At 41.4% G+C, this 144,179-nt stretch overlaps 1 protein-coding gene across 1 annotated transcript; it reads left to right on the forward strand.

Annotated features, from left to right (window-relative positions):
• Nucleotides 1-29,260: 29,260 nt before the first annotated feature.
• ofcc1 (orofacial cleft 1 candidate 1) lies at nt 29,261-105,518 on the forward strand. The gene is made up of 24 exons (XM_070928559.1): nt 29,261-29,282; nt 29,441-29,571; nt 34,084-34,150; nt 34,498-34,677; nt 38,101-38,205; nt 38,850-38,933; nt 41,366-41,590; nt 41,954-42,051; nt 43,424-43,510; nt 43,778-43,851; nt 45,100-45,220; nt 50,176-50,418; nt 53,852-54,000; nt 54,156-54,264; nt 55,092-55,416; nt 61,558-61,649; nt 63,447-63,592; nt 76,167-76,418; nt 78,865-79,117; nt 79,540-79,703; nt 83,076-83,235; nt 99,488-99,685; nt 105,092-105,230; nt 105,445-105,518. The coding sequence occupies exons 1-24, from the start codon at nt 29,261-29,263 to the stop codon at nt 105,516-105,518; spliced, it is 3,498 nt and encodes a 1,165-aa protein (XP_070784660.1).
• The last annotated feature ends 38,661 nt before the right edge of the window (nt 105,519-144,179 follow it).

Genomic DNA, 144,179 nt, shown 5'->3' on the forward strand with positions numbered 1-144,179 from the left:
GCATATTCTTGGACAGCTAACAGACGGAGAAAGAGAGAGAGAGAGGAGGGAGGGGTTGCGGAGCCGGGGAAAGTTAGGGCCCTCAGGATGTTCTGTCCCACTGCCAGCCCCAGAAGTGTGGCTGGGAGATAGCAGGCCCACGTGCAGTGGTGCACCATACACACAACACACACACATGCACTGACAGGGAAAATGGGGAGATGGAGCAATACATGGATCAAGATGGATAAGAGAAATGGTGCTGAAAAGATAGGGAATACACTATAGGTATAAAACAGGCACTGCATACGGAAATGGAGAGGAGAGTTCTCAAGGTCTGCTTGGTAGATGATTGACTGCATAGAAAACTCAGCATCATCATTCATTTCCAGCCATTGCTTAGAATTTGGTAAACCCAAACTACCTCTTTTCACAGAGACCAGTAAGTAGCTGCATCTTCAGTCAGGTTAGCTGTCGTTCTCCGCTTTACTTTCTCCGTCTGTATCCTCCACTCTCATTGGCAATGTAGAGTGGAGGAGCTTGAGGCCATGTGTGCAGGTTTGGGCCAATTATAGGGATTCTCATCAGTGCCGGGCTGCCTTTTTGCTGCGGGCTCAGAGCACACAGACCAGCCGAAGGTCCACATGGGTCAACCCTGTACCCCTCATATCTCCACGCAATGAGCATACCTGGGAGATGCAGAGCTGCTGGTTTGGCAGATATATAAAAAGACAGAAAATGATGCTCTTTGGGCTTGATGTAAAATAAAACATGCTATTACTTTGCAACATAAGACAAACTTTTGCATCGGTGACATGGATGGTGCAAACAAACTGAAATAGCTGAAAATTGTAGATTTCATTAGCTGATACAGGTATAGAAATGTTGTTGCCTACAGAATATTGATGTCAATCACAGGCTTTGTGAAACTGGACAGTTGTCATGTTACACATAAAATAAATTACTATTAAAACTTGCGTCTCTCGAAATTCAGATTCAGGAATCATAACATTAACTTCAACATGCACCTGTTGAAACACAGGAAATGGTGGTTGGTGGAAGGATTTCTTGAAATAAGGCCTGAGATTTATACAGCCCTCTTTTTAGCCTAGAAGAGAAAGTAAATATGGATACCTGGTGAGTGAGGCATAACATCTGCAGACAAAGTGGTCAAAGCTCTGACGCCCATGAAGGCGCCATTTCAGAACTGTTTGTTACCTCAGTAATGTCCTTGTGATTCTCTACTGTTAAAATAAACGTTTAAAATGAAGTGTGCTACGGACGCAAGGCGCAGTGAGAATGTCAAATTTCTAATGTCACACTGTGTGGCTCCTACTCCTTATGTTCCTTTGAAAAATGAAGGTGCGAATGTAAATAAATTGCCACAAAGTTAAAATGATACTGGTCATTTGCCATTTGTATGAGTAAATGTGAGAGGAACAACAGATAAAAGCAACTATAACAATATTGCAATGATTTCTTCAAAGAACTGAAGAAAATAATAACAAAAATGTACCTATCGTACTGGCCCCTGATCCACATACTGTGGATGTCTTCACTCGGGTTGGGTTTTAACTTCCTTGATTTACCTGCAGGTTAACAAAGGGGGTACAACACCCGATGCAGGGTCTATAACAACAGCAACAACAGCAATACTTCAAGTATACATTTTATTCAGCCATAATTACCAGCTCGGAGGGAAATTCGGCTGAGAAACTGGATTAAGCATGACTGAATCTTCTTAAGTGGTTAGAAAATCAAAGCGCACTGAATGTTTGCCCCATACTCATTGGCTTCGGGATGAAAGGCTTGGCCGAGGTTCGTGAACTAGCACCGACACCAGGAAGGTTTTTTTTTTGTCAAATTATCTGCTTTTATACAACTAGAACTTTGAACAGTGCTGGTCTGTGTGTTTGCTACTGAAACAGAATCTCAAACATGGCCTGGAACTGTGTGTCTTGGAGAAGGAACCAAACTTGTGGCCTGTTTGGCGCGGTTGCAGCAGCGCAGCCCTGAAAGTGGATTGTGCTGGTGCTGTGGATTAGCAGGAGGCAGCAGCAGGCAGCGTGTGTACGTGTGTGTGTGTGTGTGTGTGTATGTGTGTGTGAATAAAGTATGTGTACGTGTCTGTGTGTTGGCGCTGGAGGCTAGCGTGTGGTGAGGAGGGAGATTCGCACCTCCATGCACGCTGCTGAAAACCTGCTAACCATTGCATTTACAACTCTCAGTATGGTGAAGTAAACACATTTTTAGTGAACCCCCCACCCCCCTCCTTTCCTCTAGAAGACTTTTTAAAGGAAAAGCAGCAAAAACTGATCCAACATCGCAATGCTATACAGCAGGGATTGTCTTTGCCCCTAAAACAAACATTTTGGATTGCCAAATGATGCTTGTCATCCAAATGCAAACATTCCCTGATACCATCGCATGGACTTAAGCCTGTTGACAAAATGGGGAGCAAATCATGTGAGGTCATTGTCCCCACGGAAACTTGCACTGACATAAAAATGTACCCACTGAGATATTGCTAATTCTCTAAACACTAATTTGAGTGGTTTCGATTTTAAAACCATAATAAAAATACTCATGGGTATTTTTTTCTCTCTCCTAAGAGGAGAAAAATGAATATCAGACCCAGATTTCTATCCCACAATGCATTTGGAGTTGTAAGTTGAAGAGGAGGAGAGGCAGACAGGGGAAGCTTTAAATCTGTGTCAAAAAGAGACATTAGGCCTGTGCAAGATGTTCATTTAGGAAACCTGGTGTGAAGGTAGGTACGTCGGTGGCCCATTAATTACAATAATCACATCGTAGGTGTTAGAATAATTCATTAACTCAGATTTAGTTAAGGCTTCATTTAATAAGTCCTTGTTGGTCAGGAGAATAAGAGACAGGAGAGAGGAAGGTGGGAGGGAGACAGAGATAGAAGGAAAGAAAGGGAGGGGAAGCGAGAGAGAGAGAGAGAGAGAGAGAGAGAGAGAGAGAGAGATACAGGGTGCCTATTAAACCACAAGGCCTGGATTGTCAATTTGTGTTTGAGCGTTCCACTGGGGGAACTGTTCCATCCTTTTTAAGAGATATATCATTTTATAAAAGACCAAAGGGAGGGAAAAGGAGACAAAAACTGGGGGGATGGAAGGGTGGTGGTGATACAAGGAGGGATGGATGGAGGGAGTTACGGAGGAGGGGTGGTTGGTTAGGGAATCAGTTTTGCCTACTATATTTAACTGACCCATAAATCTGTTTTTAAATTCCCCTCCATTTAAAAACGCCCTGGCGAACTGGAGAGAAGAGAAGGCAAGGGAAGGGAGGAAGGGAGGGTTTTTCTTTTTTGCGCCGGCTGTTAAGTACCACAATCCATGCATAGCCGGCGCTACATTTATCCTAACAATGTAATTGGTCCAGCTCCCTTGGCTGGTGGCTCAGTTACTGGCCCTCCCTCAGGCCCCCCAATGTGTGTGTGTGTGTGTGTGTGTGTGTATGCGTGCGCAACCAAGGCCCTCCCTTCAGCCCTCAAATGAAAAGAAATCCCTGGCTTCCATTGAGACAGAGACTCACTGGGGGGCATGGCGGCTAGGCTAACGTGGCTAATGCTAACATAAACTGTACACACCTGCTAACAACCTCACTTCAGGGCTACGAGTGAGTGTGTGTGTGTGTGTGTGTGGGTACTAGCAAGCCGGCTGGGAGTGGGGCTGTGGATTGCACCATAGGCAACAGATGAAAAGCAAAGGAGGTGGGCTCACACAAACACAAGTGCATACGCACACACATGCACAGACAACCCAGCACACCCCCCGCCCCCCAACCCTCTCCTCCTCTTTTTTTTGTCTTTCTCTCTGACACACGCATTTACAGTACACACACACACTCACAGACACCCACACACACTCTTTGCATTGAGCCTCGGTGCAATTACGAGGAAGAGGACAAAAGCTTCACAGACAGAAGCAACATAAGGGTCGGATCGCTGTTTTACCTGGAGCTAAATATCTAAAGCTGAGGGGAGTCAGAGGAGAGGGAGGTGTGGGAGAGGAGGGAGGGCAGGGGGAGGAGTAGAGAAAGAAGGATGGGGTAGGGGGACAAGAGGGGCAGAGCAGAGGAGAAGGGTGAAGAGAGAGGAGAGCAGGTGGTTAATCGTGACTATTGTTGAGGTTGGAGAGGGAGTTTTGTTGATCATTTTCTTTTTATTTAAGTTTGAACTTGTTGAGGTTGCTTAGGAGGAAGAATTTTCAAGAGATCACAGACACGGGCAAATTGGGGAGGTTACAGATTACAGGAGGGGAGCGAGATAAAAGTAAGGAGTGAAAATGAGGAGATGATGAGAAAGGAGGCTGGGGCAACAGAGAGAGGTTCAGCAAGGATACTGGGTAGGGGGTGAGGTGAGGAAAAAGAGGGAGGTGAGAGTGTGGAAGAAGGGAGAGTTGGGGGTGAGGGGAGAGGAGGAGACAGAAGCTGCATAATGAAGCGCTGGGCTAATTTAGAGAACTCCAGCTGGCTGAAGCCAGAGGGCCTGAGCTTCCAGAACATCTGAAGCACCTCAATGCTGCACACGCATACAAAAAATACTACAACTCATACACATACACGCATGTGACATCCCTGCAGTTGTGCAAACATACACACTTTATACACTGAACATCACACACTCTCTTTGACCTGAACCTTCTTTTGCAATCTAACCTTGGCCACACACACACTCTATAAAACATCAATACATTGGTGTGGTGTGGCTCTGTGGATGTGTGTGCCTGTGTTGATGTTTGGGTTGGGGATTAATAAGGTCGAGGAGTTGGTTGATTCTCTTTGGTGTGTGTGTGTGTGTGTGGGTGTGTCCGGGTGTTTGCATGCATATCAAGGAGTTCTTGGAGGTTAGCATGTTGGTATCTGTGAGTTATTTACATACAGTATCTGCTGCTCGAGTGATGTGGTATGACTTTACATGTGACCTGTACATAATGCGTATTTAAATTTTATTAAGAATAGGAGTACAACACAATCAAATATTTCCCATTCAAATCATTCTTTCTGAATGGTTCACTGTATTATGTGTTGTCTAAGGAAGATTGTGAGGAAAAAAACGTGGGGGGGCTGGGGGGTTATTCAAATTTGATGTAATCTGTCTTTACAGACAGATAAACAGATTTAAGAGATACAATATAAAGAACCCTTTGTTTTCCTGTGCTTCTACTCAATGCATAAACAACATGGTGCTGTACATGCCACAGTAAAGGCTAGAGACAACAGACAATAGTTCAATTTCAACGGTCGTCTTTGGCTGTCGTCTGTGTTTAGAACAATTCAGATGAGGATTGTGTACTTGAACTGTTGCCTAAATAGGTACAAGTATACCGGCATAGATTTAAATAAATAAAGGCTAAAAGTATATAAGACAGAGCATTGATGCCAACTGTTTTTACAGAGTCTGTACAGATACAGAACACAAACATACAAACAGTGTTGGGTCAGAGTTGTCAGTCACACTCAGCCGTCAGTCCCCTGATGAACAGAGCTGCCAACTGCCGCTGTTTGCCTTCAACATATTGTCAACCACATCACGAAGCTTTGAGCAGAACACGATGGCTGAAATGTTGGAGTAAAATTCCTTTTCTCTGAGGCTACATTATGGTAATGGCCTAAAACACAGCTGGATTAGAGCCTCTCTGGTTTACAACCATAAGGTTTCCCATCTGCAAACAATGCCCAACTATATTTTGTTGCCCTCCTCCATTTGGTTAACCTCAAGCCTTTATGGTTACCTAGGGGTGGCTCGGGGTGATGGCATTTGACTTAAGACTAGAGCCAAAGTGAAATGCTGACTAATCTGTAACATCTGGCAAATTTTATAAGAGAGAGAGAAGAGAGGGAGAAAATGATGCCAGGTTGGCAGGTGGAGGAGTGAGGAGCACTCACATTACATTTATATAACCACACACACACACACACACAAGCAGTGACTAGACTTTCCATTGCCAGGGTGTGGTGGCTACTGAGGCCAAGCAGCTTGTTCATTTTGAACCCAGCCTCTTGACTGGAGTTGGATCGACCAATAAGCTTGCTCGACAAAATGTTAAGAACTAGGAGCTGTGAACCATGAATTCCAGCATAATCACGCGGTATAAGAAAGCAACATTGGCAACTTATCCTGGAATGTGATAAATTGGTTATTGTAGCAATATAGATTTGCATCAATTCCAATCTTTCCTGTATCTTTGTCTCCTATCTGGTGTCTCCTATAAGTATGCGTAGTAAAAATGAAAAAGAAATCTCTATTTTTTTTAGCATTTATTTAGTTTTATGCTGTGCAAATCATTTTTGAACATCAATATGTCTGTTTGTCAAAAGAAAGAGTTGTTTTCATTTGTGTTGTAAAGCAACCAAGAAGATCCCCTGTGAAATCTGGTAAAGGTGGCACACAACGAAAGCTGTGTAAATAAGAAATTGTTTAAGATGAACAAGTCTGAATGTGAAGGTGGATCTCAACTTCTGACTGTGTGAATTTGGGCTCTTGGTTTAGGGTTTCATCTAGGTTTCCACACACACACACACACACACACACACACACACACACACACACACAACCACGTGCATACACTTCTACAGCAGAGACACTCTACCTTCCCAACATACTGAATTACTCTGATAATCACCAGAAAAATGAAACCGCTATGACACACAATACAACATGAAAAGAAAAAGAAAAAAAAAAACATGCAACACACATTAACACAGAGTTTACTCCATGTTCTAAGCTGTACCATGCAGCAATCACACGTGTGGAGCGCACCGGGGCGAGAGGAACAGCAACAAATTGGATTTCCCAAGGATGATGGTGTGATGAAAGATTGTGTGTTTTTCTCATCTACCGCCAGTGCTGTTAGAGCGCGGCATGATTAAATAAAACCTTGCCCAAGTTTCAATAAACGCATTATAACAATTGCATTTCCTTGACAAAGATTTAGGGACTGGTGTGATGCGATTGGATTACTGGGGAACATTGAGCTTTTTTAATGCTGTTTTTGCCCTGCCTTAAGTTGAACGTACACCTCCACTCGAGCAAGTTTAAAGGATTTCTCTGCTCTCAACATGTGGTTAGGGACACTTTGATGAGGATGATGGAGGTGACTTTTGCTCAACCCTCTCTCTTCCCAGTCTTTATGCATTGGAGAAAGTAAATGGCCAAGCTTCTGCCTTTCACAACAGCGAGAGGACAGCGAGAGGTGTTGAAGTGTTTTCATCCACTATCTGTGATCAGTGCTGCACGATTTTTAAGATAATTCCTCTCAGTGGTCTGAGATCTTTAGTATATTATTTATTATTGTTATTGTTTATTTATTATTGGTTGATGAAGTACAAAATGTGTCTGCACTGTTTTCTGAAGTGCCTCACAGGATGTTCCTTGACTAAAACTCAAGCAATGCCACATCTGAACAGTTATCAACTACATATCAAATATTTTTGTTAGTGTAGTGAACTTTTCAGCATTGTTGTTCATGATGGTATACATTTGTATATGTACCAGATGCAGAGAAATAATGGTGACTGTAACACAACTGGTTGCAAGGCCATACTCACGTACTCTATACTGCCAAACATGAATTATTTATTAGAATAGTAAAGACAAAGATGAATCATAGCAGACCCAATGCGGCAGAAAGAATAGAAGTCTGATACGCTGATGACTAACAGGTGAAGGTGACGCATAACTGCTGCGGAAATAGAGAAAGAGAGAGAGAAAATGAGAGCAAATAAAATCAAAAATGGTGACAAGTGTTTGTGTGTGTGGGTGTGTGGGTGTGTGTGTTTATGTTATCCACCACCGTGGGAAGATTGCACAAACGCTCATCAACATTTGAGGTTAACTGTAAGTCTTTTCATTGATTTAACCCCCAGTGTCAGGAGACGCACATAAACATACTCAGGTATGGCTCAACGCTACCCATCTGTGATTCTGGCAGGTGGCAACAAGCCGGTTAATAACGCCACACCTTCTTTCTTTTTTTTCCGTTCATCCCGCACCCCTCACATCCTCCACACACGCACACACACCCACACACTGATTACATACTGATAAAGAGGGTTCATTGGAACACAGTATGAAAAGAAACATATCAGTTACTCCCTGCAGATATTAAATCTCATGTTGATGACTGTGTGCATGTGTGTATAGAAGAACTGTAGTATTTCAATAAATACTGCATGTTTTATTTGACCTAACATTTCACACTGAGTTTACTTACAGTGGTTTTGTAGAAAGACACGTTGAGTTTATTTTGATTCCTTAAACAAACTCTCACCATTTAATGATGGTTAGCTAACAATAAATACATTATCTTAGCTCACACTAGCCTACCAGACTCCATGTCCAGCACTTGGAAACTGGTTACAGACTGGTCCTAAGCCCCGCCTCTGGCTACATTTAACTACCAGAAGCCGACAGCTTTGTATATAATGGCAGAACAAAGTGAAAAGGTAAGCCTAAAACCGGTAAGATTTGACTAAACTGATATATGTTGACCTGGGCTGCCATGGTTTGCATGGCAACTTTGTGACTAATGCAGTGTACACCAAAGTAAACAACCAAGCATTTTGTGTTAATCATTAAGAGTCACCAACAACTTGTTGATGCAAAATTTAGATAGATAGATACTTAGACTCTCCCTGGTGGTTTACAACAACACAGTACACAGAACAATGCAAAAATGGGAGGGATTAGACAACATGCCTTACCTTAACAGAAAGTGATGGGTGAAGTTTACATTAGATGACAGTGTTTCCTAACAAGTAATATGTTGAGCTTCTGTCATCTAAAATTCCAATAAAATATGTGTGTGCAAATATAATGGAAAAATGCCAATATTGCTGCTATGCTGAGTCTCACCCAACTAAACTATAGCTACTGTACAATTACTAGCTAAATATAGTGCAAAAAGAATGATTAACCAAATGCAAAGAATAGTTTCTGGTTACATAACAGACTTCCATGAAATAATTCAGTGCTATCATCTTGTCACCTTAATGTGATGACTGTGTCTGTGAAAACGACTTGAATTCAGAGTGTCAAGGTAACCCCGAGGTGCTATATTATCATCCGTCAGCTGCCTGGCGCAAGCTGGCACCTCTCCTTGATCACCAAAGCCTTGTCAGCACACTCAAACCTCACTCATAGCTTTACTCATTCAATCAATTAGTTGGATGCAGACTGACGGATTGAGGCGGCATTGACAGACAGGCAGACGGAAAAACAGGGATGATAACAAGAAGGATGGAGGGACGGATGGATGGTGAGTAGACAGTTTCTCAGTCAAGTTAATGGCGCAACATTCAGACTGCTGGACAGTTGACCAGCCAACTACAGCAGATGCTGAAAGACCAACAGAGAGGTCAACAAAAGAACAGATGACAACACTAAAAGAAGCACTTATTTGCTGTTAGCTATCCCCAAGGAATTGTTTGGGAAATATGCCCGCCAAAGTGATGGAAGCACCGCTAATAATCTAAAATCTAATAAAAACTGTGCTTTTAAGTCTGAAACTGACTTGATAGGAAAACAGGGGTGAAAATACGCAACTGTTATTATGATTATTTCAACAGGCAAATATATGGCATTATGGAATATCATAAAAAAGTGACATTGAGTAATGACGAAAACATGCAACAATCTGCCACCGTGGCAAAGGGTGCTGTGTCAAATCATTCCCAACTAAAGTGACATGCAGGTTCCTCAACGCAACATAAAAATAGACAGCCGAACAGCATTATAATGAGAAGAAATTGTTTTATTAATGTTTTCCCCTCTTCTCCTCTTTTTTTCTCTCCATTGGAGGCATCCTGCATTCTCCTCAGCATAGCTCACAGTTCCTCCCTGCTTGCACTCTCTCCTTGGAGGGAAAGTCAAAAGGTTTTTCATTTATCTCAGACCGAAGACGAAGCACAAAACATGACTCCCCCGAGAGACCCACGAGGAAACTGCGAACACCTTGCCCCAAATATCTGATCTTGGAGGAGCAGAAAATAGCATGCACGTATTTGTTTGCCGGGACGAAGACTTCCCTCGTTCCCCAGACGCTGTGTTGTCATTGAACGTTTTGCGGCTGTGCGTTAGGCATATAAAAATACATTTCGATTTTTATTGGGGAAAGAAAACACGTCTCAAGAACAAAAGATAATTGTATTGATTTGTTGAGCATGTGGAGCAGTTCAAAAAGTGTCTGTTGGTAATGTTTTGAGCTCTGAGATTGTGAATGTGTGTTTTTATGCGTGCATCTGCTTGCTTGTGTATCTGGATTGCGTCAGTTTGCGTATGTTGTATTGACCAAGTTCTCACCAATGCTGGCTTTCAGATACAAAATGGATCATTGGGTTTTTTAACTTGAGTTTGAGAAGAAGCTTTAAGGTATAAAAACTAAGATGAAAGGTAAAGAGACACAGGCAAAAAGTTCTGAACTCATTCAGTAGGTGTGTAACTGTACTTGCAGAGTGTGACTGCATAAAGGTGCAAATATGAAGCAGCAGTAGCATGCTCTTTCCATAGAATCCAATGAAGGAGAGCAGAGTAGGGGACCTCAGCATCAATACACGCTGTGGTTGCATTTGGTCTTTCAATGTGAAATAAAATGGCATTTCATGGTTGCTTTCGCTGCAGCATTTCATGGCTGCATCTGAGCAAAGGCACTGACAACAGTTAATCAGAGTCACTAAGAGGAACCGGTAATGTCAGTTATGGCTCAAAGAAACGTTTCCTCATCTATAGGCAATTACTCTCTCACTCACACTCTCTCTGTTGCTTGAAGCCATGCTAAATCAGATAGATTTGTGCCTTGATAAAGGCAGTCACTGGACTGGAACAGCGTGAATGTCCATAAAAGAACCAAAGACCAAAATAGCAATTATGCTTTCTTTTCCCTTTATTTTATTTGACTCACCATCTATCAGTCTCATTCTGTCTCTGTCACATACAAGTGCACATACATGTATGCAATAATAATAATAAGAGAATAAGTTGGTTATATACTTTTAGCATGTGAATCTGTCTCTTTCTTGGACATTTGATTGAAGTATGTATGCTGCAGTACTGCTGATTATATTACAAACTAGTACTCTACCTTGTTTTTATTTTTACCTGTTTTATAATTACAAGTACAAGTATTACGTATATGCATATGTATGTAATATTACTTTCACCTAGTTTTATTTACATAATCACATGGAATTGCTGTAATAATATTTTTGCTATGGACCCCAGGAAGAAGAAGCTGTTGCGCTGGTAAAAGCTAATGGGGATCCAAATAAATACATAAATAAATAAAGAAACCAGGTACACTAAATCCTCCATCCGTTGCAGGCCAGAATCAACCTTTAGCTGCTTTTCTCTCCTTTGTTTGTGCAAGAGACACAGAAATGAGCAAGAAAAGTGAGAAACCTTTGCCTGGAAGGTAGTGCTTGCTGCAACAGTGGCAGCAATGTACAGTTTAGTCGTCTCTGGCTTTCTGAGATGTGGCAGTAATGTAGTCAGTCTTGTCAGACTCTAAAAATTCTGAAAGAATTCTTGATTTCAACCTCTCTTTCAACCTTCAACCAACAAGTTTGTTTTGTCTTACATAATATGTAGCTCATCCTACATAATACATAATTGATTTCAATGCATAGAAGAGTGATCTCTGCTACTTTCCCACCTCACCATGTGTAATACATTCTAACCTTAAGCCAGTGAGCTACAGTGCAACAAGTGTCAGACGACCCCAAACATCAATTTGCAGCAGCAAAAATATCTAGACACAGATGTTAATAGAATAATTGCTACAGAAAAGAAGTGCAAAACCTCCTCAGGTACTTTAGGAGGAGACCCCCAGGGAGGCCAGCCATAGGGGGCAGACTGCCAACCTCTTCAGAGGGTTGGTGACCTGAGGGTGGAAAGGGGAGCAATAAGACTACGCCTTCAAAGGCAGGTTACTGGGAGGGATTCGGGGAACAGAGACGGCCCATGCCCACAGTACATTAACTTACAAAACTTGCTGCAGCATTGCATTTGAGCACAGATACATGAATTTAGTGTACAACCACATGTGGGAAACACACAAATCAAAAGTATCAAGAAGAACACATAAAGCTGTGTATACCTAAACACCAACACACATGGGATAGAGAGTCTCACTTATATTCACATTCTGCACATAGCAGACAAAAAAATTCTTCCTCTCTTCCTCTTTCACCTACAGACACACACACACACACACACACACACACACACACACACACAAACAAACGCTCACTCACAGAAAGTTTCAATCTGGTTATCAGCCTCGGTCTCTTGGCTACAGGGCTTGTGGGATAGCCCTGCTTCTTGGCAGCCATTTCTAACACAAGCTAGAAAAACAGGCTTTTGGGTTTGTGTGTGTGTGTGTGTGTGCGCGTCTGTGCTTCTGACTCATTCTGCATGCGAGCGTGTGTTTTGTTTTTATACGACTGTGAGTGTTTTTTTGTGAGTGTGCCTGCATCTCAGGCATGTGCATTTTATATGGGCTTTTGTTTGTGTGATAACTTGTGTCTGCATGCCTCCGTGTGCATGCACATTTGCTCATGTGTACGGATTGCAGGAGGCAAAAATAGATCTATAAATAGATAGAGGCACTGAAAAAAAACCCTCCAGTAGTGACAGATATGTGAGGAAACGACAACCAGTTGGAGAATAAGAAAAGAAAGATTCAACTCCAACTTGACATGCATGGTTTCTAAAATAAATTAATCCACCCGCATAAACTTTTTGTACGTGAAAAAATATTTCAAAATGTTCTCATGTAGGACTTCTTTTGCTGTTACTTCATTTTTAATCAAAGTGAAAAGACATTTTAGATTTATATGTGAATGTATAAATGACAGAATGGCAGAATCTAAATTTTAAAAGTGTTCCATTCTTTCATTATATTTGTGCTAAATCGCCTCAGGGGCAAAAAAATCTTTAACATTTCATACTGTGTTACTCAGACACTGTCTTCACATCGTACAGAGAACTATATCTGAGTTATTCTAATTCTGTCTTTCAATATTAGTAGCTTTTAGGTATATTTGAGAGTTCTATATCAAAACACTACAGACAAGTTCAATTTGTGTTCAGACCATGATAACGCAAATTAAATCATCAGGGTTATGATATAATTTCTGAGGCAAAGTTTAAAAAGAAGGATATCCGTTTACATCTCACTTACACGTTTTCCTAAGAACTCCCACATGCACTTCTAACTGCTGTTTTTACTGCCTCCTGTCTGGGCTTTCAGGTCACCTTTTACCTTTAATTACCTCCATCTGTCCGTCTCTGCCTCCCTCCATCCACCTATTCATCCTTCCTATTTCACCTTTTGGGTTTTTCTATGGGAATGGTTCAACCAAAGCAGGAAAGATCAGGCTTTTTTGCAGGAGACAAACATTTGTTGTGTCTCTTTTCTGTGGTTGACTAATGAAATGATTCTGTCATCATTTGTCTCTGGTGTTGCTTAAAATATATTGAGCAGTCTTTTTGAAGCAGAAAGGGCCTGTATTTGGTCTTACTACTTGGGACGTTTTGATCAGAAATGTTATTAATAAGTAACCTCACCACCCAGGAATTCAAATGAGGAATATATTATCAGGTTCATAAAGTAGAAGTCAAGCCTGTGACACATTTATGGATTTGTATTCATACATTGTCATAAATAATTTGGTTATGACGAACTTGAAGGCTGGAGTTGAAATCGCAGGCCTGGGCAGGCTAACAAGTCGAGGCTCCTGATTTTGATCCTTTGTAGAAAGCAAGTTTGCCACTTCAGAATCATTTACAGTTTCCATATCTGTTGTGTATCTAACTAAAATTTTTGTTGCTTCTCCCATCAGTGCTGTTTATTCACTCTGCCTGCCTCTCTCTCTCTCTCTCTCTCTCTCGCTCTCTCTCTCTCTTCATCATGTCTCATCTCTCTCATAATCCACACTGTCATCAGCAGATTCAGATTTAAGCTTCCATTTCATCCTAGAGGCCACTGAAGATGAAACGTAGCTGCTAGTTTTGCTCATAAATGTCTCACTAAGTGCTGATGTGCCAGGAGCCCTCCTTAACTGGTTGGCTGCAGCCTTCTTTGCAATACCAACACACACACACACACACCCTCTCCCATTCTTACTAGCACATTTGCACTCATAACTTGTACCCCATTAATCCTAAAAAAAGCAGATGGGTTGCTTTCAGATTTGATTTATCTAGAGATAATATCATTGGTATGCATGATGTTAAAGGGGGGGGGGGGGGGGGGGGCAGAGATGGTGAGGTAACCTTCCTGCCAGCCAGGCAGCCAGTGAACCAGCCAGCCAGAGAGCTAACATTGCTGAAAGGCAAAGAGAGGAGACTTACTAATCCCCACCTGCTTGTCAGGAGATCTACAGGTACCTGCTAAGGCAGCCAGCCGCTGGAAGAAATCTTGGAACTGAGTCAATGTGTTTTCATGTGTGTTTGTGTGTGTGTTTGCATTTGCATGAACAAGCCAGTGAGTAAAAAAGAAACACAGTGCCTGTGTTCATATATGTTTTAGAAAATGTCAGAAAAAGAGCGTGTCAGTGAGGGTATATGTCAGACGGTGGAAAGAAAAATGGCGTGTGGGCATGTGTGTGGGAAAAGTGCTGGAGAACGAATAAAAGACTGCACCATGCAAAAAAAAAAAAAAAAAAACATCTTAGGGAGAGATATTTTTTGGTTTTAGTCAAATGTAACCACAAGAAAAATGCCTGAGCATCAGTCGGCAATGATAATTATGACAGAATAAAAAAGGACAGATCAGGAGATACAGAGATAGATACAGTATGTACAGTACTATAACATCACTTCCTTTTCCTGAACCCTGACTCCATGACAAGACTGTGAGATCAAATTGAAAGCACTGAAAAAAGCTCGTAAGTGGACCTTCAATTATTTTGTGAAAGAACCATCAAGATTCTGTCTTTAGACATCCTGTGTCCTTCTTACTGCTCCCATAGAGTAACGTTTATTGGGCAAGCAAATAGGTTAGAGTGCACAGGTGTGAACTGATACTGACAAGAATAAGAAAGACATAGATATAGTCATATAAGACTATATAAGTATGATTTAACTTTTTAGTCTTTGACTAACCAGTGAAGGCTTCCCACACTGGACAGTACAGTAGTTGTTGCATGTATCAATACAGGCATGTTTACATGAAGAATGTCTACATCTACTTTGTTGAAAAAGCCACCACACAGGCCATGAGTCTTTGTGAAATTCTAAACTGAATTCATCTCCCCGATCTCAACTTGAAAGCATTCAATTAATATTTTGGTGAGACATGTGGTTGCAAAATTACAACAAAGAGCTCTATACTGCTGCCCTCCTCCCCTTTAATAAACCAGGTTTGTCTGAAAATCTCCTTGACTCAAGTTGTTTAATGACCATAGCTAATGCTGCTGTGCTCTGCCCTCTCTTTGTCTTGTCTGTGTAGCCCGCCTAATCGCTGCTGACAGTCAGCTTTGCTCTTTTATTAGCTCTGCGTCGCTTGCAATCAGTGACAGTGAAGTCAGGCAGCAGGAAGGGCTTGTGTGAACTCAACACCCACTCGGACCCAACGTTTAGACTTGCACAAACACATACACACACACACTCACACATTCACACATGAATGGGTATACGTGCATTTTCTCAAACAAACTTGCACTCCTCCTAAGCCAAATCAACACACGACCTCTCACATGTACACACGCAAATGTATATATGCACACATTTGCTCGCATTCATGCCCATAACTTCACAAATGCACACACAGGCATGCATGTAGGCACATGCACAAATTTCTCCATACACACACACTTTCAAAATAATGAAACAGCCTCGACTAGGCAGCCACTGGCCTCACTGTATGTGGGTCAGGCCCATGCAAAGCTGTATTGATTTTTGGGCTGTGTGTCTGACTGTGTGCCGCCATGTTAAAAAGGCTGACTGCTAATACGACAGCTAGCAAGCACATCTAAAAACACACACTCATTCACAGACGAGAGTTTGCTAGCCTCTTCTTGCCATTGCCCCACGAATTGGCAGACAATGAACTTGTTTGATAAAGAGGAGGGCTGACATTCGAACGTGCAATTTGTGAGCGACGGGGCGGCAGAGAGGGATGGGGTGGGAAGGGAGGGTCAGGAATTCGCTTCACTCTCTTTAAAGAATGTAGCGTCACCCATATGTCCGTCTGCCCTGGTGCATACTCGATGGAGTGGAAGGGCAGGGATGCGAGAGTGCTCTCTCCCTTTTTCTTTCTTTCTATTTCCAGTCTATTTTGCAGGGCTGACGAGCCTTTCTCCCGCTATGGCGCAGAGCAAAAGCTTAATGCTGTTTTGTCTATTGCATTAAACCATGCAGTGGCCATTTAGGACATTATGTAGGCCACAGCACTGCGAGAGAGGGCTTAAAAACCTGTGCCATCCACAGTTGAGGTCAGAGCAGTGCATAGCTCAGTCACAGTGAAATATTTTAAAAGCTGAAATGTCACTCACCCTGAATAGCCAGCACCCACCCATCCTTCCTTCCAGAAAAACGTGCTGCACGCTCCGTTTAAGTGCTTTTGAACGAGCCCTTATTAATACCCTTAACTGCACGTTTGCACCTCATATTTACCACACCTGACCTTTTGACCCTAGCCACTGGCTAACATCTAATGTTGAAAATTGGCTAATTTGTGAAATGGCAGAATTTGGGAGTAAAGACCACTCAGAGCTAATGGCTGGCTCATCTGAATATAAGCGCCATGCTTAGGGGAGGGCAAGTGCAGGGCAGCAGTGCTACCAGTGTTGGTGAGGTGTATTTGCAAGAATTGCCCATCTCAAAGAAGCCAGATATTTCTCCCCCCTAACATCAATCTGAATAGCTAAGACTTTCACTGCCTCCATTATCTTGCCATTCGTTATCCTTGTATGCTGTAGGCCTTTTCTCAATTACAGCCATTTATGGTTTCTGGAGTAATTACATCAAACTCGAGTCAGTTACCTGTAAGGTGTGTTCTACTGTAAATTAATTTGGAAGTTTCTGTCTTACTTCCTTTTCATTTGGTAGTAATGGGCTGTGCTTGTTCTTATGCAAGACAACCAGAGGGCTGAATGAATTCTGAAGCAGGAAACTGACCTCATGAAGGAGGGAAACAGGATTTCAAGAGTTCAGAGCCATTTCCATTAAAAGCCGGGAGACAGAACATGATATGTGACAGACGATGCCAGGCAAGCATATTGTGCCAAGCCGGTACATTATTGTCTCTCTGTCATGTACAAAATAATTTAACACATCATTAATATAATCATTTAGTTGTATGCTGGTGGATATTTTATTTCATAGATTATAATTTTGATTTTGCTTCTGGTTCATTACAGTGCATACAGTCAATTTGTAAGAATTAATTAACACGGGTACAATTCAAATCAAGATTTTATCCAGTGAAAGTGTTTTGGTTGCCCATTAAAGGTATTTTCATCATTTAGAAAATACATTTACATGCATACTTACATGTAAGCTGCCCATTAATATTTTTGACTTGACTTAACTTTTTAACTTGATGAGGTTTTCCTGCAAGATGCAAATAGTTGCAAAATAGTTATAAGCAAATAGCAAATAGTTTAACTTCTTTTTAAATTGATGCAGTACATTTCATATGAAAATGACACAAGAAATGTGCATGATTCCAGCAATACCTGAGAAAAGTAATTTACTACCTTCTCCCCTCTCTGCTCACTGTAATTTGAGTATTGAATGTTTCGCTATCTCTGTTACCTTCAGCATATTTAGCCAGCCCTTCATTTGCACTCGTCTTTAAGGCTAACAGCTTATTCAGCCTGTTTATGGATAGCCCCTCAGAGCTAAATTAATAGAAGAGGCTTTGGGGACCAGAGAGGAAAGTCATAAGCAAGACTGTAATGCTCATTTGCAACGTAGAGGCTAATTACCAATTTGCCACTCTCCAATCTTGTTTCATAATACGTTCACGGCTCAACTTCTTTTGTGTTCTGGTGCCTTCGAGCGATGTATGACTTTTATACAACAGAGGATGCTTTGCTTCTGTCTTCCTTATAACTTCATGTGCTGGAGATATTGAGCTCTTAGACTTGCCCCACACAGGCCCACATCTAACACTCGCTCATGTGAGAATGGTGCTGTGATTGCCTTCAGCTTTGAGCGCCTTCTCTCTGGCTGCAAAGTTTTGTCTCACAAAGAAGGAGAGAGAGATAGAGATGACAAAAAAAAACAGAAGGGAAAGTGCTCCATTGAACATCAGTCATCACTCTAAGTTACTCTACAATCATAAAGCTGCAAAAGGAGCACCATGCTCTCCATTTTAAGTGGGTTTTGTTGAGATTCAGAAAGGACAGAGGAATGTGAACTTAGATAAGGATTTTGTGAAAACAAATCTAAACAATAGACTTTAAAACCTTGACTATATTTCATAGTACATGTCAAGAAATTGTGCAAATATGACTATGTCAGGTAATCGGGGCCATTAATTACCAAATCTAGTTCTTGACTATGTTTTCAGGAATCATATGTACTAACAAGTACAAGTGACAAAGCAGTAAAAGTGCTCATAACCTGTCTCCTCATTTGTCAAAACCCTGAAATGACAGACAGAAACCAAATCTGATGCTGTTGCCTACGCAGGATTTACACTATATCAACAAATCAATTGTCCAACCCAAACAAATAATATTGTGTTAATTCCTGACACAAAAAGGAGCCTGATCTGTGAGGCATGTTGAGCTGTTGACTAAGATGCAAGCAATTAAAGAATTAGCAAGCCTGAAATAAACCGACATCATGCATCAACTGCATTAACATTGACTCCTGCCTTTTATGTACTTTTCGTCTCTGGTTAAACAACTTCCACGCAGTAACTGTTAATACTGTTCATCTCACAGCAAACAGTAGCCGATGCCAACAAAGTATGTGGATTATCTGGCTTTGAGAACTGCATTCTTAAAAATCCAACAAGCATGAGTTTTGTGTGTGAACCTTCTAAAGTTAGCACTCAGTTTTATGTGTTTTATAAAAAAGGGCAAAGAACAAAAAGGGCATCTGATACATAATATATCAAACTACTTAACAATCTTATTATTAAACATAGTCTACAGCCCATCAGGATTTACTTAAATTTTGTGCTCTTGCATGTAAATAAAGTTAATCTAATGGGGACCTTCCCTACTGAAACACAGATTCATTTGTAAACTTTTAAAATCCCTTTGAGGGTGGAGAAAGTGAGGCTACAAGATGTTCTGGGTAAAAACAACAACCACATCCATGGCCTCCAAAAAACAAAGAGGAATTCACAGGTATGAGCCTTGTTCTTGTGTTCTCCTGTCTAAAAGGAAGAAGAAAAATGCTGAAAAATACAGGATCAAAAAATCCTTCTTTTCACGAGAATCACTATTGTTATTAACCAAATGTACCGCAGGAGGTTAGCCTACATGGCAGACCCGTGTAGCAGTCCTTCCTTCAGGTAGCTAGCAAGCTAGCTTATAGCTATTGGTCATATTGTGTAAAGAAACTTTGCTTTTGTCTTCTACAGTATAAAGTGTTTGACACGCAACAACGACTCAAAGGTAGGACATCTTGAACCACATTTACAACAATCTTTTAAGTGATTTCAGTTAGATATTTAGCCTACATAATGGTAGCTAGCTTGATCTATGGGAAGTTTGGTGAGTAAAGTTGTTTCTACTGTTTTTGCTACAGACACATATAGCCTAGCTAACACTAAAGGCTTAAAGCTCATGTTTTTCATGCTGTAAAGACTACAAAAAACTGCAATACACCTGCTGTTCAACATATCGTCAGTCTGTCTCAGTCTCTGCAAGGATTTTTGAGAACAATGACAGTTTATAATTTGTAGGAGTTAGCATTTGGACAAACCTACAGTGGAACAAACAGTAGTTGCTACTGTTCTCACTGATGCATACAGTCGTGGGTGTTGACCTGTCGCTGACATAAATGTCAATTTGAAAATGAAATTCGATAACACAACTGTAAATGTTAAAATATGCAATATCCAATGGGTTAAAGAATGAGGCAAACAGAGAGAAATACAGTGTTACCTCAGTTAACTTCTGCATCCAAATGTGTCCTTGCTTCGCCTGTGCGTTAATATGTCAGTGCACACACAGTAGTAAACTTAGTGTTGAATCATTAACTGTAGGAAATAGATCATTAAAAGTTCAAAAGAGATCTAGGTTAAACTCACAGAGTGAACATTATACCCTTTAAAAAACTTAAAAGGCAAGAGGCAGAGGACACACAGTCTATGAATAGTCCAATGAGCTTGCTACTGCCCTAAGGGTCAACGTTGCATGTCCATTGAAGACAAGCTGAGTGGAGTTGGTCATTGAAGGCATTTACATTTCAAACATTCTCCTGGATATTTAGACAGATGTGTGAGTTAACTATTGACCTGGGAGATCAGGGTTGATCTCATTTCAGGCAATCAGCTGCTGTTACAGCAGGAGTCCAACCTGGACAAACTATTTTTCTGGTATGTTAATTCAAGAAGGTTTACATCCTGGTGAGTCATCAGTAAATGAGCATTTTTGAGCTGTGAACAAGCTTATAAAGATTCTCCATGCTAGTGTTTCCTAGTTTAGTCCTTAGTTTTGAAAGTAAGCACAGCATTTCCTTGAACGATGTTTTCACTGTTCTACATGTGCTGAAACTAAATCATCGTTGGACATACCCACAGTAAATTATACAGTAGTTATATACAGTAGTTGTTACTGTTCACACTGTTGCTGCACCCCTGCTGCAATGAATAACGGCTTTACCAAAAAGAAATCTAAAAAAATCTTGTTCTACAATGTTAAGGCATATTTTTTGCCTTTGGCAGTATCAAATGTTTTGCAGCCAGAAAATGAGCGTCGAGAGCGACAGCAAATGTAAGGGCGAGATGTATTGACACATAACAAAAGCTAGATTGTAATGTAGAACATTACAACATAGCAACTTAGTTAACAGGTTGGACTGTGGGAGGTGCAAGAAGAGTGGATTGCATCGACCAAAGTGGCAATGTTTAGGCAAAACATCTTGGTTAGCATGTGAGCAAGATAAACTTGTAGAGATCAGAGAAAGTATGAATTAACCTCTCACCCATGATACACCTGCTTTGTGGAAAAGAGTTCCAGAAGTAAATGTTAATTTTTCCAACTGACATTGTTATGTGACTGACAATTTTTAGAGCTTTTGGATGGGCGTGAAACTCTCCCAGTTATACAAGAATCACTAACTGCGTTAGAAAATCGAAATACAGAGCTTAAAATTCTGTTATGTTAGCTGCTAATGGTGGGCAAAACAATCTGCAGCTTAAATTAATTCAGTTACAGATTCTGGGCCAATTTTGGATGAATTTAGTAACTATGGCTCCATATTTTGTCCCCAAGCTACAGCTTTGATAAAACAGAAACACAGTTACAATTACTAGTGGCCATGATATAGACCTATAGGAATGTTGCATTATATGGAAGACCATGTTTCTGTGTTAAAGATTACTTGGCGGATCAAGTTGTTGACCATCCATCATCAAGTTTATCTGGTCACTGGTCACAAATAAAATTACTGAATTTACTCTGACCTGCAAGAACGAACACACCACTCCAAAGACTGTCAGGTTTCAGAAACTACTACTGCAACAACTGCCACTGTTACAGAAACAATCTCTTAGTGTCATTACACCACCTCTAGGGAATTCAAACGGTTAAGTAGTTAGGGGCGCCTATAATCACCCTGCCTTTCGGCAAATGACAGGCATGAAACACAGGGTTCATTGTCAAGTCAAAGAAGATGAACAGAGCTGCAAACTAATTGAATCAATTTGGCTGGCAAAACATCCACTTCAATTGTTTATTTCTTTATGTAAAGTAGAGACACAGCAGATGCAAAAGTCAATGCATATAAACCCTTATTCTGCACAAAAATGAAAAAAAGTTTGAATGAAAAAGATTTCCCACAATGTAAATGCCTATTTCCATTTGTAAATCCAAGTTGGACAAACAGCCACTAGACGTGGATGTTTGAGGCCTTGGTGCTTCACTTTTGAATAAGATAATAACTATTTATAAATATAAGAATTACTGTAAGGATTACCACAACAGAAATCAATTGATGAGATCAACAAAGTATTGGTATCCCCCGCTTTTACATATTCCTTTTCATGTATCATGTGAGTCATCAAAGTGTGCTTCCTGTAATAGAGTCAAACTCATCTGTCCACTCTAGTAGCTTAATGTCTCAGACTGTATTTTATATCATATCCTATACATACCCACCCTTTGAGCCACTGACACACCACCGCCTGTGGCCTCTTGATCTTTAAAAGGGATCACAAGACCCTCACTGTGCAATGACATCACCGTGTCTCAGAATGAATGACAAAGAAAGAAAGAAAATGTATTTATAGCACAAAGTTCATTCCAACAATTGTCTAATTTCCTCAAGCGCTTTATGCGTGAACTTGCAGTCAGCGCACTCATCAAAGGGGCAGATTCACTGCCTGTCACAAGGCGCATAATAAATCCTTGTCATAGAGGAATCAGTTGCATGCAAGATGCCCCTTGTTGGTCAGCAAGATGTTTCTCAAACACTCCCCCCTTGCTCGCAATTCCTCTGAGATCATGTCCTAATGATGACCCTAGGCCCACTTTTAATCACTATTTGCATTGCCCTTTTAACAATTATTTCACTCCTCTGCACAATTTTAACTCTAGAAGCATGAGATGGATGCCTGTGATTGTTAACTGCCTTATAGACGCATTCTTTTGGGGCCATGTCAGTTTTTTTTCCTCACTAGATATGATGCATTCAAAGGAAATGATGGAAAATTGGGAAGCTATGACTCTTCCTCCACGTATTACTTATGCTGTATCATGCAAGGCGGGCTTACTTCCACAGCATTTGCTCGCAAGTCTGATTGAAGCAAAGTTGAGGCTCCACATACAAGCCTTATTTTTTCTTAAAATGTCACTCACTCCCACTCTTACGAGGCTGCGTGAACTCTGTGGTCAAAGAGAAAGCAAAAGCAAGTATTATAGAGGTAACTTTAGAAATTGAGAACCAAGAAGTCAAAGTCTAACTAAATGACACACTGACTCCTGATTGGAAACCAGAATCCAGACACAACAGTGCTTGAGAAGTAGATGCAGTAGTTTTACAGAACTACACTAACGTTTCAGTGCCATACCGAAATACACCCTCATAAATGGTGTGTCCTATTTCAGTTTGTTGCAAACATTTAATGTTATCAGCAATAGTTTTAATGATGTGTAACTAGCAAAACGCAGTATGTAATCTTGAAAATACACGACAGATTTTGCTACGCAGGTGTGCTGACAAAGAGAATATATGTAAATAGATGGCTGGTCACTGTAAGAAGTATTTGACCTTTGCCCTTTTGAAATTGAATTTTAAAATGTAACATATACTCACAGAATGAACTCTATTGAGATTTCTATGCTCAGGCCCAAGAAATAGGTTTCTAGTGCTTCAGCACCACATTCATGTTTGAGTAATCTACATGTGAATAATAAAGTAGCCTTCAAGGTTTATGTATTTTCCCCTTCACAGGCGGTGTTATTAATAGCCTCATCTTTCTTGCCACCTTAAATACAGGAGGAAATATTTTGACATGTTCATAGCAGAGGGAGGGAGGTCCAGGCCAAATAAACATTTGTTTTAATTAATCATTTGATTGTGAATTAGAAGAGGCTTTACCGTCCAGTGGCCTTCTTTCTTTAGCTCTGACATCACCTTGAGTCAAAAAGTCTGCTATTGCCCCTGTAAGTCACATCTGTATCTATTCGGGGAAAATCTTTACAGAGATAAATTATTTTTTGAGCATTGAAGGATGAATCTCCTGTGTTTTCTTTGACCTTGTGAGCAAACTACAAAAAGTAGAGCAATCGATCGCTACCCTCTGAAGATACCGCAATATTGTATTTTGGAATGAACAGTGGAAAGAAAAAAAATAGAAGTCAAGCCAGATGAACAGCTGTATTGAGATAAACCGTCACCCCATATGCTGAGGGAAAACAATCTCTGCACATTATGGAGAGTGAAGATGAAAAAAAATTCACTTAATCAACTAACATTGATATTACTTCTGGCAATTAGGAGCATGCTGGTAATGATATGAGTTTTCAGCTGTAAATAATTATGCTGCCTGCGGGCCATACTTTAATTCTCGGCTGTATCTATAAACAATAATCAAACCAACAGCAGCAGGCTAAAAGTTGGAGATTTGTGGTTTGCAGAGCAGCAGTTGAGGAGCAGCTTATTGGAGCCCTGTGGTGATGCCAGTAGTCAGGGTCACCTTCAGGTGCTCTCTCATCTGTACACCAGCGTGCTAACGCACAGCTCTATTGATCAGCCTGTATGCGTCAACACACACACACATACACACACGCAGATGCACACGAAGCACACAGATATGAGCTCACATCTAATAGCATATACATAGACATAGGGTTCCATGCATTCATACTTCATAAGCACTTAAACTTATGCTGCATACTTACACACCAAAAGAGGGTACCAGGATAATGCAGAGATGCTTTGCATGGCAGCCAATAAATGTGGAGATTAGAGAGACAACTCTGTAGTTTTATTAAATGTAAAAATATAAAAATTGTATATCATTTGTATTGGTACCGGCAAATGAAAGCATCTTTACTCTTATTGTAAGTGCAGAATTTTCTAGTTACACCATATGCATCTGTTGGTTTGTGCAATTTGTTGTTTACCAAAATAACACGGCAACAAGTTATAAATGAAAAATATTTAAAGAATTATAAGAAGAATTTGTTTCAAACACTGTCAAGAAGATTACTTTAACAGTGCCTTTTGTAACTGTAATGCAAATTGCATGTGCCAAAGTTGAAACTTCTACTTATACATAATACAAGAGTGAGAGTTGACAGCTAACTTTTACTCACTGTCAAACAGGAAGCGGCAGCCTGCTGATGTGTACGGACTAAGATGAAGTGCATAATTAAGGAAACATATGAAAGCCGGCACTGGGCCTGAGATTAATTAGGTGCGTGTCAATACCCTCATCAATATCCGATTAACTAATGACACATGGCCCAATGAGGGCTATTGATCTGCTCCAAGTCTGCTGTGTTAATAGGTTGAAGCTGACATTCAGTGGGAAAGCTGACAGAAAACTGTGAGGAGAGTTTCACGGCGTGCAGGATGTGGGGGCCCGAAACACAGTAAGATCAGAAAATGTCCCCTCAGTCATAAGTAGTCAAATCACATTCGTGTAATGTGGTCTCATGGGATTCCAGTGATTGCTGTGACCACAACTGAACTTATTCGGCTTTGCTAGAATTCCCATCCTTTTAGTGATAATTAAAAATGACCCCAAAGGATCCCCCTCCCCAAAAAGAAAAAAAAGGACTCAATCTAGATTAATGGTGATGGAATGGCCAACATCATAAGTTAGCCCCTTTATGATAATGATTGTAATGATAATAATGAACACTTGGATGAAGGATGAACAATCCCCTGTCCTGGAGTTGAATCCCTATACAGGTTAATTAGGAAAGATAACATCATTAGCCACTCTCATGCCTGCACAGAGAATTAATTGGATAAGATGGAGATTTAGGTCTATATTTAATCGCATAAACGATCAACGACAGCTTAGCCAGGTAATGGGAGGTCCAAATCGGTGGGCATCTTATTTAGATCACATTTAACCAGCTTAATGAGCAAAAAAGATTCTAGTGGTTTGTAATATAGGTGCTGCAAAGATCCCCTTTGTGTGCACTGAGTTGATTAAAATGTGCATTAATGATGTATTATTGTGCCTTGTTAACTTCTGATTGTTTTCAGCATTTTGTGGATAAGGGGGGATTGTAATAGGGGTCGCTTGAACGGACAGAACAGAGTTCGCAGCTCTAATCATAAACTTTACATAAAACAAAACATCGACTCCATTTTAAAAAAAACTAACAAGGACTATTCATTGCTTTTACATATGAGCAATCTCTCTTCCTCAGTTGAAAAGGCCACCAATGGCCTGATGGCTTTGCAGTCATAAATACAGCACAGTCTGACTGTTTGTTCTAAGGGAAGCATTAGCTGGAGTTCATGATCTGTTCTAAGGGGGACATCAGTGTTAATATGCCTCATGCCAAACGTGAGCGGGCCGATCCGCCGGGCGTTTTGTGCCTATCCTTCAAAGCAGCTATAAAGCTTGCTTGTCTTTGGCTGAGAAATACGTTTGTCTGCAGTTCCCTCTAAATAGTGCATGGGGAGGGACTTTTGTGTGAATCGTCATATGCTACATAATGGATGTTTACAAAGCAGTGCGAGGACTTTACCTTCAGTTTGGGGGAGTTCTTTGTAAGGTGATAAAGCAGTCAGTTTTACCAGTAATATCTCCGGCTCTCTGGCGAAACAATAGGTGAACATCACTTTGAAGGAGCGCCATGCCACAATCCCCATTAATAATGAAACATTATTTAAAACGCAAACAGTGATGCCATTTGGTAGATGGGACAGTCACACAGCTGAAGCTTTATCTTGGCACAACTCAACGGTTACAGTTTTGACTGTGTCAGATACCTCTCCTTCCCTGAATTTAACATGACACACAGTTCCTACTTTTATCATTCAAGTGCTATTTTTGGCTTAATTTATAACAAACAGTGTATATAACAGATATGTAGAAACCACAAAACTATATTATGTTTTTTATACATTTGAGACGGGTACAATTTAAGTCAGACTATCTCTTGTACATTTTATTTCTGTGAGTGAACGTGAACATGAGGAGGTCACCTGAGACTTTGTGTACATGTGTGTGTGGTTGTTAGGGAGTGCGTCATCATCACCTTGACGACTGAGGTGTAGCTGACCATGAAGAGGAAGAATCGGGGCCTCACAAGGTAACATACCTCTTAATCCTAAACAAAAACAATATGCATGCATACAGTTACTAATGTAATGTGTTAGCTGCTTGCAATAGATTTGGTTTATAATCCAGTAGGATCAAAGGACATACTTTAGGGTACTCACTCAAATAGACTCCACTGTTGCTAACTTCACAGAGCACTGCTGATACATGCCTTTGTAAGTGCACTTTAAAGTGCAAAGAGTACATTTAGAGTAAATATGCATGCAAAACGTCTCTATTGCCGAGTGAAGTGAGTCTGCCCTTTTTCTACCCTTATTGTCAGCTGTGTCAACTCTATGTCTTGAGGGAGACTGGCTGTTGTCAGACACTAAGAAAAGGCCTCTGTCCACAAGCAACTAAAATATTCTTTGGTGCACGGTGTCCTGTCCCTCTGTGACTATTGAATTACAGCCCTTTTCCATGTTCATGGAAAAGAGAAAGAATGTCAAGGGAAGATTTCAGGTCGCACTATGCCATAGAAAAGGGGAAGTGCCTTGTCTAGTGCAACACAGACCCCACTGTCATTCTGGATTAAGGTTTGATTGAGTTTAGCTGACTAGATGACAGAGGAGATGGTCATTCTCAGGGCAGGAGAGGGAGATGGGAAAAAAAAGGGTTGCAGCTCAAATATAGTATCCTGTCATTTTAAGAGAACAACGAACATACTTGCTTTCTGTATAACTATTGTACGATTGAAGCAGTAGGTCATTTTTTTGGTGCATATTGTATATTTGCACTCATTAGACTTCAGGGATAATAAGTAACAACTTCCTCATTCATTATACTTATTGTTTAATTTATGCAAACTATACAAAGTTTAACGCTAAAAAGGTCCGGGGATTCAGGGGGTCAGACAGAGGGCCAAGAAGCCGTTGATTAAAGGATAAAGAGGGGTTGTGCAAAATTTTGCATTATTTTGAAAACCTTAAAACACTGGTTTGTGCAGAAAGAAGGTCTAGAAAAAGTCACGGAGAGGCATCTTTAAAAGTTGAGATATTTCAGCTCCAAAATTCAAAACAGCAATCATTTGACAGCAGTTTTGTCTTTCTGCTGTTAAACTCTGACCAGAGCAACATTGCTGACATGTTGCTGTGATTAAATGAGGAAACAGTGCTGTGGTGTGCAGGTCAAAAAACAAATATACTTGCGAGGAAACCCTGTATAGATAATTTAGCCGCGTGCTGGCTGGTGTCGGCAGAGCGTGTTTGCATGGGTGTATTGTTCAGTAAGCACATGAGAGGACTTAACACAGCAGTGATCTCTTTGGACTGATACTAACTGAAGTAAGTCCAGCAATTACTTTATATTTTATACTAGGATTTTAGGGGTTTTGGTGCACGTACAGTAATATATTTGCGTATGACTTTTGACACAAGGCCTGAACCTCAAGCAGAAAAGTGAGTCAGTCATTTATGTAGTTAACAATGGTGTTGGCAATGTCATCGGTCAGGGAGCCAGTGTTTGGTCAAATGCATGTAGTTTTAACAACTAATGTGCTCTCACAGTATCACAATTTTACAGCCTGTATAAAACACACACACACACACACACACACACACACATCTCTATTAGTAACCCAGAAAAACAGTTCATCAAATTAAAAACAGGAATGTTAGGGTGTCTTTAATTCAATAAAATACACATGTAAGGGAAATGCTACAAAGTACCTTTTTATATAAAAGTATTATCCTTCTTTTGCGTAGCTGGTGATAAGCGCCATTCGACACAAATAGACACAGCTGGAAATATAGCTAAAGAGTTTTAGTCTCCACAGTTGTTTACACAATCAAGTTTTTTTGTGGGCCGTGATAAGGTGCATGGATATCCTGTGGTCTTTGCCTAGTTAATGTGCACGGACCGCACACTGGCTCTGCTTTCACTGAGTTATTACGCAGAGTGTAATTTGAAACAATTACAAAAACACTGGCCCACTTGTTACAACACTCATTTTCCCCTCACATATACAAACCACAGATTCAATAGCTTTACATGTTTTTCAATCACACCCAGTGGAGCAGTGTTCAGTGTGAAAAAGTATAGCATTTCATCCTAGCTCGCATGGTATGGGATAATCTTTCACATTTTGCCTGGGGTTTGTTTTGCTATTTCAGCAGAAACTTGTGCAAGCCATGTGAATTACCATAGGAGAAGACGATAAAAATACCAAATGATATTGTATCAGATGTAAATGAATAAACTATTTGAATAATCAGGGCAAATAATTTGTTATCTGTGATAATAAATGGTGTTTATTGTTCTTTATTCGCCAAGATGCATTGCAGAGATAACAGTTTTAAACACACAAGTAGGGGAGAGATAGTGTAACGCTGCATGGAATGAAGGGGTTTGTGCTGCACAGTAAGCTATTAAAAAGGACACTAATAACATCAATTGGAATTGGAATTACAAGGCATATTTATTTTAAGTTTTTAATTTTAAGTCAATAACAGATTCTCCTCATGTGCAACGAGAGCCATGCAACATTAGATTTACCATATACGCGTTCTGTTTTGCAGGCCTCGCCACTGTTCAGAGACCAGGGTCAGCCAGCGATGATCTTTTGCAGCTTGTGGAGATGGACACCTTTAGCAGTGTGAGTACAGTTTCACTGCTGGCCCCACATAGCAGTGTAGCTGAGCACGAGGAGGTCAGGCCTTGTACCTCCATCTCTCTCTCTCTCTCTCTCTCTCTCTCTCTCTCTCTCTCTCTCTCTCTGAAGGTACTGGTGCAGTCTGACCATTGACATTTAGCATTCCTCCGCGCTGCCTCTGGGTTCTCAATGGGGGATTGAGGGGTGCAGAGGCCAGTGCCTGGTTCTCAAGGGTAAAAACAAAAAGGCTCTTGAAAATCCGAAGGAGTTCCCATGATCCTCGGAAAGACCTTGATCCGACCTGTGTTAAATTTCCATTCCACGGATTAGGGCACACAAAAAGTACATATTTGGCTGATTTATTTTGTCTTTTGCTCTGGATTTCTGGACAATGAATTGCAATGTTTTCCTTGACTGGCACTGAAATATCTGGCATGGAGATTTGGCAATAATAAGCATTTGTAGAAGTTTGGCAGTTTAGTCCAGGAAGATTTTTTTTCTTTTATAATCATTCAGCATTCATGGTCTTCACTGACATTTCTAAGTCAGTGCAGAAGCTTGTAGTGACATTTTATGGTGGAAAGTTTTCAAAGTCATTTTTCTAGGTTTTTTTTTCCAGTAACATACATAATCTGTTAGCATCAAAGGAGCACACATGCATAAATAATTGACTAATTCACTTAAAGGGGGGCAGTGTAGATTAATTAAGCTTGAATACTAATTATGTTTTCTGTCTACACCAACTGACGCGCTTGTTGTTTAATAAGAAACTGTTTGGTGGGTCACAATTACCATGCACACACATAAGGCCGCTCCATGAATTAAGATGGTTTCACATTTTAAGGGTAGAATTGGCTTTGAGTGCCTTTGAAACAAAATGCTAACCTTATCTTTAGTGATTTAAATAAAGATGCTTTGTAGATGTTTTCATTATTCGTATGACATTTTATTAATATGGCCATTTTTTACTATGTCGATAGATAAAAAGAGACTTTATAAACATGAAAACAAAATCAACTTTTATGTCTTATTGATTTAGCGAGCCATTCAGTCTCATCTTTATTATGTCTTTTGTCATTTTGTTACAACCCATTATGACATACAGTATATTCACACATATATTTATATTAAGATGAGATGATTTTATTCACTTTCACATTCATTTACATTCAAATTCTGATCAACGTCACTCTAAGGAATCCACTGGCAGAATAGCCAAACACAAACCTAATAATGTGGATTTTTAAATACAAATTAGAACTCAAGGAAGAGACAAAATATATGCAGGGGTCTCTGTATAAAGCTCTTAAATCTCTTGTCATTTCCAGAAATCACTCTTGTCCTTGACTGCCTAGCACACAGGGTGCTTGTCTGGAAATGGTAGCTTTAAGTAGCTCTGTGAAGCCGAGGTTTTGCTGTCTGCGCTCCCCTGGCAAGCAGCGCGCACAGGGACAGAGGAAGACAGCTCAAAGCTGGGGCCTTGTTTACAGCTGCGTGGGGAAGAAAACAGGCAGACGTAAATGAGGGTTGACGGTTTCATGAAGCACAATTGGTTGATGGCAGATTCAATGTGACTGGGCTGAACTGGGCGATGATCCGTACAGTATGCAAAATTCACTTTCTAGCTGGTCTGTGCCCACCAGCCTCTAGCAGCAAGCGGTCTTCCCCAAGCCCTTCTAGCTATGCCTTTGAATGCAACAAGAACTGAACAAGGCATTGTTGTGCTCAATTCCTTTTGACAACAATCACATTTAAAAAAAGAAAGAAAAAAAAATAGTCATGGAATTTTTTTGTCACCAGTTATAAATGATTTTTTTCTCTCATGTTGAATGCAAAGTAAGCAATTTGTGTGCTGCACAGTGAAATGAGGAGAGTGGGACGGTTTAAGGGGGCATGTATGGATGCCTTCAGATGACAAGAGAATGAACTCAGGGGCTGTTGCGTTATACTACTATATATGTATGTTGTAATATACCCAAATTTCTTGGCACGTGATTTTGGCGCAGCACCATTAATTTAACATACTTATGTGCAATGTGACAGGCAAATTATAAGAAGTCTTAGCCTGCACAGGGCCAGTTTACACTGCTGCTATCACAGCTCTTGTCCTGAACAGCCATTCCTACCTCTGAAAATTCAGTTGATTTCATGAACCTCTGTGATACTTCTTTTTCCTCAGGATTGAATTATTGTTTATCATTTTAGAAATGCAACATCTGCATGTTGCATCCGGTTATGGCACATTAAACAACAGTTCTTGTATTACAAGGAGCATGCTGTCAATGTCAGTGGGGTCTAGGGAGCGAGATGAGAACCAGGCATTTTTCTTAGCTCTCTAGACAGAGAGGCTCACATGGCGCTGTGTGGATTAGATTTTTAGTGACAATGACCCAAAGCTTTAGGCCTGGGGTGTATGTACTGTACTCCTTCTGTGTACTTTCCCTTGTGTGTTTACTAGGATTTTTTCCCCCCACTGTAGCTGAACTTAAGGCAAGAATACATTCATAGTAATCAGAGGACTTATTGACATTTGCAGGACATGGAGCTAATTTGCTTTGCATTGTGAGAAACATGAGCACTGTTAGACACAAAACTGTACCCAGAGGAGAACTAGCATGCACTGATATGAAAATTACATAAGGAGAAGACTAAAACTTTTAAAGAAAAAAAAATCTCAAGTAATCTTGAGATTTTTACGACTAGTGTTACATTGCAGTGTCCGTGATGATATTCTAGATTATTCTGTGCAGTAATTAGGGTGATAAACAGAATGCATTTGTATAGCCTAAGATAAAACTTAATGTGATTTCTCCTTTGATTTTTGCTCATCTCTCCAAAGTGCCTTTAGCCCTGAGGGCAAAAACAATAATTTGCGAAATAAAGAGCGTTATCCTCCTTCATTATTCGAATATGATGATTAATTACTATAGCAGGCAAATATATCAGCTCCAACAGTAACTTTCACAGTCCATGACTGAGCAACAATCTTACAGTACCAAGTAAATATAGTATTTACTGTAGAGGTTGTTTCAAATTTATTCATTAAGGTTTTCAGAATTGGCTGTGAGGTTCCAATAATGATCCAGATTTTAATACCACATAATGAATGCTAATGTCATGTGGCTTATTTAAATGGCTGCTTTAGTTTACAACACAATATTGTTAAACTGGCCTGCTGTAATACAAAGCAAATGGTGATTGTGTGCAATTCTTTTTTAAATTACCTGATTAATGTTCCGGGGTTTTAGGGAGTTTCTCAATTTGCATATGCATCCAAACAATATTTGTCTTGCAGAACGGTGTCCAAAGCGTCCGATGAAATGAAATAAGAGCATAAAAGAAATCACAGGGGAGACAATCGCCACTGATGCCAAATTCGCCAGTCTCATGCTCCACAGCATGCGAAACTCAGAAAAACTGATTGGTACCCAGTCGAAAAGAAAATGGTTTTTAAATAAGTTACAATTAGATAAGCATTAATCTCAGTGGTATAAATGAATGTCTTGCTGTAGGGCTTGTTGAATGTAAAAACAGATTTACAAAAACTCCTCTTACCAGATTGGTCTGGAAGTAGTCCTTCTCTATTTTAATTGCTCTGTCATTTAGAGTTGAAATAAGCCCCCCCACTCATTCTGCCCCTTGATTTTGCCTTTGAAATTAAATATTGTATACAAATACATGCTGTTCATGGGCATGAGCACAGTTCATCACTGAAATCTGCATAAAATGATGCTTAAAAAGCTCCATACGCTTTGAGCAACAGAGCTCTTTTATATGCTGCATCCTTATGTAAACATATCCATAACGAAAACAACTACTTATGCCTTTTACCTCAGCTTTCTTATTGTTCTGCTTGTCCGCAGAAATGAGAGAAATGTGGGACTGCAGAGTTTGTTCCACATACTCTTGATTTCAAAGGAACCCATACTTGCTTTCATACATTCTTCCCTTTTCTTTCAATTCCATGCCAACGTAGACCACCTACAGCACTAGTCGAAATAGTGTTGACTTAGCATGTCTTCATATAGATAGATAGATAGATAGATCACATTTATATCACATTTGTATTTATCATTGCTTTACGCATAAATCCTATATTGGAATTACAACATTGAAAATTCTTCAATATTCCACTTTACAAAATACAAAGACAATTTTTCTCTCTCCTTTTGAGCTTTTTTAGGTTGAGTTCATGTGAATGGAAGTAATGAGAAGTGTGCCTGGATTTCCATACTCATTTGCACACCAAGTCTGTGTACTCTCATGCAGCCTGTGTAGAAATGCATAATTCTCCAGGAGAGAGTGTGCTGTCGCCCATTCATTTTAGCAACAAGGAGGAAGTATTTTAATGTGACCTTCATTACACATTCATGTCAACTTTTCTTATCTATTTATGATTAAATTCTTTTCCACTCCTGTTGTTCAATTAGTGCTTGACCCCTTTAGCGGCGATGTAAATTAAATGACATTTTAGTGTCGTCCCATATTTAAAATACTGCGTTAGTTGCGGATCATAAATGATGATCTTCATTCTGCAGCTAATTTATTCATTTAACAATTTCCCTCCAGAAGTTACAGCAGAAGGCTCTGCAGCAACCTAAGCAGAAGAAATCCAAGTCGGCTGAATTTCTGATGGGTGAGTCCTGCTTGATGAGTTATTGCTCATAATTTGTGTAAGGATTAATTAACTAATTACAGACAAATGGCTTTGGGCTAAATTTTGCTCTTGCTTGTCAGGGCGCAATTTGTAATTATTTTAATCATTTCTTCTTCTTCTCTTTTTTTCTCCTCCTTTGCAAGATTCTGATTTAATTTTAACCTAGTTGTATTTTAGTGTCATTCGAGGAGGATGCGCTTTTTGGGGCAGAGAAATCACCAATAGAAACATTTTGTTGTCATTAAATGTGTTTTTTTTACGAGTCACTCTGACCCCCATCATGTCAGTGTTTGTATTTTTATTTATGTTTCTACTTATTTTGTCAGGGGGAGAGGAGAGAGCTGCTGTGGTGGGCTTAGAAAACCCAGCCTTCGATGGAGGAGGAAGCACCGAGCTTTCCGTTCCTCCGGTTTGGCTGGGGAGAGAAATTCGAGGTGACAGGCCAGATAGCACCCTTGCAGCTCACCAAAAAAAAATGGAGCTGCAAGCCCCTGCCAAAGAAAGAGGTGAAGCTTCATTCTTCATTAGCCTCAAATTTGTTGACAGTCGATGTGTTCCTGATCTAACCTTTCTCTCACTCCCTCTTTCTTTCTCTCTCTCTCTCTCCATTTGGGGGGCCCTTGGTCCCTGCATTCCAAAGCAAGCGTGTCCTAACAAGCAACCCTCGTATAACTTCTTCCTCCGCTGGAGAACGCTACAGTAGTGGGTGTTCTATCTCTATCTAGAAGTACCCTCGACACAATCAGCCTTGACTCCCACTCTCGGCTACATGCCTTGTGGTGGGCTGGAGTCATAGGAGAGTGCATTTACATACGCTACTACGCTACCAAGCCGATCCGCTGTCTGTGTGGTGTACTCACAACGCCCCCGAAACACGGCTTAAGGCCAATCAGGCATACGAATATGCCCCCTTATAATTCAGTATGTCAGGGAGAACTCTTGAGGAATGGGATGGTAAATTAGGATGCGTTCAAGGTTGCGAGCGTGCCAGTTTTCTCAGGGATGAGTCACATGTTAGATTTTTGATTTAATGTGGTTTATTTTGCTGTGCATGGCTAGTAATTATTATCAATTATTGTCATGATGTTTTATGCACAAGAGGTAGGATTATGCTTCACCATGGTGTGTGGAACTGGCCAGCTTGAACAAAATTTTGTTTTCTCAGATCAAGAAAGCCAGACCATAAACATATATGATATAGAAGGCATATGCTAAATCTTATTAATAAAACTTTTTAATGGACTGAAGACAATAGTCATCCTAAACTTGCTTTAGCAATCAACCATTGCAGAAGACATAATTTTTGTTTTTCACCCTTATAAAACAATGAAAACAAGGATGCTGTCCAGTGTATAGGTAAAATCAAAGTGCTGATGTAACTGACAGTGAAAGTCTGGTTCCCTCCGTTTGGGGAGACATGTTGTAACTGAGAGTAATACTGGAAATGGACAAGGGGATCATGCGTTGACTCAGTAATTTGTTGAAAACTTCACTGCTCACTCCTTCACTTGAGTTGTCGATAGGTGATGGATTTTTTGATTGTTTAGTGATACTGATGATACTGAACGTTTTTTCTACATAAAGCACATTTCTATCCACATGTTTTGGGGCATTTTGAATTTTTACATAAAAAAAAACTTGAATAGAAAAAGCCAATATATGGCTTTTTACGCTTGACTTAGGTGGAAGTGCAGCATTGAAGTGAATTGTTATCTCCCACCATAGCATGACTCAGCCCACCCAAAAGACATTTAAAAGACACCATTATGTTCTCTTAGATTCGATGATATGTTCATAGTAGATGGTAAAAATGTCATAGAAATTTACAACATTTGAATGGAAACATAACTGTTATCTAATTTTTATTGCTATATTCTTATTAAAATAAAACAGAAAAAAGAAGATCATCATGTCCAATTGGTTTACACACTATAATGATCTCTCCCTACATTTTGTTCCACCACAACATCTGATTTAAAGAAGCAATGCTGTTCATTTAATTAAGAAAACATAACTGACCACTTATTCTCAAAAAGTTGTTTTATTGGGACTACAACGTCCTCTGTCTCGTAGTGTACAAATACAGACACTTTTTTTGAACACATATCGCACGCTGATGATTAGAGATGAGTTAAGTCTCTGATTTTTCTCACTTCTTTTTTTTGTTCTATTAATTGGAAATGCAAATTAGGCCACTTGCCATACCCTTAAAGCATACAAAATGAACTTAACCATATGGTAGGTTATTGATATTAGATCTCAGGAAAATGTAATACATGTCATATCTCCACAGTTACTGTAGGAATAGGTTTTGCTATCAGCAGGGTAAAGGCCACGTACACTTTCTTATCACATGCATGTCTCAAAGGGCATTATATCCCACAAGCTATGTGGTTTATAGGTTTATAACTTCATTTCTTTTGGTAATTGCACTGAATATAGGATTTATGTAAACAAACTATGAATCACTAGCACAAAATACACTTTTTCATTAGGGAGTGTGAATATGCATAACAGTTCAGTGACTCGGGTGTCTTTATTGGAAGTCCACAAAGGCTGATTGTTCCACGTTTGTGACACTTATATTTGGCATTTACCAAAATTCTTTCATTATCTCTCATTCTCTGTTAGCAGTAACTCTGGCTGGCAAGAAGTGCTAGTTATTGACATTGTGCATGTAAGAACAGAGAATTTAAATTTTCATTAGAGAGATGAACTGGAGGACAGCCAGACTATTTAGGTAAATCACAGATATGATTCAAAAGGCGATCCACGGAGCTACCACCATTATGCAAATTTGTGTTTGAAAAAAGGCTTTCATAACCTCAGAGCTATTTGCAGAGAAATTGTTCAAACTCTCTGTTAACGATGCAGAGGGATTTAACATGTGAATTTCACAGTCAATTTATGGCACCGTTGAGGAGTCATACGGCTGCTCGTCGCTTAGTATTTCAGTCTGACTATTTAACTTAGAGTGTGAAAAACTCATGCAGATATTTCACATGAGCACGAAAGAATCCCAGTGAGCTTTTTTGGGTAGTGGCCTAGTGGGCCAGTAGGTGCTCCTATGCAAACACACTTACTCACATTTTTATGCGTCCAAGCGCCGATACCCTCAGACTTCTATAAAGGCGATCCTTGTGTGGAATATATAACATGATTTAATGCACCGTGCATTCTTTTTCGCCCCACAACCTGAGAAATACAAGTAAAGCAATTTAGATTGGAGTGAAATATTCAGGGCCTGTAATGAGAATGATTTGGGGTTAAGAAAGCTGCTTGGTGGGGTGTACCCTTAATAGAAAGACCCTGGAGCCATTGGATTCCCATAAACTCTGTGGAGCAGACTTGATACCCATAGGTCAGTGATTGCTAATAAGAAGTCAATGAGACATGGGCTCAGGTTATTTTCCTTTGGATCTGCTCCTCCAAACTTGCCCGGTCCTCTAGGCCGCTGACCTCTGAGTATTTAGAAGGTATTGTCTTTGAAATTCCAGGTACTTTTGAGCTTGTAGACTTTCTCATTAGTTCCTTTTGAACATGGCAAACATATGGCAGTCGTATTTAAGAGATTGCCTGCCGTGACCTTTTGCGGCATGCTAATTAGGCCCCAGAGCACCACAGGCCATGGAGAGGAGCACTGAGAAACCCAGTAGTCTCTTTCCCGGTTCTCTCTTTCTGCCTCTGTACTCCTGTCTCATCTTGGCTCTGCCTTATCTGGTAGCAGCCGCTGCCCCTGCCCTTCGACAGTGTGGGTTTCAAAATTAACATTTCGCTTCATGTGCTTCTAATAACCACTAACCTGAACCTGTACAACTCCCCTCTTCCCTTCCCCGCCACCCCCACCTCCCCCGCCAACTCCCCCCACCTCCCCCGCCAACTCCCAACCCCTCTTTCTCCCATTCTCTCGCCTCTCGCACTTTCCACAGGAAATAAACGTGCCCAAAATTACTTTGACCCGTTGTCGGCGGAGCAGACAGACCCAAGGCATCGCGGGATGGCTGGGGTCAGCGCTGAAGATGAGCTGGAATTAAGTATGCCATTCTCTGTCATAATAGTTCTCCTCGGTTCATTAAAGTGAGGTGAGAGAGATCACTGGTAGCAGGCGGCCATTTGTGATGGCAGGACAGTCTATGTAAATACACCAAGTGATGGCATCACTAGATTGGCCACCCGACTCGCTGTCATTGACGAAGGTCACACATCATTGGTCAGTTTTCATTTCACCGTGGCTTTTTCTTTCCCCTGTCAAATGACACACGCAGAGCCATATCAATAGTTTGCAGCCCCCTCCTAAAGTAGGCCTATTAAAAGCGAGCTCTTGGGAGCCAAGTAATATGCATGTTATAATGAAACATGGCTATTAATGGAGAAGCCATTTCACCTGTATCTTTTGGATATCACTGCCGTGTAATATCAAAGGATTCGCCAAACCAAATCTCATCACATGATGACAGGCCGGCTAACAGGCATGTTAATGCTTCTATTTCATTACCCCTCTGCATGCACTTGATTTTCACCCCTCTCCAGCCACGGCTAATATCTCTGGTTTGCATGTTAAGATGTGGTTTAGATTGACTCGTCTGATAAGTACAAAGTAATTTTGAAGCACACAAATGCATGTAATTTTCCAGCACCTTTGAAGGTGTACTCATTTTATAATTGTTTTGACTTGTAGCAATATTGAACGCTGATGAAAACAGGCTGTATCAAAGAATGGCTGCGTTGCTGGATGAGGATGATGCCTTCATAAGTATACCTGGTATGTATCCCCATATTACTGTGCTCCTGTATCTTGGTAAACTGGAAGTTGTTGGTTAGCCCTAATCAAAATAGCAAAGAACCAATTTTTACAACTTAAATTTAGATCAATTACTTTACTTTAACATTACAGTACTTTACCTTAGAATCAATAAAAAGTACATTTTGGGACATATAATGTTCATTCAATCCCCTGTGATCACTAGTCTTTTGACTTTGTCCTGGTTTATTTTCCTGTCGAGATCATGTGTGTAAATACACATAAAAAAGTATCTGATTCGAAAAAACATTTTTACACACAGGTGTAGCTGCTGATTGATGTTCTGAATGATCAAGTGTATTAATTATGTTTTCTCACACTCTACAACCACTTGTGTCTTTTAATTTTCATGGTTGTATGTTAAACTTTTTATCATAACAGTGAGATTCAGTACCTTTAGGAAAAGCTCAAGACAGTGAAATCATAAACAACCCAAACAAAAATAAGACGCTACATTTTCCTCTGACACTAAAAGCAGCACTAACATAGAACAAAGAATAAGACTAGAAACGGACTCTCACTAGTAGTCAGTGCTTTCCAAGCACAGCTATTGTCTCACAGTAGGCGTGCCTTTTCTCATTAGCTCAGTTTCATTCAAACACGTAGCCAACCAGGCAACATTGAGGTGGTTTAAGCTTAGCATTGTTCTGGGTGAAGACAGTCGCACCAGATCCTGTTGACATGACGCACATCTCCCTTGTAATTCCAGTGCACAAGTGATGGGTTTAGGCCCGCTTCAACACGGTAGAATTTAGCCGGCTCGTATTATTTGCCATTGTCTCGGATTTAGCTGTACCACTGAGATTAGCAGCCCCATCCATTGTCTTGGAATGTTCATGAAATCCCACAGAAAAAGTAAAGAGGATCTTGGATTAACAGTTCCTCCATGCAATAGGCTGAGACACAGGGAAGGAAAGAGAGAGAGGAAGAGAGAGAGAGCTCTTACTTGTGTACTGCTGCAGTCCAACTGTGGTGACTGCCAGTAAGCACTTCACCAAGCTACAATAGACTTCAAGACAATCACCTTACGCTGTTGTGTGGATGCCTCCCACCGGTGTAGGCCGCAAGTCTTCATTGCAGCTGCAGAACTGGCTCAGTGTATGTCAGTGCTGATCCTGACATTTTGTGACTGCTTCCCAGGCTTTTGTCTTAGCTTTTACAGCCAGCCACAAAGCTCCATACACATTTCAGAAGAAAGAGCATGAATAAGACAAAGTATTAATGAAATGGACAGTGGCCAGTGCTGTAGACATTTTTTCAGAAAAGATTCCAGGAGAAATCCCTTCTGTCTGTCTAAGATCTTCAGTTCTTCCTTTTTATCACGATAAATTCTTTTGCTTTGGCTTGGAGATGAAAGAACTGGCATTCTATTCATTCTAGTTCTCTGTAAGGCGTCAGGCATTGATATCAGCTTCTATGTGAAAAGCATTAGGCAGTGATAACAGCTTTGGCTGTTACATGTATTGGACTGCACACGTTGAATACATGGATGCTCAAAGAATACCTCATGCTTTCTACCAATGAGGCGGTGCCGCCAAACTGAAAAGCACACAGCAAGCAGGTTAGCTGCTGTTGATGATACTTCTTTGCTTTCAGTAATGAATTCTAGGTTACTAACCAGAAACTAGTTCACATGTCGTGCAGAGGAAAACTTTCTTTCAATGTACAAGCTTGTTGCTCACAATTGGTTGTGGAGGTTGGTGAGTAAAAACATGAGAACTCTCCTGTTTTTTATAGGAAATCAGCTTAAAGCCACAGCCGCATAAAACACTTCAAAGATAGCATGTGTTTTTCTTTATCTGAGACAGCACTATGCAAAAAGATACTGCATCTTCCTTTGATTCCTTGCATAGAAACAGATTAGATATTTGTACTCAGTTCTGCAGCATCAGTTCAACCAATGTAGCCTACTCTACATCTGCTCCTAAGTTAAAAAAACCCTGTTGTTTATTTCATTATAAAATTCCTGTCATGCATTTTGTCAAAATTTTGCATTGATTTCGGACAAATATTTTACGAGATATTTCCATTGCTTGAATAAATAACTGCGAGTGTATTAGTAAAAAAAAAGCAAAGCAGGCTAAAGTGGTCCGTCTTTAATGCCCAAGTAGAACTTCTGTCTCAGTGTGAATATGTCGAGATCAGGTTTTGATTAATAAAAAATGCTTTAAGAGTGTGTGTGAATGTGATACTAGGTTTTGTGAATGTTTGTGTGAGTGTGTGAATTATTGTCCACCTGCATAAATGTGTGTATATACAAACTCATCTCTGTGAGTGTGTGTCTGGATGTGGTAAGTATGCGCATCCATCAGTATGTGTATGCATGTGTGTGTGTCTGGTTGTGTGTGTGTGTGTGTGTGTCTGTGCATGCCCACTGATGCGTATCTCTCCAGGTACGCTGCTAGCCTCCAGGGATGAGGAGGTGTTGGAGGTGAAGGCGGGTGATCCGGTGCTTCAGCGGCGACTGCTGCTCCACGGTGGTGGTGGTGCCTCAGGCTCCAGGCCCTCCCAGGCCCAAACCATTGCCAAAATCCAGGCTGGGGCTAGTGCTGGGCTGGGAGGAGCGGCTGGACTCGAAGCAGGGAGGATGGTAATGGGCAGAGAGAGCACTGTAAAAAGTAATGCTATGCTTTTATTTATTTTCATATTTGATTCATTATATGGAGAGGCATTATGTGAGTATAGTACACTTTTACACTATTATAGTATAGTGTGATAGTATAGAAAATATATATTTATTTTAAAATTATCCATTAAGGCTAGCAAGGAATAATTCCCGGAGGTTATATACATTTTTGTTAAATTCTTTGCCTCTGGACAATATTTTATTCCCACAGATTTTATTGGTGGAGTGACATGATAGGACAGACACAAAAAAATGCACAATGCCACACTAACGTTTTATTTTTGATACATATTATATTATTATATTAATATTATTATTATCAAGTTTTGTGATGCCTCTATATTATTTCTTGCAGCGAAGACAGCTAAGGATGTGATCCCCCACTACGCCCAGCAGCTTAGGGAGCGTGTGCGGCCTGACATGATCACGCTTGGCAGCCTTTCACTGCAGCAGGTCAGGGCTACAAAGAGGAATATCTGTGTCATCATCCCATATTCACCAGCACATCAGCCATGTCCATTATGCTGTGTATCGGTGGCTTTGGCTAATGGACATGGAGCGTGTGCATGTGTGCGTGTACATTTATCTGTTTTGTCTATTCACATGCCTATGTGTATACGTATGTGTGTGTGCTTTCCACATTTGCTTCTTTGTTCCACTTTTTGTCCCCAACCTTTTTTTCCTCCACCACTACCTTTATAAAAGTTCTGCATTTCATTTTCAGCACAGATGGTTTGAATCTCAGCTGAATGCAGTCATGTGAAATTGCTTTTTGTAGAACATGCATTCAAGGTTAGATAACTCATTCATCCTCTGCTCAGAATGAGTGCATGGATTTCAACTACATAATCTATGCTAGATATGATATCCTCACACAATTAATTTATTTGTGGAGACGGTTTTTGTTCTGTTTTTGAACTTTGTTGTGCATTATTATGCATATTTGTTTCTGACAGAAGCTGAATTTCCCTGGTTCTTTACCCATCTTAAGGTCTTTTCAGGAAAAATAGAGCGTGACTACTTTTTATATTCCAACTGGGTAGTAGGGATATTGTGAACTAGCGCTAAGATCTGAAGCTTCTTTCAAAACAAGCGTTTGTATTCCACCAGACAGAAATGGGAGAGGATACAAGAACATGGGGTTTCCATTGTTTTGGCAAATCTAGATTGCAAAGAAACCCAAACATTAATGCATATGTAAACAGAGTGCAGAACTTCTATCCACTGTATTTTTAGTTCTAATCTCACTTGAAAAGAGTGTAGGAGTATCAAATTATATGAATAGAAAGTCAACGTAATTGGGAAAAAATGGTTCAACAATGTCTCACCATCACTTGGAAGCCACAGCAACAGTTGACTCATCCTCCCTTACTGGATAATCAGTGGCATCTACTGTGCACTGTATCAGTATTGGGATCAGTGTTATCTTATTCTGCCATAATATGTATGCGCTCTTCTACTGTTTCCACACCCACCTCCCATTGAAAGCATATTATCCACCAGAGATTTCACACATCTATTTTAAAAATAATAGTGTTTTTCTTCTTTCTCTATTCTACCGTACAAAGCCTCTACAGGGTGAGACGCTGTCACTTAGCAGTGTCAATGCGTCTGAATGGGGAGTGTGAATGTGCTGACTGAATGTAAAACCGGCAGAAATACTCATCAAACGCTACATGTCTTTAGGGCCTGGCTCAGTATCGATTGCCTGCAGATTGCATTACAGTTGCTCCTTGTGCTTAATTCTGCCATTATGGTGCACTGCACTGTTTCATAAAGCTGCACCCAAAGAAAGTGTGCATGTGTATTTACACGTATTTTCCAGCCAGCAGCTCAGGGGGGACCACTGAAGAGGAGTGAGTGGGCAAAGAGAAAGGAGAGACTAATGGCCGTCTTCGCTGGGAATGTTAAGGTAAAGGCCCATGTACTGTATATATACTGTATGAAGGATGTGTTGCTTTTTTAGTCCAATCATATTCTTTCTTATTTCATTTGTCCATAACATAAACACACTTATCTTTAAAAGTATTTAATTACCGCAAGTCACAGAAATTAATAATATCTTGCATTATAATTTAGAGTGATGTGGTTTTAATTAAACTGTCAATTAGCTGATAATGTAAGTGATGGTTAACACATTAGCAATGTTTGTGAACATATCCACTTCAATATTTCAAAGGAGGCTCATTCACAAAGAGACTGTGACGAGGCAGTAAGAGAAGCACCACAGCCCAGGCTGAACACGCTGCTTCAGTGGTAAGTCCAGCCCATTTCATATTTCCTCCCCATATGTACAATTGATGTCACATGACTGTAATCATTAATTGTGTGTGAAGCATTTGTATTCCCACTGACATTCGAGAAGGCATGTAATTCATATGTCCTCTGCATGGCTTCTCCTGTCGACGGCCATTGCATTGTGGGTAGCATGGCTCGAGGGCACAGAAATCTGTCCATGTCATTGGGCTTGGAGGTGCATCAATTCTTGGTCCATCCACTTTAGTCAGAGATCACACATCAAATTTCGTAGACAGAGCCCCACGGGCAATCAGCTGAGCATGTTTACGTTTTTAGTAATTATGGACTACTATGCCAGCTGACATGATAAATTCAAGAAACTACTGTACACATCAGTATCTTCTCTGGTGTTTGGTTGTTTCATGGGGTGGGTGGTAGTGGGACACCAGCTCTGTCAGATGAATGTGGTTCGGAGTTTGGCGAGATGACCTCCTCTCGACAGCCTTGCACCCTGTAAATTCCTTCTGATATCAATGGTGGGTGGCTATTAGACATGGGAGACTTTCTATGCATCACCTAGGGCTACATCTGCCTGAAATATAATGAGAAATGATTTCACTTTTTCTCTCCCTACGCCTATGAAAGAAAAAAAATAAAAATAAAGAGGAGAGACGCAGAGCTGACTTGTGTTTTTTGTAACAAATGTGTAATTCATTTGTTTCCACTGTTTCTGATTTAATGGAGGTCGAGTAATTGCATTAGGAAGCACATTGTGCCTTGTTGTGAACTGATGAAAGCACATGTAATACTTTTGATAGGCGAACAGAGAGGAGGGGAGAGAGGGAGAGAAAGGAAAGAAAAGACCCAGTGCCTGCCTTTGATGCCGAGCATTTATTTGCTGAATTATCCTTCCTTTTACAAGCATCTTATCCCCAGTCACAGGCAGGCCAGGGCCCCTGTGATATTGCTTTATTTTGAGGAATTAAGAGAGGTGGCGAGGAGACAGAGCGAAGCAACCGCTTATTACATTACCACTGATAAGATTGAAAGGCCGAGAAAGGCAGAGAGAGCGAGAGAGAGAAAGAGAGAGAAAGAAAGAGAGAGAGAGAGGGACCCAGTGGAAAGTGTTTTGTTGTGGTGTTATTAGATTGAGCTGCTATTGGCTACAGAGTGGAACAACAGAGAGTCCAAAATGCAGGTGGCTGTTAACAGGGTTAGCTTCTTGTGTGTGTGTTGTATATGTGTTTGTGCATGTAGCAGCAGAACCGTTGAAAGCCCGTCAGTCAGAGCGCTGGGGGAAGGCCAAGAGGAAGCGATGGCCAAATACAGCCAGATGATAGAGCTCCCAGAATCCTCCTCTTCAGCATCATGGCCCCCGTGGCAGGTAAGATATGTTAGCCACTGCGACTGTGGACTGAGGAATACACATTTGTAGGAAACAGAAAGCACACAAACAGGAAGTGACATACCTCTTAAGGAGGAGATATTGATCCTGAAGTGTTTACAAATCATCAAAAAGAGAGGCAGGGTTGTTTGTTCAAGAGCAGTAAAATGATGTAATTATGTGAAACCCTGTGATGAATGGGACCTGTTAAAGAATGGGAAAATTATATCCCTTATTTTCTAGTTTTTCAAATTCCTTCACTCCTTTCATTACACCAGTGGGTACCATATGTGCACATACCTACACAAAGGCACTATACAACACTGAGCAAAAAGGCTTTCCTAACTATCCAGCCACATTATTTTTATACAGTATTAAAAGATTTTTTTTCTGCTTTGTGTGGATGGTGTCTGTGGTTTTAGAAATCTAAGTAGGAGGGGAAAAGAGTCTTTGGAGATGAAAAAGGGGAACGGAGGGAGAGGAGAAAAAAGAGAACCAAGTGGGAAAGAGAAGGAAGCTGCAGCTTTAGCGGTAGCATCACCAGCTGTGGGAGGAGTGTGCTGTTGTGTTGCATCTGGGGATGAGGCTGCCATGCCACCGTGCTGGCTTAAAGATGTAATGAATCTTCAGTCGGGGGCTTTCCTTCCAGGGTGACAACTGGCTTTGAGGAAGGTTGTAAATGCAGGGGAGATTGTGGTATAATTCCTCAGACTGGCGTTTGTGCCCCCCAGTCACCATTCGATTATCTCCCAAATTGCTGTGTTTCACTGAGATAAAGATTTTTTATGGCTTGCTGACTTGAAACAACCGGCACAGGCAGAATAGGGGGCAAAAGAGGGAGAGGGAAAGAGAGAAAGAGAGAGAGAGAAAGCAATGGCCAAACCTGCCACGCATAGTAATTTCCTTTGGTAAATGACAAAATCTTTGTTTATATGACATTTCCCTAAAATTACTGCAGCGAGATGAATCTGAAATATAAAATGTCACATTTGGCATGCAAAACTATGAAAATATATTTCTGTGCAAAATTCATGGAGGCATTTAATTTAGAACGTGTTTAATAACTAAGGCAGCCTGCATCAGTAATCCTGCCCGGAGGTCCCAAAAAGATTGTCATATTTATTCTCTGCTTTCTTCACCCCCCTCCTTCATTCCAAAGCCAAAAAATTTTAAGGGTAAATGTTCATTGTTAATTAAGATTTACTAATTAAAATGAAAATAATTAACGAGAAAGCTTAATCTCTGAATATTAGCCCATACTTAGAAAGAAAGGAAGTTTTTGTATGTGGCATTTCCTGTCTCTATTAAGAGTGCATTTTGTGTGATCAGTCAATGTGTGGAAAGCCCTGAAAAGATATTTCAGCGAAAGGACGGCTGCTTGCCAGCAAAACCACGGAGGATCCCTTGCTAGAGCCTTTGATCTCATCTGTAGGAGTGCTGTAATGTTATGGCACTTTAGGCACAACTCAGGCTTGGGGCAAACAAACCACCTCTGATATGGAAAATTGGCTCACTTCACCTTTTACCTTCGCCTTGCTGTCTTGACTGTCTCTTACGACGCCCTGTGAGCATGTGGGCCAGATAACAACAATACTTCTTAAAGACATACATAGTGCAAATTGGGCACCGGTGTGATGTTATTGTTTTTTTATTTCTTTGCTTCTTTTTTCTCCTTTCTCCTCCTCCTCCTCCTCTTCCTTTCAGTCTGCATGCATACATCTCTTTCCAGTGTGGGGGTTTAGAGGCCTCCATCACCTCCTCCCAAATGTGAGATGTGTGGGCTAAACCGCTTTGCCACCAATTATACTAATTTCACTTCTGCTGAAATTGTTTTTGTTGTTTTGGTATGCAAAGATGCTCACAGTGGGGAGATTGAGGGGCATTACTGCAGGGCTCAGCACACACCTTCCCCCCTCACCGAGCAGAGCAATGGGCACTGCCAGTGCTGCTAGGTGAATGTGTGTATGATGTGTGTCTGTGAAAAGGACAGGAAAAGTCTCAGGTTGTTTGGTGACAACACTGTGCACAGTAAACTGTAAAGCAGACAGTGGGTACAGTGTATGAGTGTGTGTCTGTGTGTGTGTACATGCAGCCCCTGAGTGCTACTATGTCATTGATTGGAATTGAGGGCTTTAATTGCCAGACACTCAAAATTTGCCAGAGGGAGTTGGTCAACACAGTGTAAATTCGAGTACATAAAATAAATGGGCATGAGATGCAACTTAGATAATCACAGAAAAATAAATGCCTGTACTTTAGAAAGGCAGGGATAGGATAGGATAGGTTAAGATGGGATATGATGGGATGGGACAGAATGGGATGGGAAAAGAAAGGAAAGGATGGGAAAGGATCGGTTAGGATAGGCTGATTGGATTTTGATATTTGTTGTACACAAGTGGAACTTTTGGTCTGTTGATAGCAGTAGAACTAAGGTGAAAGGGTTCATCAAAAAAAAATCATGAATCCTATTCTCGGGACCCGCAATGTCCGTATAAAATTTCATGGCAATCTGCCCAGTAGTGTTTGAGATATCTTGGTCAGTGCCAGATGAACAAATAGATGGACAAAACGTCCAACCAGCCAAACAACGGACCAACCAACATTGCTATTGAAGTTTAAAAACACATTAATGGTGATAAAAACCAAGTGGCTCTGTTTAAGCCAGATTGACTTTCCATTCAGTGCTGTTCAACAGATGCCATAGGGGACAAAAGACTGAATATGTATTTATATTGTTCTCTGATTATGTTTCATAAAAAAATAAAAATAAACTGTCTACGCAGCTTACCCTATTACTCATCCTAAGCCCTAAAAAAGAGGCACATGTCACCAAAACAAACAAGCAAACAAACAACAAGTGGGCTGATGTAGCCTGAAGGTTAGTGGGATGAGCTTGCTACCAGAAGGTTGGCGTTTTGAAACCTTCATCTGAATGGGCAATGTGGCCAGGGGAAATAAATATCACTCTCAACTTCGATAACAAGGAATGCTGATGTGCCCTTGAGCAAGGTACTTAACCCCTAAATGGTTGACTGGAGATCAGGAGATGGAAGCCTGCAGCTGTGCTGGGCATATCTTACATATATGACTGCTTAGACTGTAGTTTGACAAAATCACCCCCCTTGTTCAGCAAACATACCTGGAGTATGATGACTCCCCGAAAAAGTGGGGAATTACATCATCAAATACATATTTTTCTGGGTAACAAAATCATTTATTATATTCATATAAAGGTTGTCAAGGCCACCGCAGGCTGAGCAACACAGAAACAACTGTCTTCTCAGTGTGGCCATGCTGTCTTATCACCAGATGTGCATCCTAATTTTATAATCACTGTTTCATGGCATTGTCTGCATACAGCAAGGTCATGATATTTCTCTCATTTCACTCCTTTACTAAATTACACGCAACTTGTGTCATGGTCTATACCTTACATTTATGCATGGTGCAATTGCAAGTATTCTCGAGCAACTGGAGGTCTGTCCTAACAATCCCAACTAAAGACAACACAAGACTTTGCCAGGCTAAAAGTCACACCTCATAATACAGGAGAAAGAAAATGAGCTGGAAATTGTTTCCTCAACCTACAAGGACAAGAAGAGGGGATAGAGAGATTGTTCATTTCAACAACAGCTAATAGTGATGTTACGTTCACGAACGATCCAAAACAGCTCTTTGGTACAAACGAAGGGAACCGTTGTGCCCAAATTACACTACCTGCCTTAAATCCACTCGCCTTCACGTGAACAGTGACAACCAGCCAGTCACAGTGTTGCATGAGTTGCATTCAAGGCAAGGCAACTTTATTTACGCAACACATTTCATACAGAGGGTAAATTCGAAGTAGTAAATTAGGCAGAGGGATATGGCGTCACCTTGTGTTTGTTTATTGTTGTTTGTTGTATGTTTACAAAGCAGATCATTGACATTGGGTCAGTCAATACGAATAATTTAGTGCTGTTAAACCTAGTCCACACATGTGAAATGAAATGATATTGGCAGGATGTCTAAGTCTGAATCTGATCCACATCATTACCCTATCATTATCATCATTATCCTAGTGATTATTTCGCAGATAAACCTAGTAATTCCCATCCCCAAAAGAAAAAAGAGCGATGAGCCGCCTTCGTGAAGGAACAGAGCCATGAGATCCGGCTCCCTTCAAACTGCCGTAATTCCCATCACTAACAGCTCAGTATGAATGAGATGTGAAAAATTAACTAAGTAAGCAAACTTTATTTACATAGCACTTTTTCATACAGTTGTTACAAAGTGTTTTACAGAATTAATGGTACAGGTGGGATGTTGATGAGATAACATAACTGTTGACAGCAACTGTTGTCAATATGGCAGTGTCACACTGTCAACAAATTGGTTGTCTTAGGGGCAAGTTGACTATTTACTTCTACAGGTGTGTCATGTGGTAGTTGATGTTTTAGTGGCAAATTGCAACATCCAATAATAACATAACACCATTATCTTGATACATCTTGATATCTCTGTCAAGCTATTTATATTGGTTATAATAGCAGGAGATTATCCCCCTTCCATTCAGATGTGGTGTGAGCCAATACAGAATCTCTCCTTGTTCTGTGAGGTATGACATTTTTACTTCTGCACTTCCAAAGTATATCACACAAGCTCAAAAATTGGTTTCACTAGGTTAAGTTAAAGTACAATATGTTCACAGTGCTAGTCCTCTGTAATTGTCACCATGTAGACAAGGGATGCATCAAGGGGTGCAGGATTATTTATTAATCATCTGTACATCTGTGTCTGTGTCATTCATGAGTTCTCTCCAGTGAGATGACAAATGTGGCATCCCATTAGTCCAACTGTCCACACTAACACGATCACAGTTTCTTAGCCTCCATGGAGAAAAAGATGTTAGAAATAATGTGAAATTGATCAAATAATGCAATCAAATCTTATGTTTTGTGCTTTTTGTATTATAGGTGAACCGGAGCTCAACTCCCCAGCCCTTGGAGGTATGTGTGTGTTGCCTTAGGGCCACCAGAGACAAGCTGCCCAGGGGCCTCTACACTGTCAATGTGGCCCTTCACAGCCGTCTAGGGGGTCCAGCTCTGGCCTGGTGCCATAAGAAAGAACAGCAACAATGGGCGGTGTCCACTGAGCCAATGGAGCATCTGGGCCGCTTCCATGACACCGACCTGCACATTAACCAGAGCCTGTTCATGGTGAGGAGTTTAATAATGAGATCTTGGACAAATGCAGGAAACATGAATGTTTATGGTGCAGTAAGAATTCAGAAATAACAGTATCTTAAGCATTTTCAAAAAAACAGCCCACAAATTTTAATCAAATTTAGATGTATTCCTTAAAAATTTAAGATAAATAAATGAGTCATAACTAAGTTTGTTTTTAGCTTTGTTTAAATTTTGGATTGTGGCAAAACATAAATGGGATAATGCTAAAATAAAGTGGCTTTGGTTTTGCAAAAAAAGACACACAGAGGTAGCATCTTTCCTCTGTTGACACTAATATGTTTTTATTCAACAAGAAAAGGACATAATCAGGTTGTGATTTGTGACTGTGCAATTTTTTTAACAACAACCCCTTTATTCATATGATGCTTGGGGAAGCTGCTTTAAATATTTCTCTTTTTTTCAGCGAAAAAGAAAATTGGAATAAATATAAAACATCTCTTATCTGAAAGCAATTTTGACACTGAGGGACCCTGGATTAAAACACGCTCACTTCCAATGACATAGACGAAGCCTTTGTTGTGAAGATTCAATGGAAAACTTTTGCGAAATGTGATCTTAAAAACAAACAGTCCCCTCAGATAAAAGAAAACAATAAAACATGCTGTGCTAATATGACAGAACCTACCATACTGCATGTTTAGTGTTAGTTTTTTACCACAGCATTTCCAAATTCCACTGCCTCTGTCTGTTTTTCTTGGTTTCATCAGCTGCAGTGACGACAGAGCAGTTTCTAGATTCAAAGGGTTATGAGAAGTTATATTGCTGTAAAAGATGGCATATGAAAATATGCCACACACAGCCTCTAGGTTTTTCTCCGGGGATCTTTGTATGAATAAAACAACAACTTTTCAAACATGACATTTAATCCATGCATGTAAATCAAACCCAAGATCAATTATTCATTTATATAAGAAAGTAATGTTTTATTGGAATGAAAATGAAGTACAAATGCAGTGAAAAATGTAGCGTCTCTTCCACATTTCTTTGAGCATCTGTAACATAGTTGAGCTATGATCGGGTGGATAAAAGGAAAAACAGAAAACTTGAAGAATTGACTTAAATGTTATATTTTTAAACAGTATTAAAAATCTCAACCTCCATTTCCAATGCATAATAAAAGACATAACATGTTTTCACATTTGGTCCTTTTGATGAAACAACACAGCAGATTACATTAGATGAAATCTATGTACATTTCACAACCACTTTTCTAAACCTTGATATGAGGGAAAACATCCTCTATAGAGGCTGTGCTAATCTTAAAAACCCACATACTCGCTTTGGATGGTCGATATTGACCAGTGGATTAGAAATCTCTGTTTATGTTCATTCATTGATGATGTGTGCACAGTATTAAAAGATTCACAAGAGGAAACCTTAAAACAGAAGCCACTAAATCCAGTGTCCCTCCTGATCCCATAGAGTTTTGTGAAGGCTCAGAAAGGGCTTCTTCAGTGTTCTGATGGCAACTCTAAAGGCCTTAGCTGGAGCATTTATCACATGTGGACACTGTCAATGTGCTGGTGGGCGTATTCACTGAGCTCGAGCATCCTGATAATATTGTCTCCAGCTCCCATCAAACATAAAGGACGGGGTAAAAGCTGGCATGAACTGAATGCAGACCTGGGATCTGATTCAGAGGTAAAAAAGGTTTAAGTACGGCATGCTAAATGCCTCATGTCACTCTTCCTTCCCTCCTCTCCTCGCCAAACCCTCGGCTGTGCTTTACAGACAAACCTGTTGTTGTTGTCCTCATTGATAGTGGTGGAAAGGCTGATCAGATTTGTCTGAGACTATCAGGATTGGCTTGGATGTTTTCGCTCTCTCCTCTTGCCCACACTATAGCGTGCAATTTCAGGAGTGCTAGCAGTGCCTTCTAAGAGGAAATGAGGAATTAGTGATGGTAAGAGGAAGCCAGGAGCTTATTTTCCTTTCCTCCCTCTCTCTCCCTCTTTTTTTTTCATTCACCCTTTGCTTTGTGTGTCTGGGTTTGGATTTAGACAGAAACTGTGCAGTTCAGTCGGAGATGTCTTGGATATGCTGGCAAGTGGGAGCACATGAGAAGAGTCGGGCCCACAGCCTTTGTGCAGCTTTTACACCAAACGGGAAGATGCATAAGATTCCACATTTTAATATTAAAAGGGGGGGAGAAGAAGGAATGAGGAAGGAAAGAGAAAAAAGATGAAAGGTCGTATGGAGATCCATGATTATACTTTATCTTTTGTCCTATGTTTTGGTCATTGAGGAAGGACGGTTAGTCATTTGACAAAGAACTGAGTCATCTTGCACAATGATAGTCGTTATGTTTTCCTCACTCCTTTTGTGGACACTCTTTTTTTTTTAAATGAGTAAATCAGTCTGTGTTGAATTAACCCGGACATTTCTAATGGTTTAAGCTGCTCCCCCAGCCAACAGAGGATGTAAAAAAACCTCTGAAGCATATCATGCAGTCTCACAAACCTCACAGTAACACTTCCCACATACACATGTATGCCAACAAGCGCACACGTCTACACGCAGGCACTTATGCACTCGCACATGCACACAACTGACTATTTATGCAGGTCATATTTCTTACAGTAAATGAATAATATGAAATATCTTCAATATCCATAATCCTTGATATTATGCCATAAATTTGTGTCCTGAGTCAGACACTACTACCCATCATTTCACAGGTGCATACCAAAAGCAGATTATCAGGGGGGTGGGAGGGATACACATGATTTATGTGTTAAAACAAGTCCCCTGCGTTTTCCATTACAACTAATAAAGGAATAAAATATTTCCACCCAGTGATGGATGAAGTGGCACACACCTCACTGTCAGTTCATTTTTTAAGCAAACCCACCATTCTCTGGGTAAATAAGAATGTATGTGTTTGCCATCGACTGCAAACCACTAACACTTTCTGCTTCACGCGAGATACCCTTAATATCATCAGTTTGATTGATGGTGGCCCCACTGCATCGCAAATTCAGTAACTGTCAGCTCATAGACTACAACGGCAATCTCAACTTCTCCTCCACCCTGTGTTTGCTGCCGACAGTCTTTATCATTCCAACATCTCCTTTTAGGCAATTTGCTGAGTTGGACGGGTAAGAATGGCAGTTAAGAAACCTCCAAAAAAGAACACAGAAAAAAGTTAAAGGAGGATTTAAGTCTAGGATGTAGATTAAGTGGCTCCCTGAGGGCTCCTGTCCTGTTTTTTACCCTCTGTGTGTCTGTTTGTCATTGGCTCCGTGGTTGTGAGCAAGTCTATGCGCGCTCGCTCCTGTAATGCTGTATCTGCTTTGTCGATGTGTGTGCATATGTGTGCATACGTTGGTGTTTGTGCCTGCAGGCATGTGTGTTCACCCGAGCGGAACTGTCAGTGACTTTGCCCCTTCCTATGTGTTTGCAGATCGTACCTGCAGCCTGTGAGGTCGTCCCCTCCATGGTCCTAGTATTCCAACTGATCGCGCTACCAGGAGACGGCAGCCACGTCAGCTCTGTGCTGGCTTGGGGGGCATTTCCTATTTGTGGGCCGAGCCTCGGTCTTGTCCAGGGCAGGTGTGTCAATGTGCTTGTGTTTCAGGTCACTAAACCACTATGATTTCCAGCAAAATCATCACATGAAAAAAGCAGTCCAACTTGTTCACAAGCACTTCACCCATCATACATCTGGTTGTGCAGTGACCATTATTGGTTATGTGTCATTGACCCAGGTTCAAAACCCCTCTGCTCAGGGGGGAGCCACAACTGGACCAGTTTAAAAAAATTGAAGCCCTCATCTCCTCTGATCTAGACCACTGGCTGTGCAACCTGTACTTTCAGGTTTGTGTTTGTGTGTGCAATTTGGAAACATGTGCATGCACGTTTCTTTTTAAGATTCTTATCGGTTGTTTTTTTTACGTTATATATTCATAACTGTATGCAGGTATGAGTAATGGTTCTGCATGTGAAATCATATGCTTGTGTGTGTGTGTGTCTTTTCCCTCACTCTGACCCTCTCCTGTTATTTGGGAGGCAGGACGGGGGTTGAATTTTTTGGATTTTCTATGATAAAAAGCTTTTACAGAGCAATTGGAAATTGGCCCCAGAGAGCAAACAAGAACCACATCTTTGCCCAGCAAATCCGGATGCATCTGAGCTGATGCATTGATTAGATTAGTAAACATCTTAATTGAATTAAAAGCCAGAACAAAGCTCTCTGTCTTGGGTTTGTCTCTTTATTTGTCCCTTCAACTGTGACATCTTGTTTGTATTACTGCATTATCATTACTGTTTTCTGCAGTTGCTTTGATTTCTGAGGGATGTAAATAGCAATATTTTTGTGCATCTTTGCGGATGTACAGCACTTTAGGCTGTACAATATTCATACTAGTCATATTTATGGTCTTAATTGAATTATTTCATGCCATTATGGCACACTATGACAAATACTAATAGTTGGCTATGTCTGCAGTTTGATCACTAACACCTGTAGTGTAATTACATGCACATGCTGTTTTCCCACAAACAATGGTGATGCAATGGAATGATATGAACATAACTGCTGATGACATTAACATGAAGAGGTTATATTAATGTTCACTGAATCCATATGTAGGCCTCTAACACACACAGACAGACCTACCGCCCTCTTGTTTGTGGTGTTTCAGGTAAAGAGACTCCCTCTCGGACCGTCTGGGGGGCCAGAGCGCTGCATCACCCTATCGATACCCCCTCCTAACCCTCCTGTGATGCAACCTGAGGTCCATCATGACCAACCCCAAGGCCGACTGCCACTCCAGCACCAGCCCCAGCCCCCATCACAGACCCAGCTCCACGCTCAGCCCATTCACCTCCAGTCCCAGTTATACCCCCAACAACAGCCGCATGCGGGCCCCAGCAGTAGAGCAGGAGAGCTCGCTGTGGTACATTCTCACCGGGGGTCTCCTCTCTACCTGTCAGCTGATTCTGCTTGCTCTTCCTCATCTCTGCCAGGTAGGGGTCCAATGTTAAAACCCCCAACTACGCCACAGTAGGGAGAAAATGTCACCCTAATGTCATAAGCTCTGGGATGGGAAGAATGGCAGGCCTAACTTACAGCTGTTCTCCACTGAGGTGAATGTGCTTGAGGGTAGGGTTGGGTAGAGACAGTGGGCCAAGCCTGACAGACAGAAGTAACATCAAACAGAGGATGTTTTCTCAGTTAGATTATATGCAAAAACCCAACAGATAGCAGCATTAGTGTAGCATTAGTGTTAGTTCAGTTAGCAAATGTTTGAGCAGCAAGCACAACACTGATAGAGTCAGCTGATAGACTTGTAACATATTCAGATAAAGCTTTTTGATAATAACACCTCCACTTAAATAAGTAAACAAACCCTCTTCAGTATGATGACATTAAAAAAGATTAATATAAACTAATAAAAAGACAGTCAGGCATTGTGGATATTAGCTGCCACACATAACACTGCTTATATTACTGTTATCAAGTTATTAAAAAACAGTTCTTGTACATGGACAGTGTGTACTCTGGCTACCATATTTAAACTCTTTTAAAGCTTAGCTACACAAAACTATGCAGACAAAATTGGTTGTATTACTTGGCCATTACATATAGGTGTTCTGTCTTTGACACACTGTGGTTGCACTTTGCACTTTGAAAAAAAAGCTTAATTTTTTACCTTTGTAGACTTAATGCAATTGAGCAATTTCGTTCTGTTTCTGCCATTTGACTGAGATCCACCCATCGTACACTTCTGATTGCAGTCTTGAAGTTGTTATCTGTCCCATTATCCTCTAGAATACTTAAGTATCAAGTGTAATCTGATTTCCTTCATTTTGTACCACATATTTTTCCAGAGGCACTAGGACACTAGGAGTGAAATGATTTTAGAGAGCGAATGAACTATTGTAGCGACTGCATAGTGGCTCCATGGTTGGTGTTGCACAGAAAGAAGGGCTTTTCTGTGTGGAGCTTGCATGTTTCCCCCCTGTGTTCTTTTGTGTGATTTTCCTCCGGGTGCTCTGGTTTCCTCCTACAGTTCGAAGACATGCAGGTCAGGTTGATTTGAGACTTACATTCCCAGTAGTGAATATGATTATGTTTCCATGTTTTCGTCCTGCGATGGACTGGTGCTCCTTTGCTTTTCTTTCATTGCATGTTGGGATAAGCTCCAACATGATCCTGAATAGGTATAAGATGCACTGATGAACTCTCCCGATGTGGTTGCCCTGCTTATCTGGTGGTCCAGGCAAGGCCATACCACAGTCATAATCACATCTACAGGTGGCTAATGACTTAAGTAATAAAGATCCACTTCCTCATTTTAAAAACACACTATTCTTGTTTCCCACCTAGTTCCAAGTCATCCAAGATCCTGGTCATTGCCAGGAATCAAACACAGGCTCATTTGGTATTGATCTACTACAAAGGCGACTGGCTAGCTTCTTTGTTATTAATACATCCCCCTTTTTTTTCCTTCTCTTTTTTTTGCACGCACAGCTCATCTTTATTTAACAGTCCTCAAAAGTTTCTGGGGTGCTCTGCTTTAAACATCACACAGGCTTTTTAATTACAAATGAGTTGTGACAGGTCTGCTGGGTAGCACCCTGGCCCATTTTAAACGTGATGCCGGCTGACAGCTTGGCAGTGTTCTCCCAGCACTGAAACATGTGGAAGAAATTGGTCTTTTACATTTCACAGCTTGTCGCTTCCTCCGCCGACTGACCTGTGACCCCCCACAGAGATCCTAACGCCCACAAGGGAAGTGTCCCCAACGAACTGACTGCCTTTCCAGAGAGAGAGAGAGAGAGAGGGAGGGAGGGAGGCAGGGAGGGAGGCACTCACTATGGGAGATTTATGTTCTGCCACACAAGGCAAAAGGTACCAGGTCTCTTCAACGCACACACGGCTGCATCTGGCTCACACGCAGACATGGACGTCAGCACACACACACATTCTCGCAGCCAGGTGAGGAGGTTGCTCGGGAAGTGAACCCGATCCGTAAGTGAAGTAATGGATCAAAAGGTGTCCTGCACAACACCTCATCCACGCCGTTTCCTAAACCGACCTGACGTTTGCGCCACATTTGCATACAGATCCGTTCATTTTGCATTACCTCTGGAGCGAATTATGGCACTCAGATGTGGAGATTACGTCAAGGTTGAAGGGAGCGATTGGACGGACAACTTTAACCTAGCCAAAAATGGAAATCCAATTCAGCGAGGAGAAGAAGAACAAATTATCCCCTGTTCCTCAGTCCTCTGTCAAGTCTCGAGGTTTCAGACATTTCCTTCCCATTTCATGCCTCTCTGTTTCTGATGTGTGCTGTGTGGAGATCGCTTTCTCTGCGCATGCGACGCCAGGATTTTCCTCATTACCCATTTGTCTCAGAATCAGGACAAGTATATGGAGACCTCTTGTCATTGTGATAACATACACACAGCAGAGCTTGACAGTGAGAAGTTTGTATTCCTGAGGCCTTAAGTTAATTAATCCCCGTAGAAAAATCACAGTGTGCGGTGAGGTGTCTATTACAGAACAAAACCTGACATCCCAATCCAAGATAATAACTCTGACAAGTTTTGATCGAAAAACCAGAAGATTACTGTAAGTGCTATTATGTGGGCATTGATGTTTTTGTGTTTCAGAATCACTAGCTATTGGATGATAATAATTCTGATTTACTTCAGTGGACTCGTCCAAGCATGAGGGAGTGTATTTGGATTTTTAACGTAGACATTAGCTAGAGGCACACTGGGTTAAGTGACCTTTCACATTAACTGAATGATCCAGTTACATTGGGTTTGTTTGAACCCAAATGACTAATTAGATCAGCGTCTTGTTTCATGATCGCCTTTAGTGGATCACTATGGGCACGCAGATGATTCTGCCATAACTGTATCACTGCTTCATTTCTCTGGCATTTTTGTTATTTTTTATTTGTTTTTTTTTGTTTTTTACAAATGCATCGTAACATCTTTCCCCTTGAGCACCGATGGTGATTTCGAGGATTCCTCATCTAATGTCTTCTTTGGAGCGCTGCCCTGCACTTTCAGGATGTGCTCCCCTCCGGGCCGGTCCCAGTCATCAGAGTTTCAAACCACAATGTTACATCATACCCTCTCAATCAGTCGCACTCTGCATCCCGCCGATTAATTCAACAATGTCCGGATTCCAAATGGGTGGGTTCAACCTTTTGAAGCCTGTTTGCAGAGATACACATGTAAACCCTCACAGTGGGTGAGGTAAACAAGCCCAGAGGACTTCATGTGGGGGACAAATACAGAGCATATGGGACAAATGCACCCAAAGGTGACAGTGTCTTGTCTCAAGCACCCACTGAAAATTCCCAGTTTTTGTGTGATAAGACAATCACAGCCCGCGTGTGGTTCAGTGAACACGATAAAGACAAATTTGACTTTCAAGAGCAACAAAGTCTTAAAACGGCAGATGCACATATTAGTATGCACTGAGTGTCTGTTATTGTCATTAAAATGCAATGGACTACAAGAAAATAAACTCTTGTGCGAAGCGACACCAGATCCTCACAGTATCATAGCAACCTTAACACAAATCCCGACATGGACTCAGGGGTAATCCGTGAGTCACTGACCTTTGGTCCCTCTGTAACTTTGGACCAGTCATCAGGCAATTAGGGGCCTAGGTGAGCAAGAGCTGCCATCTCAGCCTGGTTGCATCTCACCGGTAACACAGCGATGGGGTCTCGACGGTGTTACGGCCCTCAGGCTTTCCTCTTTCCTTGGCCTGTTTTTGTGTGTAAGCAAGGGAGTAAGAGGTGTGTGGAGCTATGCAGTCGGGAGGTACACTCATTTGTATTTCTACCCTGGAAAATGTTTGTGCATGTATGCAAGTGTCTACATATTAATATCTTTGTTTATATGCCTTTCTGTGTGTGGGGGTGCGTCAATGCAGTGTAATGCGCTGGGTGAATATGTGAGTGTGTGTGTGTGTGTGTGTGTGTGTGTGTGTGTGTGTGTGTGTGTGTGCTGGTGTTAACACAGCTCAGAGCGCAGGGGGATAACAAGGAGTTTGTTGTTGGCCTTGAGTGCCCGGAGAGGCTGGAGTTGTGGCAGCTCCAGCACTCTGAGTTCATAGACGTAGCCCTTAGCTGTCAAAGCTGTCGATGATGTCGAAGCTGTCGATGCAGCCTCCGCGCTCATTCTGGTTGCACAGCGTCTGCGCATTAGCAAGTGGGGCCTGGTATAATGACTGTGTGTGTGTGTGTGTGTGTGTGTGTGTGTGCGTTTGTGTAGTCTAAGAAAGCATCCTGATCCATGGTGGTCCAAGTCCACGGTTGCTGTTGTTGTTGCCAATAGAGGTTGAGGTGTGTGTTGGTGTGTGTGTGTGTGTGTGTGTGTGTGTGTGGGTAAAAGCAGCTGGCCATGGGCTGCTTTGCTCTGTCTTAGACTGTCTGCACAGTAACACACACACACACACACACTTTGCTGAAATGTAATATTTGCTCGAGAATATTAGCAATAAACTATTAGTTGAATTTGGATGTTGTAAAAGTTAGAAATGGAGAATGTGCTGTGTTTAGTTTCTGGGTGAATACAGTCTGTTCTCCCATTTTGTATATTTGACACAAAAGGGTTTCCATCCAAGAGCTATTCCATCTTTGGCATTTCTTCATGGAAGTAATTTTCCGGTTTATTAATGCACTTTCAGATTGTGTAAAAATATCTTGTATTAAAGTCCAGGCATTAAGATGTGTTTACATCGTGTACACCAGATATGTGACGGATGTAGGATTATTGGAATCTTAACACTGACACAAAATTGAGTATGCGATTATGTAATGTCATGAAATGTAGAAAAATAATAAATTATTTTATCCCAAGAATAGAACAAATATAACCTTATTACCCTGTAACTGTAGGCACTCCAAATGTTTACCAGCAAAGCGGTGGTAATTAAAAACTACATCTGTGTTAGGATGAAAGCTGATTTCAGACTCCCTTAAAAATAGCAGTGAGCCGGCTCTTCCTGCCATTTAAGTACATTTTAGCTGTCAGAAGGATCTCTGATGTGTTGCCTATATTTAAGTTATTATTACTGATATATTTAATCCCGCAGCAAGAGAAAAATTATATCATTGCAGAGGTTTCCATATGTATTATATAGATGTGACTGGTTCCACGGGGGGGGAAAAAGTTTCACATAGTGAGATTTTTACATGTATCAAGCTAAGGTTTACTTAATTACAACCTCCAGGCAATGCAGGAACCCTTTTTTAAATTCTGTGAATGTTAATATGCTAAATAATGCAGATCTCCGACTCTTCAAGCATGAGACACACATCTGGCGGCTTACCATTTAAATTACAGCAAAAAAAAAGAAAAAAAAAGAGTGAGACAGATAGAGAGAGAAAAGAAAAAAGAGGGTTAGGATGAAAAAATACTTCAAAAGTAATTTTCCAAAGAAGAGAAGAATGGGGAAAATGTATTACAACCAAACTTAATTTCTTTTTCGATTTTTCATCATTTCTAATTGCATACATTAGAGCGTCGAGGCTGGGAAGGTTCAGCTCTGAGATTGTGGGAGACAGAAATGACTGTGCAGTGCGAGCTCCATAAGTTAACACTCCTACTTCTCTCTGTAAAACCAGCCTTTGTTGCCTTTGCAAGACTGCGGGTAGTGTACCAAAACATCTTCACTACCTGCCTGAGAGTGGAAAAACAAGACAAAAGCAACATTTGCAGTTTGTTCAGGAATGCAAAGAGTATTTGATTTGATTTCTCAGTACACTGCAAACAGCATTTTTTTTAACTGGTATTATTCTCATTTTAAGTGTCATTACAAACCTGCGCTCTGAGCATTGTAACTCAATTTAAAAGCATTTTGCATAACTAAATGTTAACCTTTTCATTTTTATTGTGGTGTACTAAATTATTCAGAATGTACAATTTTTTTCAATTTCCATTATTGCCTTTTTGGATAGTTCATCAGTACTTTTAACAACTCATAATCGTTTGGATTTTGTAATATAAATATTACTCAACCGCCCTTGATCCTCGCTATGATTGCCAGATGTGGTTTGCCAAAGAAAACAAACATGAACCTTCCTTTCTTTTTCACACCCACTGCACGTTACTTCTCTTTTTGGGATGCAGGGAAGAATTCCTCCTCGGGAGCCATTTCTGGAAACACGGGAGAGAAGAGTGATCCATGCAGGGAGAAAGCAGAGGGTGGGATTCACTACAAGGTAACACTGTGATTTAAGGGAAAGTGTTCCCACCCTTGAAATGAGCACCCTCTCCGCTTACCCCTTCCCTTCTCTTCCCACCCCTGTCTGCACCCCTACACACACCTCCCCAGCTTATTATCTGAGATTTGTCAAAATACATTTCACACTAACAGGTATTTTTCAGCCTTCAAAGCCAGTTTTGATCTGCTTGACAAGCCAAAGCAGCTCAAATTCTGTGAAATCAGCAAAGCCAGCCAGGCCTCCCTTTTTTTCTCCAAGCCGCTCTAAACACGCCTCTTCCTGTGCTACAGAGGACTTAAGCTAAATTAATCAAAGCCTGCATGTTACCTGCCATACTTTGAAGTGGTAATTGCAAAATTACTCTGTGTGCTGATCTGGCATTGCTGCCTCCCGGTCCGCCCCTGCCATTGTGCCTCCGCTGCGGCCTTTTGTTGTTGTGATGTTATTGTTGAGGTAGTTAGAAGCCTATGAACAAGCCTCCGTCTGTCACACACACACACACACACACATGCACACAGCCTCCTCTCCTGCCTCTTTCCTCCTTCCAAGTCTTTATTCTTACTAACCTCCTTCTACTGATGTACAAGAGGCTCTTCAGACCACCATTAATCAGTGATGACCTGCTAAATAAATGAGTTTGTTGATATGAGGTTCTATTTCTCTGCAGCCTCCATAGACCATGTTTTTTTTTTTCTTCTCCTCTTGGCTCTATCTTTAAAACCTTGCTAACTCTGTCAAATGTCGTGGTGTGGAACCCAGTTGTCTAATGATTAAGTGGAGTGATCTCCAACCTGCCCCAGCCTGGGAGCACTGGGGATCAGATTTCAACCCTTCAACCTGCAGTGCAGGCCTAATTAAAATGAATTTTCTCCAGGCGACCACTTTGCCCACAGGGCAGGAATCCAACCATATACGGAATCCGCTCTTAAGGTATTGCATTAAATTTATTGTGGGGAGACACCGGAGAACATTGCGGTTTATATATCTCCTGCATTTTTTCTCTCTGCTTTCTTTCCCATTCCTTTCTACCTTTTTATTGTGATCATCACTCTGGAATCCAAGCTTGCTTTGGCAAAGATTGCCCTATGAAAACGGATGGAGCTTTTATGGGGCCCTGCCCATTTACTACTTCCTGGGCCTAGTTTATCTCAGAGGGAGAGAGAGAGAGAGAGAGAGAGAGAGAGAGAGAGAGAGATGGAGGAGGGGAAAAGATCGGAGAGAAATGGAGAGAGGTAGAGTGAGAAGAAAGAGAGAGGTTGCTTATTCCAACTGTGGATCTCATTAACATACATCAGTGAGTATTTCACAACTTCAAGCAGAAAGGCACTAAGCCCACCCAAGGGCAACACAGGCAGGGCTGACAGGGCCAGGGAAAGCAAGCCGTTAACATGTTGGCGGCTTAACAAATAATATCTGCTCCCAAGTACCTTGGTGAAATATTTAAAACCCCACTTCCTAACTCCATTTGACTGTGTTTATGACGATGACAGTAAACGACTTGTGTGGAAAAAAACAGTGCCAGCTGCTCAAATATCACATATTTAACACCACCGTCACTGTACGCATGTTTCCCAAATGAACTCAACTTGAATGATGGCGTGCCGTATGCGATTTTGCCGTCATTCTTGTCTCGTGTCAATTGAGGCGCGGTTGAGATATAGGAGAGGCTCCAAAGTGCCACGCACACTGTCACTGTCACCGTGTGCATCCCCCAAGATAAATTCAGAGGCCTGTTTCCTGCTTTGATTACAAATGACATCCGCATGTGTTCTCCCCGATTTCTGCTCCTCACAGAAGAAGCCAATCAAGAAGACAAATAGCTGCGGCCCCAGCATGAGCGGCAGCAGCGCGCCGCCTCGGCAGGCAGACAAACAGAAGATGCAGCCTTCAATGGAGAACCTCTCCACGGAGGAGATGGAGGAGTATACATTCTCCCTACAGTAAGTCTCACCACTCATTATCCTGCCTCAGTCTTGCAAAATTCAAACGTGAAAAAAATAAAAATAAAAAAACGTGGGTGACGACTGGTTTGCGCGCCTCACAGACAGTGATGTGCACGGCATTAACCAAGACAGACGCTGACAACAAAATGTGCCTGGAACACCTCGTGTACAGATAGAGATACAGTAGTCACATGTCTTTCAAGGGAAATCCTACCTAAATGGAGTTTACATCTCTATAGCTTTCATCTCAATTGTAATTTGTTGACATAAAAAAATCACATGCAATGTCATTTTCAGATCTCAACTCTTCTGCATTTGAATTAATATGGACTCAAATGTCTAAAATAATGCAAAAAATTATAAATTAAAATTTCAGCTTGTGGTTTACAGTTTTAAGAGAAAATAGTCAGTCGTATTCAGACTAATTTAGTTTATAACAATATTGCCTATGTAGCCAAACCAAACATTGCTCAACCTCTACCCATTATGTCACTATGTGGTTTATTTGTTTCCTACTCCTCTGCAACAACAAAATGCAACAAAGGAGGTTGGGGGAAAAAAAACTTGTTTTCTCTCTTCCAGTGGCTTACAGCATTTGGTTTTAATGAGAAAACGGGGATGTATGAAACATAAACAAAGCAGGAAGCACGGAATTTCAAACACCTTGGCCAAATGTGTTAAAAGCAACAAGGTACAGCACTGTACGCCCATGGAGCATCAAAATAGGCTAAAAGCAAAATTGCTTATTTCAACAAAAAAGTCACAGGTATTTGTTTTCATTTGAACGTCAACTAAATTAAGGGGAGGGGATTACCACACACACTACTACACTGGGGGAAGAGAGAGAGAGAGGGAGTAGATGTGTGTGAGGGAGACCGAAAGCAAGCTCTCCCTGGAGATTTAAAAGTACCCATGTTTCCTCATTTCTGGGAGTTGGTAATTTATAGCTGCTGGTCACATATTAAACAAGATCAGAGACTACTCCCTGACATCTTCTGAACATACTGGGGGAATTCAAATGATTACCAGCGTATCCTGCCAACAAATGACGACACAGGGACTATCTTGAGGGAGAGTGAATACAAAACGAACACAGAGCCCGGGCAGGCAGCACACAAAGGGACACAATTAAATGGTTTTCACGATTATTCATAGTGCCGCTTTTTACCTCTGAGCGGTCGGCCGGGTTCCGTGAGATGAGACGCTTCTGTCAGTTATAGTTGCGGAGTGAATTGAGTTGGAGCCCTGGTGGTTCCCCTGATGCCCTGTGAAGGTGCTGCTGCTATTGATTTCATCTTTACAAGCACACACATTACAGTATCTCTGAGCTAAAGGCTGCTTTTTTTTTCTCTTTTTTTTGCCCTCGCCTAATCAGAGCATTAGAAAGATACGGTGCCAGTGTTGGCTTTCGCAATGAAGTTAAAGACACTGCAGTCTCAAAGTCATACCCTCACCCATCTCTCCCACTGTGCTGTTTGACTTATTCTGGGCTTCTCTACATTACCTGAGGACTGACAGAGGCGCAGACGTAAAGGATTGTTTACTGACTTTTTTTCTTTTATTTGCCATAATGATGTCATCTCCATCTCTTCTGGCATTTTGAGAGCTCTGTTTGTATCTTTGTGTGTGTGTTTATATGCATTCGTATGTGTGTTAGTGTTTATGTGTACATCATCTCTTGACTGTGTCTGTGCACAGTATGTGTGCGCACACATGTCTGTGCATACATGTATTTTATGTGGGATGAGGAGTCATACTGCAGTGATTGAGGGATATTACTGCCATCTATTGAGCCACGAGAGACTGAGCTCATTGAGATTTTTATAGGGCGTCCCGACACAAATGTGCAAATCAGATGCTCATGCATTATTAAGCAAACACTTAAGACACAGTGAGATTCAGTTAGGGTAGTCTGAGAATCACACAAAATCTTGCATTCATGTCCAGGACGTCACAGTCAGGAACACTTTATTCACCAAGTAAAATAAATGTAAAGCAATGTATTGGAATGAAGCAGGCCAATGTCTTACAGAGCTCCTCAGTATGTACAGTACACATACTTATGAGAAGAGTCAATCTCATGAATTTACTGCAGGTGTGCCTCAAAGTCTAACTTTATGTTAACTGCTCATCAACTGTCTAAAAATAATACTGTTACAGGTATGACAACAGTTTATATGAATGCACCTAATGATATCAACATTATACAATAAAGTACTTTATGTAACACCTGTTTTTTTTTTTTTCAAAAGGTTATTATCTCATCTAATCAGACCAACAGAACTATTTAGAAATACATCTTCTGGTATCTTTCTGTGTCTCCATTGTGTGTGATTTTATACATAAATCATGTTGTGTTTCCGTGGGGACAGGATCAGTTAGTTAAAAATTTGATTATGCTCTCTTAAAAATAATTTAAAATTTAAATGAAAGCTGTGGTATAAGGAATCATAACCATAAACCATAAATTACAATTTCAAAGACAACACAATGCACCTCTTACTGCAAGTATTGACGACTGTAAGTCAATTCTGGGCAAATGAAAAAGACTATGAAAACAAGCCAGGAATTATTATTCTTCTTTCTTTTTTTCTTTTTTTTTTAGTTCTATGCTGCTGCTATCTGTTTGAACATGCATGAAAGACTCTTGCCGACCTTCCAGCTTATTTGATGTCTACAAGTGTAATCTTAAGCAATTTTTTTTCTTCTCACAGAATAGCACTGAGCAAAATCAAAGCACCTGATTCAATACGGCTGTTGTAATTCGATAGGGCCAATTTAATTCTTTCAGATGGTGCGGCAACAACTTCTGGAAAGGGTAAACATACTCAGACTGAATTCATTTTACAACTTAGAGGGTACTTTAATAATACTTTACACTGCTCAGCACAGTGATAAGTTACCGTTGCTAAGTTACATTTAAACTTAACAAACCTAATCACATTTTCAATTAGACCCTTAAAACTTAAAACACTTCCATCCTTGCAAATACTTAATACTGAAGAATTAGCAGTTGTTGTTTTTCTGTTGTCACTCATGCAGATTTTGATTTTCATGCAGCCATGATTATTTCCAATTAGCTTTTGCATTGTGTCTCACCAATGTCACCCAATATTTTTTTTTTCTACTCTGGTTTTGAGGAGAGAAACCTGTTTTAATCAAAGTCATTCTCACATAGCAATTAGATCTAATTAGTCCAATTATCAAGATTCTAATTACATTGAAATATACCCCCTAAATCTCATATCAATTATAGTATGTGTGACTTGTCCTGATCAGGAGACATGAAGAGAGAGAGAGAGAGAGAGAGAGAGAGAGAGAGAGACAGAGTAAAGACAAAGCTGGGTGGGAGGTAGAAGAGAAGAGCTTCCACATCCTCCGGAGGCCAAATGACTGCAGAACTGACTCCATCTGTCCCCAAAGCTTTTATTCCAAAAGACTGTATGGCCATGTGGGGATAATGTCACTTAACCTTTATTCGTTTTTTTCATACTCAGAACTATTTTGTTACTGGTAATGATGTTATGATTAGTTACATCCTGGTTTCTGTTTCAATTAGATGAGTGATGAGTCAAAATAAATACAGTTTTAGCATTTAGGTTTAGAGCTACCAAACACTGTTGTTAAATTTGGATTAAAGCTATCGAAGCGATTGTGGTGGAAATAATTATCACCTGCATTAAAATCAGGTAGCACATTCACTCACATGCCAACGTGTGGCAGGCAGCGTACACAAACACACACATGAGCACGCACAGACCTGCACAGTATGCTACTGTAGGTGCACCAGCATAACACACACACATACACACATGCACAGCCTGTTCTTGTTGTGGAGTCAGAGGGAACACACTGACCTAATTTCCCCCAGTTAGCTCGCCTCGTTGGGGACCAACAATCCTCTCCGCCCGTTTCCCCCAACCGAGCCTATCAGAGCACTCACTCACTGTGCCGCTGTCTCTCTATCTTTCTGTGCCCTCCATCTGTTTGTCTTCGTATACATGCTGTAAGTGTAAGATTAGCAATAAAGTGTAACAGTTATACTGTTCGGGGCTGCTCATCTGCATTGGTCTATGGTACTAAATACACAGGATCATGTGCATAAAACACTCATAACATGCACCCTGCAGTGTCATCCCTTTGCTAAAGAAGAACCGTTAACTATCATGGCGAGAAAGAGAGATCGGCCTGCAGTAACAGACAGAGAAAGAGAGAAAACCACCTGAAATAACAGCTAGTTCCAGGCTGTCAATCCCCTGCATACTGCAGCTCCGAATCACAACTCAGTGCAAGGGTCAATCAATTCTGATGTAATGCTGGTAGGAGAGGTGGGTGGAGATGGCAGTGCTGTTCACCCCTGGGTCTCTAGTGCTTTCCAGGGCTCTTTCCTGTGCTGAGGAGGAATGCATCTGCATGTGTGTGTGTGTGCGCAAGTGTGTGCATGCATGTGTGAAAGAGAGGCCCCTGGCTACCGCGGCCTGAGTGCACATGTTAGGGGTTTTCTGCGGCCAGACGCGCCCTGGGTCACTCCAGATCTCACAGACACACATACACAATCAACGCGCTGCTTCCTTTATGGAAATCAGAGCTGTCAGCGCCCTGACAGGCAAACGTTGCAACATGATTGGTTAATCTGCAGTGATGTGGGTGTCAGTCAGAGCTGACTGCCGTCCCATTGGTGGTCTGGGTCAAATGAATGTGTTTCCCACAGACACGTAAGAGAGAGGAGGGGAAGGGGTGTTCACATAGAGAAAAGAATGACAGGAACTATATGTGAGAGCATATGAGTGATGCGTGTGATTTGTGCATGAGAGTATGCGTGAGAGAGAGAGAGAGAAAGAGAGCTAGGCCAGAGGTGACGCTTCCCTCACGCTCTTCTTTTTTCATCTGTAATCACTTGTTCCCCAATCTGACATAAACATCTAAAAAAGATGGCAAGTGTCAACAAACAACTCCCCAAGAAGTTAAAAGCGGACTTTTACATGCAGATACATGTTAGCTAATGCACTGTAGCACAAACATGCACTAATGCACTGTGCCCAGTGCAAATAAATATGAACTTTTAGGAAAACATCGCTGACAGGCAGCTCTATTAATATAACTGACACGTTGTAGATGTGTATGTAATCAGAATTTGATCCACTGTGTAACATGTTTATATATGATGTCATCAGCACCTATTTTAGCCATCGCCAGTTTAGAACCAGAGCATGCTTGATTGATAATCGCATTGACACCACAGTTAACAGTTTGCTTTTGTCTTAAATTTATTATTTTATTGTTTGGAGGCACACATGTATGAGATATGACATTCAAAAAAAACAAACACATAAACTCAGCTGAACACAAGCCCATAGCTTTTTTACAGTGTTTTTCCCATCAGAAGTAGTCGTTTTTGATGCTTTTTTCATTAAGGTTTGATCTTTTCATGGAAGCTGTCATGCACTGTTTTTATGGAATAGCGGCTGCACATTTGGAGCAATACAGGAGTGTTACAGAAGCATTTTACTGGTATAATAACATTCAAAATATGCTCAGGATACCTTTCAGAAAAATAGCCAAAAAGGCAAGTGTGATTCAGTCTGGCTACATCATGTGGAGACAACAGTTTTAAGGGGCCATTTCATCCTGCATTGACGGCAATATAAGAGCGACAGATGCCCAGTCTGCGCTGTGACGCTGGGTGGCATTTCAGGTCATGTCTTGGCACAGAAAACCTTCTTTTGTCTTTGTCTGTCACCCACTTAATTGCTCTCTACATACACACATATTACACATCGTGAGTCTCTCTGGCTCATAATTATTTCCTCTCTCCCTCTCACTTTCTCACTCTATAATTCTGTCTTTATCTCGCTTTCTCTGCCTCTAATTTTCTCCATCTTTCCCTCTCCATCCTTTCCTCATCCTCACTCTGTCTCTATCTCTCTGGTGACAATGTCCTGCAGTTATGAGGCAAGGTCAGAGAAGTGAAATCCATTTAAATACTGATGCAACTCTCTGGAGCCCCATAATCAGCCTCCGCAGCACTCCTCCCTGTACGCCTCACCCAAATTGATGAATGGATAGATCTCCTTAGAACATTTATTATTTGTCCTGCACTAAACATTCGATGTATTACACATCCATTGACACTACGTTTTGAGTATTTTCTCACTGGCCTTAAAAAAGTTTATAGAGAGAAAAACAACCTGTTCTTCATTGTTGAGGACTGCAGTGGTAGTTATGGTAGCTGAGTGTGTAACGAGGGCCTGGGAAGTCCCTGTGTGTTTGTTGATCCCAGGTGCATCTGCATTTGAAATGTTTCCACCCTAGTTTATGGCGCACCAAGGGACCTGCCATTTCCATGTTTTAATCCCCTCTCGTGCTAAGTTGGGCCCTCCATAAAAACGCCACATGTTGCATGGCAATGAAACGGCTACCTCATGTATATATCTAAACTAGTCCAAGGTGTGTGTGGAGGCCAAAACACATTTCTGCAGGAGGGATTTGTTTGGCCAGTGCAGGAGTCACAAAGCTGGATTATCACTCTTAAAATCAGTGTTCTTGAATGGCCCTTTGGCTAGTAGCTGTAGAGGTTTGCCATTGATAAATAATATTAGTGTACTGGAGAATTGTGCTTCACAGCTATGTCCATGGTATAATATGACCACCATGATATTGGAAAAGTGGTCTTTTTCTTTGTCATATTGGAATAAGTAGAGAGATGTTAGCTTGTAGCTACACAATGAAACTGTCTGTGTTTTTAAAGTGTGTTAAAGCAGTAGGTCAACATTTTGGGAAATACTGATTCACTTTCTTGCCAAGATTTAGATGAGAAGATCAATACCACTCTCATATCTGTGTGGTAAATATGAAGCTACAGCCAGCAGCTGGTTAGCTTAGCTTGGCATAAAGCCTGGAAACAGCTAGCCTAGCTCTGTCCAAAGGTAACAAAATCCTCCTACCCACACCTCTAAAGCTCATTTATTAACACAGCATATCTTGTTTGTTTTATCTTCACAGAAAAACAAAGCATAAACGGGGGGTTTATGTGCCGGACTATTTCTTGGCCAGGCACAGTACTTCCTGTCTTGTCTTTGCCGTGAGGTTGCCAGGCAACTAGCGGAGACTCCAGGAAGCTACTTTCAGCAAGAAAGTGAATGAGCAAACAATTCTTGTAAAGATTTTGAAACAATTGCATGAACAATTGTTGATCATAAGCAAAGAGAAGTCATTTCTATTTTTATCTGAGTTGATTATAGATCAACTGATCATTTTGATGGACATTACCTTAGATTGTCATCTTGCATTCACAACCCCAAGTGGAGAGTTTTGTTTGCTTACCTAAAATGTCCCACATCCTTCTCTTAACTACCATGATGCTGATGCCACAATGTTTCTTCCCAGTCTGCCTCTTGGTTTCATATTAAATCTGATATAATCACCAATGCAGCATTTCTATCAGCCAAAGATTCTGTGCCAGCATTGCATCTCATCCACTGCTAGCTGATCAACAGCACAGAGCACTTGTGGCCTTTTCCATTGCCCTTGTATGCATGCCTGCATGTGAGAACCTCCCTCGCATTGTAAAAATGAGCAGCCAACTATTAGTCAAACATGAATTCCTAATTAAGTGGAACATATTTTTTTTTCACTGCTTTTGATTACGCTCTCCTCCACTCCTTGTCAGCTGCAAATAATTCTGATAATTTGGTAGTGCATTGTTATACTATTTTAATTATATGATGATGGACTCCAGTTCTGCAGCTGAGTCACTATTCCATAATTCTATTTTAACTACACCCCAAATACCTGCCACTGTGCTCCCATTTTGTCAATGAAACTAATTTATGTGTATTCTCGCTTTGCCCGAGTCTCTGTAAAAAAGCTCTGCTTATAAAGCCCCCAAATGGTAGGTAATTGTTCTTGGAACAAATAAAATGTTTTTAAAAAAGAGAGAAAAAAGAGAGAGAGTGAGAGGGAAAGAGGGAGCACGAATTTAAATCTGAAGCAATTTTTTGTGTTTTTTTGCATAAATAAAACTTCTCGAGATGATATAAAGATGACTCAATTATCCAAATCCCTTGCAGGCATATAGTGCTGCTCTGTTCAACTTGTTTTGTTTTATACACACACACATTCAAGGTGCTTTGGAAAATGACACCGTAGTAACCAATGATTATCATTTAATACATCTTGTGGGAGCGGGTTTCTTTGTGCGATCCACTTTGTGAGGTTTCATAGCTTCCTGCATTATATTTGCCCAACCTGTGCAAAGCCCTGCTTGTATGCCAGTAGTTACGTAAACGTATGTGCTTCTGCGTGAATGCAGGAAATAGGCAGTTAAAGTTTCTAGTGTGGGAATGACCGTGTCATCTGTACATGGTGTGGACTTGGATTTGTTCATGTTTATGCAACGCAGAGAGTCAATTTGAATACACATTGTCCTTACACAGGAATTTATTAAATATATTGTATCTCATATCTGAAAATGCATGAAAGCACATACACACAGGCCGTCAGTGCACTTAGCTTGAATTATAGATATACATTATCCAAACACAAATATAACGAGAATATAACGAGAATGACTTTAGACAGACGAAATGGTAAAGTGTTGTCTGGCAATTATAAACAGCACTGTAAAGGTCAATCAGTGTGTATGTGCACAGTATGTATAAGTGTGTTTATGTGTGTCTGTGTATTGGATCATTGCTTTGACAAAGGCATCATCATAAAGTGCCTCACTGGCTAACCTCTTACTGGCTGTGGATTGATCCTGTAGGTTTATTATGCAAATATTTGTCTGTGTTTCCTGGCTCGCTGACGTGGCACTAGCAGTAATTTGGCATGGTTCTTTACATAATACCACACACCTCCATTGTCATACACAGTAAAAGTACACTTGCGTGTCTAAATCTCAGATTAAAACTCAAACTGATAAATACAGTACTACACGTTATTTAGATGAAGTAATGACTGTACGGTTACTGTGGTAGCATCCTCCAAAACTGCAGAGTTAACCACTGTAATAGTAAAGGATGTCTGCGTTCTGTTAGAGTCGGACAATTGTTATTTTATCCTAAAGATATTTTGGGTTACACACTCATAATTGGCTTGAAAATGAGTTAGATTTGAACTTGACATTTTGTTTGAATGTTTACATGCAATACAGAACTAAGTTTCGTAATAAGTTTTTTTTTTTTTTTCAACTACATTCAAAGCCTTAGTAATGCCTTGGAAAGGAACCGGTTGTGTAACCCACAGAGGACAGATGACAGATACTGTCACAATCCAAAACAAATGCATTATCAGCATTCTTCAAAAATGCAATGTAAACAAAGATGCGGTATCTTCAGTCCTATCTCTTGACACCTAAGATAATCACACTTCCATAATCACCACAACACTCATGCATCTGGGCCACTAGGAAAACAATCACGTTATCTGTCAATCTTTTAAGTCTATTTTCACACTGTATCTTTGCTTTCTCTATTTCCCCAACAGCAAACCATTCTTTGAATTATGTGGGAAAAAGATGTGTGGTTTTAGTGCATTTATAAACAATGCCGGTGGCCCAAATAAGAAAGTGACAGAAAATAACTTAATCCTCAAAATAAAGGGATAAGTCCAATACTTTAAGTGGCCTTAGACTGGAGGGTTTAAGCCATCAGGGCAATGCAAAGGATTCTGAGGTTTACCTTCACTCTCCTCGGCCCTGAAGCCTTCTCGCCATAAATCTGCTATTTAAAATGTAACACCCCACTGTACTCCCCCTCCTCCCTCCGCTCCCCCAGTTCTCATTACCCTGTCTTAAAGGTTTAATACTTGTCTGTACTTGCTATTCACTTTGTGCTATTTTTAAGAGCACAGCTCCAGTTAGTTGTCACGCCGTACAACATTAAGGGACACAGCCTGGGAAAACCAGTCCAGGAGATGGTTCTCGCTCCAATGCTTGACAGATATACGCTAGTTAAATCTGATTTACAGGCCTTGGCACTCTCTGGCAAGGTTTAAGGAGGATGATGAGTCCTTTTGCAATGTGCTTTGATGACATGGGAATGAACAACAAATATATCAAAACTAAGATAATGAGGGAACAGCTTCTGGCCCAGATTTCACAGAATCATATAAACTACAATTAAAATGTAGCATTATGTGCCAGTGCATGCCTGTTGAAATGGTTAGTTTAATCTCTGGGCCGCTACGCCACATGCTATCAGTCGTTCAGGGGACAAGCTGTGATATTGGAATGAAACATCCTTCGTTCCTGCAAGATAAAAAGCCCACACCTCCACCCCCTGCCTTCCCTCTTTTTTTTTTTTTGTATTGTACTTTTGTAATTGGAGGTGCCATAATGAAATCAATTCAGTGGCGATAACAGATTTCACATCACGTTACCAGCTTCCTTTGGAAGCGGCCACCACATGAAGACATCTAAAAATATTCCTCTTTCATGCATCATCAATATCTTCATTATATGAAAGATGGGCGTCAGGTTGTATTTGCTGTTTTCGTTTAATGTCTCTTGACAGGGTAACATCTTGCCTGTGTCTGTGACACACTGCTTTTTTGTCTACTCTGTAATTCCACTTTTTGCAGACATGCGGAAAGCGGTCTTATACCACACAGTGAAACAAGTCGTGATAAAGCTTGGAACAGAATGGTAGTGCCTTTGTCAAAATCATAATAGAGAAGCAGAGACACACATTTGCTCGTACATTATCATCGTTCTGTTTGCGTTACCCTTCAAAATCTTGTATAAACACACACTTGACACAGGAATTGCACACTTTTCAACATCAAACTGCCACAGCAGAACTTGTTTTTTGTTGCAGTGACCTGAAAAGCTGACATATCTATTTTGGCAGTATCTCATGTAAATAAGTAAATAAGTGTCTTTCAAGTTATCTTTATTGCCAGTGTCATTCATTAATATGGAGGCCGTGGCTCTCCACTGCTATTCTCATGTAACATTAATAGTAGAGTACAAAAAACAACAGTAAACAGTACCTTCAGATGATTTCATTTACATGTAATGAAAAAGAAGTAGATGAAATGTAATTCTACCTGCATCCTGCATATATTATCTTGTACGTACAGCATCTCTGGCCTCTCACAGGAAATATACACTATATATGGAACACTGGGAATACATGCCATAGTTTAAAATCTCCACCACAGAACTGACCGGTAACTGACATCTCTGAATGACAGACGTTCATCCTCTCTGCTCCAGTTTATTTCAGTCAAGCTATGAATATTTATCCACCCAAACTGTTGACTGAGCGTTTTCTGAATGAATCTCGCGTTTTCCCACATGTCCTGCGTGCTACACCACTGCTCTTATGTGCACCCACTAAGGAGCTTGATAACTTCAAATAATTTAACACTTCAGAGAGAGTACCCACCTCGCAGGAACTGCAAAGACGATCTCTTTTGTTTTAAATGCAACCGTGTGACGGTTCATATATCAGCAGCGAAACGCGCCGAAGAAAACACAATGCTGCATTTTGATGTAAGTCTAGCCTAATTATTTGGTGAACGGGAGGGTGGGTGGGTGGGGGGCAATGCAATGCAATTGATTCTGTTTTTTCGTCTTTAGGCAGTGTACCATTTTCCCTAGATACACACTACAAAGTGAATTCCAACTGTGCTCTGGGACACAGTGGTGAGACACAGGGATGTCCACAGGCAAAGGCCTTAAGTCGCACTCTGTGATGCTAACCATAGCACTACTGCATACACCTGCTTTAGCCTTAGTCTAATTACTGTCAGCCAGACGATAAAGGTCATCAGTGTCTGCTTGTGTTGACATGTTCAAACTGTAATAAATAGATGTCTATGCACATAACTGTACACACTCATTTACTATACACACAGACACACACTGTATAGTGCTGTATGTGGTGTGTATGAAGTTTTTTTTATGCTAGGCTGTTATTAGCCCATTGTAACATATTTTGAATGTTCCTCTCCTCTCCTCTCGCCTCCTCTGTTCCATCTGTGCCCTCTATATGAAAGGGAATAGTTGAGCAGGCCTGACAAAGGGCGGCACAGAGGAGGCAGAGGTGCTGAGGGAAGCTGAGCACTGCTGGAAGGGATTCCTATCTGTTTGTGTGTGTATGTGCGTGTGTGTGAGCACATTTGTGTACATGTGTGAATGTGTGTCAATTTGAATATTACGTTTCGTACATGTAATTCACTGCATGCATCTGATGATTGTAAAAATGAATACTATGTGTAATGCAAAAAAAAGGAAGTAGTTTCACTGTGAATCCAAAAACACACGTACATCTAGCGTGGTAACCTTTTTGTTTATTGCTGCTGAGATTTACTTGCGTAATGTCAATACAACATACGTTTCTATTTAAACGATCTGTACTGACACAGGAACTGTTTAATCAGCCTGTGTTCAAGCCATCTAGTGTTAGGATTAGAAAATGAAAAATATCAAAGGAGACAAATTGAAAACAAAGCGTACTGTACAATAAGGATGACACATTATTGTGCTTAAAGAGCTAAATTAATAATTAGAGTGAAGAAAAAACTTTGAGTTGTCATGTACGGTGTTCTGATTGTCAAAAAACAGATCGGCACTAACTGGATCTGGCTCCGGCCCCTCACGCCTGTCCGACCGAGCCCGCCTGGCCCTCCGCATGCTGCCGTCCGAGCTGGGCCTGCCGTTGCCCCGGCAACAACCGCCTCATAGTAGCTGGCATGGCTCCATTCGGCAGCTCGGCCTCATTATGCTGCTGCTGGCTTTGATGTGGTTTGTGAGGCTCTACCTGCATTACTGCAGCCAGTGGCTCTACCTCCAGGCCATAGCAGTTCCTGTCAACAAGTGAGTTTGCTTCCTTTGATATCGTCCTGCACGCACACACACACACACACACACACAAACACGTATGGATGCGGGGAGCTCATGGATACACATGCACACACAGAGAGGGGAACTGCGTAGACACTTTTTAAGCACACACATCGCTGCTGACATAAATCCCTTTACATGGAGCGCAGATACATACATAGATTACTGAAGCACATAGGCACATTGCAGTTGCGCACACACATACCCTCACATGCGGTCATGGTGAAATGAGGATGTGCAGTGTGTCTGAGTGTGTGTGTGTTCAAAACACTGGATACGCCCAAATCATCTGTTTGGAATCCCCCCATTAACATTTTAACAAGACTCTCTCAATATTAACAAACCATTGCTAGGGGAGTTTGTTGCTTTCACCACACAGCTTTAAGTCCCAAAAGGCTACATTATTTGGAAGGAATTTATTGTTATTATTTGGTGCACAGGATTGATAATAAACAGCAATAAGATACCACAGAACTGTTACATCTCAATGGCATATGGTGCTGATTTAATTCATCACAATAAAACATGCTGGCTGCAAACATGCATACAAGCAGGTTTTTATTGCAATAACATGGGGGTGCAAACATCACGCGTTAAATCATGGAAAGTAATAGTGGAAGGCTAAGGGAGAAAATAAAATTTGGTGGAATAAAAAAAAAGGATGGACTGAGGGGGTGGATAGGTGGTGAAAAAACTAAAATGCGAAAACAGAGGGGGTCAACGTCGGATGACAACTTCCACATGTCTGAATCTGCTGCTCTCCCTCCGAGCATTTCTCTCTCCATGCAATGGCCAGAGCTGGTGGTGCCCAGTGAGAGAGAGAGAGAGAGAGAGAGAGAGAGAGAGAGCAAGTGACAGTCAGCGAGGCCAGTGTGATGACAGGCCTCCGTCCCTTCCTGTTTTTATCTCACTCTCATTTTTTCCTCTCTGAGACTCTGTCTCACTCTGCCTCCTCCGTCCCCATAATCCACCCTCGGACATCAGCGGACAGCAAAGTGTGCCCAGGAGCAATCTCTGGCCCCGTGTTGCCTCAGTCACCTATGAGCTCTCCTTTCTTCTTTTCTTGTTTTTTATTTTGTTTGTTTTCTTTTATACACTGACGCAAGCAAAAGTAGTAATACAACAACTTTACTTAACTAAATATAAAAGTTCTCATTATGCACAACTGTCCCTGTCACTGATATATATTATTATGTTTTATATAATTGGACTGTGCATCAATGTGTACGCAGCATTTGTGTAGTTGGGTCCTGGTCAATATGAACTGTTGTCCTGTTGGGTACTTAAGTGTACTTTATTACAAAGTATAATACAATCTATTATAGGCTCATTCTAGGTTTTTAAATAACTAAACAAATAGGTATAAAGTAGCATGAAATGAAAATACTCACATAAAGAACAAGCACCTCCAAGTTGTTCTTGAGTAAATGTACTAGTTACTTTCCACGACTGATCAGGATCCACATTGCTTGGCATTAGCACTGCAAATGCTAAAACCATTACAAAAGTACCACGTCTAATTTAGAAATTTCAATACAATATCACATTTGAAGAGACACTAAAATGTGTTTTGATATGGAACGATGCTGCCAATGTCAGAATGCTGTTGCAATTGATCGAACTGGAAAGTTTAATCGTATCATATCAAGATTCACCATAAATGAAATATTCCCCTGTCATTCTTGGAATGAGATTTAACAGTGCAATTTATCTGGAAAATAGAAGCCTACAGTGTTAGATAGATAACGTTAAACTCTTCTGAATGTACCGGTCATTCAGTGAGGTAATCTCTGTGCTCTGAAAGGACTTTTGGAGGATTGGATCTGTGTGTTTGGAGATTTTGCCTCAGATAAAACACCAATGGACCTCCGCTGTCAGACTAATGGACAGAATCTGAGAGACGCTTGACTCTTGGAGCAAATCAGATGGAAATTAATGAGCAAAAACTGGACCTCTCCTCTCCCACCACTGGCTCTACCTCCTCCTGACTGATGGGAAGATTAGGAAACTCATGAGGCTTGCGGTAAATGGGGAGTCTAACTTACAATAGGAGGCTTAGAAAAGCTCTTGCGCAGGTGTTGATACTATTACTTGTGGCTTCTGATTGTGAAACGTTTTTGATATAGTTTACTTTTTTAAATTATCAAGCCAATGAAAGTTTTCTTTAAAGATATCACATGTGACCATTGAAGCAGCTCACACTAGTAAAACAGCCAATTATAAAGTTAATTGTCATCAAAATAATGAAATATGATTGAATCAACCACAAACAACATAACATGGTGTCTGAATTGCTGGAACCAGTTGCCCTTGAGCTGCAAAACATCACAAACACAAATATACTACATGCATATTGACACATGCACACACACTTCACACTCACATGCACGTCACCCGCCTCCGTTTCCTCTCCCGCCAGATTCCACTTCCACGCACACACGGTGGACCTCGTGTACCAGAGTTCTTTGCTCCACACCCGGGAGGAGCTGGCGATGGTGGTGGTGGGTCCCCTGACCTTGAACGCAGTAACGTTCCTGCTGGTTCTGATCAGATGGGGCTGTCAACAGATATTTGGCTCACTCCCTTCCTTCACGTCAAAGTTTATCATGGCTCAGGGAGTGTGGACAGTCCTCGACCCCCTGGCAGTCTTTGCAGTGGACGCCATCCTCGGGGTAAGTCACTTAAAAATAACTTGGACACTTGTGCACTTTAAATAGGAGTTCACTTTATCTTGGCAAAGTGACTTTAGATTACAAAAAAAGGGGGAGGGGGTGGGGGGGGGGTGTGAGAAAGAAAATGTGCAAGGTTACTTGGGTGTCTTTTTTGGTTGGATTTTGTCAGTGAGGAAGACTGAAATGATTTGGATTGTTCACAGTTGTGAATCACTTGACAAGGGCTAATGTCTAAATCAGAACCCAGTTAAATGGCATTGTAACGGTTATGTGTAACTTAAAAAGTCAGCTATCTAAGGTAGACAGAGTGAGAGGAATGTGGTCATGGAAGGAAGATCCTCTCTGTCTTGGCCTTCCTCGTATTGCAAATGTCTTATATATCTAACAGTTATAGATTTTTCTCTCAATCTCTGTCCTCTCAGCGTCTCGCCTACAGCCCAGACACACCGGTGGGTGACGCAGCTAAGCTTTACTGGCACTTCTATCGAGCTGACCAATCAGGTGCAGCGGGAGTGATCATCACTCTCTTCCTCTATGCGGTCCTTTTCCTGCTCTCCATCACCATCCTCTCCATTTACCTGCTCAGGTGAGTTACACGGAAAGATGATGACCTGATCCAATTCCTGTTCCAATCCCTAAACCAAAACACAGTGGTGAGCATGCATCCATGTCCCCATGAATACAACTGATTCTGGTTCCAGTGGATCCTGTTCCCTTCTTATTCTATACTGCTCATCAACGACTGACTTTGAGTTCTGTATCTGACTTTCCTGGTGGCAGAAAAGCATCACAACACAGCTCAAGCCAGGAATTATCATTTGGGTATTTTTGAATTGACACAGTCAGTAGGAACAGTCTGCCAGTGAAGAGGGAGACCCTTTCTGAAACACTCTGGCCCTCACCAGTCTACTATTCTCAAGCACCCGTTCAGAAATAAGCCTTGTGCCATGTTCCACCCTATCCACCATTTCTTTCCATCCTCTGTCTACAGAAAAGCACAAAAAACAACAGAAAATGAAAACAAATGTTGATCTAATCCATTTTGATTTTATAGTCGCATGGAATTACTTATGCAGTTATGCATCAACCTCACACATCTACACACACACAGACACAGAGTTATCAGACTCAAAAGCAGAAAACACACACATGCACCACACAGTTGCCTTTTTTGAACATACCACACTCTGCAATTGGTCGGAAAATTTAAAGCATTCCTAATTCAAAAGTTAGATGTGTTGTGATATAGCGTGAACATGTAACCCCCTTAAATTATCCGATTAGTCTGACTGTTTTGCATGGTTGGTATCACTGCAGGTTTCATACATACTGAAATGGACTGTATACATGGTGGTGAACACACACTCCATCCTAATGTACTGTGTGTTCCACTCATGTCTTGCTGATTGAGGTCACCCATGCTGAGACACTCACTTGCTGGTTTGTATCATGTTTTAGCACCTCAGACTGTTTTAACAAATTTTTCTACTGAGCCTTCATGTCCTCTAGACATAGAGCTGTTAGAAGCTTCCGTGATTAGTGGGGATAAACAGGAAAGACAAAGCATCAAGATCAGTGTGAATCTCTTGCTGGTGAGTCAAACATTGCCTTTTTTCTCAGTTTTGGGAAATTACAGGAGATTGACAATGCATTAAACATACACTGCAGAGCCACTGGTTCCAAATTTCCAGCTTAAAAGATGACTATTGCACTTTTTAAATAATAGAAGGACATCATTTTTTTTGCTGCATGGAAGTAAAAAAGTAGAAGGGCGGGTGATAAATTACTGAATAATGTAACTCAGTATTCATCCAAGGTGTGTTCTCCCACCCTCATATAAGACCAAATTCCATTAACGGCTCAAAATGTAAGAAAACCCTTATTGAATTAATCAGTTTGAGATTGGCGGCCGAGGAGAGGGTGCCATCTAATTTCAGTAAGCGGGACGCTTATCGGGATCCAGCTAAATGGACAATATTAAAACAGCAGCCGGGAATAATGACTTCTGCCACTCAACCGCCACACGGGTTTGTATTGAATGTAGGCCACGAGGCTGAAGCAAGGCTGATAATTTTATGGGTTACAGTTTCCTATTGGCTGCAAGGAAGGGGCTCTGACACAGAGCGTGACCTATTTCTAAAGAAAATGCCTCGGGCTATATGTATAGATAGAATGGACTGTTATCCTTTTTTAATTACATTTTAGGCAGCCTTTATTCACTGGCTGCAAAAATACACATCAGTGATGTGTTTTACACCTCTATCATCTTTGAAACTTCATAAACACCACAAAGACTGATGTTATGTTGATAGTGCTGCAGTTACATGCAAGTGATTACCAGGTGCAAGACTAAATAATTACTTAGTTTGTGTTCCCTTACACAATTACTTTGTTTCTGTGTTCGTGTGGGTTTTTGTGTGGAGGAGTATTCAGTATACAAGTTTGCATGTGTCTATATGTACAGCATACAGGGGCTCAGGGGTAAGGGGGCGGTGAGACTCTATAACCAAATCACTCTTCTTAAAGGAAATTGCACTGATTGGCTGCTACGTCTTGTAAAATGTATGTGTGTTGGTATGAGGTTGAGAGGTATTACAAGAGGAGCATATTCAGTTATTTGATTTTAAATCAAAGATAGGAAACATAGCATAATTCTTGAAATTCAGTTTGAAATTTTAATCAAGCATATGATAACACAGAGTCCATCAATTGACAAATGCCAGTGGATTAAATAATTATAGTGTAAGCAATATAAAGTGGATTAAAATGCATGCAAAATACCCAATATGTATTGCATAAGTTAACACGTGTCCTTAAGGTGACCCCCACACTGAAGCTGAGCCTTATCATCCGGGTCATACCCCAGATATAAGTAACACATACTTACATTCAGGACACTTCCAACACTAAGGAAATTAGCCTCTTTTGAAGCACAAAGATACAAAGACAGCGAATTCCTCCAAGAGAGAGACTGCATAAATGAATGAGAAGCACAATTCAAGTGTAGGATGAAAATGAATGCATGCTATTCCTGTGTTTGAGGTCAAGATTCTACAAACATCCCCTCTCCCAAGAGCGATGGGGAATGATGCTGGGTTCAAAGCTCCATACCAGCTCCTTGTATAAATCCCGGTCTCCTTGATGTAGGTTTTATTTGAGAGTTGATTACCCTCTGACAGGCTAGAATCTCTATGGAAGGGCACAAGGTCCTCTGGTTTTGATGGTCAGCCAAGGCATTTGTTTACAGACATGGTGATTCTTTTCAGGGGTTGGCTGCATGCACCCTTGTGTGGCAAAAGAAAAATAACACTTTGGTGATGTGCGCTCATCTGGAGGTATGAATCAATATGCCTTCTGCTGCACTGAACGTTTTCTTGTGACTCAGGCCGGTCTCTCCAGACACATCTGCAACCAGCACGTCCGTTGCATCTGCCATCTTTGAAGCTCAGCATTAACACTGAAGAATATCCCAGGATCTGACTCCCACACATTAACAGATGTACAACCACGCAGACGCACAGCCCAACACAGACGGCACTACAGTCAGCTTGTGTTAACAAAGTGCTTCCCACTCACAGGCCAATTTGTTTGATTCCTTTTGCTCTTTCATTGTGTTTGAATTGATGTATTATACTTTTATAGAGTGTTACACTGCAAACATGCTTTGCGTAATCAATAGAAGATTCACATCTTCTTCCAGCGAGTTGGGATCATTGCGATTTGACCTGTTCCATAAAAGCCAGCCAATATGACAATAAAAAAGAGGACATGATGCTGTTTGGCATGGAGGTACCCGCAGAGCTAGTTATCCACAATTATCATCATTGACACAAGACAAAGAGCTTTTCCTTGCTTTGACATTTGACCCCACGTGACCTTTACAGGGCAAAGACAGTGATTCAGTATGGCGTCACCACTTCCCCCTCCTCACTTCTTCTCTCACCACTACACCTTCCAGATTCCACAACGATGGTCGCATGCTGGACGTCTTTCAGCGCCTCACAGCCAAGGAAGGGAAGTACTTCCTGCCTCATGACCTGGAGCTGTCCAACCAGGAACTGAGCTACATTGTCAAGAAGGCAGAGGAGTGGCGAGGCTTCAATGGAGAGAGGCGTAAGGTAAGCATCTCACCACACTGTCTCTCCAGACAATGCCCTTCTCCTCAAACCCTTGGAGATTAATTGGGCTAATGGATGCTTTCTTAACGAGAGAATGAAACCAAAAGGTCACTGATACTAATCTGTTTGATTGGCCTGTGTATAGGGGAGGAATTACAGTTGGTTGTTTGTAACCCGGGAGGTTTCTGCCATGTTGAATGCATGGCGCTGAGGGAGAGACTGGCTGAGGAAGGATGAGTTTGATACTGACAGAAACATTTAATGGCAGCCACGATGGATCCCACTGTTCATCAATAACAGATTCAATTTGGTCACTTTAACGAAGATATTACGTCCAAGAGGATGTATAGAAGAGGCTTACTTTATATCATTACATTTTCTTTAGTTACATTTCAGAAAGCTGAGAATTCATCTCAGAGGTCTTTAGCTTCATTCTAATTAGTACAAGATAATTACCAAAACAGAAACTCGGCTAGCGGGCTGCCTGATTAGTCTGTGGAAACCAATTTCCGAAGATATTTCATTAAAGAAAGACTGCTCAATCAACACACATGCTGGGATGCATATGCTACACTGGGCATTCTCTTAAAACAACTTGGTGTCATGGGGAATGTAGGATTCCAGTTCACACAAATGCATGTCCCCTTGAAATTGCTATTCCTTGGGAGAGGCTGTCACATGTTTGACAGAGCGGCGTAGGTCGATGGCGATGACAGAGGGAAGGGCAGCGTATTAGCAGCGAGTCTACACCACGATGTAAAATGCATAGTGATTGAAAATGTGACTTGTTGAGATAAGGGAAATGGAACACAGCGATCAAACTGCAGCCCGGTTTAATTTATTCTGTAGGATTTTGTTAGTGGCACACATCGCTCGGTGTTCTCCGTGTTCATTAACTCCCTTGCTCTTTGCTTGCACATGTTCATATGGCCGTAAAGGGGTAAAATGGAACCAGAAACTACAGTAGATTCTTGGTTTCTGGTGAAAGATGGACTGGCTGTTAAGAAATGTTGTCTTGCAGGGAAGTAAAAACAGGCTTGATTAATCCAAAAACATGTTTTGTGAGCATCAAGGTAGTTAATATTTGTATTTTATTTTATAATATTTGTTGTTTATGAAAATCTAGTCACTAGAGTATCAACTTCCTCTGTGGAACCCTGCACTGACAAATGAGTCGGACATTTCACAGAAAGTTCTCAAGTAGTGATTGACACTGATAAGTACATGGTTACCATTAATAAATACAGTATTCTACACACTTTGTTGAGTGCTATCTGCCATAATAGAAATTTTGATACTAGGAACGAACACAGTATCAGTACGTGACTTCACTTCCTGTGTGAAAACTGAGCATGTGAAAAGACAGAAGATGATGACTACTGTTTACATTGTTGGTAGTTGAAAAGGGCACATTTATTTTACTTGTAACTGTTTTACAATTTAATATTAGACTCACAAGATGAGATGTGTGTTATGCGTAACTTACTACATACATAAAGTGTTTTTTACACCTGCCTTGTAAGCCTTAATGAAGTGCAACCCTTCTGAGAGGTGACTACACTACTGCTAATGGGATGGTGATGGACCTACTTATTGGGAGAAAATTGAACCTCCCAATGTTTGGAGACTTTACAAAATTACACCCCCAAAGTTCGTGATTAAGAAAATGCTTCATTTAGCCGCTGATGGCCTCTTGCTGTGGTGGCACTGCTAGTTCATCCTTGCATTACTGCATATCTCCCTCCACAGCAACAATTACAGCATACTTCATATTGTCCCTAATTTGGCATTATTAAACTGATAAAATGCTAACACGTTAACACATTTTCCAGCATGATGACAATTTAGGGTTATTGCATTTTATGATTTTTTACATTATTCAAGCCAGCCATTTTTCATCAAAATAAGATGGGCCTTGCCATTATTTCATAATTATTGTAACAATTTCTCCTGTGAAAAGGGTCACTTTCCTAACTCAGCAAAGACATATCCCTATTAGACTAATTTGCCTACATGCAAATTTTTGTCATTTTTCCCTCATTAACTATTTATCATAGACAGGAAAAAAATATATTCATGAAGGCGAGCAAAGGAGCAGCCCGACAGAGCTGAAACTAATATTTTGCAACTCTAATGATTTTTTGCATCCTTAATTAGATAGAATAAGGTTGATATGATTAGGTCAGGATGTAGTGTTTTTCATTAAAAATACATTTCAGAAACTGTATTCCAAATGTGCCCTTGCAATTAAATAATGAATCTGACGCATTCCTTATTATGGACCCAATTAATATCAGAGGCAAGGGCGTAATTTTAATAACAGTGGGCCACGAGGCCTTCATTAACTGAGTGAGAGAAAGGAGGGACGGGGAGAAGGAAAACAAGGCACTCACAGGAACAGCAGCAGCAGTCTGATATTGAGCCAATTTTGGAAAGTTATTGAACAGTACACTCTTAAAAGGATAAAGTATGACATTATCAACAAATCAGATCTGGGGCAAACAGGAACAATAAACACCTCTTGTTTGTTTAGCCTAATTTGATACCAGTTGCATGTCAGGTGACAGACAGGGCAACTGGAAATGGAAAAACATTTAGAGAATCACAAGTGAAAGTCTTTGAAGGTTAATCTAGCTCTCACAATAGGATACAATATGCAGCAGTAACTTTAAAACCTCTTCTGTAGCACCCTACAGAGGTGCTTAAGCTGCATTTGATAACAGGTAGCAATTTGTTGCTTGAGAGAAACATTTAATAGCAACAAGTTAGAAATTTGTCAGCAGAGACTGTGCTTGACCACTTCATGTACCTTATCACATCCCCTGCAATATCAACTATAATGGGAGGACAAGAAGACTATTCATTATTGTTTTTACACAAAAACACACCCAACAGACTTGTAAGATATGCATGAGAGAATAGGCTATAAAAGGTGACATTAATGGAGGAAATATATTTATAGCGTGCAGAGCAACAGAGGTTTCCCCATGTCATGTGTATTTTAAAACTATAACTTTACTACAGTTTATAGGCGAGAACACAAAAAAAGGTCAAGTTAAAGCACGTAAAACAAAATGAAAGATTATTATAATCAATTAGGTTAAAACTAGTTTTGTGGGTGTGCTGTGCTGTAAGTTAGAACTTAGAACAAAATCTCTCTGACGCTGTATCTCCCTCCAGCACTGAAACAATAAAAAAAGAATCCACATTCAATAACCAACCTGCAAATGGCCTATTATTATCAAACTTGTAATTTTCACAAGGCAGTCATGAAACATAATCTAATTTTTACTTTCTCACCAATTAACTTTATATCATAGATTCCTCCATGCCATATGATCACTGGAGTTGCTTCAAGGTTTAAATATTACTCTCGGGTTAAGATGTCAGCAGTGGAGCTTACTGGCTAAGCAAAGAGGGTGAATGAGTCAAGGACCTATCTACCCGTGTGCTCTTTAATTTGATCCCAGGAAGGAAGGAAAAAGAATGAGTTTCCGTCAAAGATCATTAGCCTCAAGTGTTGTGGATAACAGCTCAGAGAGGGGGCATTAGCTCACCCACCAATTATGGCATTTTTCATAATTGAAATTCTTTAAGACTTACCTTGCAGTTTTTATTCCCTACTGCTATTTACATATTAGTGTGCTGTTGTTCCATTCTTCCTTCAACCAGAAATTGTTTGGAGATTATGGATATGAAGTGATATGTGTCTTTTCATTTAGGTTACTTAGTATGTTGGTGGCATTCCTCTCTGCTACAGTAAAAACTGGATGTAGTAATGAGCACAACTGATCATTGCTGTAGTTCAAAGTCAAAAACGTGTAGAAAACCAGAGATTGGCAGCATGGAGGCTGACGAGACTTGTGGAATAAGCAAATCAAAAATTGACAGATTTTGATAGGAAGTCAATTAGTGGTACATTTGTACTAACAAAAATCTTTACTTTCCTACTTCTTTTAGTCCTATCATGCTCTGAGCTAGTGAGTGTGCTAGCATCCTCCACATCATACTAGTGGTTCAGTAATGAGCCCCATTAATTATGTAAAGGCAGTGATGCAGATGGACCTAATTAATTGTCTCCCGTCACCCCCTTGATTACTGTACCTGGAAGGGAGGTGTTAATTTCTTTAATACTTAAGCAGGTACGTAAACTGTTTTGTCAGAGCCACCGCTATGACAATGACGGAGTAGAACGCTGGCTTTCCCGCTGCAAAGCTCTTTTCCTGTTAATTCACCTAAAAGGAAAGTTTCTCAGTGGTGGTGGTGACATTGTGATAATTGAAGGAGAGAGGGAGAGATTAAAAGGAGTGGGGGAGGAGGAGAGAGGGGGCTTGTGTGGTGGCCCCGGAGATGTTTTCGCAACCTGATTGCATCAACATTTGCGTACCTTAGTGCCGTTTGTCTCCGTATGTCTAGGTAATGGGTTACCAGCGGGCGAGTTTGGGAACACCCAAGGTGCTTTGCAACAGCAGCGTGGTTGGTGGGGAGTAAACCTGTTGAGAGTCGCACAGCACAGATTGGAGTGGTAATGATAACCTGAGTCTGGGAGGCTGGCTGTTAATCATATAAAGTGTGTTCTCCATCTTAACCTACTGCAGAGACATGATGGTGCCACCTGAGCAGAGAGATGCCAGGGTCATCCTTTTTCCTACCAAATACTTATTATTAGTTAGTGACAAAAAAAAAATCTGGAGCTTTAATCTCATCGCAAAAGTTAATCAGAAAGATTCTATATTGCCTTGCCTTAATATAGACAAAATAATATGATGTAGTTATAGTTCTCTTTCACCATGCTATAATTTAATATTTTCACTGTAACTAAAAAGTTTGGTCATCATAAAATCTGCATGGCCTCTAAACACTCTACAATAAAGCAATTCATTTGAAACTATTTACAAGACAACGATGCGCACATTACTCCTATTGCAGCACTTCACCTGGTTTATTCATCAGCCTTGCTGTGAAAATAGTACAGTAAAGTGAGTATGAGGCCACCTGAGATGCAGATCGAAACTCAAGCAAAGGAAGAAGAGGCTTTGGAGAGGAAGGCGGACAGAGGGAGCAGTAGGCCGTGACAGGATACACAGGAACCGCTGTCACACAACAATAGAACCCTCAGCTCCTGAACAGGAACCCATAACAGCAACACAGGAACACCAGGAGAGAGGAGGAGGAGCTGAGCGCTTCAGTAGCACAGGAGGGGCCGTCTACAGTCAGGGGGCAGCTATTGGTCTGTGTGTGTGTGTATGGTTGTGTGTGCGTGCATGTGTGTAAGCGTGGGGTCACTGGAGTCCTCCCAACCCCCCAATAACCTCTACCAAAGAGCAATGTGGTCAGTGTGCATGTGTGCATTCAAGCCTGTGTAAAGTGTGCATTTGTACAGTATGTCTATGCATGTGTGTATACTGCCATGCAAGTAAGGAAGTGTGAGTATGTGCATGCAAACCTCTCTGCGTGCATGCATGTCACATTAGAGTGGCTTCTTCAATTACAGCGGATGGGTTTTTTTTTTTTAGTGGACAGCGCTGAGGGCCCCAATGGCCCCAGGCGATAAACGAGCAGGCAGGCAAGGACAGGAGCGACGTAGCAGCAAGCACAGCTTCCACAGTCGGAGTATTAGGGAGCTCAATATGAGATACGACTGCAAAGGCTACATGCCTGTGTTCCTGAAAAGGTCATGGACTTTGTTGGGCAGTAATGTGTGAAAGCAGTGGCACAGTGGTTAAAAAAGAAGAGAAGAAAGAAAAACAGATCAAACACACACTCTCACCTCCTTCCCAATTCACACATTTAAGATTTTATGGACACAAGTACAAAACACATCCATGCAAACGGACCCATTCGAAGTAGTTTAAAATAGACTGAATGTTATCTCAGAGGGGCAAAAAGCTGCTGCTCGTTTCAGGGCTTTTTGTCCACATTTACCACACATCTACTACTACCTTGAATGACCTATGGGAGGTGAGCTGTTCTCCATTAGTCTGTCCCTTGTCACCATTCTTTCAGTCAGCATTGTTCTCTGTGATCCACATGCCTCTTCTTTGACCTCTGTTTAGCAGAGGCCATACAGAACAGCCACAACCAGGCCCATGCATAGCTGTCCCCAAAGACCTGGGCATGTGAGGGCATGGACACAAGAAGAGCTATTACAAATGTCTCTTAGTGCCAATACTGTATGCTATGGTTCACTCCTCTTGGGCAGCATATGACTCATCGGCTCTACCTTGGGTGTATAGTGTCAGAGTCACAGCAGGGGGTGCAGGCATCAGGGTTCACCCCCTAAGCCCATAGAGCCCCGTAAGAGAGTGAAGGACAATGATTATGTATTATGTAAGATGTACTTCATTTTTCCCTCAAAATTACAATTGAAAAATTGGGGCTCATCCTATATGTAAGGACTTGATATGTATACATTCAGGAGTGTTTTGAAGAGTGGAGAGCGTCTGACAACTTTACTGTCTTATAAATGCTAGCTATTTCTAGCTTTCTTTCGCTAGCAGGAGAGGAAATGTCACGTTGACTGCATTTTTGTTTTTCTGATGAAATGTGATCATTTGATTGATTTTTATTTGTTAATATTTGGTATGTACAGTGTTAAATACATTATATCTACCTACCTTATTTTTACCTAGCCATTTGACGTATCCAAAAACAGGTGGTGTAAAAGCTGGCGTCATCTTATAATCAGGGTTTCATTTTGTATTGATAAATGTCAAGGCCAATAAATCGTTCTAGTTCATAAACACAGAGACCTTAAGCTTCCTCCTGTTTTTGTTCAAGCCGACAAGGTGATGCACTCACTTACCTCATGAACACACCACTATAACGTCTCATCCCATTTCTAGACTGGCCCACAATTCCAGCGGTAGACAGAGAGAGAAAGGAGAAAGTGTTCCAGTATGAACTCGTCGGTGTGAGAGGTTTAATTACAGGGAGTGTCAGCCCCATTGCTTAATGTGTCCCTCACAATTAATCCAGGGAGAGGATGTCATTATCTACCAAAGCCCGGGCATGGGCAGGCTTTTCTGTCGGAGGCAAAAGAGGGAGGGAAGGAGAAAAAGAGAAAGCCAGTCAAAAGAAGGAAGTGCCTTTAGTTAGCAGCCGCCAGTATGGTTGACCTCCGTGTCACACAAAAGGATCAAGCTAAAATTCTTGGAGATTATTTTAAAACATTGTGTTTTTTAAATGTTTCGGACACCTGCCTCTCGTGGCTCCATCGATGGGGCAGAGGTTTTTCCTTTAATTTCTTCATAATATGAAGCTTCGCCCATCAGCTGTCAAAACATGTCCATCTGGAAGACGTTAGATGGACGCCGCGTTTTCACCATTTTGAGACGCTTTGCCGTCCTTCCCTCCTTCTCCTCATCTTCTACCCCCCTCCTTCCTCCTCCATCAGGCCAACTGCTAAGTAGTCCTGGCCTGTTCCCTTGCCATCCCATAATGTGAAACAGAAGGCAACAAATTGGACTGTTGAAGGGTGAGAAAAGGTTTTAGCAGGAGCTCAGAACACACGGAACAAAAAAGAGGACTCATCTTACGCCAGATCCAGAGGTTTTGCAACCAATCCACCTGTCTTATGTCTGTCATATGGGTATAGAATATAGTTTAACCAAAGCGTTTAATTGATTGATGTTACATGTGTAGACCGGTAGGATGTAACCATTGTGGAAACCGAAGTTAAGCATGTCAGCTTAAGAAACGTTACAAAGCACGTAGCACATATGCAGACACACTTTGTGTATACACAGGGGTAATACTGTATGTGATGCTCACTCAAACACACATCAAAAACACAAAGATGCATATACAGCCTCTGACTCCTCAGAGGTTTTACAGCTTGAACTTGACAGATCTGATTCTTTGTGACTGTCCGTCGTTAGTCACTTCTTTCCCCCTTTCTCCCTTCCTTTTCTTTAAAGAGTTTGACCTTGGCCGCTTCCTGCGGCCCGGAGGGGATGAAGAAGGTCTGGTGATTGTGACAGGTGTCGCGTCTTAACAGCCCCACATGACATCCCGAGCAGAGATAGACATTTGGAGGGGGGGGGTTTTTCCATAAGGGTTTCACTCATAACCTTAAAGAGACAGTGCGTGTGTGTGTGTGTGTGTGTGTGTGTGTGAGAGAGAGAGAGAAAGTGCACATGGACAGTATCTATGTGAGAGAGAATGTGTGTGTGTGTGTGTGTGTGTGTGTGTGCGTCTCACCACTGATTCCCAGCTCTCATTTCGGTTATTGGCTTGGATACTTATCACCTCCAGCCTCCGAGGCCTGATTAGGTTGAAGCTACTCCAAAGTCAAATTTTGGATATCAAAGGCAACACTCAACTTTGGCATCTGTCTGCAGCATCTTAATACGAAGCCCGGGCTGCTGACATGTTGAGAATTGAGCACGTCTTAAAATATGTGGTCCATACACTTAAAGTGAGAAAATGTGTTTTTAAGGATTACAAGAAGCAGACGTGTCTACAAACACTGAATTAGTTTGGTATAAGGTATCATGGTGCACCGTTTAAAAATACTAAATAGTAGGACATGTATGGTTTGTGTGATTGGTCTCAGGTTGCAGTGTACTTTTGAACTATTTTTAAATGAACTCGAGTTTCAATAGAGGCATGTACTTTAATGTCCATGGATGTACATGCTTTATTTTTTCTTTATGTTCATCTTCTTGCTAATTACACAAATGCATTGTCAGTTTGCAATATTTGCATCCGTCTTACGCGTGGTAGGATTGCAGGTTTGAGGTTACATATTTGCACATTAGTTTAATGTGTTCAATGTTTTAATCAGACCTTGTTTATAATCCCTGATGATTCAAATGTAACTCTCAGTCATTTGTGAACAGAGAGTATCAGAAGCATTAAAATGTGGAGCACACATATTCTCCTTTGTTAAGTAAAGTTGCAGTAAACTTCAATGTGCTCCAGAACAAACCTGGAAAAGTGATCTCCTTAGGGCCCAGGGTGAGTCAGACATAGTGTGGAAGTAAAAGATGGGCTACTATCTGAGTTGTTTACTGTAGGATGGGAGTAGGCTTTATTTTCTGCTAAGGAGATTAGTAACAGTGAATTATGCATATCTTATTTTCTGGATTATCTCAGGCACTCAGCGATACTATCTCCCTGGATAATCTCTTTTAAAGTTGTTCAGTTTATTTCTGACTGTAAATATAGCCATTGTTGCTTGTTTATCTTTTCTCGAAGTCCAATTTGGTCTGTGCCACTTTTGGACGGAGTGTGTTGTTGCACTTTCACTATGATTACTCAAGTTGAAATATTTATAGACAGTGATCTTTGCTTTATAGGCACAGTAATGAGAGGAGGGTGGATGGAAGCTGCTGTATCGTACTAGCCATTTTTTGCCACTCTGTGTGTAAGTGTGTGTGTGTATATGTGTGTGTCCCTGCATGCAAATATGAATGGGTGGCCTGTCTTGTCCAGTGGTGCGTTTAACCAGACACAGACCTTTTCTTCAGCCAAATCAGGCCCAACGCAGACAGTGTGCATCCATGCCATTTTCAAGCTGCTCCAATTATATCTGCCGACCATCCACATATTGGCCAAATTTACAATAATAGCATATCTATTTCCATCCTAATGGCTGACATTGCTTGGCTTATCCATGCATGTATGTCGGTGGTCTTTATGCTTTGTGGTTTAGTCTGTTCCCAGTCATGTGCAATGTGCTGTGGCCTGTCTTGGCCTTGGATGTGTATGTGTTGCATGAAGCCAGCGTGTGCTTATGGTTCTGTGTGTATGTGTGCATGCATTAACAACTCTGTGAATGAGCATGTGCATTTGTGCTGTGTGACCCCTGACGTATAAAGCTTGTCCATCTCTGCTATAGTATATGCGCCTATTATTTCGAATTGGTGTCTGAGTGTGTGAACCCAGTACGTGTGTGTTGGTGCGTGTGTCAATGAGGCTGTGTTGGCACGTGTGTTTGTGTGCCTACATACAGTCTGTGGTATAAACCCAGTGCTCAGCAAACAGGCCTTGAGCCCGGGCCAGCTCTGACAGACAGGGTGGTGGTGGTGAAGTGGAGGGATTGACCCTCTATAGCTTAGAGAGCCTCTGCACAGTACACACTCCTCTCCCCCCTCCTCCACCATCTCCCCACAACCCTCCCCTCCCCTCCCTCCCCCCACTCCCTGCTGCCTAGTCCCAAGTGCCCGCAGGCACTGGAGATGCACGCATGCGTTGCCTCACTGTGTGAGGCTTTGTCTGTTTGTGAGCATGGATGTATGTGTGTGTGTGTGTTAGCATGTAGATGAGTGTTGCAGTGTGTGCGTGTGTGCGTGTGTGTGTGTGTGTGTGTGTGTGTGTGTGTGTGTGTCCGTGTGGATGAGGATCTGTGGACAAAAGAAGCAACCATATCTACCTCTTCTCTCACTTGGCAATAATCATTGATGCTCCTTTCTGCTCTATCTGTGCGAGTGTGCTCACTGCATTTTCATGTTATGACTGCCTTTTGTTTTAACCCATAAGAACCCAGACCCATTTCCCCTCAAAGGAAAATTATGGGGAATACACCACAGACCAAGTGGACCCCATTGAAGACATTTCTGATGGGTTTTTTTATACTACCCCTTAATGTCAAAGATCTGTGATGGTACATATACGTTACGTTGGGCGTTTATGGTAAATTTACTTGTTGTATTGTTTTATATTAATTTGTTCAAGAAACATGGTGAAAACAGGTTGACTGTATACAGGACACACTATTAAAGCATTAGAATCGTTAAATGGGTTTTAACTTACCTTTAGTATCAAAATACAGGCTTTTTGAAATTAGTTGCTTCCTTCACTTGCGTTTACATGTCACACCACCATTTTGAAAAGGTCCCGACCTGCCACAGTCACATGACTGCGACATGACCACCACACCAGGATGTTTCGTATATGTCGCTTAGAGACTTAATGAGTTAAGATCAAGCACAAAGCTGTATAAGGAAGATTCTGGGGCCTTTGAAGTGTGTGTTACGCTGGTGTCATCATGGGTTCTTATGGGTTAAAATGTACAGAAAAATCTTTGTCAACGGTAACACCTAACAATGGATAAGAGATATTGAAATCAATGTTTAGTGGTTCGGTTTAAGATACAGTAGCTGCACAGTTGTCGATAAAGCCATTTCTATTTGGCATGATATTCAGAATGCTGATGTGTTATTAACACAGCATATTTGGCCCAACAATCCAGTGGTGCTATTCATATGTGAATCTTCTTTGACAGCATCCCTAAGCAGTTTCTATTGCCTTGATATTATATTAGCTTGAGAATGAAAGAGTGATCCTTTCCCTCTAAATCTTCTTCATTCATAAATAAAAAGGATCATGGACCCCATTAGGCCTCATCCATTGCCATGACTACTTGGCTCTTACAGGTTTGTGCAAGGCAAGCAGGGTAGATGGTCATAGGATCTGTGTGCTCAAAATACTCTTTTTACATAGGAAGCTCTACTTAAGAAATCTAGATTCATTATAACATGCTGGTACCAGCCCATAAAGCAAAGCCCATGCACAGTTTTTCCTCAATTCATTTCCAAACCTAGCACCAACCCAAGCACCATCCACATCCAAATTCCCAGGCCCAGACCCAGCCATATACTCCCTTACTCTAACAGGTACTCTTGCCCATCCTCAGCCCACTCCTCACTACAGCTATAAATCCGTCCTCAGGCACACCACAAGCTCCACATCCAGATCCATTCCCAATCCCGGCATGGTCTTTTCTAGGTGCCAGAACCAGCCACAGCCCCATTCCAAGTACCAGGTCCAGAACCAGCACTATCCTCAGTTTTCTCCCAAATCAAAACCTATATCCCCCACTCCACAGAGCTCCAATCTCTTCCCTAGTCTCGGTCCCAACCATAGTCCCAGCCACAGCCGGGGCTTCCATGTGCGACTGACACATAAATAACCAAGCCTGTCCGCCACCCAGGCAAATTCAAATGCACCTGTCAAAGTGATGAAGCACCCGCCCGCAGGGAAGCATTGTTTACATTTTCACTCCACTCTTCGCAAAAGTGAGATTCTAATTATTTTCCCACTGTAAATTAAAGCCAAGTGGGACAGAACTACAAACCAAAATGATCATGGCAGTGGCAGCAGAAAAGCCCAGCCCTTCTGTGTATGGATTGCGTGAAGGGCGGGAAGCCGAAGAAAGTGTGTGGGTGATAGAGAGAGAGAAGGTCAGCAGCTTTTGTCTTTAAGACGGGAGATAGCGAGGGAGGCAGAGAGGTGAGAAAAAGGAGGTATAGAATTCACACAGGCTGTGTAGCAAGTCTACTTCTGTTGTGCTCATTACAGGCAGGCTTCTAGAGAACTTCAACCAACTGGAATACATTATGCCCTCACATTTCATACATAATAATGTGCCAAAAATGTGCTGCATTATTTTTCATACCAATGGACACGGAGAGAGAAAGAAAGACAGGGAGAGAGAGAGGGAGAAGGGGAAGATTTAATTAATCCATGGGAACATGCAAATGGAAGGTAAAATTAGACAGAGGAAGGGAGACCTGGGGAAGAGAGAGTGCACGAATGGTAATGATGGCTATCTAGTTTGGATCAATCATTAAGGGATCAGGGGGACTGACAGGCCTGTTTGTGCCCACGCCTTAGGCTCCTGTCCTGGACAGTCGCCAGCCCGGCTCAGTCTGCCTGCCCGTGGAGACTTCTCCGTCACTACCCCCTTCAGTTCAGTCACGCACACAGGCACACACACATGTACATATGTACTCATGTATCATACACAAACGCAAACAACTTAGGTGGACACGTGTACACTTTTCCCTATAAAAGCTTCATATTTAACACCTATGGATAACTCACTCTGGGGCCTTGTTAGTTTGTGTTTATTAATCAGTGATGCACCCCTTGGTGGTGGTCTTTTTCAAATGGTGGATTCATTTGCTCTTCAGGCCTGTGATTGGGTCCCATTTTGACACAGTGTTTTGATTATCAGTGGAAAATAGCAAGGTTTTCTGCAAGGTCACGGGGTCAAGTTTGGGAACTGTTTTGGCTGTCAGCAGGGACGTGCCACAAGGGGTCACAGAGGAAATGTCCTTTTTTAACAATAGTCAACTCTAGACACTGTTTATATCCGACATGTCACAAAGTGGAGGGAAATGTCAGACATTGATATTTGTGACAGTCGAGGACGTGTGAGATAAATATATAATACACTGTACCTATCGCAGACATAGTCATTACTAGACCAGTGTGTCACCAAGTGGAAAATTACTATTTAATTCTCAGAAACTCTCTGCCCTCTTTTTAGGTGTTAGTTGAAAGTTTAAATCCTAATTTAGGTATGAATATGGGTTACTTTTTAAATATAACACAAAACAATATCCTTTGAAGAATGTAGTGCATTTATTATTTTATCTCTGAGGCTGCAATGATTATTTTTTTGGCCTCAAACTAACAAAACAGCAAAGGAATTCCAAATCCATCTCTTGACAGACTTTATATTTCTACACTCTTGAATAAAAATGACTGACAGGTCAGTCAAATTTTATTACAAGTCACAGTGGATTTTTGTAAAGAAAAGCTTTCCACAGGCGCCTGTATTTAAGTACTGATTGCTTTTCTTCTGCATTCATATGTGGTATGGTATGAATCGGTAGGTGTGAAATCGCATCTTCTCCCAGAAAGACAGACAGACTATATTTGTGAACCATGGAGCCATGTCTGCAGCTGTGCCATCCCCACTTCCTGTGGCCCTGTCCTTCCCTCCCATTCTCCATGTGCATTTGCGGTAATGTCTACAAATCCTGAAATTTATGTCCCTGCTGGAAAACATGGTTTGCCGTTTATAGTCCTCCGCTAAAAGAAATAAGGCCCGTCTCTCCTGATGCAAGTCAAGGGACTGATGCAGACTCTATCAGATTTCTAAATACAGACCCCAACAATAAATCCGGGCTTGATTGGGTTTGAATTGGGTTAGCTCACTTGAATGCTATCTGCTTAACCCACAGCTGGCCTGTCTGCTCCATGCAGGCATTGAACCTAAATCAGTCACTTAGTGCTATCAAATGGAACAATGGTGGAGTGGAGAGAGCACTCAAGCTAGGGCTAGAAGCCAGGCTAGCACCATAACGCAACACAACAGACCAGAACAGAGTAGTGTAGAGCAGACAGGCCCTCTAATGCTCTTTCCTTTTTGTGTCTCAGCAATGATGCATCCTGAGAGCCATGGTGCATTGCATGAAATGGCATCACCCAAACTGAACACACAAACACCTTTTCAAGCTTTTGTCTAGTCTTGTCAACTGGATTTCACGTGCTAATTAGCGTAGGATGGTGGCATGGCTAACATCAAAAAAATCTATTTTCATGCAAGCTAAAATACATACACATGCACACCACACAGGGGAATTTAAGCAGGTGTGTTTAACCAAAGTGACTTAGAGTACAGAGACTGAATCCATGGTGTTTCTATCACCACAGTACAGCTTGGTTTAAAAAATCCTGGACTGGGGCCTTAACCGGGTCATAGGCATGCTTCCTGTGACCAGGGAGGGATGTTTTCTTACTCGGTTTCTCCCACATTCGTGACTTGAAATGTTTGCGATTTCTTACTGTATCATGAACAAGCCGAGAACCACCACATAGGAAGAGAGCTGGGATTTTCCGCACACTCCCACTTGTGTTTCCTCCAAAAAGAAAAAAAAAAAAAAAAAAGCAGCAAATCAACATACACACACTATCCAAACAGACTGATTGCTGCCTAGCAGAGGTGCTGATTACTTAAGGAATTCAGGTAATCAGTTTCCCCCAGTGTGGGCCGAGGCCAACCTGGAGGCGAGGCGAAGTTGAGGCGATTCCACTAATGAGCGCCTTAATTAGCATTGAAGAGATGCATCCCTGTGTCCCCACCTCCCCTTTACACACACACGCACACACACACACACACACCTTCTTTCTCTCTGCACTCGTGACTCTTCTGACATTTTGACAATGAGGTCCTTTCTACTCACAGGGCTGACCGGTTTGCAGTTTACGCAATGTCTCTAATTGCAAATGGGGTAATGGCTCCCACTGTTTTCCCGGTGAAGTGCCTAGAGTTGTGTTTGGCTAACCGTTTAGTGCGGGGTGACATCGATACACCACCAAATTAAACCTCTCCTTCAGCTTGACCCTACCACTCATGGCCCGCTGAATGAGTTTGCCTTTTTTCCCTTTTCTGTATTTTTAGATGAATCATAATTATCCAGCCAATTAGGGGGTCACCTTGAGTTTTGCAAACTACTTGAAAAACTTCCTCCACTTTGTGACTCTGACACACACACACACTCACATACACACCAGTGAACCCTTGTGCACAGTATGTGTAGTTTCATCATTGAGGGTTAAAATGAGGGTTAACATTGACATTTAAATAGAGTTTATAGATGTGTGTGTGAGGCCTTGCGACTAATTATTGCATCTTAAAACAGGAGAGTTGTGCATGATGTGTAAGATCTACCCTAATGCAAGTGATGAGCAGACATTCGAGTCTTCACCAGCAGCAGACACTATCAGAAAGGGAGAGAGCTTCCATGATCTTCACACATGGATGAGTTCAAGTTACATGACCTATATAACATGTTACACGCACCGCTTGCGCCACGTGTCTCACCCTCATATAGAGGGGCAGTGCATTACAGGTGTGTAAGACCCCAATACACACACACACACTCACACAAAGAGTCATAAACAAGCCTGCCACCAGGATTATACAGATGTATGCATGATCACAAACATGACCTGTCGCTTCACCTGCCACAGATCAGGCCCCACAGGACTCATGCACTACTAGGAATTAGCGTGCTGATGTATTGTACACCAGCGGTGCTTATCTGGTGGCTGCAGTTGTATGTAATTAAAATGAACTCAGCAGTTTACAAGGTAAGGTTCAGACTCATTTTAATATGCTATGCATGGGTTTTTGATATTCGGTGGTCTCAGTGAAATAAAGTTACTGACGCTTATATTTGTGTAATTTGAAGACACATGCACCTACTGTATAGTGTCACACACACTCAGAATAACCCAGGTTTGATTGAAACCTCTTTGTTTTTGAGAGCCAGGACCTTTTTGATAACTTCCCACTTACTTACATTATTCCCTTAATTTTTTAATGCTTTTAATGCCACTTTGAAGCCTTGAATATCTGAGCTTTTCACAAGCTTTTGAACACACCCACAAGGAAGAGTTTACAATCCCTGCTCGCAATGTATCATTTACCTCCCTTCATGTGCTTGATTAGGTGGCAGTCTATGAATATATCTGGACAGCAGAAGACCCCTTGACAGGCTCCACAGCCCCGAGTGAATCCCCAAGGGAGGCTGCACCCATACCAGAGGGAGAGACCAGCACCCACGTGGCAGTCTGCATCCTATACCTGAGTGGGCTGAAACAAAGATACAGGCACTTCCTCCGACAATCCGACGGAGCTATCGTTGAGGTGGGATATCAACATATTGTATACAGTGTATCCAAAAAAACATTTTCACAATATACTTCAATTATTAAAAAAAATACAAGGTGCTTTTTCCTGTTTTACTGCTTATATATTGAATATATATATTCAATATATAATATTCAGGGTCCATTCTAACTAATGATATTGGTGGGATTAAATGCAATGGTTTCTGTATGAAAGTGTACTTTTAGAATCTGTATGCTGCATTAATTATCAGACCCTAAATACAGTGAGAGCACATACTTACGCCACGGCAGAGACATGAAGGGAAGAGGATGAAGGCTGGGAGATGAAAAGGGTGGAGAGATGGGTTGGAGGTTCACAAAACACTCCCTCCTCTCTCTCTCTCCTTTTCTGAAGAGAGTAAGAAGGGGAGAGGACAGACAAGGATGCAGCAACAAGTTCCTTATTCTGCTTTCAGAACAATAAAGAGACAACAGTACAGCTCTGTGGTCTTAAAGGGTGAACAACCGTGACAGATTCTCATTTTTTTCCTCGGGTAAAACCAGATTCAAATTATTTCTTCTTTTCAAACAGAAAAATGACAGGATTTGCCCTGAGAAACAAATCAAGACTTAGTTCATCATGTAAATGTAACTGCTACTTACTAAAAGTCAACAGAACTCACCTTTTTCTTGCCTGTAACAACCATTTACAATCTGTATGGTATAATTAAACCTGCAGCATATTGTGACTTATGATGAAATGTAATGTAAATGTAATGTAAAAAGCAAAAAAAACGAAACTTTGCCGTGCATTGTAATTATTGCATCTTATATTTAGCTCCTTGTCCTCCTGCAAGACAGGCAGGTTAGACACAGACTGATCCACAGATTGTTGCCGAATTAAAAGTAGTGCTTTGTGCAGTAGCGAGAAGCCATTCCTTTCCTCAATCATTCTGTCAGTCGCCCAAGAGCAACCTGGATCATCCCAGCAAAATTAATATTTTGAAGTTTGAATGTCAGAGGAGTGGGGAAGGAGGGGGTTATGTGCGCTAACAATTAGCTCTGAGGCTCTTTTGCATTCTAATGGTTTGCCATCATAATTTGAGTGATGGTGAGCTTATGTGAGTAAACACACAGCATGGTATATTTATTACTGGTATCGCACTGTCTGTGTGTGTGTGTGTGTGTATGTGTGTGTAGCCTCTAGACCTGTGCATAGCATCGGAGGGGGGGGTTATAGCCAAATAGCCAAATAGCACACACTCATTGACAAACAAATGTTATGGTATAGACACCAACCTATAACACTCTTTGCATAAAAACACACATTTATAACACACATAACTGTGACACACAACACCTTAGCTTACTGACAGTAAAAGAATAAATTCCTGGTATTTCTGCGATGTGAAATCATTTCTGCTGTGCTGACTCCCCATTCTTTAAACTGTGAAGGGAGCTTCATAGAGGCCACCTTAAGTGAAAGATAGGTGTTACTGTCCTTGGGACACACACACACACACTCTATCTTTCTGTTGCTCTCTTTTCTCACACACATTGTGTCCCTTGGGTGTTGCTGTCTGTTCCTTGCAACTTAACAGGCAGGGACCTCCAGTAGCAAGAGACGCCGATGGCATCCTCTTTCACCCGCTGGTAGTGGGGAGTGATAACACCCGCGCTCAGCATCGCCGAGAGAGCACCATGCCATTCCCTTTCGCCTCGCAGCGCGGACCCCCACTTTACATATTCAAAACTAATCCTCCCCTGAATATATAGACTGGTTTTATGTATAGAGCAAGATCCAGGAATCACCAAAGGGCATCCCCAGCACTCGGAAGAACACTTGAGCTGATTTTATTACTGCTTTATATAATTCTGGCACCGATACACACACTGCGACAGGGTGCTGTGTACAAACTGGCCTTCAGATGTAAGGTGACAGCTCCTCAGAGAGAAATAACAGCCGCACAGGCACTTCTACAAAAATGAAATAGATAAAAAATATAGAATGAAATAGAAAAAGGCTCTACTATGCGATGCAGTGACCACAGTAATGCAGAGAAGTTCCCCTCTGTTCTTAGATTTATGGGATTTTAAAGCAATTTTATGGCTTTTCCTGTATAGGCTTATTACTTTATTCACTTATCCGAATAATAGCGTGTTTTATGGTGATGCAGTTACACTGCTATGTAACTAGACGGAGTATTACGAAGCTTGAATCCTGTTTGAGCAATAAAAACTAATGCAATTTGCTTTACTTTAAGCCACATATGCTGAGGTTTATTTGACATTTCCTCACAGGCTTTACAGCAACATATCAACATATCATTCCTTTTGTTTTATCATTTCAATTTAGGACATGTACTATGCACAAAGAAAATATTCATATTAATTTTTTTCTCATTATTATTATAATAATTATTATTATAACTACCTACAATATATTCGTTGTTTAATATTCGATTTTGAAATCTCTCATCAGTGTAGACGACATGTGAAATAGGAGGACGACAGTGACAAAGAAACTTCATTTGACTGTGTAATAACGTGACTGCGCTCTCTGTCCCAGTTAGTTAAAAGACTAATCCCGCTACTTAAGAAGTCTGTTTCCATTTACTGAGGAAATATTGACGGATGGCTCATTTCCTTTAAAGAGCTCTGTTTTCGCAGGCAGTGTCCTGGACACAGATGCCCCGGAGGACTTGCTCCTCCCTTAGACTAACATGACCACAGCTCCAGGGGCCAGCAGCTTTGCATAATACCCACAAATTTACACCCAAAATTTGTCTAAACGAACACCTTAAAAAGCAAGTCCTGGAAGAAGTGCCCTGAGCTATAGACACTGTTAGACACTATTTGGAAGGAACAGAACAGCGAGGTGTGTCCTGTTTGATTTGCTGGAGAGTGAGAGCCTGAGCAAGAGTCATGAGAAACTAAATATTTTGGCTGTTTATCCAGCCATTATTGAACCAGTTATGTTGACTGAAAGTTCTTTTTTTTTTTTCTCTCTCCGTATCGCGTCGTTAGCAAGAAGGAATGGAGTGGAAGGAGTGAATTCAGAGTTGTGGGTGTGCAGTAAAAAATATAACGATAATGAAGTCTTTATTGACTTGCATATTGAATTCTGTTTAAAGAAAGTTAATATTAATGATCCATCATATGCTCTCATTCAGCGTGTTGCCAGAGGCAGGTGTCTGTAATATTGACCATGTTGAAGGAATCTTCTAGCTGAATCACAACAATACAAAAAGTTAAAGCTTCGTACCCATCAGTGAGCTCCAATAAAAGACATTAAAGGTAAAGTGAGGTGTAGCTTTTCAAACACTCATTACCTATAAACAGATGTTGCCCAGCTGCCAACCCACAAAATGCACTGCTGACAACAACTGTTAGGGCCGAAATTATGCAGGGAAATGCATCTCTATAACCTAGGACCTTCAGAGAAGGCCTCATAACCACTCTGTCTGAAGAAACAAGATGGCTGATGAAGAAATTAATGCAGGCAAAGTCATTATCCTCCCTCCTAAAACCACAGTGGGTTTATGTCCCCCTGTGTCGTTTTTTCTCCGGGGCTAGCATTTAAGTGTCGATGGACTTATAAAAAGATAGGACAAGCCAACTGTGCTCCTTTTGTCTCTTTTCCTCCATATGGGAGGCAGCAGCATATGCAAGAACTGGCTCAGCTTCTGTAAAACTTCCATTAAAGATGCACAACTAAGGCTCTGCCAGCTTGAATATTACCTCTCTCCGCAAATTATTTATGGCTCGGAAAAAACGCTGATGATGAGCATCTCTAGCTACTTGTATAAATAAAAACACTTTTCTCTGCAATTTCAGCTGTGCTTTTTCTCCAACCCCCCCCCCCCATTTTGTTTTTGAGGGGTGTGCTTAACCATTTGTAGGAACAAAAGGTATGCAGTTTATTCACACAGTAAGGTTTTAACTGTATTGCATTTAATTATCTTAACCTCAGCAGGCATGGCTGTGTTGTATTATGCATGGTTTGTATAATTAGGAGAGGATATCCCCTTATAGTTTGTAGATTTTTATAATAACAGGGACAAAGCAGATAAAAATGATGATGACGGTGATAATAATGACACTGATGATGATGATGATCGGAGAATATGAGAAATGGAAGGCAGAGCAATAAGTTGTAAAAGAGCACAGAGGATTGCCTTTTCATAAGGGACGCCTCATCATCCTGATATGCCATCAAATCTCTCATTAACAGGGACCCTTTGTCTTGGCTTTCCATGACTCAGCCCACCGTCCGTCTGCACATGACGGCGGCGACTCTTTGCTGGACCAATATTGACCTAATTTAGCATGCAGAGAATATGAAGAAGTTAACCTTTGGAAAAAAAACACCTTGCAGCAACATTAATTGACAAACCGCATCAATTCTCCCTCCTACCCCTCTTTTGTAATTACTCTGCCGCACGTTTGATTGCCGCTGCGGAGCTGAGGACCCACGCTTCATTTGCCGTGAGGTCATCGGCAGCCCTCAGAAATATGAATATGATTTATACAGGAAGTGAGTGTGCTCTGTCTGTGTGTGTGTGTGTGTGTGTGTGCTGTCTTTTTGGCATGTGGTGTGTGTGGCAAAGAGAGACACTGAGGTGGGGGGGGGGGGGGCTAGTGTCCTTGGCTACGTACTGTATGTTGCATGAGGAGATTAATGCCTCCCTGGCAGCCATATCTGCTTAGCAGGAGGACTTCTCCAAAGTACACCGCATGTAATTATCTGGCAAGTTTATACTAGTTTTAGATAAAGAAGCACTCTATGGCACATTTTTCAAGTTTGCTCAATTGCTGCCCTATCTGTATAATTTGCAACTTTAGAAAAGTGCCAGCCTACCTTTTTGACATGCTTCTGTTATGAAATACAGAGCTGAAGATGTGTGGAAAGAATGCAGACGTAATTTTGACTTAACCCTCCATTGTGTTAAATTATTATTTATGTATCAAAATGTCATTAAATGTATTTTTCATCTATTTATGGGAAAGAATTTATTTAGTCAGATCGACAATGTATCATTTTATCGTTGCTTATACCAGCGAGATTTAAGTTGTATTTCACGTCACTGTACATAAGTAGGCCAACCCAGAGTTGTGAGAGCTGTTTCCCCTCTGGGACGAGAGGTAGTGTGTCATATAAAGTCTCCATTTCTGTTTTTCCTCCAAGTTCACTGTAACCACCAGGACAGAGGTAGATACTATGCATGACAACACTACTCGCAGGCCTCGAGGAAAATAGCAGTTCTCCTGCCAATCTCACTCACTGTCATCCAAGTTCAACCTGCACTTTGAAATGCTTGATACATAAGGCCCCCCGGGGTCTCCCAAAACAGTTGGGTTTAACATTGTTGTACTGTTCATTTATTGTTAAGTTTCCACCTCGCTGACTCTCGCATGCATGGGTTATTTTTCTTTTCTGAAGGTGATTGGTGACATGGACGGGATGGATAATGCAACCAGGATGGTGCCCTGCCCGGGTCAGGGCTCTGCCTATCGGAGAGAGGACAAGGAGGGTGCAAGCGCTCCACACCAGCTACGAAAACGGAAGAAGCTATTTGGGCGTGAGTGTTAATAATAAAATCACCTTTATTATTGTCACAAAGATATGTTTTTAGCTCGCCATGTTTGAGAGCACACAAAGAAAAGTACACATTCGGTTGTCCTCGTCAAATCATCTTCACACACATGTGACCCTCTTGCCTGTGCAAACCTTTCTCTACCTGCTGTTTGTTTAGCAGAATTTACACAGTTTCATCCAGCGTTTCGTTCCCTCAGGGTCCCATCGTGTCGAGCCAGTAGGAGGAAGCGGGTGTGGCTCCAGTTTTGCACTACAAGACCTCAACCAGTGATATCAAAGCAACGGAGGAGATAGTTTAGACTCTTAATGAATGTCAGTCATGTCAGTCTGTTTGACTTAAAGTCTCTGCATTATATTGTGCAGTACTTGAATAATTCAGATATTAAAAACAGAATTGTTGAACAGTTTCTCAACTGTAAGCAACTCAAAACTGATTAAAAAATACTGTATTGCTGCCATCAGCTGGAAAATGTGGTATCGTTCTTCACATTACTACTAACTACTACAACATTTTTTTTCAGTAGTGAAAAATGCATTTGTGTACCGTATATTTGTGTAGTACTTCCTGGGTATTATATTTTTATTGACAGACAGAAAACGCGTAAAGGTTCCATATTGTAGGTGAGATAAGTGAGATTTCCATGTTTTATTTGATTATAAAGCAGTTTCATGTGCTACATAAATACTGTGAAAGTATCAAAATGCTCAGTCCTCAGAGAAATGCACACAGCCCGTATTCAGAAACTGTGCTTTTAAAAAAGCCATCAGCACTTCCGTAAGTTTGTGATGTCACAACTACACAGTCACCGCACTAATCCATGCCCCCAGCAGGTCGTCTGCTTCAGGCACAGCACGTCCACCAACTACAGGGACGCTCAGTCTGTCTGAGTTATTGGACCACTCTGCTCAGGACTACTCTTCAAGTTTTTGGAGGTTCTTCAGTTTGTCTAAAACAGCTTGTGTCAGACAGAGGGTGAACTGAGGGGCTGCATAAAGGGCCAGTAGAAGATAAATAAGGACTTTTTTGAACTGCAAATCATGCAAAGCTACTCTAGTGGTGTCCCAGAATAAATATATAGAGCTGCAATGAGCATAATATGGGACCTTTAATATAGTCAAAAGTGTAAATGATGGAAGGCTGACTCAGGGCCCCAAAACAGTATTGTAAAATATTTTGTTCTTGCAAGTAAACATAAATAGTATATGTGAACTAATAAGCTATTTGTGACCTAATAAACAATGTTCAGCCACACTTCTAATGAATGCAAGTCATTAGGTGTTCAGCGCTGCCTCAACACAATGAAAAATGAAGATTCTAAAAGTCACTAATCAGAGCACGAGTGATAAAATATCAATATTGGCCTCACATTAAGCAGGATAATATTCAGGCCAGCTTGATTTGTATTGAATATGTGTCTGCTAGCCGGTGCTCAGTGTAATGAAGTGGCTCACAAATCAGGCCATAATGGCTGCCTACTTACACATATTGCTTAATTAAAGGTTGTGAGCTTATTAGCATGTGTCTCTGGCAGAGGGCGCAGGGAGATGGGAATCGGGACTGATGTCATTGAGGGCCAGGCTTTAAAGGTTTTATAGATAGCTAACCTATCATACTAAAGCCATAGCCCCCCCACCCCACCCTAAAATCGGATCTTAATAACCTGTCATTTTCATTGATGATGATTCTCCTTTATGGGCAGCCATTACAGATCAACTTCTGGGTCTTGTTGGATGGCGATAGCGGCCATTCATGCTCGTCATTATCAGGAACACACCTTACTTTGGCCTTGAAGTTGCTCCTCACCTCCATATTGAAACCATCACAGTCATGGCCCGGGGGGCGTGGTGCACAGTGCATATACACACACAACACATTCTCTTTCACACATACATACTCACACACACACACACACACACACACACACCTAACACCTCTGTTTCTGATCCTCAGAGCTCTGATAGAGCCACAGGCCTTTCTGGCCTGAAAGTCCTCATAAAGAGGAAATCTAAAAGAAATTAGATGACATTTTGAGATTTATCAGTCAATCTGTGAGTACAACACGTTAGCGTAATTCTACGGGGAATTAATCTCTACTGCATGCAAACGCTCAACAGATAATGACATTGTTTATTTTGGTGTATTTCCAGCATCGGCAGGATGTGTGAGACTCTCGTTGTTGCATCCTGCCCTTCTATCTGCCTTTGACACTAGCCAGAACCTATAGAGCTAATGCGCTCCAATTAGAGATCACTCCATTAACAGTGACAGTGCTACACCCCCCAATTCAATCAGCCCCCTAATGAACATTAAGCAGAGACGCTGCCTCTCAGAGATGACAGGAAGTTCTTCTCTCTCTCCATTTGCTCTACCTTACCACCTCTCTCCCCATCTATATTTCTTATCCTTTAGCCCAACTCTTCCGTTCTTTTTTACTTTCTCTGCATGTCTTTCTTTAATAGCACAGAGAAGCAAAAAGCTAGAAAGCACAAACATTCCTCTGGTCTATGTATCTGTTTTGATATGTTAACACTTTTATATAAATGTATAATTTTTGATGAATGGCTTTTGTTTCTCCTCCTGCTCTCTCTCTCTCTCTCTCTCTCTCTCTCTCTCTCTCTCTGGTGTGATGTTTTCTGAGAGTATCACCGACCTCTCAGTTCATCATCATCAAAACAATGCCCCGTGCAATATTTTCCAACTGGGGGCAGAGGGTGCAGATACAACACAGGGCAAAAAGGTATTTCACTGGTTCAAATATTTGATTGTTAATGACAAACACCATTTCACCACAATTTAAATTTCAAATTGATCCCTGCAAGCAATTATTTCTGGGGGAGAGAAACACGCCGCTAGGTCTCTGCTCCACACATTTGCTGATTTAAGTTAAAAGAAAACCTTTTTGCAGAGCTATCATAAGGGAGCTGCAACTTTTTGAAGTAAGCGCCCGCATCTGCTTAGAGCCAACCCAACCTGGGGATGTTGCTGGAGAGTGAGAGAAGAGGGGAAAAATAAAACATAAAAAGAAAAAAATAACACTTTGTCTAATTCTATATTTATGTAGCCCTCAGCTTGAGGTATTCACATAAAACAGTTTGTATTCAGAAGTGCTGCGGTGATCGTTATGCTGCACATTGAGATCGGCAACTCTTCGGGCGCGGTTGGCGGGTGCAGCTCAGCCTGATTCATTTGAATTAAAGTTACCCAACTAAATAAAAGGGATTCAAATTCCCACTTTTGCAGCTTTGTTTTTTGTTCCTTTTCAAACCTTTTCTGATTGTTTTTTTTTTTTAAGGCAACCACCAAAGCATTTCTTTTGATGAAGAACTTTGTACATTTACTGTCTTTGCATACTAGTCTGTATTTTCTATTTATCCAGCTTCATTTATGGCACCTTTTTGTTTGATGTTAAATTGTAATTATGTCTTCTAAGGGGTGGAAGAGCTCTGTGTTCTGAAGCTCTTTTGATCAGAGAAAACCTACAGTACAATATCCATCAGGGAAGTCTGATGGTATAGTCAGCTTAAATATGTGTACCTTAAATGTTCACAAGACTTCTCATCTATAAATAACATTTATAAAAATATCATCTTAAATATCACATTGAAGTATAACTTTTGTTCTTCAACCTCCGTCTTTGCATACACTATTTAAAAATGTACATTGTAATATTTCTCAACTTTGTAAATAAATGTATGTTTCAAGACTGTCATCATCATTCAAATGTTTATTTTAATAATTTATACAAACAAAACTAACCTCAGCTTTTACATTAGGCCAAGCCAGCTCCATGAAAGAGCTGGTCTAATCAGTTCAGCAACGCATCTCCAAATCCTCTCCTCTGTGACATGAGTCTTAGTTGGCCCCAACTATGCATAACCTGCAACACCAGTGTTGTGGTGGCATTTATGTCACTGTGGCAGGACGACAATATGCAAAACAGATATACATTCCAGACCTCTGTCAGGTTTGTCTGCCCGAGCTGTATTCTACTCCGCTGACCCTGAACATGATTTCCTGGTGCTTAAGCCGTGGAAAAACATACACGGTCGGGGTGTGCGGAGATGTCAACATCGTGCCATATTTCTGTGGCATCTGGATAGATCATGTGCCTCTCTGCACACATATTTATTTATTTTTCCTCTTCCAGAGCGGTGTCAGGGAGGCAGATGTCCTGCTCACAGGAAAAATAATTTGCAGTGAAAAAAGTGGAGGAGGGAGGCGGGGGTGTAGGGGAAAAATATATGAATATGCAAATCTTGTCACAGTGTGGAACCTTGTAATGAGTGGGAAATGTTGTCGCCATCTTTCATTATGTAGAGGTCATTGCTTAATGCCAGGCAGCTGGGCCCAGTTTCTTCTCTCTACGCCCCCCCCCCCGCCCCCCGCCCCCCAACCTCTCCTGTCATCTCACAGCAACTTGAACCAAGCTACAAGTCTGGCACGATGCTACACAGAGGTCACAGACACACACATACCCACACACAAAACACCTACATATTGCTGTTGAATTGCTTCCATTAGTCAAAGAGCACTATGTTTGTAACTGCATGTTGCATGTTTCAGTCAAGGAGAACTTTGCATATGAAACCTCACCGTGCACACTGGTTCTGAGAGAATGGAAATGGAGAAGATTAAATAAAATGTGACTCACATCAGTCCGCCTGGTAACAACTTGTATGGAGGGTTTGTGTGAGAGCCTTTTTGAGTTGAAAGTTCAAAAGTGGGCACAGCCGGCACCGATCATATTACAGTAGTTGTTGTTGTTCCTTGCTTTTCCTTTTGATCAACCCTTTCGCGTTTTGCAGATTGCTGAGACAGCTCGCTGCTGTTCTGTCTCCTCTCGCAACAGCTTTCCTGAAATTTCCGCTGGCGTCTGCCCGACGTTGAGCTATGGGGCTAATCATTAGGTAAACCCTGTCTCCCTCTCTCTCATGCACTCTTCAAATAATCCCGAGTTTGAATGCTAAAAATGTAATGAACTTCACGGTTCATTGTGTCTGACATTGCTTAATTAATGGGTGCATTTAAAGTACATAGGGCCCCGGTAATTGATTTATATGCATGATTTGCACATACAGCTGTTGGTTCCTGTAGGAGACTCATCACTCAAAAAGTGGCTGTGCTGATGAGAGGCTGGCTGGGTAAGGATGTTCTGTTGGCCAGTCCAGCCTTGGGAAAAAAAGACCAATTTATATGTTAGCATATTTTCCTTTGGGATTATCAAGAACTATTTAAAATGTTGGGCATTTTAATATCACATTTTCAACCAAACACTTCAAATAGGCTCAATATTTTTTGACATGGAAGCCTCTTGCCTCCTGTAGCATAATTGAATAAAATGCCAAAATGTAGTTGGGAGACTTTATTTTCATTAGGCTATGCCTGATGAAGAGGGTTGGACACAGTTAGTTTCGTGCAACACGGAGCAATTAAACCTCCTCACGCCAACACAGTGCTTCTGCCTGGCTGTCTCTCTCCATCAGTCTATACACCTGGTCGCTTTCCACACAAGACAGCTTGCGTTACTGCACCTGCCAGGACCGACCTGGACACAGGCATCACCAAGAATAATGCCAAGGCGGTCTATGGATCTGTGAACTAAAGCACACATCATGCATTGGACATATTGTGGGTTTCAATCTGGCATGAAAGCCAATGTGTTTATATGGGTGGCAGAAAACACACAGTCCTCCTAATCTGAATGAATGCTCTTTATTCATGGAAGAGGAACACTGTGTGCAGCTCTGTTGCTCATGCATTGTGCAAGGTGCTGGAGAGCCAAACGAGTAGCTCTACGCTGCTACAACCATGCATACATACATCCGAAAGCACTAATCAGACACAGGGTGCAGTATGAAATGATCATGATGCAGGTTGTTTTGGCTGAACATTCAGCTGAAGACATCCTGGATTATGATCATCACTAAACTCTTTGAAACTCTCTAGACTTAATCTGTTCATGGATAGAATGAAAAGAAAGGTGAATGAATGGTTTTATTATTAGATGGTGATAATTTATGTAGAAACTGAAACTATATATTATATTCAAAGCAGCAACTTTACTTTGTCAGTTATCGCCAGGTACTACGCAGTGTGGACATAAAGTACCAATCATTTCAAACATCAGAGCCTTCAATAATGTCATGTTAAAGGGTCACTTCACCTAAATTACGAAATATATTTTATTTGCTGTGAACAATTTTCATTGGAACTACTTTCTACCAAAGAAATAGTCCCTATAGAAATTGTTGACTGGAAGTTGCTGTTGATTCTCAAGTCATTTTTTCGATGCTATGAGTGCCACAAATTAAATTACATTTGCCTCTGTTGTATTGGGGTGGCATGGGAAAATTGTATTAATTAATTATCATGAAGGCATGAAGGAAATATGATTTTTTTTTTCTCATTTGGGTGAACAGAGCCTTTAAAACACAAATCTTGACAGCTATATTGTGGGCCTAATAATTGTATGAAAGCTCTTTCTTAATGCTGAGCCCCCACCTTTGCAGTGTTAGCATTTAGCGCTCATTGACCGCGGCCTTTATGCTTAGTCCAGGCATACACAGCGTGGTTATAATTATTGCTTTCTGTGGAGATCTGGAGGTCGCTGGCCCCTAACCATTATTTGGTTTTGGACAGACCCTCTGTGGAGCTCAGATCAATCTCTCACCTAGAAAACATTCTAGCATATTTCTATCACCAGAATATTGATTTTTCCATGAGCAGGCCCCTGTTGTACGTGTGAGGTGTTTTCATGCACGGCACAAAGGGGGTGCAGCCTGCAGCATGCACAAACACACACGCTTGCACGCACAATACATGGGCTGACCACAAACAAACAGACACACACACAGGTGCACACACTTGCATGCACACGCATACTTTTTCATTTATTCATTTCTGTAGACACCCATAGGCATTTCTGTGTGTAAAATGCTCGCATCGGCATATTTAGTGGCTTTAGATCTCTAACACACACTCACTCACACACATACACTCCTTTTTAAAGCAGACACCAAGTGAACCATGTCCTCTCTGGGGCCAAGTGTCTCACTTTCTTTATTACACACACTAATCAATACAGACTGGCCTGGTGTCGAGGCCTGCCATCTTTCCTCTACGGCCTCCTTCTCTCCCTCATCATCCTTCCTTCCCTTCCACCACCTGCCATCATTCAATACATCCCATTCTTCCCTTCCTTTCATCCACCCACCCTCCTGTTTCTCCATACCTGAATTCCATCCATCTATCCATCTATCCATCTATCCATGCATCCATCACCCCCTATCCCCTCACCTTACACTCCATCCATATCATTATTGTTTTGGTCCTTGGCATCTCTTTGATTCAAGGAGAGTTAAAGAGAGAGAGAAAGGGGATAAAAATGTGTGTGTGTGTGTGTGTGTGTGAGAGAGAGAAGGAGAGAGAGAGAGAGAGAGAGAGAGAGAGAGGCAACATTATTGTCATCTATAACATGGCCGGACAGGGGAGTGTGATTTGGATTTAAATAATGTATTAGATTTTCAGAGCCACCATCCACAATGCCTCACAAGACCATGAAACGTAATAACTTAAAGGTACGCACGTGTGTGTGTGTGTGTGTGTGTGTGTGTTTGTGAAGGTGAAAGAAAGAGAGATCGAAGCGTACTATATGAAATTACATGTCTTTTAGATGCAAATTGAGTCGTGTGTAACATTGTTTGATGCAGACTGATCGGGTCAAATTGTATTCCTGCTGTTGTTTGGCAATAAAGAAAAGAGTCTTTTATTGTGCAAGTGCTTTACAAACATGCACAAAGTCAGGCAGCAGAGTGGAATTGGAGCTGAGGGCTTTGGCACTGGTGCTTTGAGACAAAAGAGGTGGCCGGGCAAAGCACGAGGAGGAGGAGGGGTGGGTGGGATAAAAGATTGTGCTGGAATTTGTCAAAAGCCAATAATCATTCTGGTGCAGAAGAGGAGTACTATATCAGAGCGCCAAATCAATATCACATTACTTTGAGTATGGGAGTATATACAAGACTCATCAAATTGATTATTTTTGATGCTACAATGGCAGTTTCATTTGCCCCGGCCCTCGACAACAACTACTGTTCAATTACTGGGGCTGTGTGTGAATTGAAAAAAAAAAGAAAAAGGAGAAGAAGAAGAAATACAACAAGACAAATGGATATTTATTTGACTAAAATAAAGCCTTGCTTTGAACAGAAATGAGGAATGGTATGTCACAGTCAAGCTCTGGTTAAAAGATGACTTGTTTCATCGGACATTGAAATTTCATGCATATATTTTCCGAGGGGCCCTGGAAAAACAGAATTCATCATGAAGTTTGTACAGGCCATAATGTCACCGCCAAGATTAGTCAATTTCCTAATGTATTGCACATGTAACTGTGGCAGTGTTAAGCACATGCCTCCCCTGACTTGGTTACAGAGTATGATGGCTGCAGACAAACTAACAGTGATGGCTGAAGTTTCACTAAAGTATAGTTTGGGTGTCTTTTTAAATATGATTTAAACTATACTGCATATCATAAATTTGAATAACAATGTATTTACACTAGCAGAGGTTCCCTTGCTCATTTTCTAGTTTGTATATGTAATCTTAAAAAAAACAGAACATATGTATATCGACATCACAGTGATTGTTTTTAAGTCATCTAAACAAAGTAAAGAAATCAAAAAATCATCATTAAAGGTCTACATCAAACTCTTCAAACTATTTCTGTTCAGTTTTGGACCCTAAAAAGTTGTCTCCTTAAGTAACATCAGTGCAACTGTTGCTAAGAACGGCCTCTACCAATGAACTCCTTCTCCTAATGGCTCTAAGTCTTCAATATGGGGCCATCAGGAGAGACAAGGCACAGCGGCTCCTTGGATGATTAAAAAGTCATTTCCTTAACTGTCCTCCCAGGATTTGCGAGCTTTTTTTTGTAAGAAAACATTAAATTGCTCCAATCAAGCATAAACGTCTCCTGCTTGTGGTGTAATTTGTACTGCTGTTCGCGTGGTGGGTGCTTATTTGTCATCCTTTTCCTTTGGCGCTTTTCCCAACCGTCTTGATCAACAATTAATGGTTGAAATTGCTTCCTTGTTACTTATGGCTGTGGAGACAGATGCGGCAACGTAAAAAAAAAAAAAAAAAAAAAAAAGGAGAAAAGAAAGATAGTTTAATTGAACAGCAGAAATGTCTTAAGATTGGTTTAACTTTATTCATACAGTATTGAAATCATTTCTACTCGTCCTTTCACCTTTTCTAATAGTTTTGTAGTGCACTACAGCATGATTATTACAGAAATACAGTATCACAACAGCAGTAGCCCACTCGTTCTTTCCTGTCCACTCTATTCTATTCCTCTCTCTACCTCTCTGCTCTTCTGTCTCCCTCTCCCCCTCTCTGTTCTTTTACACAATGACCTTTAGTGCTCTTTCCTTCATTGCGGGGACAGGCCGGGGCCTGGCATCTGATAGAATCAATATTCTATTATGATAGTGCGTGGAGCGTGTGGGGCTTTACAACTCTGCTGTAATAGTCTCTCTATTTCATCCCGTGGCAGCCGTGGCCTGAGGGATCATCCAGGCTTCTCCAGGCTCTATGCTCCCAGCATCGCCCCATTTCCATTAACGTCGCAGGCCTCTGCCTACCAGGGGACAATCTGTGTGACCGATGGATGGGGTTGAGAAAGAGTCCAACCCGGGTTGCAATGTGTGTCAATAGACTGTGTAATAGCCAGGCCTGGGTGAAATGTTAGTTAAATGGCTTTGCCGTTTTAAAAGAAACAAGAGGGATACTTGTGCTATTTCTTTTATTTCGTCTCGGTGCTTTTTCCACTATTAAATCTCCCTGGAGGTGGAATCAAATTAAATCAAGTAATATTTGAAAAGATTATATGACTGATAGGTAAGGACTATCCCACATGAGGATGTTACCTCAATGGACATTTTTAAACAAATTGTCATGACAAAATGATCCTTTCGTGCTTTCAGTCGACATATAGTATTTTCCTTCATGGTGATTTTTTGCTTCGACAGACAGGCAGCGAGGCAGGGATTTTAAAACAAAATGTGCTCTGGATTTGGACCTTGGTGCCATGCTGCCCCCAGCACCACACTCCACAGCATGTAAAACAGTTGTTGATTAGAAGACCGTACTTCCATGGAGGGAGTGCTAAAGTGAAATGTTAAGCTATTAGAGATCATGGCACCAGGCAGACCCCCATAAAAGATTCATGCCATTACAGCTGCCTTTCCTCGAATAATTAACTAATGTGAGTATTTTACTCAGCCAAACGCAGTTACGGTTTGAAAATCCTTGCGTTTAAATGTCATTTGGGCGCGGAGTTTTGATGTGAATTCTTAATCTCGGGCAATAAACATTATGAGGTTAACAGGGCACACTGAAGGAAGCAACCGGGTGTCCTCCTGCGAGGCTTCCATCAAACCTGTGTTAGAATCCATTTCGCTCTAAAATGTCAGCATTGCGTTGTAAAACACATTACAGTTTCTCTCTGTCAAGAAGTTGTTGGAATGCATAATATTTGTAAAGTCACAGAAGTCAAGAACAAGCCCTTTAAAGCTTCCGGTCAGCACAGGAGTGCCCTTTGCGGTCTTTTTAAATGTCCTAGCGCTCACATCTTTTGGAGGATCCCTGCAGTTTTTATCCTCCTTCAGTCCCATTTACTCCTGATGAATGTCTTTCTTTCCTGGGGAAGAGTTGTCCCTGACAGCGTTCACGTTCCTCATTCCCCCTAAACTCCATCGCCCCCCTCCCCAACCCACCTCTCCATTTGATTGAGAGTTGGGCGACTGGAGGTGCGTGATGAGACCCTGCTCGTCTCATATTCATCATGATGTAACCGTGAGCAACCCGGATCTAAATTACCTTCGTCTGGCATCATTCCAGCACATGCTATAAATGAGGTAATCGTCCTTGACTATAAAATTTGCATTTTCAAGACTTAATTGCTATCATTACATTTTTTGCGTAATTCTATTAATTTAACAGAATGGGGGATCAGAGGCTTTTTTATGGTTATAATTTGCAGTAAAACAATGCATTCGCAGAGTGGAAAAAAAAGTCTTGAGTAGAAAAAGGGTGAGTGGAGCATCACGACCACTCTGGCCTCTCATCATGAATTTCCATTATCCCTTTCCATTTAAAAAAAGGGGAGGAGGGAAATAGCCAACAAATACTAACAAAAAACTTCCACTAATATGCAGTCAGTTTGTGTAGGCCAGTATGAAAAGCTCTCCCGGACTGAGGACAGGAAATGCATCAATTACATCCCATCATCACATTGTGTGGGCTAACTGAAGCTTGTGTTCTTAATAATGTCAGGCTGGGCTCTATTTTTGCCGCGCTTGTTTAATACCGCCTGCCTCCTTTGTGTGTATATATGTACATGATGTCAGCTGCGCTCAGTAGTGCCGTCCCCGAATAAGTATGGTGGAGAGCACGGCGGATGACACGGAACAACGGAGCCATCAACTCCCATTTGTGCTTCCTGCAGTGACCTTGCCACAGACGTCTACGAGGTTCAGAAGTGCGCCGAGCTAAGTGCCAGCAACATTCTGCAACCCGCTGCACTTCCTCGCACTCTGCTGACCTTAAAAGTGTGGCCTCGATTTGGAGGAGGGCTGAAAACACACACAAGCGTTCTGCTCTTCCTTCTCTTTCACACTTCTGTTGCAATGCCCTACTTTCATCACACTGCAATTGTTTCCCGATTTTGATTTCACTAAAATGGATGTTGATTTACTGCAGATGCCGGAAATCAACTTGCAGCTTTGCAGACTTGTTTCAGCAAACAGCAGCACTGACAGAAGACCTGAAAGACTCCAGCAGAACTCATATACATATTTTAGAATATTTCACTTTCTTCAAAAACACTGCCGCTTGATGCTTTACATGTTCAGCTGTAACTTCCACATGTTTACATGGTTTAGATTAAGCCTGTGGTCACGTCATGATGCATTCCCCCTCCGAGCCAAGGCCTGCCATCCAATTATTATTCCTCAGGCTTGTAAAAAAAAAAAAAGCAAGCATGTGGCACAACTTTAGTGATCAATAAATAGTGGGCTGACACAATGAATACATTTTATGTTAACTTCTTAAAATGCACCAGTAGCTCAATAAACAGATAAATAAAATAATAAATCCCCTGAAGGCAATACATGGCTCTGTAGCCTGAATGTGCAACCATTTGACAACAATGCAGCCCAAAGACATAAGCAGCAGGCTCAGAGGATGAATGAATCTTTTCAGGGCTTTGCCTCTAATGTGTGTCCCAAAATCAACTGCCTTTTAGTCCAGGTGCCCATAACCATAACCCAAAATAGTGCTAAATAAGTAAGCATTTATTTGACGCTCTGATCCAGAGTGATTTATAGTAAATGTAAGAGTTAGTAAACAACATTTAATTCCACAATTGTCTGAGTGCAAAGGTCAGTGTTTTGGACAATCTAACACGGGCCAACAGTACAGCATGTTGCTTCTCTGGAACAAAACAATCAATATTTGTGAAAATGGACAACAGTTTCCCGAAGCATTACAGTACAGTAGGAGTATGAGAGGACACAGTGTGGCTTTCTCCCAGGTCTCCCGCTCCTTTCCTCCCTCTCTCCCGTGTACCGCTCACGCTGACTCCTGCTGACACTGACCAGGTGGCGTCGTCACAACGGGTTTCCATGGAGCCTTCAAACAGGAAGCAGGTAAGGCCTGACACTCCGCCCTCGATGCTTAACGTAGCGGCGGAGGAACACCGAGCTCTGTTTTGACCGTGTCAAGCGACATCAGCTCAAGCTCCGGCGTGAGGCGCAGAAAGACCGTCTCCTTCTTCAGTCTCTGTTTCAGCATCTTGGGCGTATGAGTGTGTGTGTTGTGTCTCCATTGCAGATGTGGTTGGGAGAGGCTGTCAGGTGAGTACGCACTGGGGGTCTTCGGAGCACTACTGACAGAAGCACTTTAGTGTGTGTGTGTGTATGAAAGCGAGGAGGGCTGACTCACTTCTGGACAACGCCTCATGGTTGAGTTACATTTTAAAGGCCGATTCCTCTGTCTCAGTCTGATACACCACAGAGAAGCAACAGATACAGCATGGGTGGAGATCATGTTTTCTTTTAAAAATACAAACATGTTTGGACAAGATACTGCACATCCACATGTTGAGATAGAGTGGGTTGTAAAAGAAAGAGCTTGTTTTCTATCTTGAAGACAAAGATTTAAATTTGAAACAATTTGTCTTTTTTCAATCCCGATATGAAGCATTTATAGGGGCGTGTTAAAAAAAGAGTAAAAGGATAAAAGTATATAGAAAAGTTTAGTGCCATTGCCTTGTAGGCTATCCTCAAAAGCTGACAAGCAGAATATTGCATGGAATAATCAAGGCCTACATGAGGCCTACAAGGCCCACATGAGTCCCACGCTTTGTTTGACTTTGGATTTGAGATTCTCAATCATGCGTTGAGAGGTAACAACTCATCACCGCTTTGATAATCTCCATCTATCAGCACACTAAGCTCTCCGTATTAAAACCTCCAGTGGTTTTGGCTTATTTTGCTCAATGACATTTGTCAATAACGGTTCAACACTCCTCGGCATCGACATTCTGCAACACGTGATGAGCAAACATATTAGTCACTCCTGGTCAGAGGCCAATTCAAGCTGTTTGCTCAAGATTAAGCTCTAAACATAGAAGGATACACTAGAAACAGACATCTCGAGTAGATAAAAGTGGCACCGCAGAAACCAGAAAAAAACTGGATATCATGTTGTAGCTGTTTGTCCAGGACTCCTGTATGAATGTGAAGTGCAGCGTTGAAAAAGAACAAGCTCCAAACTTTTTAAAAGCTTAAAAAGAAATTTGTTTGTTGAAGTTTGTTAATGCCAAAATCAAGAGCTCATTCGACTCTGTGAAAGCCCAGCTCTTTGCATACTGAAAGAGAGGGGCATTTTGTTGATGAAGCACTGTACTTGACATTCATCTGTTGTGCAAATTAACATTTAATAGCCATACACATTTGAATATGCTCTTTTTTTGACACAGTGAGAAACCCGCGACGTCGGCCACACACACACCGAGGAGGACGAGACATGGGTTTTGGCTGCGAGCGCTTTCGCCCACCGCGAGCAACATTAATTGTTTCGCAAAAAAAATAAATAAATAACCGCGGCGCCCATTTTTCAACATTGTTTCTGGTTTTGTTTCCTCCTGTAAACAACTCTCGCCTCAACATTTGTTTATCATAATCCGACATCGGACGGCAGAAAGGAACATTTTTCGTGCCCTGGAGTAAAGACCTCAAAAAAAAGGCTAAATAAAAAGCCAGTGGGAGGATGATGAAGATGGTTGTGCATTTGTCACATTTATGAATTAAAGAGATGCTTGTTGAGTTATTGTTGCACAGCTGACTGGCAGAGACTGTCACCATGTGTCTCTGTTGTACACAAGAGTTCACCCTCTCCAGCCAAGGCACTGAAACAGTCACTGAAACTACACATCCACTTTTTCCATGGAAGGTGTTGTACTACAACTGGCAACCCTGTTATCTGGCTGTGCGTCAGCTCAGCAGCGTAACACCATCTGTCTACTGGGTGCTGTTTGTTTGGTGCTGCTTGACTTCAGCTTGAGAGGAATCCACTCTGCCACTCCTCAGGTGGTATACGCAGTGTTTTAGAGGAGTTGTCATGGAGCGTGCAAAAGGTGGCGATAAGCCAAGGTGATGTCGTCAAGAGTTTTTTGCTTTCAAGAGGAGAAGAGGAAGAGAAGAGTGTTGTATTGGTGTGTTTCTCCATCCTCGGTAGCTCTCTAGCTCAGGTGTGACAGATGTGACAACCGAGACAGAACAGTATTTAGCGCCGGGAGGTCAGGAAGAGTTAGACTCAGCAAAACCGTCTCCTCTTGGTCAGGATCAGGTGCTCTCCTTGGGGATGAGAGTTCTGGAAACACTGATACCAGCCCTGACCCTGTATTAAGTGGTGTCTTTTGTGTGTGTGTGTGTGTGTGTGTGTGTGTGTGTGTGTCTGGGGGGTGGTGGGGGCACCAGAGAAGGGGCATCTCCTCCTGATTGAGACTGATGCGTGCCGATTGGTTGCCAGGCCGTGCTCAGCGGCGGCTCTGCAGTGTCAGGTGAAATTAGCAGTCGTCAATGAAAGACCCTCAGACCTGGGGGATTCATTAGGGACAACCTCCCCCATCTCAACACACTGACAGCCCTTCACACTTACACCCTTGACACACACACACACACACACACATAGCAGACACACGCCATTCCCGTCTCATCCCACAGCTCCAAATAATGACTCCCAGCTAAGAGTCTCACCAAGTCCAAAAGAGTGTATATTCATGAGTGTATGTGTGTGTGTGTGTGTGTGTGTGTGTGTGTGTGTGTGTGTTTGTGTGTTTCAGTGCATGTGTGTGTCCTGGCCCTCTCTTTCTTTTCCTATGTTTGGATGTTTGATGCTCCAGAACCATTTTAACCACCACAAACCATCATTCACAAGCATCTTCTTCTACTATTCAACTTCAAACTTCAAAAAACATTAGAGCAGAATCAGTCGTGATGGTGACATTTTCTCTTACTGTACGCTATCTAGCCATTGGTTGCCCAAGTCGTCTGCCACCACACCAATACAGTAGAGCTGAATGGACAAATACACTACAAACTATCTGCGTGGCTAGATAGCAGCACGGTTAAGTGAGAAAATGGATACCCTGAAACATAAGTGGTTTGTGAGACAGCTTGTAAAGGACAAGCCTGCCTGCCTTACAGTATCATGCTAATTAGTTAGCTGTCCCCTTTGTCCCGCATCAACACTACTTAGAGATGTGTGTGCCTGTGTTCACATGCGTACATACATGTTTTTGTGTGTGTTTTCACTTTGTCCCCATTACTCCCACAGGTATCCAGCCAGCGGTGGCGTGTATCACAGCCCAGTAATGTGTGCAGGGAGAGTGCATTAACACATTATTTGCATTAGAGGGGGAGCCTGCTGTCTCCAGCTGGACACTGCGCTCACGCTACCTGCGAGTTTGGCATTATCCCACATTTGCTCTGACAGGTGAGAAGCTGCTTTCAAGTGGCAAGGACTAACCTCTAACCCTAACCCTTTCTTTCAAATTGTTTAATTGAATTAATTGTCCCAAACACTTCAATAGATTCACTAGAGGACAACTTCTGTCGTGTTTACTGCCAAACCTTTGCTGTAGTGAGCACATTATAAATGTCACTCTTATTGGAAAAGTGTCAAAGTCGTATATTCAAATGTGCCTAAACGTGCTGTGGCAAATTTCGCAACCCTTCAAGTTCATCACTATTTTTTTGATAGGATGAAAGTGAGTGAGTGTTCGAACACACATACAAAAGTACACAGCTAGAATCATTTGATACAGGCTTTTGTGCCAGTACAGTGTACATCTGCATGCCTGATCAAAGCCGATGACTTTGAACTCGCGTCCATTTGCCCTCATGAGAACTCTCTTAATCCAGTGCTTTACAGTTTAGGAGCATGTAGCTGCAACACAGAAGCTCCGCTCATTAGAATTAGAGACATTAGTTACGACCAAAGGAACTCTATTTCACGCACATCTCCCCGACGGACTAAATGAAGCTTTGCAAATCCTCCACAGCTTTTAATAGCTGCCACTAATATTACAGGTCACAAATGATTGCACCCTCCGACTCAGATTTGGCTGATCAAACACAGGGTGAGATTATCAGTGTTATTTACGCCTGTGTATCACTCTGGCATAAACATGCACTTATGGAAATGCGATCCCTCTACGGTAATGCACTTTATAATGATTTATGCTAGAACGATTCATGGAAAATGTGGCAGCACGAGCCGCATCAACCCACAATCCAATGTTGTTGTTTTTTTGCCCGGCATTTTCCCTTCTCTTGTGTTTGCAACACTGACTGAGAAATTTAACTTGTAAATGCGTACAAATGTACATCGCTGAAGTCACAAAAGCCTCGGTTCATGTTTTACGGAAACACAAGTAGCGGCCTGCACTATAGCATGATGGTTACACCTTTACAAATCAATTATAAAGTCTGGAGTAAATAATACGATGCATGTCTAATTACCCAACAATCCAGTAGCTTTTGGGGGCCTTGCCAAGGAGAAATGGAGCTAACGTGTATTACCACTCCAACAAACACACAAAACAAACATGCATAATTGCATCCACACACACCTAGAAAACACACAACTGGAATAAACATGCAGTCACAGGTACTCAGTGTATCGACCAATTAAAATAAGGGATTACTATGTTGACTGCACGTGTGCCTCTGTGTGTAAGTGTGTGTGTGTGGGCACTGCTGCCTCGCACACAGGCAGGCGTGCAGGCAGGCAGGCAGGCCTCACATTGCCCACAGCTACTCGGTAAGGATTCCCGATAAGGAGAATTAGTCAAAACTTGGGAGCTGCCAGTCAGCGCCAATTAAACTTTAATCTTGGGCTGAAACAGGCACAAATAAATTAAACCCTTGTGAACAGCAATGTGCGCTCTCCTGATAATAGGGGATTGAAGTCGTCTTGGAGCGAGGCTGCATGTTCCCCAGCTCAGCCATGGCAGGCAGCGGTGCAGGGGGAACAAGGGTAAGGCTGGTGACAGAGTGAACTGAAAGGAACTCTAGAAGTTGCCGGAAACATAGACAGTGATACACACACACACACACGGATGAGAGCGCATAATTTACTAGAATCACTGATGCTGGACAGCAGGAGAAAAAAAAGAAATTACAGCACTTCATTCTCCTTTTCTATCCTCATCTTGCAAGCTATAGTAAAAAGGTTTTCATTTGTGTACATGCCAGATGATTTAAATTACACTATGAAAGTAAAATTTAAAATGAAGCTTTTGATAGATTCACAGTGTAAACACGATATGCTTTGTCTTCCATATACATATACAAACATTCCCCTGCTATATATATACACAGTACACTCACACTGTTAATGGATCTATGCAAATATCAATAGAGATCCTTGCACCTTTTTCCATGGTCCATGCCTAAACACATTATCTTTATTAGAAATGCCACCCAGGCATGCAATTGACCTCTGTGGGGCCCACACCTTTTTCATAGTAAACTCTGCATAAACCCAGTATATTTATTGTAAATGTCTTTGGACAATCTTGGGGTGGAATCATATCGGACCTTGCAGTGTGTGTTGGAATTTGATAACCAAGCCATGCATAAGGCTCCCAGTACCAAGTGGAAATGATATTTTCAATCATGCTCAGGCATGGAAAAACAGAGTACAAGTATCAACCAATATAATATTAATAACAAAGAAAGATCTACCCTTCATATCAGCCAGAGGAAATACTTTTAATGTTGCAATATTCAAAAGTATGGTTGTCTCCATGCACACTGTGTAGAGGGGGATATTTCATTAATATTTTTTAATGAATTAGCACCCTTATCTCTATTTCCTGTGCCCGACCTGTGCTAGCCTGGTGTTTAATTTCAAAGTAATTTTCTTGCTATATGAGCGCGCCGTTTATGTATTAATGTCATGGGCCTCGTCAGCCAACGCCATGATTTATTCCAGAGTAGCGGTCACATACATCCTAATATCTTAAAAATAAGCCCCAGAGAAATGCTGTAATGAGAAAACAATAACATTAACAATATTAGCAACAATAATGAAAATAATTGTCGCTGAAGCAACAATGGTAATCACACATAGAGAAATACCTCTGTGTTTGACCGAATCGTACACAATTATCATGCATGTGTATATAATATAATTAATTCTATGTCTGAGCCTCTTAGCCTGCGGCGATCAGCATAGAATCAGTTTTGTATGTATAATAGATCAGAGCGCAGTTCATGAATAAAACAAACGTGGGGAGTATGCAGCAGTGACTGCGAATGTTTGTCTTTGGACAGCAGAATCAAAGTGAACATGTAATATTGTGATAATCCATACTTGATGAATTCAAGGGGCTGACTTGCCTTAGCTAAGTTCAGCTAATTTCCAGACATGGCTTGCCTCCGTAATTGAGTTTCCAATAACATTATGATTATTCCAGCCCACATGATAATTGAATTCTAGGTATTTTTTTTCTTAACACTGCAATATTGTAGATGTGTGATTATTATGCATTTGCATGTAGATTTCAGTGCCTTCCTGAAACTCATCACTTTCCTCCTAACTTGATTTCCTATATTGTAGCATACATTTGGCTCATAACAAATGACGGGATCCCCTCTCGTTATGAGCACAGAGTCAATTATTCCAAAAAGTTCATTTTTATATCAATTTTACCCCACATAATGATATTGCAAAGAAGATTCCTCCCCCCAAAAAAGTCCCCAAAAATCTACCCAGCGCCGACCTGTTTCTCACTCTCATTATACGTGAAAAGTGAATATTTTTACTGTTGAACTCATCAAATTCACATCACTGCCAACACTCCTCCCGCGCTTCCAGTTTGATCCTGCTTAAGAAATGCTATCAAACTTAGACACCCTGGCCCCAATGCTCATCTGTTGCATAATGTAGGCTGTATAGGCAGGAGTGGCGCGGGTGTGAATGTAATTTTCATTAGCCTGATGGAGCCCCCACAGATTCAGCCCGTGTGTAAGGGTACAGTAGGGGCACAAAGCGGAGCAGGGAGCCGGCTGCTGAATATGGGAGTGCTGCAGCGTTCTTTTCAGAGGCACAATGCGCCAAATCCCCTTTCCTCACAGCTCTAGGTGAACTAGTTGGCATCTTCTGTACCCCTCTATAAAATGAATTTTTGACAATGCAACACTGAGAAGTTGATGCTTCAACCCTTCAAGCCCGTACAAAATGGGAAATTATTTACCATATAGCCCCGCGTCTAAGTAAGCGAAAGAGCTTTTGAGTGTGACGCTGAACATCATCAGCACAGACACTGCGCGTTCATAGCGAGGAGTGGGCGGGCGTGTCAGCGTTAGAGTAGCGTCAGCCACCCGGTCTGAGTCGTGCTAGCTGTCACATTGGGGGATGACTGGGCAACCAGTCGATGCTTTGAGCTACTGGGCACACATGGGTGGCTGTGAATGGAAGCTCTATCCATTCTCATCATTCGGAGTAGCCACAGGGCCCGTACAGTGAGGATGGCACCAGCCAAGACATTATGCCAGAGTTTAGCTGTTGTTTTGCATAAATGTTGAATCATGCCAGCGTCCTTTTAGAGTGCAACAACAGCCTGCATTGATATTGATTTAATGCTCACTAATATTTAAACTGCCCTGAGGGATCGATGCTGTTGAACATGATTTAATATGGCCTACTAGTACAGATATAAATACAGCCACACAACACAGGAAAATCGATTATTTGGTGTTTCATTTAACTAGAATGTTAGTAAAACAGACATCAAATCATATATGTTTTATTTCAAATTGAGATATCAAGTGATGCCTACTATTACAAAAAGTAAAAAAAAAATTAAAAATGACAACACAGTGTATAATTCATGTAGTGATATTAAATGATCGACGTCAAATGACATGTACATATTTTTCTTTTCATCTCTTTGTGTTTTTTCAAAACGGATGTGTATCATTATGGAAGTGAAGTGAATCCCTGGCGATGAGGAAGGGGCCAAGGGAAGCCAGAAATAAGTAGGAAAGAAAGGTTGCAACAACTTTTAACAAAACATGACATGCGAATGAGGGCTGAGTCCTCATTTACATATGCTGACATTTTGCAGAGAATATTTCAACGTTAGGCTGAGCTGTAATGAACTCCTGCCAGGGAGCAGTCAAGGAATAATGTTTCCATAAAGGTAACCTGTCCACATCTCCTCCAGGAGAAAGATGTGGAGGAGGAAAAGAGACATTTTTCTCCCTCTCCCTCTCTCTCTTCCTCCGTGTTGGGTGTTTGGTAACAAAGGGGTATTTTTCTTTCAGCGCGCTTCATCCATCTTGGCCGATACTGATTTAGTGTATTTTCCCACCCTTTTTACAGGCTAATTGCACACAGCGACGGCAAATTTGTTAGTGGTGACACCTTGCCTACCCATTGGGAATGCATCTCATTACCGGACGCAATGTCCAGGAACATCAGATATTATTAGCTGTCATTAATCTGCCATATATAGTGAAGGGGGAGAATGGGGGGGGGGGGGGCAACAAAGGACACAAAGACACAAATATGATGGCTGGCAAGGGCTGCGTGGTAAGGTCAAAGTTCACAATGGTTAGAAAGAACCCAGGTGCACAAGGCGAGGTGGACATTATATTGATGATGATATTTGGATGGAGCCTGATTGTGGGAACAGGCCTGAAGATTATTTCAATCTACAAAGACTAGACACCCCACACAAAACACCTTATTCCCATCGACATGCACACGTTGTTTTAGTCTTGACAGCTGGAGAGAAGCGCTTAAAGTGGACAAATAGTGAATGACAGATCAGCTACAAAAAAAACTGGCTTAACTGTATGAGAAAAGCTCATAAATGTGATATACTCACACACATCACATATTTTTCTGTTTACTTGCTGTTTTCAGCCATTCACAAAAGACATTTCTGTGATACTGACAGTCTACATTCCTGTAGTAAAACATGTGTAATGTTATTAAAATAATCTTAATGAGAACAATGAGGGGAATCACTTGGCAAATATTTAGAATCGTTGAATAATAAAATAGCCAGATATAAATATAATCGGCTGAAACAATCAAAATGTGTCTATTTCTAAATTAACCGTACATGTTTTCGATTTTTGTTTCGTTTTTATGGCATATATTTAAATATTTAAATCAATAATATTCAAATGAGTGTGTGTTGTATCTGTTTTTAAAATTAAATGTGTTTCATTATTCCCTATTTCATTGAAGCAGCTGTGGACTTGCTTTGATGAGTCCTACAGTATTCACAGTGAATAATGTTTTTGTAAACAGATCAACTATTGGGTCTGTTTTTGTCATGTTTCAAACTGTGTTTTGTTCTCAAATCCCATTTGACTAAAATGAATATGACAACCTTAAAGTAGATTTTCAGAAGAAATTCATTCTCTTTCAATGCGGACTGATTGTTGCCCAAAAGAGTGTGCTTTTTTTTCCACACATATGTTTAATTTGATACAGCATCTTTGGCTGTTTTTCCTGCACAGCCCCGCCTGAAGACTGCTACATGCGTACTAGATAGGATTACACCTTCTAAGCAGATTTCGTTGTGGAAGGGTTAACACAGATCCCTCTGCTTTGCTGAACAAACAGGACACCATCTGAAGACACAGGAACTAACTGGGCTCTCATTAAGAGAATTTTTCTTCTCTGGAGTGAGGGGGGGGGTTCTGTCCTGCTTTTTTGTAGAAGAGGCACGTTGCGGCCTCCTGCCGTGTCGCCTGGCTCTTTGAGCGAGATGGAGTATATGGCCTAATGACTAAAAGTTCCTCTATAAAAAGTATACAGCGCAGCTCCCTGCAAATTGAGTTTCCTCTTTGTGCCAATTGAGGGTGGTTTATATAGGCTGCGGGGAGTTCCTTTGAACTCTCATTCCAAAAAACTCCAGATTCCTGGGTCAATCCCCCCTACTCCTTTCCTCCTTCTCTCCCACCAATGGTTGAGATAGAGGAAGAGGAGGCTGCTGTCTCAGACACCCAAATTCATGCCACATTGCACATAACGGCCTCTCCAGACAGAGTGAGAGAGAGAAAAGAAAACACATCTCAAAATGAGGTTAAGGTGGCATGAAGCAGGTGTTTCTCCTCTCCTTTATTGGTAATAAATGAGTTTGTAAATTGGACTTTATTGGATTAAACTTTCTAATGGTGTTTACATAACGCCAAGGTAGCATAAAGTCATTAGACATTGTAGCACTTTTTTTTATTTAAAGTGGCGTCTTTATAGAGGTGAGTGCCTTAGTTTCTTTACTAGAGAATTTGATAAGACCCTAAATGTTACTAGCTTACTCAGATGAAAGCTGTAGGTGTTCAGACCTCAGGGATATGACAGGGAACACAAACAGATCTTGACAAAAGTAGAGTTGTAATTTTGCAAAAAAAGAATGGAGTGCTATGCCTCAAAAAATGGAAGAATCCAAATAGAAACTTGAAGTAATAGTTGACTCCGACTTATTTAATTTTGACAGACATCACAGCGATGTCACGTCATGGTTTAATATTAATCTCTTCACTAATAAAACACAATATCCCTAAAAATATCTCCCCTTGTTAAACTTTTCACTTATAAAAACTCGTTTTTAAGGGAAAAAACAGCAACTACAAATTAAGAAGGCTTGCTTGCAAATAAGAATTTGCCAAGAGGTACTTGCTGTCTGTCTTTTGTCCTCAGCTATCTTTATTGCCAAAAGCGAATGTTGGCGGCGTCCCATGTGGAAGCAAAGGGGGCCTGGATGCCCAGGACTCAGCCAAGTGGCAGCGATTGTTTTCCATGTCGGGGGCATGAAAGCTGGGCTCGTTCTACACTAATCAAAACCCCCAAAAAGGTCTCAGTATAAATCCCGAGACTTCTTCATCTTCTTCTTCTTCCTCTTTTCCCCCACCCCGCCATCTTCACAATTATGCACACACATTGCCATAAATCTAATGCGCTTTCATGATCTGTGGGAGCGGAGTACATAAAACGTGTTTGCCGGATTTGCATACAAACATACTTATTCTAAATCCCCCTCAGAAGTTGTAAATGATTGTCTTTTCCTGAAATACATCTCAGCAAATTGTATTTGGGCATGTTTATGAATCCTATTATGGCATGGGTTTTATCATATTTTGTGGACAGTGATGGCTTCTCAGCATAGCTGTTAAGAAGAGCGAGAGAGGGGCCTTGGGCGATAGACTTTGTCATTTGTTTCAGATGGGCGCTGGATTCCCCTTCATTGCTCCATGACAGGTTCACGGTACCAAGATGGATCTCTGCTAAGTCCTTGCAAGAGGAGTAATTCAGTAACTACTGTCTGCTGAGTGAAAGAGGCTGCATTCAGCGCTCATTTTGGCCTTTGATGCAACACTTTTGAATGCATTATTTGGATCTTAACATGATGCAGTAACAGCAGCAGAATCTCTCTTTGATTGCGGCCTTTTCAATTCTCCATTTTTTTTTACACCCTGTAAACATAGTGACATAATGGAGTGGAATGTTGCATAATAAGGCCACAATAGAGTAGTATTTATCAAGAGCTGGAAAGCTGCTGGGCAGGGAAGAGGAGGAAGACTTTGTTAGCGGTGCCTGAGAGGCCTGGGCTGCCAAAGAGATTATAATATCTCCATGTGCCGTGCCTCCCTGTAGCAACTAAACAGCCAAGGTAAAGTATTGATGGCATATACACTATCTGGAAGTACAAAACAGGCCAGGTGCTGATAGTCTCACCTAGATTAAAATAGGAGTCTAATTTCTCTGGTGACACAGAATTCAGTCTTTTTGACAATATCAAATACTTCAAATATTTTTCTCCACTACATTTTGTCCTTACTTTGCCTGTAGGACCAGCTGAGCTCATGGACTCTTGTCAGAATCAGCCATTAATTGGTGGGACAAGCTGCTGAGTGGGAAGGTCATAAACATTTCAAGAGTTATAAAACTTTCATTAAGTTCTCACGATAACGCGCCAGTGAATGACCCTCTTGCTCTCTCCCTCTCTTTTTTTGTCTGGGTGGCGCTAAAGAGGGGAATGATTGTGAACAAGCGGCCTCTTTGTGGCGGAGGGAGCCTTTTTCAAACTGTCTCGGCCTCTTGACTCGTCCTAAGCCAGAGATCAGAGCTTGGAAAGTGGCAAAACAAAGGGCCGATTTAATGAGATTGTAAAACAGGCTGAGGAAAAGGAGGGGGTTACCAAATAGCCAGACTGCCAGCTCTGGTCCATTTCAAAAGGTCTTTTCAGGATCTCCTCCAAGCCATCTCAATATGAACAAGAGGGGGGGGACAAAATCAAAGGCCTCTAAATGCTCTGACAGATTTTGACATGAGGAAGATGTGGATATTTGTCCGCTGTTTTCCACACAAAGGGGGTTGCGTTCCTGAAAAAAATGTTGGAATGTCGGAAAAGTATTTTTTTCTCTTTGGCATTAAAATTCTTTTGATTTAAATCATCAAATGAAAGATGTAATTTCAAACTACTGACAGTCACATCTAAGTGACTGCAATTTCACTCAAATTGATAAGCAATTAAAATAAAATGATTTTAAATGGCGGTGACTGAAAATGGATAAATCAATAATAGAAATCAATTACACTTAAAACAAACACATCTTTGCCTCAGATCAGTGCACTTGGCAAAGGAATCATTTGAATGTGGAAAAAGATGACTGAGGTCTGGGTTGTGATCTTTAAAAAATGAATAAATAAACCAATTATGATAGTCATAAGGCGGGACTTCTGGTTGTTTACACTCACACCCTATAAATAGTACTGGCACACATCACAAAGGAAACAACATTCCCATTCTTGTCCCCGGCTTCTGAGCAACGCCAACATCACGCTTATCATGATACATCTGTCACGTATCTTCTCCCCCCAAAAAATCTCTGTGGAATAAGACCATTTAACCCCTCCTCAGTTGTCATTAGAGGAGGGGTGGGGTGGGGGGATGGAAGGAGGGGCAGGGGAGGAGAGGAATGAAAACAAGCCAGAGTTGAGGAGATAACCATCAGGGTCCTAAACCCATTATCTGGCCCCTGTCCACTGTTGAGTGTCAGGAGTCACACCCAGGTCCAAGTTAGCCTGGAGCTGTTGACCTGATGGTCTCTGCTGACATTTCCATTCAGATGAATGGCTCTTCGCTGCATGCTAGGAAGTGTCCAGTTTGACCCTCACCTGCCCCAAGATTCCCTCCCTTATTAACTCGACTGTGGCCCCCTGTCTAACCTGTATTCTATTGCCTATCACCCCCCTCGCCACCTCTGAGGCTCTGAAGGCTGAGCCGTCTTCAGTAATAATGGAGGACAAATGAAGCCAGCCGGCCCTAATGGTGGTGGTTTTTAATGACACTGAGCTTTTGTGCTCTTTTCATTTAGACAAGAAGTGAGAGATGAGGAGGAAAAATCGCCGCAGCACTGCGACAGTAAAACTGCAGCAAGCGGCGTGCCCTCGTTTTAAGGTTATAGGACACCGTTAAGTTCCTTCCGTGAAACAGGCAGGCGTGTCAGTAATGGGCTCGTCGGGGCTCCGCGCCGTACACAGCTGTTTCTTTTATGTTCTTTAATTTGCTCGGAGGAGAAAATAAAGCGTGTGAGTGTGTCTTTAAGGAGGCCCGTGGACTTGAGAGACCAAATACCAAAAGGACCTTCATAGGTGCACTGTAGTTAACCAATGTAATTAGCAAGAACACAAGTAATCAGTCCAGGGAAGTGTGTCATTAAATGGCATCCCCCCATGATTAATTTGCCACTCGTAACGACGAAATGAACCTTCTCTGTGTCCTTAATGACCCTGGTTAATCTTTTAAAGAAACAGGGAGGAGAGAAGACAGCGAGGGAGAGATAGGGAGAGAGACACTGACAGGGAGAGGGACTACATGTAGATATCAGCTGCTCACATCAACAGAGGTGTTTGCACTTATGTAAGTTTTCAGCCATAGCCAAGCGCGACTACAGAAAGGCCATTTCAAGTGGTTTTGGAACGGTTAGGTAGCAACAGACACATAAACAGATACAGCACACGATGATCTTTTCTGTGGGATAAATCCCTTTTTAGAGCTATTAAAGAACAGAGGCAGCACATGGCGCCCGGCATTTGACACCATGCTCTCTAAAGTGGAGGTGGCGAGGAGATTAGTGCGAGGAAAAGAGCCCCTATTATACGCCCTGTTGCATTATTAAACACACCTCTACGTAATTCATTCTTCAATGGAGTACATATTTGTCTTGGTAATTTTTCTTAAGCCATGATAAAGCAGAATTAACCATTGAATTAATCATGTGAATCAACGCTTTGATACCAGGCCGGGGCCCTTGCGTCCAGCCAGCTGCACTGGCCGGGGCCCGCCTGCTTAACACCAGAAGTGCCAGGCATATGCTAGTTGGGGGGAGGAGGGCAGATAGGGAGGCCTGGGTGGGCAGGGAGGAGGTCCCCGTGGAGCCCTTCACAATGAAACACAATATCCTCCTCCTCAGACGCGTGCAATGACTTAAACACTCCATTGTATTAAATATGAATGAGGTTCCCCATTGTCCGGGTGCGGGCGAGCGGGGAGACAGTGTTGTCGATTAGCCACATGATTAAGCAGACGACACGGTAGGGGCCACGGAGGTAAATAAAGGCCGCCTTCTGTCATTTCCTTGTCCCCAAGGCCCCCCCCCCCCAATGGCTCCTCACAAAACTTAGCACAGTTAAAGCCAATTGACGGAAAAAGTGATAATGTATGACTGTGAAAACAGCTGAGTGATAGAAGGCTGGGGAGGGAGAGTAACGTGCCAGGAAGTGGATGTGAAGGAAGGAGAGGAAAAGGGAGGAGAGAGAAAGAAAGAAAAGAAAGGGATGTAGAGAGAACTATGAATGAAGAGAACAAGACAACACAGGAAAGGAAGGAGAAGACGATGAAATATTACAGAAAGAGGAAGGTGACAGAAAGAGACGGGCAACAGCGGGTTGGGAGCCGCAATAAGGAGCGCCTTTGATTAAACAGGGAGGATAATTCAGTCATGCTCCATGTCAGGTGTTTATTATCACATTGTAGCATTTGCATGTGAAAAAGACACTCGCGCCCGCTTCACCCCGGCCCTCTTCTCAGCCTTATGATTGGCTGACAGGGCATCTGCGCTACTGTTGCAAACCCCCCCACCCCCCCTGTTAGGAGTGCATGAACCCAGTCACGGCTATTCACAGTGGGCCCAATATGTCAAATGGTTATTATCAGCAGCGTTAGCCAAGAAAACAAATAGAGGCAGAGAGGCTGATAATGAAAGAGAGTTAATAGTTTTAATCAATTCTCCTCATTAATCAATTTTGACCAATATGTCAAAGACACAATCCCAGATGATATTACTAATGAGTCACACGTAATAGTGCTCTATACAGCTTGTTTGTCTTTTATTTTGTTCTTCAGTGTATTTTATTTTTTGCTCATTTGTTTAGTGATGCATTTACCTAAGAGCATTGTTTGTATATGGACACTTGAAATATCAACTTTCTACGTCTCTACTTTGTTTACTTTCTACATTTATTTACATAAAAATGGACGTAGACAAAAAACACTGAATACTAACACAATATAATTTTTACAGAAAGGAAAACAGCAAATTCATAATTCATAATCTAGGCTTTTTCAGATTTCCCCCTGTAGTAATTTTACTTCACTCTCTTCACCTCGAATCCCCATGTGGTTGAAAAGCTGTCTTTTGGGGAGTTCCATCACATTGCTGTAACTATGATCTCTCCCATTTTAATGATGTCAAGCTGCTAACCTTAGCCAACACTCCTACGTCCCCCCCCACCCCCACCCCCCATACACACCCTCACCCCACCAGCACCCCCTCCCCATCCCGTCTCGGGACATTCAGGTAACTAATCTGCCTTTAAATATGTCTTGAAGGAAGTGCGGCTAATTAGTATCGGAATTTACTGCCTTCACTTTTATTGACTTGTCCTACTTCTCCGATAATTAACTAATGAGTAAAGTAATGAGCTATGTCGTTCAGTCGTGCTGTTCAATTAGAGTGCGGAATCAATTATTGAAAATGGTTTCTGATGCCAACGCCGCCTCGTATGGTGAGTGAGAGTGCATGCAGAGAGGGGACAGTACCGATTTGTCCAAAATGGAAGACCTTTCACAGCCTTAAATTTAACCTCCACTTTGTTGAAGTATGGTTCTGCAGACCAGACGTGAGCGGAGAATACAATAAGTGCTTTTTCAATCATCACATCCTGTTACATGATATCAGATTTGTCAAATGTTATTATTAATTTGCACTTTCAGAACTGCTGATGAAACATGAACATACGCCAGGCTACTGCAATACATAACCCAACACAAACCCGCAAAAACCCAGCGGAGCCAGGACAAGGGCTCTCAGTAAACAATGTGTCATTGAGGTATTTCAGAGCTTAACAAAAACATTGGGTTCATTATAGAAAATTAATTAGAGTAACACACTCCCAAGTGTTTTGGCTGATAATGAACTCTCTATCTTGTCAGGCCAATTTAGTCTGACACTCTTTGATAATTATGTTTACATCAAAATCAATGCCCTTTGTGATTATATATGTTAGAATTTATCATGGGGTTCAATATTATAGGGGAATACAGTGAAGTTGTGTGTGCTTCAAGTGCTTTCAAAGATTGAGTTTAATATTCATGGTGCAAAAAATGGCCCTGAAAACCAATTTCTCCCAATCAGCTTCGTATTATGAACAACGGCCTCTTACATGAATGTTTCTCTCTGTTATAACAGTTTTGGTGATTTCACGTGAGAGATTTCTGTATTTTTCTTCTAAGTGGGCGGGGCTCAGTTGGAAAAAGGTGATGTGACATATTTTCATGCCCCAATCAGAGTCAAGCAAGGTTTGAATATATGATGAAAATATGATGCCAGTTGTTTGATTATATTGCTTACAAATTTGATCAAACCATGCGCAATCCCGATGAAGCAGAATAGCTACGTTTTCAAATGTTAAAATCTTAATAAATAATACCTAATAATAATGCCATTTCTTTCCAAATGTTGGCTTTGATTGTTGCTTTTTTTAGTCATGATTATTTAATGTTATAGAGATACTAAAGACTACCTAAAGTTTTCAGGGTCTTTATACACAATACTTAAAATTTCCATGCTTTGGGAACTGGGCATGTTAAAAGAGATATGACGCACTGACAAAATGTATTGTGCAATTGAATTCCTCACCCCGGCATGGCGTTTAAATACTCCTGCAGTTTACTGCCGCTTTATGGGATCCAAAAGCCTGGGAAAGGACCAGCGTCAGTTAAGTAATATTATGGGAGGGTTTAAAGCACTTGTGGGGTCATGCCAGTACTGGTTGGTGTAGCTGCAGTGGTGTAAACATGAATAAAGATAGTTGGACGAGCTCCCAGTTTCTTTATGGCTGAGTCATTGCTTTTAAGAAATGTCCACATGAAGGTACATGCATAGTGTGGCTTATGAAACAGCTTTGATAGACTTGGTGGTGCATGTGCATGTAGTATAACTGTGTGTGTGTGTGTGTGTGTGTGTAAATAGCCTGGTCTCAACTACCTACCCTTCAACCAGTGAGCTCCCACTGACCATAAAAACATCCTCTGATAATTGAAGTACTAAACACACCTGTATTTTTTGCTTAATTAATAATGAATTTAATGATAAGGAGAGGTAGTAAAACACTAATTAATTGGGTTTTGCATAATATTAGAAGTGTCAGGTTTTTTATCAAATCAAGAAAAATGAGAGCACAAGCACATAGAGAGGGGACGGGGAAGAAAGAGAGGGGGTTAAAGTCCTGCCGAGAGAGAAGGGGGTAGAAGACATGAGAATCCCACCGCAGTATTTTGGCGGTATCAATATTCTATTAATATTCACAATGCCAGAGGTCCCGGCTGGTATGCCAGTCAGTGTTGAGCCGATGTGACAGGCTCCCAGAAAGACGCTAAAGCCAAGGACATTAAATTCCCCCTGACAGCAACCTTGGAGACCGTCCCAGGCACGCGTCGCTTTGACTGCGGTAAATCAGAGAAATAAACTCAAAAGAACATAATGGAGTCGGCTCTCATCATTATTATGACAAGCAGGTTTATTTAGTGTACAGTTGGCTCTCCTTCTGCTTCTATGTGTGAGTTTGTGTGTGTGTGTGTGTGTGTGTGTGTGTGTGTGTGTGTGTGTGTGTGTGTGTGTTTGTGTGTTTGTGCTTGCTGAGCTCTAACAAGACAACCAGGGGTGACTGTCAACTGTCAGAAATTCCTGTAAGCCAAAGCTGCCATTGGACTGTACATGGAGTGAACCCAAGAGATTAGAATGAAATCCCACTCTAATTCTGTGAGGAAACCACACTCATAAGCAGCAGACAGACATACTATGGCAAAATGCATTAAGGAAGTGTACTTGAACTGTTTACTCATAGATTAAGGGAACATGTAGTTAAGTCAATTTCACATATTCAGCATGGGTGCGCTCAATGAGAATGTTAAACCAAATGTGGCCACCCAAAATGTTTATTTATTCTAATTCTCTGACAACTGAGAAGTCTATTTGGCATTTTGTGATTTTTAGACATGGCAAGTCAAGTATACCATTGTTGTATTTTGTATTACTATATTTTGTATTACAATATATTAAATACATATTAATATATCTATATTGTGATATGGATTTCACAGCTAGCGCTGCTGGAACAACACACAGGTTTAACCTGTGGCCATATTCTCAAAGATCCAAGATGACACTTTCTCTATATGTAGCGTACAGTATGTAGATTATGTGCTATGTGATTTCAGAGATGGGGATAACCCTCAGACCTCCCTGCCAACTACATACTGTATTTGTTCTTCTGATTACATCCACAAAATGAGAAATAAAACAACAGCTTATGGCACTGCAGACAGCCTAAAGCGAGCTATCTGGGGGCCCTCTATCATCCGTGTCTTCCATTCCCCCTCCTTTATAGAAGCCTTGGCCAAACCTTATCATCATTGCTCCCATTTGAATAGTATTACAGACACGCCGGCCAGGGGAAATGGAGATGTCATAAAAAATTGTATTGATTTTCTTTGCTAGTTGTCGTCATACATTAATATCACCAAACAACTGTACGGCTCCTGTTTTAAGCGCAGCTTTTGTGGAACGTGTCACCCCCCCCCCCCCCAATATGTCGTAACAGATTCTGGTGACGTTATCTTTCCGGTACAGCGTGACTGATCCTTTTGCATCTTGTCAGGCTTCTCAGAGAAAGGCCTTTTTGACATGCACAGCCATGCTGCAGCAGGATTTGACGTGGCATGATGAACAGTAGACTTTCACTGTGGGTGACCTCCGAGTCCTAACCAAGGACTGTGTAGGGGTATTGGAGTGTGTGCATGTTTACATAAAGATATATGCCTGCATGGGGACATGTTCGTATTCATGCATATTTTTCCATGTGAAGACTCCAGGATCACTCCTTAACACTGAGAATCTATCCACGTGTGTGCCAGCCGTGCCAGTGTATGTCCTGATGTCTGTGTGTGTGTGTGTGTGTGTGTGTGTGTGTGAGCTGTGATGTTCTATAATGACAGATTCACACCTTCACGAGACAGCACCAATGTCCACACGCTTAGGCTGTTGTCCCCATTCCCCCTTCGCCTATCCCAGATTCTTCCCTTCAACTTGCCTGGTGTGAGCAGGTGACAAGCTCTCTGGAGGTGTGAGTGTGTGTGTTTACCTTTAACTCTAGTCACACACATTCTCTCAGGTGTCACTCACATGGACTGGATAGAGATTGAGCTGGGAGTGAAAGGACCACAGTGTGTGTTGGTTTGTGAACAACTATCAGTCTGTATATATATACAGACACACGCGCTGTTTTGTAGGTTGTGTGTTCATTCGCGTGTTCAACAAGTGAGTGAGCTTGTATTACTCATGTTGTGGGGACTGGAATCTGTACGCAGTCACATTGTGGGGACAAAAGAAAATATTCCCCACAACGTAAATCATAAAATTTTAGGGTGAAGAGTAGAGTTAAGGTAAGGTAAGGTAAGGTTAGGGTTAGGCATGGCTCTTTCATAACTTCCTGTTTTTACTTTTGCCACCCGACTACACGCACACACATTCTAACAAATATACTGCTCACTAGCTTTGTTCTAAACAAAAACACACAAGGAACATACCCTATACACTACAAGTAACCTCCCCTCCTCTGCACCCCCCCCCCCCCAAAAAGAAAACTCAGCACAAACTCGTGACACAGAGAGGCACCAACGAGGAAGTCAGCACAAAAAAAATTGGAAGGGGTCAGCATATGTCCAGTCAGCGTACGACACCTCGTAAGACAACTGTCCCAACCAAGCAGATTGGGTCTCTCCTACAGCTTCGGCGTGGTGTGGCGTGCAGCTGTGTGTGTATGCATGTGATGCACTTTACTGTACACTGTGTGTGTGCGCACTCAACCATGTCACGTACAATACTACACAAGTGAAGATAGGGCAGAATAGCAGGAGAGCTGCATGAGCAGATTTGGGTGTTGCCCCCAGGGTGTGTACTGTAGTCTCCATAAGTAGTGACATGACAGGCCTTGGACCCGTATTTTTTGGCGGGGTTCATTATACTTCAGGTAATGAGGTTAAAGGGATTGTCCCGAATTTTATCTCCAAACAGGAGCTTGTTTTATTCATAAAAGAAGCTCTTGACTAAATTTTTAAGACCGAGAGAGAAGGAGAAAGAAGTTAGTATGAGGCTAAAGACCACGTGCTGCAAATTTCAACTTCTTTCTGTCACCTACTTATAAAATCTAACTCTTGTACACTGTTGGAAACTTAAAGACAGAGTAGGGGTTATTTTGAATGAAGTGAGAGGACCAAGGCTGACCTGAACTATACAGTGCATACTTGTCCTTTGTGCCTTATACTTCATGCAATTTCTCTGTTTTTTGATCCCAGATGTTACCCCAAAACACAAGGTACACCTTGCAAAAATACTTTTTGTACTTGTGCAATACAAATGCCAGGACCAGATGAAACCACTGAAAACATGAAAACTGTGAAATAAAAGGTCATGTAGACTGACTACTGCGAAGCATTGTCTTTGTCTTGATGATAAAATCTGAGTCATCAGTTTTGTGAGTGGCACAGTGAAAACATAACATTGATGACTGCAGCACAGTCATGGATGTGGTTCCCTATTTGTTGTTTGTGTTCTGCCTCCCGCCACAGCCACTGATCCATCCAAAGTTAATCACTCCAAACAGCATTACAATTAGTGCAGTTTGGAGTCAAACATCCATCTCCTGGTCTATCTATCACCATTTTTTTCTCTATGTGGTAATATTCCCCAATTAAAGCATTATTGTAGCCTACTTCATCAAGGGCTAAAGTAATCAAGATTAATCTCAGTGAGCTGACACGCGCTGTTTGCTAAGGAACACACAGAACAATTGCTCTGGGCGAGCATCATTAGGAAATGCAATAAAATTAGGCAAACTGATTATATTTCAGAACTGGGGAGCAAAATAAAAACACAATTTGGGGAGGGCTTCAATTATGGCGGCTGCGCTTGCTTGTTTGAACATCAGCCATTAAACCACTTTACAGTTGTAATGCTCGGGCACAAGTTTGTTGTGTGTGTGTGAGAGTGTGTATGCTTATGAATGTGAACAGTAGGTGCCTAGAAATGTGTGTTTTCGTGTACATCTATGCATTCTTGTAGAGGGTATATGCATGTGTGTATTTTTATTCATGTTTGCAGATATCTGCGTTGGTGGGAGGAAGGTTGGTGTTGCTGGTGGTGAGGAGGAGCCAGCCTGTAGCCACATACACAGGCTTCCAGCCAGCTATTGACACTAACTTGGTCTTAGCCAACGGCTGCAGCAACCATTTTAGGCTCTGTTGTCAATTGGTATCTAATAGGGGTTAAGTGTTTTGAATTCTGTCTTTTGAGGGGGAAAAAAAGCCACCGGAAGGCAAGTTTTCATTTAATTATAGCTCAGATGGGAGATGGAATATATGTGTTGCTTACTGTGTGTTTGCTGTGTGTTTTCTATTTATGTGTATGTGATCGCCGCACTGCATTTGCATGTACGTTTATGTGTGAAATTCTGTAGGCACGTGTGCTTTGTTTATTTATTTGTTCCTGCCTTCAATAGCTTGCTGGTGAGGTATACCAGTGTGATCTATTTATGCCATTCATGGCCACTCAGTAGTGAACAATACTCTGAAACACACACTGTGATTTGCCGGTTAGCAGTGAAACCGTTTTAAATGCTTATTAATCTTGCCTGAGGCCAAACTCTTCCTCCTCCTTCCCCAAAATGAGAAAATGAATGAAAATACATGGAAATATGAAAAATACCTTATCTTATCACCGCGTGGAGGTAATATTGTGTGATCCCTCGCTGAAATAGCTCTGAACATTCCATGAATATTTTGAATATTGCCTTCGCCTGCGTTTGGATTGATGTACAGCAGGGCGTATATGCATTCATGTCGTCTGTCCTGTGTCACGCATCACCCATATCACCACATTTTCCCAATCAACTCTGACAACAACCGCCACTTTCCATTCATTTCGATTGGATGAAGGAATAAAATGAAATGGCCTTCTTGTTCTTCCTCTACACGTATGTCCTGGACTCTCTCCCACACCTCAGATTACTGTACCTGACGATAGATAGAAGCTTAGCTGAACTGACTGACACAAGTGATAACAGGCAGAATGGAGGTACTGTGTGTCTGTATTCAAAACCCCCTGCTTTCCCTCAGGTGTGGTCCCTATCACACCTGCTGTATGTGTGTGTGTGAGAGAGAGAAAGCAGAACCAATAGTTGGAGGTTTACTCATCAGATGACTCTGACCTTTGCTTGAAAGAAATAAAGAAAGAGAAGTCAAGACAGAATGATGGTGCATGCTTTTAGCTTCCATTACTCAGAGAAGAAATGTTGTCCAATTGCAACAATTAAAAAGCCTTGTATTTGGTGTCAATGTACAGTAATGCAAGTGTGAAATTCACGCCTGGCTCCCTCGTCTGTATTCTGTCTTTAAGTCCAAGTTTGTCTAAAGTGCTGAAAGTTAAAACATGCATTATATTTCACACTGATCCACTCCCATTGGTCAGTTTTTCACCCCCGGAATGGCTTTCTTGAATATTGTAATGGCCCATTTATTAGGACCAATTTGATATTTTCCGGCCACATATGGATGAGAACTCACCAAATCAATACAATAACACACACATATGCCACTATGTGATATTCATTGTTCTGAAAACATAATCAATATGCTCATAAAAAATCTGAACGACCTTTTGGCACTCCATGACCCTCTTGCATCTGATTAACCTTGTTCACCTCATGAATTATAAATGCACTTCATTATCATAGTCCAATCGTTATATCATACCCTACAAGTGTTTTCTTTTTGTCCCAACTGGGATGATTTTCTCCCTCATTGTTTTTTCCAGGGTTATCATATGCAATTTGTCCCCTTTCTTCCTCTCTGTCTCCCTCCTCTTTCTGCATATTGCCAGACCTCCGAGGATGGGGCAATAGAAAACAGAGGCGAGACGGAGAAAAATAGTTAACAAACTCTGCAAATGATTGATGGGCTAATTTCAAGCCCCGAATAAAGCAGTTTCCGAAGTCTGTTGATTCTCCATTTATTAGGTAATAGAAACATTTATCAAAAAAGTCACATTTTTTGCTTAAGCAATAATTGCATTTTTAAGCCCTCATTAGGCCTTCCATGCATACATAATCCAATTGAATAAATACAGTGTTGGAGTGAAGAATTAATACCCCTCCTATATGTTGAACTGAAAGTCAGAGATTCTGCAGCTTGACTCCTGTTCACATGGAATAGTAGAGTGAAAAACACTTTGAGGTAAAAGTATAACTTATGTTCTAGCACACCCAAACCCTTCCTTAATTTAATATTTACTACTACTATAATTTTCCTTGTCGCAGTGGTCAGAGCACAAGCATACCTTTCACTGATGGAGGACCAACCAAAATGTAGCTTTGCAGACTGGCATTAATCTACTGTATTTAATCTAAATGAATATTATCCATCACAGCAAATATTAAAATGATATAACCCAGCAAACATTGTCATGTTAATGTTGGAAATGGACTCTACCGACGTCAAAATTGTGTGTTTATTTTTGGCATATTTCTGAGAAGACATCTAGTTGTCCATAAATATCAAATGTATCTATTTATGAAAATGGGACTTGATACGTTTGTGATATCACTTCAAACACTGTGAATGAGCCCTGTAACAAAAGATCTGGACATGGTTAGTTTTTGTTTACATTGGTGGTTATATGTCTCATGATGATCACATAGTACTTCTTTGGTGGAGCTTTTCGCTGCTATATCTCCAGAGTAGCTTCACTGTACGTCATGTGAATGAAGGTTCTCACTTTCTGTATTGCCTGGCCAGGGACAGAGGTTTTCTACTTTATCTCCCACCAGCCTACTGTAGCTTTAGCCTTTTAGCGTATGTAGCCACATCAAAACAGCAGTCATGTCTTGTTACCTGGCAACAGTCCCACTAGCCGGCTAAGGCTCCTGTTCCAGCAGAGAGAGCCAGTTTTAATCACCTAGCAAATTTCCAGCACTGAAAACAGACAGGGCCTCAGCTTAATCTTGTTAGCACGATGAGGCCGTTTTCAGATATCATTGCTAATCAAATCATCCCAAAGGCTTTGAGCCCGGGGATTTTTTTTGGTAGGAGACATAGTGGTGGTGGTGGATGCAGCAGATGTGTGTATGCGTGGAGGGGGGAGGTGATGAAGCCGGTGTCTGTGTGTGTTTACACGAATGCACGTATGTGTGCATTCGTAGGGTAGGGGGGTGGTTTGTGATTTGAAAAACATACCAAAGAGTAGAAACACTAGAGAGGGGAGAAATACAGCTGACTTTTAATGATCACGTTCCTCTGCATTACGCACACCAACACCATACACATATCAGCACCCATATATCCTTGTACTGTATATATGTACATGCATACTCATCACCGAAACCAACACCCCCCTTCCCTGCCTTCCCCCTCCAAACTCCGTCTTTGGTCGTGAGCTCTCACTTCAATTTGAAAGGCTCCTCCACTTCTCCCAGTAGATAACCTGCATTTTTTTTAATAGCCCAGAGCCACTCTCCAGCACCCAGAGAGACTCCCCAACCCAGGGCCCAGGAGAGCCCGCACAACAGAGAGAAAAGGAGAACAAAGCCAACCTGCAAAGTCTTAAAAAGTTAAAACGTGTACTTTGATAGCCTCGGCCTACCTATTGCGGCGGCGCTGATCCGACCCCAGGGAGACTGACAGCACCGCAGAGAAAGAGGGAATACAGAGGAGAAGGAGAAGAAGTGGGCCACGGCAACCCCAAACTCTTCTCTTCTTCTATTTTCCATATCTACACGCGCACACACACATACGCAAGAGTTTGATACAGTATATGCCGAGCTGATGGTTTTGCTACTGCTTTGCTGCTGTTTTCCAATACCAGCGTAGTCCAACTACTTCCTGCATTAGCATATCTATCTTTGAACAGTACAGTGAGTGAGAGGCAGGAGCTGTAAGATACTGTACACTGAGCAAAACACAACATTTAAATGTAGTGATTGTGCCGAGGGATTTGCACTTGCTGTCACAACTTGAAATTCCTTTTACAAATCTCCCAGAGCACATTGATATTGTGTAGTGACATAAGCACGTGCTTTGTGTTTTGTGCATGTAAGTTGCAGTGAAATATCTGAAATTCCTGGATAAAGATCAGTGATAGCATGAGAATACTGTTCCGCATTTGAAGTTTCCTAAAAGTCGAAGTAGGCATCGATGGTGAACTAAGACAGAATGTAGGGATTTTAGGCCATCTTGAGTGGAACAAAATCAAGGAGTTTACTTGTTTTCACACTTATAGTCACTTAGATAATGACTCAATGCGCTCAACCTCAGTATGTACAGGAGTACTCATGATTTTTTAATTTAAACTCACACCATGAGACCCGAGAAACCATTTGGGAAAAGGCCTCAATTGAGTCCATAATACACTACAGAAAAAATATTTAATTCCCCCTACAGTATAGCTGCCTCATATGTATTATCATTACATTCAAATCACACAGCTCAGCGTCAGTTTTTCTGAAGAATAAACAACCAGTGATGTTGAAGTTGTGCCACTGTTTCCTAACCCTGGGAAAGATCGTAGCCAGAAATAACACGTCCTTGCTCAATCTAAACAACAAGAAACTAAATTAAACAGCTTTATTATCAGTTATATTTTCTATTTTCATATAAAATGATGTGTTTATATTTTTCTTGCGTCATACAAAACAAGCAAGGAGATATGTCAGGAACGAATGGGG

Source organism: Enoplosus armatus, chromosome 21, assembly GCF_043641665.1.
Source record: "Enoplosus armatus isolate fEnoArm2 chromosome 21, fEnoArm2.hap1, whole genome shotgun sequence".
In the NCBI taxonomy this organism is placed as follows: Eukaryota; Metazoa; Chordata; class Actinopteri; order Centrarchiformes; family Enoplosidae; genus Enoplosus; species Enoplosus armatus.

Coding starts and splice junctions, on each gene's coding strand:
- ofcc1 (XM_070928559.1), top strand. CDS start 29,261: ATGAAGGGGTTTGTGCTGCACA. Junction 54,265..55,091: donor TGTGCAACCTGTACTTTCAG/GTTTGTGTTTGT, acceptor GTGGTGTTTCAG/GTAAAGAGACTCCCTCTCGG. Junction 63,593..76,166: donor GAGTATACATTCTCCCTACA/GTAAGTCTCACC, acceptor GTCAAAAAACAG/ATCGGCACTAACTGGATCTG.